General features: G+C 38.1%; 4 protein-coding genes and 1 long non-coding RNA gene across 10 annotated transcripts in view; 2 read left to right on the forward strand and 3 right to left on the reverse strand.

The window, feature by feature from the left end:
- eprs1 (glutamyl-prolyl-tRNA synthetase 1) overlaps positions 1–26080 on the reverse strand; it is a 208488-nt gene extending 182408 nt beyond the window's left edge. For both annotated transcript variants that reach the window (XM_028797360.2, XM_051925007.1), the window contains exons 1-7: positions 25952–26080; positions 20550–20634; positions 20088–20187; positions 12700–12850; positions 12188–12333; positions 10687–10781; positions 7743–7869 (exon numbers count right to left, since the gene is read on the reverse strand). In XM_028797360.2, coding sequence (XP_028653193.2) covers positions 7743–7869; positions 10687–10781; positions 12188–12333; positions 12700–12850; positions 20088–20187; positions 20550–20634; positions 25952–25994 — 747 coding nt within the window. In that variant the 5' untranslated portion in view covers positions 25995–26080. The remainder of the gene's footprint in view (positions 1–7742; positions 7870–10686; positions 10782–12187; positions 12334–12699; positions 12851–20087; positions 20188–20549; positions 20635–25951) is intronic.
- Positions 26081–51477: 25397 nt separating this feature from the next.
- LOC127527183 (uncharacterized) lies at positions 51478–54927 on the reverse strand. Its single transcript, XR_007934487.1, has 4 exons — positions 54724–54927; positions 52842–53276; positions 52337–52518; positions 51478–51862 (listed from the first exon to the last, which is right to left on the reverse strand). It is a non-coding gene; the product is annotated as an uncharacterized LOC127527183 (long non-coding RNA).
- Positions 54928–56717: 1790 nt separating this feature from the next.
- spdya (speedy/RINGO cell cycle regulator family member A) lies at positions 56718–64072 on the forward strand. 4 transcript variants are annotated; one of them, XM_051925012.1, is made up of 7 exons: positions 56718–56769; positions 59308–59565; positions 59783–59841; positions 61372–61457; positions 61744–61915; positions 62255–62549; positions 62896–64072. In XM_051925012.1, exons 2-7 carry the CDS (start codon positions 59337–59339, stop codon positions 62967–62969), a joined length of 915 nt encoding a protein of 304 aa, XP_051780972.1. In that variant the 5' UTR covers positions 56718–56769; positions 59308–59336; the 3' UTR covers positions 62970–64072. The 4 variants fall into 4 exon arrangements, with proteins under 4 accessions (XP_051780972.1, XP_028653195.1, XP_051780973.1 ...); XM_028797362.2 differs by lacking the exon at positions 56718–56769 and adding an exon at positions 57045–57184; XM_028797363.2 differs by lacking the exon at positions 56718–56769 and adding an exon at positions 57264–57432.
- Positions 64073–87227: 23155 nt separating this feature from the next.
- On the reverse strand, positions 87228–115599 carry trmt61b (tRNA methyltransferase 61B). 2 transcript variants are annotated; one of them, XM_028797366.2, is made up of 9 exons: positions 115366–115599; positions 113722–113868; positions 111682–112537; positions 100045–100147; positions 99144–99334; positions 98186–98277; positions 95670–95902; positions 92409–92492; positions 87228–87397 (listed from the first exon to the last, which is right to left on the reverse strand). In XM_028797366.2, the coding sequence occupies exons 3-9, from the start codon at positions 112435–112437 to the stop codon at positions 87324–87326; spliced, it is 1533 nt and encodes a 510-aa protein (XP_028653199.1). In that variant the 5' UTR covers positions 112438–112537; positions 113722–113868; positions 115366–115599; the 3' UTR covers positions 87228–87323. The 2 variants fall into 2 exon arrangements, with proteins under 2 accessions (XP_028653199.1, XP_028653200.1); XM_028797367.2 differs by lacking the exon at positions 113722–113868.
- Positions 115600–141362: 25763 nt separating this feature from the next.
- wdr43 (WD repeat domain 43) overlaps positions 141363–144179 on the forward strand; it is a 95314-nt gene continuing 92497 nt past the window's right edge. Inside the window, exon 1 of the mRNA XM_028797364.2 lies at positions 141363–141662. Coding sequence (XP_028653197.2) covers positions 141456–141662 — 207 coding nt within the window. The 5' untranslated portion in view covers positions 141363–141455. The remainder of the gene's footprint in view (positions 141663–144179) is intronic.

Below are 144179 nucleotides of genomic sequence, written 5' to 3' on the forward strand. Positions count from 1 at the left end.
ATTTTTTCATCTTTCTTTCAGTGATAAGTGTGTTTTTTGTGACGATAGTCTGGAAAGCCAGCTATTGTCATATCTGTTGTCTGAACGAAAGCTTTTGGAAATTTTTTTAAACACTTTTTTTCTTTCGAGTCCCAACATGCTGAATCTTTTAAATGAGGCCCGTGAGACATGTGTTTAATGACTTTGTACCATAACTCAGGATAGCTTTCTCTGTTTGGAATTTCAGCACAGACAAAACGGTCGACATCATCAGCAGTTAATAATTTTTTTTGTAAAGTAACCAATAAATGCATGTGAGGTAAACCCCGTTTTTGAAATTTGATCGTGTAAATGTATGCTCGGATTTTCCCGAATACCGTTTCAAGTTCTTTCAATAAAATTAATACTTTCTGATAAAACAATCTACTTACGAACGTTGGAATATCTTGTGCCGATGTAGCTGGTGGCATTTTCAGGAATCTCCGGATTTCTGGCCATTGTGGATTGCACATCATTGTAATAAGTAACTCTGGCCGTTTGCACTAATGCAATCTTTAGTTTCTTTGTTTTGACACTATTTTTTTTCTGTTTTCATATTCTGTATCTTGCTCTGCATGTGTTTCCCTGTTTTCATTATCTCTCATCTGATCTGTGTGTTTTTTGCCCCCTTGTTTTTTAACATGTTTATGGCGTTTTACTTTTTTTTGTACCCATTTTTTTTCTCTCCATCGCTTTTGGGTCTCTTTTCTCCGCACTTTTCTTCTTCATTTAATCGTTAATGTTTCATTTCTACCGTATTGACCTTATACACTTTATATGCACTGAGAGCCCTGGAACTGTGTGTACTGATTTGTGTTTTTTGATATTGCTTGTAAGTAGGGTGTATCTTGCAAGACTCTCGTTCTATGTTCCCGTGAGACGCACCGTGGCAGGTCTCTTTCGTCTCGCGGGTCTTTAAATTATCTTCCGAGAGGATCACGTATCGTAGACTATCAGGACAGGGGACAGGATTTCTTTTTATAATAGAGAGAAAAGTAAACCTTTTTAAACTGAGGGAAAATATACCAATAATTATTTGTTAAGGATCTCTTTGTATACCACATTGTCAGTTCGGCCCTCCGGTTGTAATATGACCAAGCTGTGCGCCGAGATTACTCTTGAGCATGCAACGTATAGTTGGCCATGTGAAAAGCAATCTTGCCTCAAATCAATATCAACCTTTTGTAGGGTCTGTCCCTGAGACTTATTGTCATTGCGAAGCAGAGCCTTACTGTAAATTGGAGGCATTTGAATTGAAAGGGGTTTCATTGATAACTTCGCAGCCAGCTTTTGAGAGTTTAAACATTCATAAACATCAAAGTGTCCACTACTCAAATCGTCACCTGTGAATCTAAGATGTTTAAGAGGCATTGGCGGTTGTCCAAAGGTGTAAAATATTACAGTTCAGCGGCAGCCATCAACTCACATTCAGAACCATAGGTGAAGGGCTTAAGCATTTCACTCTTATAGTGTTCCTGCGTAGTATAATTATCTCCTGTACCGTCATCAGTCCACACCTTGAACCTGTCCCAGTCATTCAATACATAAGACACAATGTTCCTCCGGATATCAAGAGTGAGCCTGATATGGCTATGCAATATGTAACACACAGAATGGAAAAGGCAGTCGCCATCTCTGGGCATGGAAACCACTCGGTAAGTGACAGTTCTTTGATCGATTGTGATCACCTCGATAGACATGTTAATGGGGGTACGGTTGGAACGATAAAGGAAATGGGTACCTGAACAACGTAAACGAAGTCTAAAATACCTACACAGTAACTATAATCGTAATAAACGAACAATAAAACAGCGGAGAAGCCATGGATTAAATAAAAAGGCTGCAGTTACCAGCAGGGAGACGTGAATACCGTGGCGAAGCAATGAAGGGAATGAAGAGACCGGAGCGACGGATGGCCTTATATAGGCAGGCAGCCAACTATGTGGGAGGTGTGGGGATGGGGGGACCCAACACCGCCTCACACGGCAACCGAGCTGCAGGATATGGACGTATATACAGTGGGTACGGAAAGTATTCAGACCCCCTTCAATTTTTCACTCTTTGTTATATTGCAGCCATTTGCTAAAATCATTTAAATTAATTTTTTTCCTCATTAATGTACACACAGCACCCCATATTGACAGACAAAAAAAAGAATTTTTGAAATTGTTGCAGATTTATTAAAAAAGAAAAACTGAAATATCACATGGTCCTGAGTATTCAGACCCTTTGCTCAGTATTTAGTAGAAGCACCCTTTTGAGCTAATACAGCCATGAGTCTTCTTGGGAAAGATGCAACAAGTTTTTCACACCTGGATATTGGGGATCCTCTGCCATTCCTCCTTGCAGATCCTCTCCAGTTCTGTCAGGTTGGATGGTAAACGTTGGTGGACAACCATTTTTAGGTCTCTCCAGAGATGCTCAATTGGGTTTAAGTCAGGGCTCTGGCTGGGCCATTCAAGAACAGTCACAGAGTTGTTGTGAAGCCACTCCTTCGTTATTTTAGCTGTGTGCTTAGGGTCATTGTCTTGTTGGAAGGTAAACCTTCGGCCCAGTCTGAGGTCCTTAGCACTCTGGAGAAGGTTTTTGTCCAGGATATCCCTGTACTTGGCCGCATTCATCTTTCCCTCGATTGCAACCAGTCGTCCTGTCCCTGCAGCTGAGAAACACCCCCACAGCATGATGCTGACACCGCCATGCTTCACTGTGGGGACTGTATTGGACAAGTGATGAGCAGTGCCTGGTTGTCTCCACACATACTGCTTAGAATTAAGGCCAAAAAGTTCTATCTTGGTCTCATCTAACCAGAGAATCTTATTTCTCACCATCTCAGAGTCCTTCAGGTGTCTTTCAGCAAACTCCATGTGGGCTATCATGTGTCTTGCACTGAGGAGAGGCTTCCGACAGGCCACTCTGCCATAAAGCCCTGACTGGTGGAGGGCTGCAGTGATGGTTGACTTTCTACAACTTTCTCCCATCTCCTGACTGCATCTCTGGAGCTCAGCCAAAGTGATCTTTGGGTTCTTCTTTACCTCTCTCACCAAGGCTCTTCTCCCCCAGTAGCTCAGCTTGGCCAGATGGCCAGCTCTAGGAAGGGTTCTGGTCGTCCCAAATGTCTTCCATTTAAGGATTATGGAGGCCACTGTGCTCTTGGGAACCTTAAGTGCAGCAGAAATTTTTTTGTAACCTTGGCCAGATCTGTGCCTTGCCACAATTCTGTCTCTGAGCTCTTCAGGCAGTTCCTTTGACCTCATGATTCTCATTTGCTCTGACATGCATTGTGAGCTGTAAGGTCTTATATAGACAGGTGTGTGGCTTTCCTAATCAAGTCCAATCAGTATAATCAAACACAGCTGGACTCAAATGAAGGTGATCTCAAGGATGATCAGAAGAAATGGAAAGCACCTGAGTTAAATATATGAGTGTCACAGCAAAGGGTCTGAATATTTAGGACCATGTGATATTTCAGTTTTTCTTTTTTAATAAATCTGCAACAATTTCAAAAATTCTTTTTTTTGTCTGTCAATATGGGGTGCTGTGTGTACATTAATGAGGAAAAAAATTAATTTAAATGATTTTAGCAAATGGCTGCAATATAACAAAGAGTGAAAAATTGAAGGGGGTCTGAATACTTTCCGTACCCACTGTATGTATGTAAGTAGGATTCAGTTAGCGCTGGGAACTCGCGTACCAAATTTCTTGAAGATGGGCCCATAAGTAACAAAGACCGTTGGAAAGTTCAATATGGTGGCCGACAGTGGCGTCATACCACCGAAATAAGTACATACATTGGTTTCGGTTAGTGCAGGGAAGCCGCCTACCAAATTTCGTGAAGATGGGGCCATAAATAAGAAAGTTTAACATGGCGGACGTTGTCGACCGTTACGCGTAGAATTTCGAAACGAAACCTGCTTAACTTTTGTAAGTAAGCTGTAAGGAATAAGCCTGCCAAATTTCAGCCTTCTACCTACACGGGAAGTTGTAGAATTAGTGATGAGTGGGTCAGTGAGGGCTTTGCCTTTTATTAGTATAGATGATATCGAAGCACCTGTGGTACAGACTCACTTCAATCAATATTTGCAAGACCAAAAGAGCCCCAATAATGCGTCACTTTCCTTGTTCAGCGCCCGAATCTCACTGCATACAAACACTCTTCCCACTTAAAACTTTGTGCGTAGTGCATTAAACAGGCTGTCTTCCCTCAAAAGCACCCCAGCTAAACTGAATAACAGAACTGCAAAGGTGCACTGCTATACGTCACAGCAGTTTTTACAACTGCTGGCTCTTGGCAGAAGTCACGTGGACTCTTCCCGATAAGTATGGGAATCTCAAGCCCCTCCTGCTGTGAATACAAGTGCCTGGCAGCTTTCTTGCAAGGCATTTAAGATTAAAAATAAGTAATGACCACAGTTTGGCCCTTTGAGTCTAAGTGTTGATGCAACAGTGGCAAGAGCTACCAGTAGGCCCTGTAATGAAATTCTGTGATTCTCAAGAGACTTTTCAGCCTCTTTCATTCTCCTCCTGGAATGAACTTGCTGGGGTGGCCTGGACTAGATAAGCTGGTAACTGTTTGAAATCTTCCGCACTTGTAGTTGGTTTTCTCAACAGTGGAAAGGTTAATTTCCTATCATTTGAAGATATGTTTAAATCCTTTCTCAAATTCATAGGCTTCTATACCCTTCTTTCTGAAGGCCTAAGAGAGCTGGTTCAATTATAGGCATGGTAATAATAAATCCTTGTTTTAAGGAATAGAGTATTACAATTTTTGATAAGTACAATACAATAATTGCATATATTGTACATTGACATATAAGATTCAAGAATGACTAGACAGACAAACATAACACAAAAGAAGCTGGCTGTTTACTGGGTAGAGTTGTAATTTATCCTGACACAGATAAATAGTTTTACAACACCAAGTGTTTGAAGATGATATCCGATGTTACATGGAGTCCTTGGTTTTGTTGCTGCTCCAGGTTCAAGTGGAGGAATTCTTCTCTCTCTTTGTGACGTGGTCCATCCGTCTGTGGTGTACGCTACTTACCACAGTTAGGTTTTTTGATGCATTATCTGCAACTTCACAGGGAAATGCAATTCCCTTCACGACTTTGTATAAGAGGATTACAGTTAACTTACAAATTTTGCTATGTTTTGTATTTTATGCCTAGTCTCATCTTTAAATTTTCTGCTGCCTGATTTTTGAGTACGGTACTCATTTGGTAAAGAGTAAAAGCTATAAGACAGAACTATTATGAGTACAAGTGCGTAGGGACTGTTATTAGACCAATACAAGTAACAATAAATCATGTAAGAGTGTCCCTACAGAATAACAAAATAAAAAAATAAAAAAACTTTGTATATCTAAATACAGGGTGGGGCATAAAGATCTCCCACATTTTGAAGGGGTATAAAAAATGAACAAAGCTATCTAAAACAAATCGTATATATTTCTGAAAAATACGTAAAAAACAGTTTTGTTTTAATGGGTTTTAAAAGTCATATCAGACAAATGGCGGCCATCATTGGCAACACATTGCTGATGATGTTCCCGGAAGTCCTCCTTCACTCTCCGGGTCATCTCAGGCGGAATGGCATTGATTCCCTGTCCTATCCGTTCCTTCAAATCCTCAAGAGATCGAGAATGATGTTTGAAAAACCTTTTTCTTTATGTATTCCCAAAGGAAAAAGTCACATGGGCTTAAATCTGGTGACCGTGCCGGCCACCCCACATCTCCCCTTAAAGAGATCAAATGCCCAGGGAACATTTCCCTCAACAACCTGAGCGAACACCATGGTGTGTGAGCTGTGGCCCAGTCCTGTTGAAACCACACATGTTCTGTCCTACGTCTGCCAGGTGATTTTCTTTTCAGTGTGGACCCAGTTGCCTGAAGTTTAGAAATCCATAGCAAAATCTTCTTCCTATCTGGTACAGATGCATTTCGACCGAGCGCAAAGCATGTACGGAACACTCTCTGCATCGCTATTACAGAACGGTTGTTCTCATAATACACTTGAACATCAAAGCTCCAATGTTCACTGGTCCAACTCATGATGGTTACTGAAAACGGTAGAACCCAACCTACGGAATGAGACCTAGCCCACTGCTCTACCCAAACTACAGCCCACACAGTTCTCCCTCGTAATGTGGGAGATCTTTATACCGCACCCTGTATGTATACTCATTTTAAAATATGAAACATTTTATCTTCAGTTACTGACTGACAGTTCTACCATACCCATTACGACTCATGATATATTAATTTATTCAGAATTTCTAGTTTTGTTCTAGAGACTTTAGGTGGCTCTGAGGCTAGGCATCGGCATTGGCAATCGGATGGTTGCCGGTTCGAATCTCATAAAGTTCCAAAAGGGAATCTGCTCTGTTGGGTCCTTGAGCAAGGCCCTTAACCTGCAATTGCTAAGCGCTTTGAGTAGTGAGAAAAGCGCTATATAAATGCAAAGAATTATTATTATTATTATTATTATTATTATTATTAATTACCCAAAATCCTTAAGTGGAATACACATACTCATAGGTTTTTTTTCTTATTATGTATAATAATTTGGCACATTTTTTCCTATATGCTTAATGTGTTGGTTGATGATTTGTGAATAAAACAAAATTTCAAGATAAATAAAACAAAATCTAATTACAAATTTATGTAAAATCAGATGATGTTAATGTTAATAAACAAACCAGAAGAGACTCAAGCAGCATATTTAACTAGGCTTTTTATGTGTCAGAAAGTCTTTAGCCTCTTGATACACAAGTTTATACCAGATTCAAGGGATCTTGCATAGTGGATTAATTGCAGTGTTTACAGGTAAGAAGGTAAGAGACCTTCCTGCATATGTGAATATGATACTGGCAAATGCTAGAGTGGAGATAATTGTTAAATCTGAACAAATGATAGAGTTAAGCAAAGGCTGCCAATTTTGCAAACCAAATTTTAAAAGCTACGGGTTTCAAAAAAAAATAAAAATAAATAAAAAAAACTGTGTTACAGCCAAAAATATAATATACCAAGTGATTTGGAACTGCGTTTGCAACATATTAACAAAAATAACTCCTGTCCTGAAATAGTATCACTACACCAGGGTGAAAAAACTCCTGGAAGTTTTCTTTCCAGGTATATCTGAATCACACTTCTGCCTCAATTTAAACTGACCTTCTTTGTAAGATTCAGACCTATTTGATTATTTTTTCCTTAACCAGCAGCCAAAACAATGTTTAAGGATGGAAAGTGACCCAACAGATGAGCAGCTAAAACAAGCTTAGTTCCTAGAGGACCAAAATGCTAACTCCACCCAATTTCTTAATCAGATTTTTTTTTTTTTTTTTGTAAGTGCACCATCCAAATGTTTGGTGAACAAGAGACATCTTTTTCCTTTCCAAATATTTCAATGAAACAGATATGTACAATGGACAAACAAACACAAATCTCATTAGCTGGTCACCTGTTGGCTCTACCTTATTGCTTGTCTGCTGGTTAAGGAGGGAAAAAAATCTGAATCTTAAAAGGGAAGCATACTGCAATCAAGGCAAATGATGGCTGTTCCATTAGAAGGTATTTTTATTTTTTATTAATTTAAAAAAATAGCTGGAAAACAAAAACTTGAAGCCACTTCAACCCTATGGGATCAAAGTTTGACACCCCCGCATTAGAGAATACAGGAGGAAATATTATTAACAGTAAAAAAACACATTACATTAAGCAACTGACCTTTTCAAAGTCTTCTTTTTCTTTTTCAGGGTTGGTATCATCAAAACGCATTATCAGCTTGCCTTTGAATTGCACCTGATAGTGTTGGTTCAGAAGAGCTGCTTTAGCATGACCAATGTGCAGGTAGCTGCCAAATAACACAGAAAGTGCATTTTAACACCAGACATAACAGCAGTAAAATGTTCTTAAAACAATCTTAAATTTTGGGCCTCAGAAATTTGATGAAGTTATCTACTAAAAATTTTTATATAAATAATATAATAAAAACTGATTGTTTTAAATTGTGCACTTAGCCTGGAGAAGGACATGCATTACAACATTACTTGGCAGTAGAAGATCGTTTGTTCAAAGACACAAGAAAAATGAAAAGGCGATATGTATCAAGGTTAATGATCTGGAAACCTAGTTGACACTTTTTAAAAATTAATGTTTGACTACCATCCACAATGAAATGGTGTTTTCAATAATCAAAAATGAATACTTGAATATTCTCTCCAAATTGTAAACATGATTTTCAAAAATGATGACACAACTATAATATATGGCTTGCTTGTAATGTGATCTACGTCAAAAAAGTGAAAAACCTCTTGACTGAAGCTGTTTTGTCTACTCTGATCGTTTGTAAGAAGTGGTCAGATATCAAAGTCGCCGTGAAAAGGCGAGCCCACCGTCTGAGTGTCATATGGAAGTGTATTAGGGTACAGAGAAAAGAAAAGCAAAATAGGGACACAGCTGAAAAAATGTCCAAATATCAACTTTAATCTCGAAATTTCCAGTTTAATCACGTACTTTTGTCATTAAAAGTAGAACATCATAAACTTCAGCTTAAAATTGTTTAATTAACTAGTTTCTTGAATTCCATTGTAACTAAAGTAGCACATTAAATACTTCATATTCTATATGTTCTTATATGTACTCTGTGTGTGTAAATCACTACTTGCTTCTTGAACGTGCTTTCTCGTTCATTACGTTCATGTTACAGCTCTCTGAACAATTTAAATACTAAGATGTATACTTTATCATTTTCATTTGAAAATGAACAGATCGGGTGTAAATTTATGTTACTTGTAAAAGTTAGCTTTTTTCACTTTTATTCTCTCAGTCACATTCACGCTCTCCCTCCCCTCTTGATCTGACACTAACTAACAGCACCAGCATAAATTTACACCCGATCTGACGGTGTTCGTTTTCAAATAATATTGCAGTAGTGTGATGATGTTTTCTTTTTGGCACTATTCAGGTCATACAAAGATTTCTTCAAAATGTCACATATATTTGTCTCTTTCTTTTTTTCCCCGGTGCTGCACTGACAGCATGCACCAGAAGGCGTGAACTTATTCAGTGTATGCAGGAGCACGCAGGTGGCCGGTTGCTTGTGCTATAACAAGCATGACCTGGCGGCAATCAACGCACATTTACTGTGCAAGTCATATACGGGGTCCACTGGGAAAAGATCAGGGGGAGGGGACGCGTTCACCGATTACAAGTGCAAGAAGGTACACTAATGAATATGAATAATGTTGCATCCATGCCACAAGGTTTTCCGAAATGGACTATACAGGTCATACAATAAATAATTCCAAATATCAAATATACCTATGTCTCTGTTTAATGTCGGTGCGGCTTTGACATCATGGACCATAAGGCGCATACTAATTCAGCATAAGCAGGAACACTCAATAAAATTGAATAAAAAAGTTCAAGTGACAATGAGATAGGAAGAAGGCAGATTCACCAGCGTTTGTGTGTCAGCTTTTATCCATCCAGATCAGAGAATTTCCAGTTTGTTTGTCTCAAAACACCACTCACATCTACAGTTATTCCCAGTTTCAGATAAACATTAACAGTGTCAGATACCCTTTGGGGAGGTTGCGGTAGTATGTATCGTGACAAAGAACAAAAGTGGGGGGAAAAAAAACGGTAACTTTACAGCAGGTGTTACAGATGCAAATCAAAAATGTGTGTATTGTATAAACAGTAAATATACGAGGCAGTCAGGACTGAACCGGGGGACTCTTGATTATAAGATTATATGTGTGAAAAGTGTTTATTTGATCTTTGCACTTCAGGCTTTACACATTATATGGTTTATGTCTACATTTTGTCATTTATTACTAAAATATGGAAAACGTTTGTTTTAACGATGTGTTTACAAAGATTATTATAGAAACGGAACACACATGAACTGCATGTGTTCCAAATAACAATCTATTATTTCCATTCTAGAACTCCAGAACTTCACTCCCAGATAATGAAGACTGGAACAGGGAGAAATTTGTGGCCGTTCTGCGGTAGTGGGGGGTATGGAATAGTAGGCTGCTTGCCTTGTTTAGCACATTTACAAGACAAAAGACACTGATGGAGAAGTGCAAGGAATTTAAGGTGGGCTGGATTTACGAGTTTTTTCATAGGCGTTGGTAATTCTAGTGTTAACAGTGGGACAAAAACAATTGACATTTCATCTTCCAAAGGGTAAATTAAACATGACCACTACATTCCCATTTGACAACACATGTTAATTTGCCAAAATTATTAATATTAAGCACTGCAGAAAAGCACTGGTTACTTAGTTTTGAGGAGAAAAACTAGAAATGAGCTGAGGTATCAGGCCACAAGCTGTTGCTCTTTTCAGTTGTGATGGGTCACAATGCAAAAATAGAAAAGATAAAGTGAAAAATAATTAGATGAGTATATACTGTATACAAATTTCCTATTTGGAGAAATAATTGGTTAGAAGAAAAACACAATTGTTTGTAAATGATAATAAATAACATTAAGGATGTTAAGAAGCACACAAAGTAGCAGGAAAGAAATACGAGGAGCAAGCAGAAAATCTTGGAAATCCCACACAACACTCGTAAACCTGGGTGCTACTTACAGTTGTGTTATATTAACAGATTATATAATCACCAGCCGCCAAAAAAAATCTGTAGCAGTAACTCACCCACTAGCCTCAGGGGGGAACCTTACTACTACTTTTCCCATCTCAGCTCCAGGAAGTTCAACAAATTTCCCAACATCCTGCTTCTTGTCTGTTGTCTGAAGAAAGAACAAATGCAGGTCAATAGTGGTCCATCTATATTACTAAACGACAGTTTAATTTATGCACGGCGGACGCACCGAAGAGCATGCGCACTGCGCCGCGGCACCCCAGAGTCAAACGCAGTGGCTTCCCGGAGTCAGTAGGTGGCGCCCAAACACCACAACCTGTAAACTACACCTGCTCTAATCCACTGTGCCAGCAGTCAGTGTGTGTAAGTTGGAGTATGCTTCCCAACAGTAAACAACTTCTACCTAACGACACAGCCACAGAACAACAAAGATGAGACCGCATGGATAAAAACAATACATGGAGGCTAGGAGTCACGGCTCCAAATGGAAGGAGCTCAACGATTAGTAATACAAACACGAGCCCGTATGGCTACGACCTGTAAACGAGCCCGTATGGATAAAAACAATGAACGAAGGCGCCCACACAAAGAAACCGCTTTAGTACAAATATGTTTATTTAATTAAATCAAAACTTTACCATGGTTACGACCCTGAACTAAACTAGAGATAAAGCGTGCACGCCAGGTTGTACAGCCGCCCGGACGCGAGCGCCCACACCACCTCACCGGACGACACAGCCATAGAAAAACAAAAAAAGAGAGTGCATGGATAAAAACAATAAACGAAGGCACCCAGATGAGTCACAGCTCCAAAAAGAAACTGCTTTAGTACAAATATGTTTATTTAATTAAATGAACTTTCCCAGGACGCACACACCCTCCATATTTCATCCCTCCAAGTATCGGAGGGAACAGAAAGTGATTGCCATTCTTGGATTTGCGATTCTTTTGAGAATCGCAGGCTTGCTGGTACTCCTCTATTTCAGTTCAAGATGTGTAATCGACCTTTATATTTCCTCAATGTGCAAAGACTCATTCCAGTTATCTTTAACCACTGTAATTAAAACATAAAACATTAATCTTTTACAAGTAAATAACTTTCCACAGCACAATAAACAAAGTTTATGGCAGAACAAGGCACATGCAGATCTGGGAGTTCTGGGAACATGGACAGGGTGCTAAGTCCATCACAGGACTTAAAAACACATACACTGTACACACAAACACACTCACTCACTAAAAATAGGGACACTTTAGAATTGCCAACTAACCAAACTTGTATGCCTCTGGTGATGTGGGAGCAAAAGGAAAAACCCTTATAGAAAACAACCAGGTATGGAAACTAAACTCGGGACACTGCATATGTGAGTCAGCAGTCCTATACACTTTGCCACTCCAGAGAAAACATACATTTAAAAAAATATATGTCGTGAGAATCAAGAAAAAACATGTTTCTGCAGTCTGTTCTTTCACTATCAGTCTGCATTATGATATTCTACCATTGAGCCCCTCACACTAAAAACTGTCTGTAAATGCGAGATAAGAGTTACTTACTAGTTTGCTCTGTGGTTGAACTGATGCACAGGTCCATTTGCCACCAACGGATTTGAAGACTTCATGATTACTTAGAAAGCTGAACCAGCGTTTAATGTGGCAAGGAGCCTGACCCTCTGAGAAATATTTTTGCCAGGTGCTATTTACTGTTGAGAATAACAAAAGTTGTAAATGAGGAGTGTTGGAACATCTTTAATAAGATCAAAGAGGCATTCTCAAAGTTCAGCTACTCAACATGAACAGAATATTAAGAAATTACTATTTTTTTTTGTTTTTTTAAAAAGGCAGGCACTAAAGCACTACAACACCATCAACCTTTTAAGTTATTGATTGCCATTAATAATGCAACCTTAGAATCTGATAGTAACTTCAACTGGCATCAACTGAAATTCTAGGAGTATGCTCTGACCATTACTTGAGAAATGTATTAGTTGTCAATACTTAATACATCTTAAAAGGTAAGAAAACAAAAAAGTAAAAGCCATTTTGATACGGCTTCCTTAAAAGTTCACCTTTGAGAGATGACCACACACAGAAGTCAGCCAGAGAGATGGAATTTCCAACTAGAAATGTCCGGAGAGATAGAGCACTGTTCAGTTCCTGCAGAGCTGATCCCAACTGGCCTGACAGATGTCTGCTACTAAACTCCAACCAATGGTCAATCTTCAGAAACAAAATTAACAGGTGAATGAGAGTACTTGTAACAAGCACAATGATACCCATGTTTAGAAAGTAAAAAAGCAGAAAAGCTGTTAACAACAAACCCAATATAGAAACATAAAATATTTCTGACAGGCATACAATCATTGACTGCTGTCACTGTCCTGCTCCACTGACAGACTGAGAAGATCATTCCTCCCCCAAACTATGCGACTCTTCAACTCCACCAGAGGGGGTAAACGTTGAACATTATTCAAGTTATTGTCTGTTTTTTACCTGCATTTTTTATTACTCTTTAATTTAATATTTTTTGCTGCTGGAGTATGTGAATTTCCCCCTGGGATTAATAAAGTATCTATCTATCTATTAAAAAGCCTAACACATTATGCAGTTTATATAACTTTCAAAAGTTAATTTCAATTCCTATTAAAATGTTCAGAATATGAAATTATTATTCCTCAAAACTCTTAAAAACTTATATGAGAGGCTACTGAGAAGACAATCAGTCTGAAGGTGATACAGAGTTCGAAAGCAGAGTGTGGAATAAAGGTGGACCAGTCAACCATCTTAAGAGTTCTGAAGAACATAGGCCTATATGGAAAGGTTGCACTAATTTAGTCATTAGAGACATGCAATGTCTTAAAAGCTCACATTGTCGTATCATTTTAAAATATCAAGGATGTATGATGCTATCATAGGGGGGTTGTTCCTGCATGGAAAGATGCTTGAGGATTACGAATAATTAGTTGATTTACCCACAAATATTCAGTAATGTTATTACGATGATTGAAAGATGATTCCTTCAAAGTTTTTTTTTTTTTTTTTTTTTAAATTGGTGGCAAATTGCAATGCTGTATTGGTATAAAACTGTAAAATTAGATCTCATAAAATGGATTTGAATAAATATCTATCAACCGGAAACTAGAAGTTACTATATGATACTTTTACTCACTCAAACACTGCATTCTCAGTTGTTCTTTACCATCCTCAAAAAAAAAAAAAAGCAACTTGGCATGTGTTACAAAAAAAAAAAAAAAAAAAAAAAAAAAAAATTCATACTTCATTGTTTTATCGTGGCTTGTCTATAGCACATATTTTGTCATTTGTTATCTTGCATGCAAACAACAATCTGCAAATAAGTGCATAACACAGAGTGTTGATTGGTATTGCAAACTTGCAATGTACAATATGAATTCAGAAGGATAATGGCACAGTTGGCTCCAGCTTTAAAAAAAAAAGGCACTGACTGTTTTGGTATACTTGTATAGAATAATCAGTTTATTTCAGATTTATTATCTCATCTACATAGCTCTATAAATTCCTATTTGCCCACAGCAGTGTTTCAAGTAGAACCAAATTACCATTTTATCCTTTGGAGGTCAGAGCGTGTGTATATTAGTATATGACATTGATGGGAGTGGGGATCACCATGAAGTATTGAACGTCACTGTTACCAGATCACTTCAAACCAGGGCTGTGGAGTCGGTAGATTAATTTTTCGACTTAAAACGCCTTAGTTTCCGGTACTTCTGACTCCGACTCCCTGACTCCTCTGAATTTAATGTGCTAATGTATTTTCCATGTTGATTGAAGACCGGCAACATATACATCATTTAACCACAGAACTACTGGCTAGGAAGCTGACACTCTACCGTATTGGTCAGTTAAACAAAAGATAAAAGAATGAAAACAATAAGGTTTTACTTATTGTTTTTATCAAGTGGTAAGTAGTAGCATGCACAAAAATCAGGAACTTTACGAGTTCAAAAAATATAAACCACATTCTTCGGTAGTTTTTAAACAAAAACAAAGCTTAACTACATGAACAAAAAACAAAAACAAAACCTGGAAAACCTAAAACAGTTTATATATTAAACATGGAATATAGTTGTAGAGTAGAATAGCTGTTAAATGCAATCCAAAATTAACTCAATGCAATGTTCTATGAAACAGAATTGCTTCTGTCAGATCCTCTTTCATAAAATCTCTTAAATCTGACTTGATTATTTTTAGAGCTGAAAATAGTCGTTCAACACTGACTTGGGTGGGTGGCATTGCTGTCACAGTTCTGGCCACATCACTAATAATCTCTGGACCAACAAGGATGGCTTCTTCTACAGTCAGTTTCGATGATCACATTTTTAAAATTCTTTTAATTCTTTAAAAAAAAAAACTCCTGATGGAATCTGTTTATTTGGACATTTACTGGTCATTTATCTTTCATGCATAGGCAATGTTGCTTTGCTTTTAAAACTTCCATTTTGTCCAAGTAGGAATCAAAGTCTAATTCTTCTTTTGAAGAGGATGATCCTGAGTTACCAGTGGTTATAGCTTCATCCAGTGATGTTTCAGGTAGTAGTAATCCCTTCATGCAAACTGCTACATCACAGAGTACCTTTTTTCCCCATTGGCAATCTGGTCACTGCTCAACAAAATTCGGCTCATTGGATCAACATAAACAGCAGCTAACAAGATTTGATTATCCAGTAACAGACTCTCTTTTCTTCATTGAGGATACAATGCCATCAGCTATTAACCCTCCACTTTTGTTCAGGCAATATATCAAGCTCTTCCATCTCAAGAAAAATTTACCGGGTGTTAAATCTTCATATTGCAACCTCTTGGTGACAGTAAAGGAGTAAGAAAGTAGACTTCTAGTTCTTTTACTTGTGCCCACTGGCTTTCAGTTAATAAAAATTTTCATTGTCCAATTCTTCAAGAAAGTATTTTAGTTCAAGCAAAAGCAAACTGTGCAGCACATGCATACAGCACTATTCTCATTCCCTACCACCTTCGCCGTCACTTCCCCTTAAGTGCCAGTGTAGCTGCAAAAATATAAGGTGTCATCAGGCACGGGTAAGACGCTTGTCAAAAGAATTCACAGAGTCCAAGAGTTCATTTTAAAGGTTTTTTAGTGAAAGTTAAAAGCGAATAATCCAAACAAGAATAAAAAAAAAAAAAAAATAGTTACACACGTAGAATAAAAGGCAAAAAAAAAAAAAAAAAAAAAAAAAAAAAAAAAGGGAAAAATGAATCTTCTATAAACTTAGCTTTTCTTGAAAGACTTTAGTATTTTTATACTTAAAGGTTCTTAATTTCTTCTTTCCTACTTAAAGTTTCTTAATTTGTTCTTTTCTACTTAAAGGCTCGTAAGCCGGTTGGCACATAGCCAAGTGCCCAGGCACGATAACGTGCGGTCACGGTTAAAAACCGTATGCCTCTACACCTTATACAAGGCAAGGCTGACACTAACTAACTGAAGAATAATGTTTACTCCAAGCTATTAGAAATGGCATTAACATACCAAAACGATTCTATTCACGGGGGTTATAGAAACCTTCCATAGTTTATGCATTGTCATCTAATAAACATTCATGAATCTTATAGAACAAGGAAAATGGCTCTTACAGCCAGTTTAACTGAAAATTAAAAAAATAAACGTGCCTAAGTAATTGCAACACAAACACTGACTTAAACAGTTTTAATACGAAAAGATGCTGATGAAAGAAGTGAAGAAGCAAGCCATTAGGGTGGAGTAAAGAAGAGCTGCTCAGGAAGCAGCAAGCGCACCAACCACTGAGCAAACAAATGCTAAAACGTACAAAGAAAGAGTATGAAAACTATGAATGTTCAAGTCAAGTGTATTCACTGCACGTTATTGTGCAGTGCGCCATTACTGGTACTAATATAACTCAAATTTATTAAAAAATAATCTTGGATGGCAAAAAAAAAAATCGAATGTAAAAAGTTGGTTTTACCTTGCATTTATTTCATCATTGTGTTACTTAAGGTGTGCTGTGCAATACTGTGGAATTTTTCAGATCTGATTTTGAACATAACACTTAGGATCAGCCACTACATGTTTCTAAAATGTTAACCTATAATGTTATTAGATCATTACTTAATCACTCTGCATTCCACGAGTTAAGCAATTCCCTTTATTCATCTAACAACTAAGCTAATTATAACCTACTAGTCAACCCGCGGCGTAGCATACGCCGCATAATTATGTATTGATGGGTGAACACTTCCTGAAAGACACAGTTGTCCAAATGGGGTGGGTTTGAGGATATGACTATAATTGAATGAAAAGATGGAACTCTGGAGAGAGCAACATACAATTGTCCGTGACTGAAAACTGGGTTTGGCAGATACAGGCATATCGTTTTGAAAGTGTGTCCCTGTGCCTTATTAATTGTCATTGCAAAGGCCAATCTAACAGGAAATTGTGTGTGTGTAAACGTAAAAGGCAAATTTGAATCTGATGGGGTCAGGGATTCTCTCTCTCTCTCGCGCCTGTGTGTGTGTGTGTGTGTGTGTGTGTCTCTCTCTCTCTGTCGCGCGCCTGTGTGTGTGCGTCTGTCTCTCTCGCACACGTGCCGGTGTGCCTTAAGTGAATGAAAAGATGGAACTCTGGAGAGAGCAACATACAATTCTCCGTGACTGAAATCTGGTTTTGGCAGATACAGGCATATCTTTTTGAAAGTTTGGCCCTGTGCCTTATTAATTGTCATTGCAAAGGCCAATCTAACAGGAAATTGTCTGCATGTAAAAGGCAAATTTGAATCTGATGGGGTCAGGGAAATCTGGGGAATATGGACAGTTTGTGAGGTAGGAGCTGCGATTGTTTTACACTTCAGTACATTGCGGTGAATGCTGAGAACAGTCAGTCTAGCGTCTTTACAGACTTCTTGCTGGCATGAGGTTTCTGAGAAGCATGACGACTGAACAAATTTTAAGTTTGACTTTATGCGGAGGCATGCCAGTGGGAGTAATGGCTGCCCGGCAGGTCATGGGAATAGCGCCGCCGGATCGCCAGTCGGCATCGTTTATGGTCGGAACTACGACGGTATGTGATCATCTTCGAACCTCCGACTTTCTTTCTTGATTAATGAAAACATTCCTGGCAAATGCTTTCGCTCTCACATGAATTGTTGGCTCTGTAGTGCATGTGCCACGGTCGGCTGCTTGGTGAATTGTTGGTGGGCGGGGTTCGGTCTTGCGTGTGTCTTGCTTGCCATGGACTTAGTGAATTATATATATATATATATATGCTTATATCCTTTAAAAGTTCGTTTGGTACATGTTAACTTTGCAACTGTCTAGTAAACAATGAAACTCATTTTACAGATTGCTTTGAATAATACTGTCTGGTAAATAAAATACTACAATGCAAAAGAATACATGTGCACTAGTGCGGACAGTCAGAGATTGTACAGTGCAACTTCTAATGTGGTCAACAAAAAGGCACAGAAACAGAATTTCCTGCAGCAAGGCAGAAATGTTCTTGTTCATTAAAAAAAACCTACCACTTTATCATTGTATGCTTTTATGATTTTCTAAAATTTCATTCTTTCAGTTATGGTTAGATTAATTTCATTGGAAAAAAAAATGAGATCATTATGCAGCATTTAAGACTATGGCCTGTAAAACCAAGGATCAGAAAGCCAGCTAAACTTGGTTAAGCAGAAGCCATTTACATGCATTTTAATGATCATAAATGATCTGCAGAAGTTATTGTTATGTTACTTTTTCTATCATTTTACTTTTCTCAATTTTCATTGTGTCAATTCCAGAAATTTGTTCCAGCAAAAATAAGAGAGAGAAGTGTTAAAGCAACAGCCTGGAAAATCATTTCCCAAAACACAAACAGGTACCAAGGAAATTTGGCAGATATATTTTCAATGACTAAACTTCATATGCAAAAGTAAACTATTATACAAATACATTTTACAGTTCTCTGTAATTTTTCAGTTACAGGAGAGAAAATGTCAGAGAAAAAATTGAATGAGCACATGGCAAGAAATATCAGGTAATCCATGATGATATTCTTTATAAGCCCTATATTAAAATCCCCACAATTTGTATTTACTCAGGAGTGATTCCCATGTCTATGATAAATTAAATTAAAGTCTTGCAATGTAATTTGAAATAAGCCAATATAAAAGTTTACTTCAGTGATAGCTGGGCAATTCCTTGAATCATATAGCTCTATTTTAAAGCTGCTGTTTTCTCTTTTTGCCATGGTATCAAATAGGTATAAAGTATTATGAAATTTAACTGGTATTTGAATCGAATACAAAAACTCTGGTATCATGACATTCATTCAAGGATCCCAAAATTAACACCAAATTAAATTTAGAGTAGTTTACGGACAAAAAGATACATGTCCTGCAATTGCCTGATCTCAACCCCAATGAAAATCCGTGGCACTATTGAAGACCACGCTGCACAAACATCACCTGATTAACCTAAACAACCTGACCCAAATCTACCCAAAAAAAAAAAAAAATCACAAAATACAACAGTGTACAAACATCTATATTAAACAATAAAAAAAAAATCTCACTACTTCCTGCCGACACAGTCAATAAGATGACACATACTGTAATTTACTTCACACTACAAAGCACGAATGTGTTTTTTTTTTGTTTTTTTTTTTTAAACATAATTAACAACGATGTACCATCTAACATAAGAATTCATAAATACAGCCAAGGAAACTTGATGCTGTACTTATCTATTTTTACATTTTATGCCAATTTATTACTAAAGTAAACATGGAGAGAGCTAGAAGATACAAACGCTCTTCATTACCAACATACACTAGTTAATAAAAACCTTTACCAAAAACTAAAATGACAGCCAAATAGAAGACTCCTATCAACATTTCCTTTCAAAATGTGATGTGGTGTGCAGAGAGTACAGCCAACATATTTCAAAACACAGCTACTACTTGAAAGCAAGTGGAAGGATTACTAATTAATGACACATACATACATAAAGGAGATGTTTGATCAATTGAAACACTCTAGTGAGAGGACCCTCTTACCAGACAAACACATAGGTGGCACCTTTCAAAATGCAACATAAGGCAATCACAAACATTTCAAAAGCCATAAAGTTAATTTTTCTATTTCATATTTAAAATTCTATATAGACATCATCTGTTGATTATAAAATTTATCAATAATGTAAACACATCCCTAACTAAAAAGGGCTGGATGTTTACCTTCCACTCATGAGTAAATCCATGACATCATTCAAGAGTGTTCTTCTTAGGTGCTCTGAGAAATACAAGCTTTCACCACAACAATGTGCGACTGTCTCTACAAAATGATGCTGTGCTTCTCAGTTGTGAATGATTCATTGAACAAACAGCTATTTGCTAAAAAAATTTGACTTTAAAGGCAGAAAAAGAATGAAATTGGACAAAAGAACATAACCAAATGTTGCTTACCTCAGCTTGCTCCAACAAGTTGGTGCCATACAAGACATGGCTAGGAGACAATCGAGCCAAATATCGTACAATTGAGTTCACATCATTAAAAGACACACTGCTGTAAATAAATAAAATGTATATAAGTACTTACATCAGGAAATGCAGATTGCTATAATCAAATATGCTAAGAATCTTGGAGAAGAAGCTGAGCTAGAATAGGGCAAAAATGTTAGCATCCACTTACTCACACCTGTGTATAAACAGTATGGTTTTAGTTGAGAAAATTACAAATTCCCTGTGGTTTTGCTGCTTCATAATAACAAAACAACATTATATTACAATATCAACTGCAAATACAGCTTAAAGTATTCCAGCAAAACAAAACCTGAAATAACCTGAGAAAGTTCTAAATAGGAAGGACTGTTCAAAATAAGGATTCTGCTGTGGGAGTGGTGAAACATTGGTTGGTTTCATACTTACTCTGCAACTTTCAAACTGGTTTCTTTTCCTTGGTCTATTGCCACATTCACAGTTGACTTAACATGCTCTGCAGTCAGTAGGGCACCTTAAAACAAAAAACACAGCTACATAAAAAACATGCCATGCTGCAAATCAATTGCCGAGCACTTCAGTATAAGTGCAACTGTGACAGAATTATGTGGACGATTTCACTTTGTATATGTCTGGTCAAGCTTACAATATAGACACTATATCTCCACTCACAAAACAAAACAGCAAAACAATTGCATTTAAGTTAATGGAGCATACAAGTCTTTACTTTTCAAAAAGCTTTAAAAAAAGCAAGAGAGGGACTAAAGAATTATCCTATACTGGGATACACAATTACAAAACATGAATAGAAGATAATTCTGACTATTTTAAACATACAACTACAACTGACCAGTTGTAATAACATACAAGATCACAATAAAACTAGGTGTCACAGTGGTACAGTGTTAGTGCTGCTGCCTCCTAACAAGGAGACAGAGGTTCAAGTTCTGGGTGTTGCCTTTGTGGAGTTTGCAGGTTTCTGCCAGATGGACCAGCTTCATACTCACAGATGACATACCCCACTTGAACCTGGGACATTCATAGATGTAAACCAAGATGGACTGGGCAATGAGGTCACACATAAAGGAAATGTGCAAAGTATTTAGTGCTTTTATTAAAATTCAAAGTGTTCAAAGAAAAGTGCAGTCTTTCAAATAAATAAATAAATAATAAAAACAGTTTTATGTGGAGGTTACAATCCAATAAATAAATAATCCCAAAAATAAGTTAAAACACCAAGGTTAAAACGCAAGTTTAATCTTGTCCATAAAAGCCATCATGAGCCATTCATTCAAACAGATGTCTGCAGATGTTGCTCAAAGAGGATAGTCGCTCCTGCTCCTTGGGTGCTCGGCAGGAGCGACCCTGCCCGAAGTGTGACATTCACTCGCTCCACCTAAAGCCGCATTCCGACTGCTTGTCTCTATTCTGCTGCACAAGCTCAGCCCTGATCCTGCCTCTCTGGTTTTTCCTTTTTAAATTCCAATCTCTTAACACCCTTTCTTACGTTTTTCGTTCTCACTCTGTCTATCCTGCTTTGGCTCTTTTGCACACAAGCAAGCGTAAGCATTTTAATTTAGATCCCAGGGCACTAATGAGGAAAATGACTGAGCTGCAGGCGTATGCATGTGCATTCATGTCCAACCTATCTCCTCATCTCAATATCCCATGACTGCTCGGATACACCATGCACACATACAACAGCCCCCTGAGCCCAGCATACTGTTTCTACTTTAAAAACTAGCATACTGATGCGGACCCATAAACACACTTTTCCACAGTTCCCCTACAGTTCAAAGATATGCAGATCATGGAAACTGGAGATGGTAAATTAGCCTCCGATATAAGTGTTTCTGTTTATTTTCAACCTGCGATGGGTCTTGCATCTTGAACTTATAGGGATAAACGTAACAAGTCAGTCCTTGAAACCAGTCTATTTATTCTGAAATGGACAGAGCACACCAGCTCTACTCAGTTAGTCAACCTTGGGCCAGATTTTGCCTTCCAGAAGATTTTTTTTAAACACCCTTTCATTGGTTCTTGCCAAAGGGGAAATTAATTAGTGCGAAGCTGTGTGTTTGCTGATAAACTAAAGCTTATTGGTGATCTTCTTTTGGCTGCTCCCGTTAGGGGTTGCCACAGCAGATCATCGTCTTCCATATCTTTCTGTCCTCTGCATCTTGTTCTGTTACACCCATCACCTGCATGTCCTTTCTCACCACATCCATAACCCTTCGCTTAGGCCTTCCTCTTTTCCTCTTCCCTGGCAGCTCTATCCTTAGCATCCTTCTCCCAATATACCCAGCATCTCTCCTCTGCACATGTCCAAACCAACACAATCGTGCCTCTCTGACTGTCTCCCAACCGTCCAACTTGAGCTGACCCTCTAATGTACTCATTTCTAATCCTATCCATCCTCGTCACACCCAGTGCGAATCTCAGCATCTTTAACTCTGCTACCTCCAGCTCCGTCTCCTGCTTTCTGGTCAGTGCCACCTTCTCTAACCTATATAACATAGCTGGTCTCACTGCTGTCCTGTAGACCTTCCCTTTCACTCTTGCTGATACCCGTCTGTCACAAATTACTCCTGACACTCTAGATTATTGGTGATGAAGGAACATTACATTTCGGCAGTATTTAAACATTTTTACTTCGGGATGGGTCATTCAACCCATGTCAACTCAACTGATTTTCCTGAAATCTCACACACATCAGTCTCAAAAAATTCTGAAAAAAAATACCAGGTGTACTCATGTTATCCAGGAGACACCCTATAAGTTTATTTTAATGCAAGATCAATACTTTACAAGATAGAGCCAATTTTGTAAGAGAAGAGGGGTGTCAAATTTGACACTGTTATTTTCTCAGTAATTTCACAAGACCATATCTCGAGTACTAAACCACTTAGAAGGCTCAAATTTTGCATACTGGCACTGTTATATGTATAGTACACAACAAATTTTAAATTTTTCTTCCAGATGACACCACTTGGTAATAGCAGACCTTCAAAAATGGAATAACAAATATGTTGCTTCTTTGGCTTTTCATACTTCTAAATGATACAGCCTGCTGAACTTTTCTCCATGTTTAGATACCTACACAGGGCTTTTCAAAAGGTTATAAACAAACAAAGTGAATCAGTGTTTGAACAGCAGACCTCTCAAATGTGAAAAAATCATTTTGGGTCTAATTTTCAGACCAGCTTAATGCAGTGAGGGAATCTTCAGACATTTTTCAATAATTTTTGCTGCAGGGTCCCTTCTTTATAAAAAAAAAAAAAAACAAAAAACAAAAAAAAGCCAAGTATTACTTTTCATATGCAAAACTTTCATTTGTATTTTCCATTCTATACATATTAAATTCACCATTTGTCAGTAATGATAATCATCAAGTTCTTCATCACTAACTTGGATATAGGATTAATGCAAAAAAATAAATCACCAAAGGCACATTAAGTACAACACATGAACAACAGCTGCTTGATTTATCATAAAGTACAACGCTAGTTATAATGAAATGTTAAAATTTTGGTACTGCAATCGAAGCGAAGTGTAGGACATCTTTGTCATTAAGATCATGATGGCATTGCCTTCCACTGACCGTTGTAGGTGCACTAAGCAGTGCAATGACACACCATAATAGTACCCAACAAATATCATCTCTAGGTGGCCAAAGGAAAGACTGTGCAGGACAATTTGGATGCATGAAACATAAGGATGTCTGATTCCACTGCACTCTTGTCACGAATCACACCAATCCAACATTTTTCATTATACATGCACCCAACAGAGCCTCTAAAAGGAAACTGGTCTAATGTGACAGACGCATCTGATCCATCAGGAGTGTGACTGTGATAGGGCAAGACCTCAGTTGCTGCTTCAGTGGTGAATATTCAGACAGTCAATTGACCGTCTTCACTAGACACTCCGCTAACTTTGACTTTGCCATTTTCTGTAAGGATGGAACAGTGGTATTCTCAAGTACCAGGTACTCTTCTGGCCATGGAGAGTCACAATTCAGGGCTCGCAAAATCGCTAGCCCGACGTCCCGGGGCTTTTGTGTCTTCCAGTCGGGCTACCAAAATCTATCTCAGCCCTGCCAGTCGGGCTATCATAGGAAGGAAAAATATATGTCAATGCTTTTGCATTCTTTCGCAAATGTAGCTGGGTAATTATGTCATTTTCGGGCATCGATGAGCCACTGTCAATATGTGAAATATTGAAATCGCGTTTAAATTCGCGCTTGTTTTTTACTGTCACTTTCACTTTGCGATCGCGCGAACTGTGTATAGAGAGCGGCAGTACTGATTGGTCAGTGACGGATTAATTGCGCATCAATTCCTCTGACATCGTCTTATCACTCATTAGCTTACTATTCAAACGTGACAAGTGAAATCTCCCGCAGCAAGCTTAAACATGTGATACAGGTTGATTGCGCAGAGAATTGTAAAAAATCGCTGACCGTTATGTGTGTGCGTGTGTAAAAATAGATGGATTTACACAGGTATTTTAGTTCTGCTGAGCCAAATAAGACAGGTCAGGGTGAAAAAGGGACAGCCAAAGAAAAGCCTACCACAAAGCAGAAAAGTTATGACAAATCAGACTATGAGGCAAAAAGAAAGTGCAGCTTTTTGGTTTCATGGACAAAAGAAATTCTGTGGCTGGAATATGACAAGCTAAATAACATAATGTTCTGCCGGGTGTGTCGTGAGTTTCCCTCGATTTCTGACTCGACAAGTGCCTTTGTTACTGGGACCAGCAATTTTAGGAAAGACCCCATCAGAATCCATTTATGCGTGTTTATACAGTAGTGTGAACACAGAGATGAACAGTTTACAGATGTGTGATATAATGAACAGGGTGAATTGTTTGTGTTTATTAGTGAAATATATGTAAGAAAGTGATAAATACTGACAGTGTATGTACAAAATTATTTTGAAACCCAAACCTAATTTTGCAATTTCCACTTATTTTAATTCCTTTGCAGTTACAACAGTTACTAAAAATAGAGGGAAAAAACATGACTCTTTGACTAATATCATTTACATACTCTGGCCTCTACTCAGATCTAACTGAAAAGCCCTGGAGAGAACCAAAACTCTTTCACTTTTAGATCTCTGACCAACAGGTGATGCTCCTGTAGTAAGTTCACTCCTATCTTGAGTCTGATGCTGCTGGGCTCTCTGAAAATTAATGGAAGTCGCATTTGTAGCAAGCACTTCCAAATGGGCTTTGATATTGAACAATCTGACTGAAATACAGTAAATGTATGCAATAGGCTTATAAGGTCTGACTGTAATAAAAAAGTGAAAGGGAAAAAGTGAACCATGGCTTAAAGGTAAAATCAAAATTGTATACCATTAGGTTGGCTTTACAGTTCTATCATCACAGCTAGTGGGTGACCGTTTACGATTCAAATTTGAATGTTTGTCCTAAAAACATCTTTAAATGTTAATTCGCTTTTTAATTTCTTTTAACTTAACCACCTTAAATGTATCTAAAATTGTTCTTTACGTGGTCAGCCTTTTACTAAAGAAAAGTCAAATCCAATAAATACCACATAAAATAGCAAGAAAGTAAACTCCAAAATAGCAAGAAAGTAAACTCCATAATACAGTTTCCCAATGACTGTGTCATGCTTGTCTCCTTTTACAAAACGCATCTCTCCTGCCACTCTAACATTTCTGTGCTCTTGCATCAGCCACGCACCCAAATTACCCAACCCCCATCTCTTCTTACACTTGGCCCTTTACTTTATACTGACAAGTAACGCCAAACGGGTAAAATAATGCATTAGAACAACTCGGTACCCATCTCCATCCCTCACTCACCAAGCGGAGGGCTAGCAGAATTCACCGTCAGGGTCAGCGTCATGGCTCTATGTATGCAGCAAACTGTCCAGCTCCCAGTCTCTCACTCTTCACCAGGCAACAATGTGCTCACTTCGCCACGCAGCTTCCGGTCTGTCCCATATCCCCGGAAATTATGCTCTGAAAACAAGAGTTCCGTAAATTCTACTTTGTACCACATCCACATGCTCCTTCCAAGTTTTTAAATGGTGCCTGGCTACTTTAACTTGTATATAATACAGATCAGAACATATTTTCTGTTTCTTGTTGAGGATTTGTGAATGGATACGCTGTCACCCACTTCTACTGCCGAAAGAATGTTTAATTTTTCTTTACGTAAAGTTTTTTTGTTAGATAAGACCATTCCGTGTACAGTACTGTAATTTTTCCATGCTCTAACTACTGCTCTTTCTTGGATGAACGAGACAATTGCGTTGGAGCAACTGCCCCTGCTCGATTTTCTCATTCATCACAGATATAAATTGAGTAGACACGTGCTGCAATGTGAAATATTCCACCTTCTATTTCAAATGAGGTTTCCCCGGAGTGAAGTGAATAGATTTTGATATCAAGAAATTTAACATCAGCAGCCCAGCACGGTATTAAATGTAATGTGTTTCTCCGATGAGGTCTTTTTTCAGAAACCCTCACATTTACATTTATTTTACAAATAAAAAGCATTTTTATTTTAATTTGTAAGATTTTTTTAGATTTTGGTCTGTACCGTGATGTACGATCGAACTTCGTGCTTGATGTAAGTGGTAATTCAAAATTCCATTAAATTGTCTTTGGTGAATGGGTTGGATGTTTATAGTTTTTGGACGTTTGTCAGCCTTCTTACTATAATAAAGGCGGTAGTATCCTTTACTTAAAAATACAGTAATGTCGTAAAAGTACTGCGTTATTTAATGATATTGCTTGGTGTCATTTATTATAACTTACATTTTTTTTCAATAACATTTCTTGGTTATGGTCAAGAACATATTAAGGAAAATGGAATCTGCCTTTAAAAAATTTAAAAGGATCTAAGTACTCAAGAATTTAGCATGGCAAAAATTAGAGTGTGGGGCCCAGTGTTTGCTGCTGCTTCACAGAACTGGGTTTGAACCCTTCACCTGGCTGCTGCCTGTGAATAGTTGATTCATGCCTTGTGTTATAATTCAAATATGTTTATTTAAGTGAAAATCATTTTGCAAATGTAAATAATTGTTTAAATGCAATAAAGCATATTTTACTATCCATGACAACAACCAAAACTTTTCTAGAATTACTTTTCAATATCGCAGACCCCCGTGACCCTGTGTTAGGATATAGCGGGTTGGACAATGACTGACTGACTGACTTTTCAATATCTCAGGTTTGATGAACTTTGACCACACTTCTTCAGAAAACTGTTTTGTAGATTTGTTGCAATGTTTATGACCGTGACCATGCTGAAGAAACCTTTTTAGCCCAACTTCATCTCACTGACAGAGTTAAGAATTTTCTTCCAGATTATCTTGGTTTGAGTCTGAATTCATACTTCACTTAAAGATACCAAATTGATTAGATCTATGGAAAGATAAACAAGTACAAATCATGACACTTTTACCACTAACCTTGACAGTGAATAGATGGTTATCCTGAATTTAGGCACTGCTGTGTTAAACAAAAAAGTGTTCTTTTGTGACCAACAGGTCAATTCTTAGCCTCTACTCTCAGGTTTTAGAGTAGCAATGTTCTTTTTTAAGATTGAAAGTTTCCTTTAACTTTTCATGTATAGTAAATACCATATGTATGTGGACATCTGCTTCAAAAAGATAAGCATAGAGATGCTTTGATTTAAAGCTGAACTACTCACCATGTGTAATCATTTTTGTTACCCTGATGGATCATTTTGATTGAAACCTACATTTTAGTAAAGAGAAAAAGGAGGGTGTGCAGGACTGCAGTAACTACAGGGGAATACAATTGATGAGCCACAGCATGAAGTTATGGGAAAGAGTAGTAAAAGCTAGGTTAAGAAGTGAGGTGATGATTAGTGAACAGCAGTATGGTTTCATGCCAAGAAAGAGCACCACAGATGCAATGTTTGCTCTGAGGATGTTGATGGAGAAGTTTAGAGAAGGCCAGAAGGAGTTGCATTGCGTCTTTGTGGACCTGGAGAAAGCATATGACAGGGTGCCTCGAGAGGAGTTGTGGTATTGTATGAGGAAGTCGGGAGTGGCAGAGAAGTATGTTAAAGTTGTACAGGATATGTACAAGGGAAGAGTGACAGTGGTGAGGTCTGCGGTAGGAGTGGCGGATGCATTCAAGTTGGAGGTGGGATTACATCAGGGATTGGCTCTGAGCCCATTCTTATTTGCAATGGTGATAGACAGGCTGACAGACGAGATTAGACAGGAGTCCCCGTGGACTATGATGTTTGCTGATGACATTGTGATCTGTAGCGATAGTAGGGAGCAGGTTGAGGAGACCCTGGAGAGGTGGAGATATGCTCTAGAGAGGAGATGAATGAAGGTCAGTAGGAACAAGACAGAGTACATGTGTGTAAATGAGAGGGAGGTCAGTGGAATGGTGAGGATGCAGGGAGTAGAGTTGGCAAAGGTGGATGAGTTTAAATACTTGGGATCAACAGTACAGAATAATAGGGATTGTGGAAGAGAGGTGAAAAAGACAGTGCAGGCAGGGTGGAAAGGGTGGAGAAGAGTGTCAGGAGTAATTTGTAACAGACGGGTATCAGCAAGAGTGAAACGGAAGGTCTACAGGACAGTAGTGAGACCAGCTATGTTATATGGGTTGGAGATGGTGGCACTGACCGGAAAGCAGGAGACAGAGCTGGAGGTAGCAGAGTTAAAGATGCTAAGATTTACACTGGGTGTGACGAGGATGGATAGGATTAGAAATTAGTACATTAGAGGGTCAGCTCAAGTTGGTGTCAAAGTCAGAGAGGCGAGATTGCGTTGGCTTGGACATGTGCAGAGGAGAGATGCTGGGTATATTGGGTGAAAGATGCTAAGGATAGAACTGCCAGGGAAGAGAAAAAGAGGAAGGCCTAAGCGAAGGTTTATGGATGTGGTGAGAGAGGACAAGCAGGTGATGGGTGTAACAGAGCAAGATGCAGAGGACAGAAAGATATGGAAGACGATGATCTGCTGTGGCAACCCCTAATGGAAGCAGTCGAAAGAAGAAGAAGACTTGAATTTCTCTTTTTAATTTGTACTTTATTTTTTTCATAGCAGACTGCTGTATTCTACAACATTTTGATTTAGTTTTATAGCACTTTACAAACAAACCAGCACTTGTAATGCTATTACTGAAATTGTCTGGTGTTTACTTACTTGATTTAAACTAAGCTGTACAGGTAAGACTAGTTAGGGTGCTTTATGTTGGTTTTAAAACTTTGTACTCACTTATTTTAGCACCTGTAGTTATTTGTTGAATCTTCTTCTCTTTACTTTTTCAAATGACATAATTTGTATTAACCTATTTGTACTGTGATTCCACAAATCAGAGGTTCTTAATATTGAAAATGTATCAATGTTAAATTCAGAAACGTAACACTATTTTTTAAATTTCTAATTTATTTAAAACTAAATATGAATTATTCAATGAGCAAAAAATTCAAGTAAAAACTGCAAGTTGTGCTGTAATAATTTGTCCTATTTACACTAATCTGAATTGAAATCAAAAGCATATGCTGTGATTCCAATTATTCATTTTTAAACCCAGTTATTCCAATTCAGGGTCACGGGGTACTAGTAAATTTCCATAATTTATGGCTTTGCATGTCTGCCATCCCAAAGGTTTCATCAGAAATATTCAAAATAGCAGGTTGCTGTAATAAACATAATTGACAAAGCAGGCAAAACTGTACTATTCATTGAATATGCCTATTGTTTATTTTAGGAAATGTCTTTTTCTTCTAATTGGTGAATGAGGCCTGTAGTAAACAGTGAACAATGAACAACCCTGTAATGGAAAAATTGTGTCCCAAATAATGGATTAACGATCAACTTCATTCAGTTTAATTAATCTTTCATATAACCAGTGATATTTGCAATTGATAAACATTAATTCTTCTACAGCTCAATTTCAAAAGTGTTCTAATGGTTGGAAAATTGTAAGGATCATTAATTAATTCATTAATAACCCTGCCTACATATACTGTATATATATATATATATATATATATATATATATATATATATATATATATATATATATATATATATATATATACAGGTACTGGTCATAAAATTAGAATATCATGACAAAGTTGATTTATTTCAGTAATTCCATTCAAAAAGTGAAACTTGTATATTAGATTCATTCATTACACACAGACTGATGTATTTCAAATGTTTATTTCTTTTAATGTTGATGATTATAACTGACAACTAATGAAAGTCCCAAATTCAGTATCTCGGAAAATTAGAATATTGTGAAAAGTTTCAATATTGAAGACACCTGGTGCCACACTCTAATCAGCTAATTAACTCAAAACACCTGCAAAAGCCTTTAAATGGTCTCTCAGTCTAGTTCTGTAGGCTACACAATCATGGGGAAGACTGCTGACTTGACAGTTGTCCAAAAGACGACCATTGACACCTCGCACAAGGAGGGCAAGACACAAAAGGTCATTGCTAAAGAGGTTGGCTGTTCACAGAGCTCTGTGTCCAAGCACATTAATAGAGAGGCAAAGGGAAGGACAAGATGTGGTAGAAAAAAGTGTACAAGCAATAGGGATAACCGCATCCTGGAGAGGATTGTGAAACAAAACCCATTCAAAAATGTGGGGGAGATTCACAAAGAGTGGACTGCAGCTGGAGTCAGTGCTTCAAGAACTACCACGCACAGACGTATGCAAGACATGGGTTTCAGCTGTCGCATTCCTTGTGTCAAGTCACTCTTGAACAAGAGACAGCGTCAGAAGCGTCTCGCCTTTGGACTGCTGCTGAGTGGTCCAAAGTTATGTTCTCTGATGAAAGTAAATTTAGCATTTCCTTTGGAAATCAAGGTCCCAGAGTCTGGAGGAAGAGAGGAGAGGCACAGAATCCATGTTGCTTGAGGTCCAGTGTAAAGTTTCCAGTCAGTGATGGTTTGGGGTGCCATGTCATCTGCTGGTGTTGGTCCATTGTGTTTTCTGAGGTCCAAGGTCAACGCAGCCGTCTACCAGGAAGTTTTAGAGCACTTCATGCTTCCTGCTGCTGACGAACTTTATGGAGATGCAGATTTCATTTTCCAACAGGACCTGGCACCTGCACACAGTGCCAAACCTACCAGTACCTGGTTTAAGGACCATGGTATCCCTGTTCTTGATTGGCCAGCAAACTCGCCTGACCTTAACCTCATAGAAAATCTATGGGGTATTGTGAAGAGGAAGATGCAATACACCAGACCCAACAATTCAGAAGAGCTGAAGGCCACTATCAGAGCAACATGGGCTCTCATAACACCTGAGCAGTGCCACAGACTGATCGACTCCATGCCACGCCGCATTGCTGCAGTAATCCAGGCCAAAGGAGCCCCAACTAAATATCGAGTGCTGTACATGCTCATACTTTTCATGTTCATACCTTTCAGTTGGCCAACATTTCTAAAAATCCTTTTTTTGCATTGGTCTTAATTGATATTCTAATTTTCCGAGATACTGAATTTGGGACTTTCATTAGTTGTTAGTAATAATCATCAACATTAAAAGAAATAAACATTTGAAATACATCAGTCTGTGTGTAATGAATGAATCTAATATACAAGTTTCACTTTTTGAATGGAATTACTGAAATAAATCAACTTTGTCATGATATTCTAATTTTATAACCAGCACCTGTATATATATATATATATATACAGTGGTGTGAAAAACTATTTGCCCCCTTCCTGATTTCTTATTCTTTTGCATGTTTGTCACACAAAATGTTTCTGATCATCAAACACATTTAACCATTAGTCAAATATAACACAAGTAAACACAAAATGCAGTTTTTAAATGATGGTGTTTATTATTTAGGGAGAAAAAAAATCCAAACCTACATGGTCCTGTGTGAAAAAGTAATTGCCCCCTTGTTAAAAAATAACCTAACTGTGGTGTATCACACCTGAGTTCAATTTCCGTAGCCACCCCCAGGCCTGATTACTGCCACACCTGTTTCAATCAAGAAATCACTTAAATAGGAGCTGCCTGACACAGAGAAGTAGACCAAAAGCACCTCAAAAGCTAGACATCATGCCAAGATCCAAAGAAATTCAGGAACAAATGAGAACAGAAGTAATTGAGATCTATCAGTCTGGTAAAGGTTATAAAGCCATTTCTGAAGCTTTGGGACTCCAGCGAACCACAGTGGGAGCCATTATCCACAAATGGCAAAAACATGGAACAGTGGTGAACCTTCCCAGGAGTGGCCGGCCGACCAAAATTACCCCAAGAGCGCAGAGACGACTCATCCGAGAGGTCACAAAAGACCCCAGGACAACGTCTAAAGAACTGCAGGCCTCACTTGCCTCAATTAAGGTCAGTGTTCACGACTCCACCATAAGAAAGAGACTGGGCAAAAACGGCCTGCATGGCAGATTTCCAAGACGCAAACCACTGTTAAGCAAAAAGAACATTAGGGCTTGTCTCAATTTTGCTAAGAAACATCTCAATGATTGCCAAGACTTTTGGGAAAATACCTTGTGGACTGATGAGTCAAAAGTTGAACTTTTTGGAAGGCAAATGTCCCGTTACATCTGGCGTAAAAGGAACACAGCATTTCAGAAAAAGAACATCATACCAACAGTAAAATATGGTGGTGGTAGTGTGGTGGTCTGGGGTTGTTTTGCTGCTTCAGGACCTGGAAGGCTTGCTGTGATAGATGGAACCATGAATTCTACTGTCTACCAAAAAATCCTGAAGGAGAATGTCCGGCCATCTGTTCGTCAACTCAAGCTGAAGCGATCTTGGGTGCTGCAACAGGACAATGACCCAAAACACACCAGCAAATCTACCTCTGAATGGCTGAAGAAAAACAAAATGAAGACTTTGGAGTGGCCTAGTCAAAGTCCTGACCTGAATCCAATTGAGATGCTATGGCATGACCTTAAAAAGGCAGTTCATGCTAGAAAGCCCTCAAATAAAGCTGAATTACAACAATTTTGCAAAGACGAGTGGGCCAAAATTCCTCCAGAGCACTGTAAAAGACTCATTGCAAGTTATCGCAAACGCTTGATTGCAGTTATTGCTGCTAAGGGTGGCCCAACCAGTTATTAGGTTCAGGGGGCAATTACTTTTTCACACAGGGCCATGTAGGTTTGGATTTTTTTTTCTCCCTAAATAATAAAAACCACCATTTACAAACTGCATTTTGTGTTTACTTGTGTTATATTTGACTAATGGTTAAATGTGTTTGATGATCAGAAACATTTTGTGTGACAAACATGCAAAAGAATAAGAAATCAGGAAGGGGGCAAATAGTTTTTCACACCACTGTATATATATATATATATATATATATATATATATATAATACCTGCTGAAGTGAAGTCATGTCAGCAGTCCCATAGCTGTCAATCATCCGGTCTGCAGAGGGAGAAAAGAGAGAGGCATTAAAACACAGCACCAGTCCCTGTTGTGGTGGTACAATTACAGTCACTAGAGTCCTTCAGCTGTCTCCAATATGTGTCACAACCCCCCCCCCCCCCCCCCCCCCTTAGCCCAGACTATTGGGTCGAGCAATCCAAACCATGAGGACATGCCCAATAAAGTGCATTGGCATTGGCATTGAGAAAACCATGACAATGGAGGACATTAAAACGATAAGCCTAAAGATCCAAAAATCATCTAGTGACCCGTGGATTTGACTCTTTGTGAACAGCCATCCAATGTAGAGCTGCATAGTCCAACACCAGAATGAACTCATCACCCAGAAGGTAGTATCTTGGTTGATTAATAGACCACTTTATCGCCAAGACTTCTCTTTCCACTGCCACATACCAGGTTTCCCGATCTAGTAGTTTCTGGCTCAGGAACATGACAGGGTGTTCAACACCATCTATGCTTTGGCTCAACATGGCACTGACACCTGTGTTCAAAGCATCGGTCTGTAAAACAAAAGGTAGAGAGGAGACATCAATATACAGTAAGTGTTGACGTAATGGTCTGTTTTAAGTCAAGATATGTTGCGTCCTTTTTAGCATACCATACCACTATATTATGAGCCTGCTACTTTGTAAGTTCTGTCAAGGACACTGCCCTTTCAGAAAAACAAGGAATAAACCGGCGGTAGTACCCAACTAAAACTAAAAAGGCTTGGACCTGATGCTTGGTTTTCAGACAGGGCCATTTCAAAATGGCATCAACTTTGGCACATTGTGGTCATACTGTGCCTCTACCCACCAGGTAGCCTAAACATTTGGCCTCCTTCAACCCAAAGAAACATATCTTCAGGTTGATCAATAGACTGGCCTCTCTAAGTGCCAGGAGCATCATACGTACCCGCTGTATGTGTTCCTCCCAGGTGCTGTAGTAGATGACGAAGTCATCTTGATAAGCGGCACTACAGGCATTGTGGGGATGTAGCACTCTATTCAACAAACACTGGTAGGTTGCCAGTGCCTCATGTAATCTAAATTGGGGGACACGATACTGCTAGTGGCTGCCAGGGGTACTGAACATGGTCTTAATCTCCTTTGTAGATTAAGTTAAAGGAATATGCCAGTACCCTATCGTCATGTCAAGTGTGGTCAAATAATGAGCTCTCCTGAATCGCTCAAGGAGCTCATCCACTTCTGGCATCAGGTAAGTATTGAATTGGGAGACTTGATTAAGTCAGCAGAAGTCAATTTAAAAGCGCCAACTGCTATCCAACTGAGACTAGGACAATGGGACTAGACCAGGGACTAAAACTTTCTTCAATTACACCAAGATCTACCATTCTCCTAATCTTAAGCTCCACTTCTGCAGGATTTGCCTTCAGGAGGCAGTACTGGTGTTCTCTGATGACAACTCCTGGCCCTGTGATGATGTCATGCACAATCAGAGAGGTCCTTCATGGTTTTTCAGTCATCAATTCTGGGACAAACAAGATTGCTACTTCGAGCTCTTGTTGTTGTGTGGGTGTCAAATCTAAAGAGAAATGGTCATTTTATGAAAGCAAAGGAGGAACAAGGCTGGTCGGAGTAGGGATTGGGATCCCTGTCATTCCATGGCTTCAGCAAGTTCACATGGTATATTTGTTCCACTGGTCGGTGATTCAGTTGTTTTACCAAATAATCTACCAGCCATTTTCTCTCCTTAATTTTGTAGGAATGTTGCCAATATGCCAGTAATCTGGAATGTGAATTGGGAATGAGGACCATGACTTAATCTCCAGGATGGAACTCACAAAGGGTTGAGCCATAATTGTAATCGCAGGCCAGTGCTGTTTGCACATGCTCCATGTGTTCTTTTAGAATAGGCCTGATTTTCTCAAATCTATCTCATAACTATGCCATATATTAAAAAAATTTAAGTGGATGGGAGTGCCTCTTCTGAACAGGAAGCACAAAAGCAGTGGACCTTCTCATTAACCTCCTTAAGTGTTAGACCTGAGGATCACTTGGGCTGTGAAAACAGTGCTAAAAGCATTAGTTCTGAGTGTTACTTGGGCAATGGTATAGACACATCTCACATAAGTCTTAGAACGAGCATTACTCTAGCTGTAAAAGTGCCAATAGCATTAGTGCTGAGCGTTACTCGAGCAATAGTGCAGACATGTCTTTTCCTAGCCTCATAGTGGCATCTTGTAAGAAACACCTTTCATCAGCCGTGATGACAAGGTGAATCTGTCTTTAGGTAGTGAAATGGAAATGGTTAGTGAAACGGAAAGTGATTGTGGTGAATCCGAAAGTGGCACTTGTTCATCTTCATCATCATCATCATTATCATCCTCATATTATTCATTATTTGTATCATTATTATACTTTCCACATTTTAGGCTTTGTACTTTTAATGTTTTGCAAGTTTTATTGCAGAAAAATTAGATTTAATAAAAATGTCATTTTCTAAACCAAGAAATGCAACACTTTTTATATGTTTTTTGAGACAAAAATGTAATTCTAAGGAGGTTAATATCCCAAGTGGGAGCCCAGGGGGTGAGTATGTACTAACTCACAAACCTGCCACCGGTAGGTTTGTGGGACAAAAAGCAATGGCCTCATCTCACCCTTGTGCTCGGCTACATGATACAATAAATCATTAATAAGCACAAAGTGTGGACCGGGTAGCATAGAATTTAATGTTGTTGTCTGTCTATTAGAACAACTGCATTCTTGGTAAGCTTCAAGGAATTATTGCTCCATTGTTCTCTTTTAAGAGGCCAATGTTTGCCAAAATTGAAAATATAAGTCTGAGTGGGGGTCTGGAGCAACCTCAGTGGGTGGAGTGGATGATGATTCAGCTCCATGGAGACGTCCATACAAGCCAGCCCATGTCACACTGAGTAATCATGTAACCCTGCTCATCAGCCAGCAGAAAGTGTGGTGTGCAGACAGCTTGGGATTGGTTCATACCATTTATGACAAGGCCCAGTGGTTCCATTGGGGTGGTTAGTGCTTCTCCGCAGTTACTTTGACCAGTCTTGCCCGAGGATCACAGGACATGGCGGGCTGTGTGAAACATCCACCCTAATTTTCTGTGTTGCCCCTTGATATGTGATTAGACATGAGGTGGAACTATACCACTGGGTTCCCCTTGTATACAAGTTAGACTGTTTGATCCAGATTCCCATTGTTGCAGTAGCACATAATAGTGTACAACAATGGTATGTAGTTACCTTATGCTTATTTATAATCACCACACCAGTACAAGGAAGGGCCAGGGGATTGGCTGTGAAATAATACCTTTCACCTCACACCCAACTTCAGTCAACTAGCTCACCAAAGCTAGGACAAGTAGTGGCATTGTGCTCCTCAATAGGTTCTCCCAATGACTCCATCTCATTGTGGATAGGCTGAGGAATAGCGATATGTCACCTCGGAGGCAGTCAACTGGCCATTCCGAGTACTCAACTTGCTAGACCACTTAATGTCACTTGAGGGTGGCCCTGCCGTGAGGTCATAAGATGATTTTATGTTCCAGTCACCAAACCGGCTGGGTTGGTTAACTGGGGAGGGTGTTTATTAGGAGGTCACTGGTTACTAATTAGATAATTTTTTGTTGGCTATTGGACTCTGGCCTTAGCCAGCACTGAACTCTTCCCAGAGTACAAATAATTGGGAGTGGAATGGTTGCTCTGGGTCACATGCCCACTCTTTACAAGCTCTTGCCTGCTGGTCTGGACCAATGCCAACTCAGAAGCACCTCAGCTTTTAGTTCATAATTTGTGACGACCTGCTCATTGAGGTCATAATAAGCCCATTGAGGCTGCCTCTTCGGGAATATGCGTCCACTCTGTATGCTCCCAGTGATTATGGGTAGCAGTAAACTCAGATATCAAAAAATAAGTCTCAATATCGTCATCCTTATGTAATGGCAACAATACCTGGGATGGACCCATCAGTCATTCCTGTTGACATGAGACAGACATGAATTCATTGTGGAACTGGCAAAGATGGTGGAGAGTCTGATTTTCAGCTCTCCAAACAGGAAGAAGAGAATCCAGGTGGACAGACACCAGAAGTGATGTTGGTGATATTATAACCATCAATTATCTGGTTTGCTAAATGACTATTAAATTAAAGCATTTTTCACTAAACTTTTTCCTGTGTCTTGCAGTTACAAGAAAATTCAGTTTTGGCATTTTGACAGATTACAATTAACAAGATGCTGATAGCTCTCTCTCCCTAGTGAGTAGAATTAATGATGTTAAAATTATCATCTTTCTCAAAATCTTATTTTTTCAGAGTATTACCTATACAGTATATATTAACATTTTTTAAAATGCTCAGCTCTGTTGTAAGCTCATCGATTTGTAAGGGACAAATTCCATGTATTATAATCTACAAAGACTGAAAACAAAGAGGTTGTTCCTTCCAGCTTTATCAATGGAATAAGAATGTTCATAATTTGAAACAATGGGAGTATAATGAAAATAAACCTAGTTGGCTGTCTCTAGAAAGAAATCATTGTATGAACTCCTCCCTATATGCATTACTATATGCTCCAGTCATCAATAATTATCAATTTACCAACAGTCAGGTTGTGTTTCGTTCACTCAAAAACCAATGCAGGAAACTGCTTCATTACAGAATAATTTTCTGTTCTACTCCTCTCTCAATTATATGGTATTTAATTAATAAAAGTCTTTTAAGTATGTGGACTTTCAGAGATCTCTATACTGGCAGAATTTACACCATTTCATTAACTCTGTTGTAAATATAGAATTCCCTCAATACACTTATTTTCCTATTCACAGGTCAGAAACTTTGTTAAAAAATATATCAAGCTTTGTTAATTCTCCATTTTTGTCACTTGAAAAAATTCAGTGTATAATGAAAATATCATGTATATTCAGCTTAAATCAATTGTTGTTGCAGTGCTCACAACCAGCAAACTCTCCATTAATATCTCAGGCAAGAAGCTGAATTTGATTATTCACAATTTTCATTCTTAATCAATCTGTACAAGATCCATCCATCCATCCATTTTCCAACCCGCTGAATCCGAACACAGGGTCACAGGGGTCAGCTGGAGCCAGTCCCAGCTAACACAGGGCACAAGGCAGGAACCAATCCCGGGCAGGGTGCCAACCCACCGCAGGACACACACAAACACACCCACACACCATGCATACACTAGGGCCAATTTAGAATCGCCAATCCACCTAACCTGCATGTCTTTGGACTGTGGGAGGAAACCGGAGCGCCTGGAGGAAACCCACGCAGACACGGGGAGAACATGCAAACTCCACGCAGGGAGGACCCGGGAAGCGAACCCGGGTCCCCAGGTCTCCCAACTGCGAGGCAGCAGCGCTACCCACTGCACCACCGTGCCGCCCTCTGTACAAGATGTTCATCTTAAAATAGTACATCAGACACACTTCTCCAGAATAAAATTATATAAAATATATTAGGGCTTGGACCCTATAGGTCATTGATTTTGGGACTGTCCTAAATTAAGACCTTTGGGTGAAGATATTTGTTAATCTATCAGTGTCATATTTTTAATCATTCTAAAACCTCTTACAACATAGTTTGGAGAAATATTGGATGGAATTTGACTATTTATTGATAATACTCAAACACATTGATTAATGTCTCAAATGGAAGAATTCTAATGCAAAATCAGTAACTATATATGAAAATGTCATATTACTTAAAACTAGATAAAAAATCCTATTTCTTTGCATGGATCTCTGCAGAATTCATTAATGTTGTTCTAAAGTAAATCTGCACGATTCCTGACATTTCTGTGCAACTTCCATTTTAATAAATATGAGGAAGTGTAATATAACAGGCTTTTTGTTAGTAAATAACAGAGGTGTGACCAGAACATCATATGTGGGTGAGCATTTGGCTTGTCTGGGGGGGCAAAAAATATCCATCTATCCATCCCCATTTTTGTAGGAGGGGTCAAATAATAATAACAACATAGTTCTATATACAGTAACATATAAAAGCAAAAATTGTGGCATAAATCATAACCTATTGTTCAATTAAATTAACAGAGGCAATGGAACTTGTATTATTTTTTGTGAACAAATATAGAACTGCATCTACAAGGTAAATATCAATAAAGTCAAATGTATACAACATATGAGAGCCAATCAGGTGTTCTTCAGGGATGGAGTTCTGGACAAATCTAATCACTACAGACAAATTCTTAATGTTACAGCGATCCCTGGTACCATCACTTTTAATGCAAAGTCCAGGAGAGTCAGCTTTTTCATATTTGGTCCTCATATCTTTTACCACCATTTTGGCAAGAGTCTCAATTATTTCATTTTGAATTACATTGGATGTGTATTTTGCGTTGTTTGGGATGTATTTTACAATTTCTGCAAGTTTGGCATCTTTTTTGATTGTGTAATCAAAGAACTTAAGGAAAAGTCCCTCCTCCCCACCTTCGTGATTGTGACCACGCAGAGCCAGTTCATTGACTGCAAGGAACTGAACGGCCTCCCCAGTGCTTTTCACATAGTATCTATTCTTTTCTATCTGGGTTGGACCCAGTAGTTGAACTATGCTTTCACCCGTCTCTGCCCTGTGCCGATACTGTTTCCATGTAGACATGGCTCTGACGTGCGGGATACTATACGCGTGTTTGTGGAAGCCGCCTCCGTCTTTACCTAGAGCTTTTTTCCAATTAGTGTAGCCGTGTTTGGTGAATATGTCCTCGCGGTCAGAATCGGAAAAACTAAATTTCCGGCAGGCAAAGCAAAAGCTGGCATCACGGACAACAGTATATTCAAGCCATGGTCGAGACTGATACCAGCTTGCACTAAAACATCTGAGTGTCTTTCCGAATGCGCGCTTGGGATAATTAATTAAAATGGTCTGGGATGGGCTGTCCATATTTAAGTCAGGCAGACCGGACTGTATATTTTGTTGAAGGCAGAGGTTTGGAGTACCCGACACGGGCGCGGAGCTGGAGAATTGTGTAGGCTTATCTACATCTTTTGGAGTTTCAGTTCCCGACGTGGGTGCGCTGTGCTCCGTGTTGGTAGCAGCGGTGCTGGGCTGAACCGTGGAGCCAGCAGCTTGTAGAGGGACAGAGGTTGAAGATGTCTGCTTTTTAATAAGCCACCAATGCATAGCCTTTGGTGTTACCAACCAGAAAATAAAAGAAGAACGGAACGTATACGCTGTTTTAATCAAAGAATGCGGTGAACAGATTCAAAACGTACAGCAAAATGTGCGGCGAAGTGAGTGAACTGTGAGCAGCACGGTGCCTGTCTAGTGGAGGAGGGCAGGAGGCACTGACGGATACGCCCCAAATTCAAACGGGCCAATTGGAAAGCAACTCAGTTTTGGAAAGTCAAATGTTATTCTTCTCCAGAGTTTTCATTGGACAGACAGAGTATTTCGCAGGGTGGGCACGGCTTGTCACTGGGTGGGGGCAGTGCCCCCCCCAGCGGTCACGCCTCCGGTAAATAACCCTGTCTTGGATAAAGATGGGGTGTTCTTAGTGATGGGAACTCCGGTGTTCTGACGATTTGTCCTACTTTGTCGAAGTACCCTACCGTAGTTTATTTCGACAGATATATCTATCGATTGGTGCTACCTTATCGAAACATCCTACCTTTATAATGCATATGGGTAGATCATCTCGATGGGGTAAATAACACTAACTAAACATCCTACCTTTATTATACACATGGGTAGATCATCTCGATGGGGTAAATAACACTAACTAAACATCCTACCTTCATAATGCATATGGGTAGATCATCTCGATGGAGTAAATAATACTAACTAAACATCCTACCTTCATAATGCATATGGGTAGATCATCTCGATGGGGTAAATAACACTAACTAAACATCCTACCTTCATAATGCATATGGGTAGATCATCTCGATGGGGTAAATAACAGTAACTAAACATCCTACCTTCATAATGCATATGGGTAGATCATCTCGATGGAGTAAATAACACTAACTAAACATCCTACCTTTATAATGCATATGGGTAGATCATCTCGATGGGGTAAATAACACTAACTAAACATCCTACCTTTATTATACACATGGGTAGATCATCTCGATGGGGTAAATAACACTAACTAAACATCCTACCTTTATAATGCATATGGGTAGATCATCTCGATGGGGTAAATAACACTAACTAAACATCCTACCTTCATAATGCATATGGGTACATCAGTAACACATTTCCAAGGACTGAAATATACTGCAAAGCTGACACATTATATACTGTACAGTATAGTACAGTATAACAAAATAAACAACAACTGTATTACATGCAACATTATAAAGTATGTGTAATATTTTCTATTGAACATATTAAGTGAAACTTTTAAGGTCCATAAAGCACCTTATTTGAGGGCATTTCAAATAAAACAATAGCACATCATAGGAAGAATAGAAAGGCTTTAATTTACATACATTTGTGAACAATAAAACACTCCAACAACAAAGACCAAAGAACAATACTTATTTATCTATACATTTTTTACAAACATATGCTATTTCAATTTTTTCATTGTATTTTTCACATTCAAAATGTGCCCAGCGACTGCACATATCACACTGCACCTGAAAAATAAAACATAACGATTAGTCTGAATATGGAAACAGTAATAATAGTGACTGATTCAATTAACTATTTCTTCTGATGCGGCCAAGCAGGTGTAGAAGCAGTTAATATGTTACTTGTTAAGTTATATTACTAGACCCCAAGAACAAAATTATGAAGACTGAAAATGAGCATAGTAGGATATTATATTATTGTGGATGGTACATGTTGAAATATTGTTACCATTTCAATTGTGCTTTTGTTGGGATCATCTTCCAGCTTGGAACAAACCAAGCAATAACCTTCTGCATTGCCTATAATCACAGTTGTTCTCATTAGTATACAAGCTTTAACATCAGTCATTTGATTAATTTTCAGTATTTTGAAAAAGCAATAGTAGTGTTAGGTGTAACACACTGCTGTTATTCAAAATAAGAAAATAATCTTCACTCAATATTTAATTTACTTTCAATTATTTTATTGCTAGTATGCTAATATTTGCGGCTTCTGACAAAATAATTCTTCAAGCAAACCTAACTTAAAATTTGAAAGTGTGTTGCATCATGTTAGGTTTTCCAAAATGCAATATCAAAGATGTTAATCAGATATCATTACAAACAAGTATTGGACCTTAGAACATTGGGATGCTCCTTTCACATTAACAGAACTTTTGCAGAAGAATCCTTATGAACTGTATGATAAAATATATTACTGTATGTGAATCATATCATTGTATTATCTCTGTATTCAAGGAGAGCACAGGCTATGTCCATCCTTGCAGTTCTCATGGCAGACTCACTGGTTAACACATCCATTAGCCCTCCTTTTGTGAGTTATAAATTTCTTCCCACTTTTTTTTCATAGCTTAAAAAAGCAAAATAAACAAGTTGTAATTAGCACATTAAATTAACAGTATATTTATTACACACTATGTCAACAAAAGCAACAGATTACTTGGCATGAATGGTATATACACCGTATATGTTAAACCCATCCGTTTATTTTAAGTCGTAGCATTAAACTTATAACGTTATACCATGTCATCAGTTAAAAATACCTATGCAGTAAACTGTAATAAATGCATTAATGTAGTAAGGCTAAGAAAAGCATACATATTACTGAAATACAGTAACACTTACCTCAAACTTCAACACTAGGTAGGACAGATCGACAAGCAGTTGGTAAGCTTCAAGAAAAGTTGCGTAATTTTGGTCTGCGCATGCGTAGTATCAGTAAGCAGATCATTTCGATGGGTAGAATGTTTCGTTAGAGCACCAGCTCTTTTCAAAGCTTCGGCACTTTTGGATCGGCTCCCTTTAAAGAGCCGGCTCTTACGGCTCCCGAATGGCTCTTCATTTAGTATCACTTGGATGCTTATATTTTAGCCTAATTAAGCAATTATGAATGGTTTGTGTATAAGCAATTTCTTATTCATTGTTTTCAGACATTACGTATTTTTATGCATTTTTTCATTACAATAAATACACAGTTACTATTGTTTAACATTTTAATAAAAGCTTTAAATGAACAACTTAACACAAAACCACAGCAAATAAATTAAATAAAGGCCAAACTCAACAACAACAACACAACACTATGACTCTTTGAATAAAACTTTTTAGGTCAGGTTGGCATTCTGAAATGCCAGATGCCTCAGCTTAGATGGGCTGATGCGATTTCTCCTCTCCGTGATTATTTGTCCTGTTTTTGAGAAGACTCTTTCTGAGGGGACCGATGTAGCGACAATGCAAAGTCTTCCTACCATTACCTTAACCAGACGTGGGTAGACTGCAGCCTTGGCCTCCCACCAACTCAGTGGGTCTTCGGATCTTTGGATGAGGTGCTCCTCAAGATAGAACCTCAACTCCAGCATAGCATCAGCTGTGGGATTTCTCCTTGCAGTGTCTCCTGTTGCTTTTTCGTCAAAGAGCCTCCACACAGCAGAAGCTTGTGGTTCCTGTGAACATGCCCCTGCTCCAATTTCTTCCTCTTGGCCCTCTGATGGAGGAGCAGACAGGCTGCTGGGGTTGCATCTTGTTGCTGCTGAACTTATTCTTTGAAATGCCTCATCCACAGCTCTGTTGTCATTAAATGCTACCTTTTTTCCAGAGCAGTGGTTTCTGAAAGCAGTGTTGTACTCCATCCTCAGATATATAGTCATGGAATAATTGTTTGGGACAAAGTTTTTCTGCTAGGGAAAACATACATGGGGTTTAAGGCCTGTACATAAGTTGTAAATCCTCTGTCCTCCACAATGAAAAATGGTTAAAAGTCGCTAGCTATCATTTTAGCCAGCTCCTCATTGACACTTATTTGTTTGTTTGGCGTCATTTGTTTTGGAATAAATGTGCTTATTTTGGTTTGAACTGAAGACTGTGTTATACCTGCAGTTTTTGGTAAGACAGTGGATGCTGCAGCAGAAGTACTTGGCTTTTTTCCAGCGTCAGTGGATGGCAGGAGAGAGGGCACGCTCTCCTCCAGTTACACGGATGGGTGGGTGGTTCTTATATGTCTGTGCAGGTTTGTTGTTGACCCTGCTCTAACGGATATTTTCATATTACAAATTCTGCACTTAGCTTTGCAGTCTCCAATATCACTGAAATGCAGCCAGATGCTGCCTTTTTTTCGGCTTTCGCTCATTTCTTCACTCTTCTTTTTTTCTTCACGATGCGCTTGCATTTAAATCTGGCTCCTCGACAGCGTCGCTCTGTGTACCTGGCCTGTACCAACACTCGCTGTCTTCGGAGCGTCTGCCCCCCTTCCTTCTTTCACATAATGGTACGATCCTAGTCCGATGTGTTGTTCGTGAACGAGCCGGCATTATGAGCCAATGTTCTGTGTGCCCATATAAGTAAAGTCCCGCCCCTGCCAAATGGATTTTTCAGCCAATTGTATCCGGCTGCAGGTCGCAGACTCGGCTTTCCACGCCCCCTGCTTTCCACGCCCCCGGCCTTCCGCGCCTCCTGCCTTCCACACCACGCCAGCATTCGCGTCCGTCCTCTGTAACATCGCTTTCGTTGAAAAACTATCCATCCATCCATTTTCCAACCCGCTGAATCCGAACACAGGGTCACGGGGGTCTGCTGGAGCCAATCCCAGCCAACACAGGGCACAAGGCAGGAAACAATCCTGGGCAGGGTGCCAACCCACCGCAGGACACACACAAACTGTTTATATTGAACAACTTTTTAAATGATCCAGCTTACTAATACAGTTCATACCTTCATTTCCATTGTTTGTCTTGAATTGTGTTTTCTTAATTTTGTTCTTCGCTGCTGCTATAATGTTGATAAATTTCAAGTGGAGTTATTAAACTTTCAAATGTTTAACTGGTTTTTAATTTTAATGCATAATTGTCCTCCCTGGGACCCTAATTTATAAATATGTACTTATCAAAAAAAGTGAAGCAATCTCTCAAATTGCTTAATAGATATTATATCGTTTGTTTTTCTAAAGAAATGCAAACATTTGCATTATTGAAAGTTGCACTTCCATAAACCGTCGTTTTTATTTATTTTGGAACTGAACTAACAGATTTTAAACTTAACTTTAAAAATGATTCGTTTGGGTCGATACAATAATTACAAATCAATTTTTTAGTGATTTTAAATCATTTAATCGCCATATACCATTTCTTGTATTAGGAATTTGTCATTTGTTGCATACCCCAACTTACTTTTTTGTAAATAAGATTACCGTTATTAGGTCATCGGTGTCACTGCCTGCTCAAGATTCTTCCCATAGTATGTTCAGCTGTCTTTGACCACTTTGTGCCTGCGTGTGTCATCGTCTCTGTTGTCTGATTTGGTGTAACGCCGGAATCCCACAAAGTGCCCCCTGGTCAGTGTCCCCTCTTGATTAGTTAATGTTTTTTTTGATTCTGTCAGACCAAGTATTGTTACCTTAATAAATGCTAGCTTGATTTCTGGTTGTGTTCCTGCTGCCTTGAAATACGCTGTGGTGCAGAAACGTATTATAAAAAACAAAATAAGGACCCTCTAATGTGTCAAATTTCAGGCCAATTTCTAAACTGCCTTTTTTATCTAAAGTCTTTGAAAAAGTTGTCCTACCTCAAACATTTCTAGATGAAAATAGTATTCTGGAAAAATTCCAATCCAGATACAGATGTTCTTGCAACACTGAAACATCCTTGTTAAAGGTTAACAGTGACCTCTTCCCAATTACTAATCCTGGAGATTCTGCCATTCTTGTACTGCTAGATCTTACCTCAGCTTTTGATGCTGTGGATCTTATGATTCTTATATCCTGCCTTGAACAGTATGTAGTTATCCAAAGTAATGCCCTGAAATGGTTTAAATCTTATCTAAGAAATAGGAGCGTTTCTATTCATTTGAGTGAGTTCTCATCCTCTGTAGCTCCTCTTACTTGTGGGGTTCCATTCTTGGACCAGCTATCTTTTTGATAGGCATGTTACCTTTAGGCTCCATTGTTAACAAGTATAGCTTCTCTATACTGATGACACTTAAATATATTTGCCACTAAAATCCATCCATCCATCCATCCATTTTCCAACCCGCTGAATCCGAACACAGGGTCACGGGGGTCTGCTGGAGCCAATCCCAGCCAACACAGGGCACAAGGCAGGGAACCAATCCTGGGCAGGGTGCCAACCCACCGCAGGCCACTAAAATCAAAGCAAGAAAATACAGACTCTCCATGTGTGCTTGAATGATATTAAAACCTGGATGGCAATGCATCTTCTTAAACTAAATGATAATAAATGGTGTTTATTGCTCTTGGACCCCTTTCCATATACATATCATAAAGCTTCAGTTAGTCCAGGTGTGATCTGTGACAGCTCATTCAAACTCGACAAACAGATAAATTGTGAAGTTAAATGAAGCTTTTTCCAGCTGAGACTTTAAGGTAAAGGCTTTTCTTTCTTTCTGTGATCTTGAAAAGGCCATCCAATCTTTTACAGCATCTCGTTTGGACTATTGCAGTTCTTTGTATGTAGGTATTGGTCAAGCCCTGTTACAACGCCTACAACTATTCCACAACTTTGCTGTTCGCTTATTGAAGGCTCTCGTAAGTGTGGCCATATTTCACCAATACTGACCTCACTTCACTGGCTTCTGGTCCATTTCAGAATTGATTTTAAAATTCTGTTTCTTGTTTTCAAATGTTTGAGTGGATCAGCCCCATCTTGCCTCTTGGAATCTCTTCACTTGTATATGCCAACAAGATCCCTGTGGTCTACTAGCCCGATGCTCTTAGTTGTGCCGAGGTCGAGGCTGAAGCAAAGGAGGAATCGGGTGTTTGTGGTGGCTGCTCCTTTTTTCTGGAATGGCTCACCTTATTATATTAGGTCTGCTCCATCACAGGCCATTTTTAAGTCATCATTAATGTCTTATTTGTTCTTGCTGCCATTTGACCCTCCAAAAGGTTGACATTTTTTGTATATTTTGGCTCACGTACATTCAGGATTATAAATATGTATATATGGGAATTTTAAGTTTATCTTTTATGTAATGGCTGGTTATTCTTGCAGTTTTGTGATGCGTACATACGGTATATTTGAACTGCTTCTTTTACCCTTTCTTGTACAGCACATTGGTTCAGTTCTGGCTGCTGTTGTAAATGTGGTTTATAACTAAACTCGCAAAATACCCGCGCTTCGCAGCAGAGAAGTAGTGTGTTAAAGAGGTTATGTAACCATATATATACATAAACATATATACATATATATACATATCTACATATACACATATCTACATATACATATATATATATATATATATATATATATATACATATACAAATTTACATATCTACATATATATATATATATATATATATATATAAATATAGACATACATATATACATACATTCACATATATATATATTATATATATATATATATACTATATATATACATATCTACTTATTGGCTCCTGTATTTAGGATATAGCAGGTTGGATAATGGATGGATGGACATTTGTATGCATAGCCCTATTTGCCCGTTTTCGTTTTTTTTCTTTCTTCAGTAATATTTCAGCAAACCTGGAGCTTGTCAGTTGAAATCCTGGTACTGACACCACTGTGTGACCCTGAGGAAGTCACTTCACCTGCCTGTGCTGCAAAAAACAAAAGTAATGTAACAAATTGTACCTCAGATGTTGCAAGTTGCTGGAATAAAGGCATAAGTAAAATAGATAAATATGTATTATACACATAGGAACTATTCATTTATTTTCAGTTAAGTCATCTGCAGCAAAACCTTTATAAATGAGGGGTTCTCCTTTTAGATAGTGCAAACTGTTTCTTCTTCATTGAGGTTTTCTCTTGGAGAGCTTTTTTCATTTCATTGAAAATTAAAGCAGCAGCTGCCAAAATATGTAGCTTTCTTATTAATTTTTCAACATTGTGTAAAATAAATTTATAAAGTAACATAAAAGGTTTAAATACTGGTTATCCTTTTACACTAAAATATTACTAAAGAGATACAAAAAAAGTAAAATGCATATGTTCTTTTTCTTTAAGGAGATTAAATATTACTGAAGAAAGAAAAAAAAAAACTAAAACAGCCAAATGGGGCTATGCATACAAACTTAAAAGGTTTAAATAAAACAGAAATATACACTTTTATTTTTACTTCCTTAACTTGTGGAAGGTGTATCCTGTAGCAAAGCCCTAACTTTTTTCGTGAAAGCCCGTTTCAGTCAATAAGTCTTAAAAACAGGTGTAAAGATATTGACAATAAGCTACGCAAACCCACCAAGACATGGAATCGTTTAAATCAAGTATCATTACATCTTCCTTTCTTAAAGAGAAGTAAGGCAGTACTTATAAGCTTACATATATATATATATATATATATATATATATATATATATATATATATATATAGACATACATACATATATATATCTAGATCTATATCTATCTATATATATATATCTAGATCTATATCTATATATATATATCTAGATCTATATCTATCTATATATCTATATATATATATCTAGATCTATATCTATTGTAGCAGTAGATGCTCGTGTCCACCTCTCGAACCCTCAGGTACCACTCTGATGACCCGGTGAAAGTATAAATTATATTTATTTTATAATTATACGGTGCACAAAGCACTCTCCACACCACACTCATTAACCACAATACTCTTTCTCAATAAACAATCCTCCTCCACTCCCAGACACGTCACCACCCTACCTCCCAGCTCAGCTCAGTGTCTGGGCTTACCCAGAGTCCTTTTATATCCCCTGACCCGGAAGTGGCTCCAAGCCAAACCCACAAGTCCGTTTTCCTTCCGGGTCAGGGCAAAGTCCTTTTCTTCATCCCGGGAGCACATCGCTTCTTCCAGTCACGTGACTGGGATGCACTCCCGGGTTATAGGGCACACAAGAGCCCACTAGCCCCCTACAGCTACTCCTGGCGGCCCCCAAGGTATCCAGCAGGGCTGTGTAACGACACTACAAAGTCCATGAGGCCCTGCTGGAACTCGGGGCACGAATATGCTGTCCGGAGGGCTCCTCCTAGCGGCCTGGGGGTGGCGACCGGAGTCCGTAGCCGGTCGTCTGTCACACTATCTATATCTATATATCTAGATCTAGATCTATATCTATATATATATATATATATCTATCTATCTATATCTAAATCCCCGCGAAGTACTGCTTTTAAATTTTTATTAAGAAGAAAGGCTTTTTAAATTGAGGGTTATCCCAATAACAATTTGTTAAGGATCTGTTTTTTTGTGAAGCAGCCTTAACACAGCTTTTCCGCTGTTTTATAAACGAACGCCATATAAGGTCTTCCAGTTGTACATGAGAAAAGCAATCTTGCCTCAAATCAATGGCAACCTTTTGTAGGTCTATGAACTTAATTTAAACTTTAGGTTTACACGGTGCTTTCTTTCCGAAGTACCTGCACTCATGAATATGTCTGTATGCGTCAGTCGCTCAAATCCCCGCGCTTCGCACCGGCGAAGTACTGCTTTAAAATTTTTATTAAGAAGAAAAGAAAACCTTTTAAAATTGAGGGAAAATATACCAATAACAGTTTGTTAAGGATCTGTTTTTTTGTGAAGCTGCCTTCACTCGAGTGATCACTTCGAGCTGACTTGCTGGCTAACCATAAGTGTTGCCTGGTAGGTAACCACCCATACAATCAGATTGTGAATCAGACTACAAATGCCGTGAATGTAATTACCCTGATCTACATGCTGTCAAATAAACGAACCACACGCCGTGGCGCAATTTTAGGGGCTTCGCCTCTAGCGCTGACATCCGAGGTTCGATTCCCGTAAGGGAGTGAAGTGAGTGGGTGGTTACCTACCAGGTAACGCTTATGGTTGGCCAGCAAGTCAGGTAACATCAGCCGCGGTGCCTTCAGTTGTGAGAAGCAGATCATAGAATGGATGAAAATAGTTTACTGTCAAATAATGCAAAGAGTACGCGATATGTCTTTCCCCCTTATTGTTGGCTCATCAGGCGTACACACTCACTGCACTCGCTTACGGTAATCGAACCTCGGACGTCAGCACTAGAGGGGCTTCGCAGCGGTGAAGTATTGCTTTTAAATTTTAATTAAGAAGAAAACCTTTTTAAATTAAGTCTTAAAAAGAGCTGTAAAGATATTGACAATAAGCTACGCAAACCCACCAAGACATGCAATCGTTTAAATCAAGGCGCGAGTCGAAAAACACCATCCCATAATATTAGTTAACGATTAACACATTTCTATATGTATTGTAAGCATACAATACAACTGATAATATGTTGCGCTTATTTATCTGGTGTACCGACATTTTTGCATGTTTAACGGCTGAAATGTAACGTGGTTTGTGCCCTTCAGAATGAAAACAGTTTGCATTTTCCTTTTTAATAAAAGGCGAGCTTTTAAGCCTGAGAAATCACCCCATAAATGCACACGTTTAATTGCACATGTGTTAATATGTATGCTTACACAGTATTAAAAGACACTCAACAATTAACGTCATTTACCTTCGTTCCCACGTTTGACTCGTGCTGTAAATCATTTCCTCGTTTTGTTCACGTGATTACGTAGGAGGCGTAATACGTGATGACGCGATACGTGACTCCGCCTCCTCCATTAAGAGTATATGGACAGAAAACAGGTTCCAGTTATGACCATTACGCGTAGAATTTCGAAATGAAACCTGCCTAACTTTTGTAAGTAAGCTGTAAGGAATGAGACTGCCAAATTTCAGCCTTCTACCTACACGGGAAGTTGGAGAATTAGTGATGAGTGAGTCAGTCAGTCAGTCAGTCAGTCAGTGAGGGCTTTGCCTTTTATTAGTATAGATATTGCCTTGCCCTGCTTTATAAAACATTATTTTAATACATAACACTAAGACAATGGACTGTAAAGATGAAGTTGGTTTGCAACATTTATTACAAAAAAGTTAAAGAATATATAAAATATAGAACAAGAATTGTAGGTTGTAACTGAACAATGAGGGACATGTATGTTTGTTACATTTTCTCACAAAACTCAGTCATTTTCCTTTTTCCTCTCACGTTAATCTAAAAACAGATGCATGTCTTCCATATGTGAAAAAAAATATGTCTAAAGACATATTCCCTCTCCTCTTCTTCTGGAAATTCAGATAGCAAATCAAATTTCTGAAGGGCCTCCTCAGTGTCGTCTTTGTCCATTGACAGTAATGCAGGGAGTGAGATTCGCCCTCTGAACACAGAAATGTTCTCAGCACACCACTTCTGTGCCTCGGTGAAATGCTGAAGGATTCCATGCTGCTGTAATACATTATATTAAAAAAGAAAGAAAGAAAGAAAAGTCTTTAAATGGTCATCATAAAGCTCATAGCCTTTTCCTCGACATTTACAAGGAATGTAAGGAAAGTAAAAAAAAATAATGTACAGTAAATTTAATTTATTATACATTATTAACATTACTGCTTTCGATCACAGATTCTACAAGTCTTCAATGTTTCTTACAATACACTATTATCAATACAGCACACAATGCATTTCAAATGTTTTAAGGCCTTTAAGAGTTGTACTAGTACTACAGTTTGTCAGAAGATATAAAACAGGTTTTTAGTCTTTTGGGCTTTGACTCCTACTGCTTAACGATTAACAGTCGGCATCTGAGACAAGCATTAAGTCTTTTTATACATTTTATTCACTATACCACAGGCATTGTAAGCCAGCATCCACAAAATGTAATTTAGCTTTCTTATGGAAGTTTACAAAATGATGCGTCTGTACCTGCTCATCAGTGCCCTGTGCTGGATGTTGGAGAAGGAACGCTGACGTTTCTTCTAAAAGAAAAAATCTGAAATCTGCAGAATGTAGTGCTATGGAACAGAATAGCAAGACATTTGTTTATTTCAGATGTAGTGCCAAGTCTTTACTCTGTCTTCTCATTAATGGCTCAATAAAGTCTAAACCTAAAAACATAGAAAATAATATTTACCTAAGAAAATGTTAAAAAAGAACCAAAAGAATAAGCACCAAAAATGACCCTGTCCTGGCTGTTCATTGTTTCTGTACCTTCTAATTTTTTGTATGGTTCTTGGCCTTCATTTAGAAAGGCGTTTGCTCGCTCAGTCTGATGTGAACAGTTACTTCAGTGATTTCAAAAAGAAGCACTAAGTTTATAATGGTAAACATTTGGACTATTTGTCTTTGATTTGCAATATGGCTAAGTATATTTGCCATATTGCTGCAGAACTAAATTAGAGTTATTAAAGGAAATTTAAATTTCATTTACCCCTTGGTGCTGGAGTTCTCAAGTAACATTCTACACCAGCTCTTCCACAAAGCCAGCATGTCATTCTAAAGAGGACTGAGCAGAGTCACGTTGTTAAAAGGAGTTTAATGTTACAAAAATATTTATGCAAACCATTATAAACATACATTTAAATGATCTGGATTTTGAAAGGTAGGCATTTCTGGAACTTCAAAACCACTATGGACAGTATGTTGAAATTAAAAAAAAATATATATAATAAAATAAACATAACACAAATATCCAACACAAATTGTGGAAGGTGACAAAAATGGGAACCAGCAACCAGATATAATCCTCCCTCTACAAATACTACAATGAAAGAAGAGAGGACTAAAGTTGAGACACAACTCATTAAAATTGAAGGGGGCCTCGAGGATGAAATACAGAGACACCACAAAATGGTCCGTTGGAAACCTGAACACAACATTAAATACAGACATACAAAAAATGATAGTTACAATATGAAATGGTCATACCATCAACATGGAAATTCCACAGCCATGGCTATTCATTTGGCTTGGGCCCTAATACATCCATCCATCCATTATCCAACCCGCTATATATCCTAACTACAGGGTCATGGGGGTCTGCTGGAGCCAATCCCAGCCCACCGCAGGGCGCACACACACCAAGCACACACCAAGCACACGCTAGGGAGGCCCTAATACAAGGGGTAAAAAAATTTAATCAAAGAAAAATATTAAAAACTGCCATACAATAAACTGTTGACAATGACTTTTAAACAAAAACAACAATGGAATTGGCCACTTGGGACACACCCTGTGTTACATCTGTAAATAGTAAAACCTGCCAAACAACGGAAAATGCTCAGCTTTTTAACCTGTATATAAAAAAAGTTCCAGTTCAGAAATCTAAATGTCAGTATTGTTTGCAAGCACACACTCTTAGCATACATATACTACCTGCATACTTGACAATGTGGCCTTCATGACTCTGAAGGTGACGTAGCAGGATGCTGTAGTCTCTGTGCTTTTTACAAAGAGGGCACTTGGATTCATTTGGATATTTAATCAATGTTATCAACGCTGTTTTTATATTCTCTGCCTTTATGGTGAAATGCGACTGTGGAAATCAAAACAAAAATAATATGTAATACTAATTTGGCAGAAAGCGCTAACATGCTTTTATAAATAGCTAACTTAACTAAGTTAAGATAAGATATTTAACATACATTAATGACGACGATAAACATAAATACCTTTCATATTGTACACTAATATTGCAGATTCTCTACATAGCATCTCATAAATAAGTGAAAAAGTTAATATAGATGAAATACTACGGCAAATATTAAAAAGAAACAATACAAGAGGTAAAAAATAATTAAAACGATATGCTTAAAAATAGGATATGTCCAGGGCCGGATTAAGAGCTTTGGGGGCCCGTAGCACATTTCAAATTTGGGGGCCCTTTTGGTCTGCATCATCTGAAGTTTAGATTCTGAACAGTTCAAACCGGACTAAATAATTATTTTACTCTCGATTATAATAATCTTATAATATTTATGTGAATTTTATGTGTTGGGCCCCTAAAGTTTTGTTGTGTAAGAAATTTACAGTTTAAAAACATAAAGATAATATTTTTAAAGACCAGTTTTTCAATGCTACCCTTTTTCATTAAATATTGGGTCCACCATTTGGGGGCCCCCGAAATTGCGGGGCCCGTAGCATATGCTACATGTGCCTATTGGTTAATCCGGCACTGGATATGTCAGTAATGACGATAAACAGAGAACACTTGGATTCGCTATACTGTATATAATCGTACATCTCATTAGTTTTGTTTAATGGATCTAAAGTTTCTTTAAATATACTGTGCTTTTTATTCTGGGAGTCCATACCTGGTTCTGTTGTGCCATTGTTCCGTGTCGGAAAACGTTTTCAGCTCCTTTTCTTTTTCGAATTGGAAAAACTGTACAGCAGCTCTTCTTCTCTTTCTACGGACTATAGGCGGTTGTGGGGCGGACTGTGGAAGGCAGGAGGCGTGGAAGGCCAAGTCTGCGACCTGCAGCCGGACCCTTCTCTTTTCAGCAGAACTGAGCAGGAGCAGCTGGCTGAAGCTTCGGCTCTTCTCGTTCGCTTCAAAGCATCGGCTCTTAGAGCCGGCTCGTTCGCGAACGACACATCACTAGGGTGTTCTGGTGTTTAAAATGAATGAATCTTAACTTCTTTGATTTACTTGAGTGACTGTACAGTGTTTTCAATTAGACTGAATGTTTCTTTTGTTTACAACAACGTGCATTTGTTATAACAATCACATTGTAATCCATATACTGCACATTGGAATAGAAACCATTTTCTTCCTTAAATATAAATCTTAAAATTTGAGATATTTGTAAATACGAATTTGGGTTTGTCATACATTCTGGGATTTGCTTCAACCCCCTTTGCTACCCAAATTTCTAAAACGGGTTTAAGAATATGGTGTACAGGGCCGGATTTATATGAAAAGAGGCCCTAGGCTATTCCACTTATGAGGCCCTTTCACCTTCCATTTTTAAGTTTGTAAATTACATGAGAGATAATAAAATTTTGCTAACAATTTGAATGTAGGCCCCTCTTGATCTTGAGGCCCTAGGCTGAAGCCTAGTTAGCCTATAGGAAAATCAGGCCCTGATGGTGTACATCAGTGCTCCGCAACCGGTGTGCCACGGCACACTGGTGTGCCTTGAGCAGATACAGGTGTGACGCGGTCAAATTAGACAGTTTTCTAACTAAATAATATTTCAACAGTCCTCCTTAGAAACACAATAACGAGAATACGTGCAATGAAATATTCGCGTAAATAGCCTTTTAAAGGTTTCATAATGTTATGTGTCATTTCTCTGAAATAATAAATCCCATCGCCTGGTGCCTGACACCTACGACGTAGGCCCTACGTAGTCGCCAGACAACTCCGTAGTATTCTTTGATAGGCAGATCGCTCCATGCCCTCACCTAGATTCAATTCAAGCCGACGTATTAGTCGTGCTACGTCGCATTCACTCGTCTTGCGACAGTAGTTATCGTTCATTACTATTAGTTGTGTTGCTGAATTGTGTATGATTAACGTTCTTCGTGTGATTCATATTTAGTTTTATACCCCTTTAAATATGGATAAATTTTTACATGGAAAAGATTCGTCTTCACTTACAGATGATGAAGAACCCAGCACAAGTGTTGCAAAAAAAAAAAAAACAAAGAAGATTGTAAAAAGGAAGTACAACGAAGACTACATTCGATATGGATTCTCGTGGTGTGGTGACGAAACGGCTCCAAAGCCACAATGCATCATTTGCGGTGATCAGCTATCAAACGAGGCAATGGCACCCAGTAAACTAAATCGCCATCTAAATTCAAACCATCCCAGTTACGCCAAAAAAGACAAACAACTCTTGTGTTAATTAAAAAATGATAAGCGGTCATGCTTAAAAGATCTTGACCAAGAACTTCGGGTTGCGCTGTCAAATATTGAGCCGAATATAAAACTTTTGTGTTCATTGAAACAGGCGCAGGTATCACATTAATCAGTCATTATGTTATAATAATTATTAAGATTGCATAAAAGTAAATATATGTATACTTAAAATAAATGTATACTTAATAAAAAATGAAAATTTATTGTAAAATTTGTGTATTAAATTAATATCTATATATCAGTGGCTTAGCTGGAGATCATGTTGACCCGGGGCGGTGAAAAATTTGACGCCCCAAAGCTGAAAGAAATTTTTTTTTGCGCCTCCTCAAGGAACAAAAAAAAAAAAAGGAAACTACCGTAGTTTGGACGCCCCTAAATAGCTGGCGCTCGAAGCGGACCGCCACACCTCCCCGCCCTAGCTACGCCACTGCTATATATTTTGGCTTTTGATGTGCCGCGGAATTCTAGGAAGAAATTTGGTGTGTCGTAGGTGAGAAAAGGTTGCGGAGCACTGGTGTACATTATTCTATCGTGGTTTAAAAAACAGAGAAGTCTTCCTTCGATGCGAATTAGCTTGAAAGGGACATCCTCTTGTATCTGCCGTTAGTTTATAGCGCCAGTCAAGTAAGAATTTTAACAATATCCTACCTGCAGCTGGCTGTTACAAGGAAGTTAAGTCCCTCATGATCCGGATAAAAAAAAAAAATCACACTTTCCGCTGCAATTGGGACAGCGAATGCAAACACGACTGCTAATTAAGCAAGCGTAATTTGCAGGCGCGAATTGACTATTAGAACTTGGCTATTATGTTCGCAGTGGGAACTGCGGAGTAGGGTGCAACTTCCTTCTTCAGCACCCCCGTAACGGGAATCCTTATTTCACCTTTTAAGATCTGGAATCCACATGTGAGTTGGGTAATTTCATATAACGTTTAAATATTATACGAAAGAAGAAAAAAAAAATGAAAATAATTAACTATAGCTCTGCCGCTCGCCTTCCTTTTCCCGCCCGTTTGTTCCGAGGTCTTTTCGTCTTTCTGGTAGGGAAACACGCACACATCTCGTGTAATTTTAACGGTGTTGTTACTAATATATTCCCTTTACATTACACGTCAAATGGCTAGCCGCAAACTGAATTTACTCTGAAGTAGCAGGTGAGATAAGACATTTTGTGGTAATTGTGTTTATCTCAATCCGTTGTTTGCTTTTCATCTTCAAGTTAATGGCTGTTGGCAATTTGTCAGTCTTCTTGTGATACGGTGAAAAAAGGCGAATGTTTTAATTGTATGTTTCCAATTTGGTATGTTTTTAATATGATGCCTCCTGTAGCAAAAATATCCTTTATTCCGAGTTAATTTTGCAATATAAATGTACATAGCTGCACGTACGTGAAATACGCAACTGTTTCTGTTGGAAAAATGAGGTTAAATTTCAACGCACGCAGAAAAGTTGAAAATAAAACTGCCTAAAGGTTTTACTCAATCACGAATGTTCCAGGCCAAAACCTCGCATTTTTGAAAAATCTATTTATTTCGTTGGTGCTAAATAGGCTTCAGGGTGACACATCAGTTCACTAGGACACATCCCACGTACAGAAGCTCGAATCGTTTACCCGGAGTTTTTGTATTCTTCTATTGGGTCGTCTAAACCACCGTTCTGTTTTTTTAAAGCTTTTTTTCACTTTCGCAAAAATGTAGTCTTGGTTCATTTATTGAAGATTCTTAAACTGCCAAATGTTGTGTGGTCTGATGGGTAGGCAACGGGACTTTACAAAGTTGCATCTTGAGTTCCCACTCTTAACTACCACTGTGTGACTCTCTGTTTTATCTCACCCGACTACTTTATCAGATGATAAACTTAACCATCACCGTACTTTATGTATTATTTGTTTGTGTGTATTCGTGTGGAAGTTTTCTTGTGTAAAATACAAAAGAGTAATAATAATCGGGAGAGGAGACTTTTGCTAAAAATATTCCTTTAAACCGCCGGAACCGAGAATATTCGGCAAAGTACGTTAGTTGAACGCCGCAACCGGCTAAAGTCGGTTTTCAGTGCAACTTGCCAGCACGCCGGTCCTGTGCTGAGTATATTTGGCGACTTACATTCGTTGAATGCTGCAATCGGCTATAGCCGTGTCTCAGTGCAATTTGACAGCACGTAGGGCCGAGTATTTTCGGCGACGTACATTCATTGAACGCCGCCACCGGCTATAGTCTCTCTCCCACAGCAATTTGCCAGCCCGCCGGAGCTGATCAGTCCGTGCCGTATATTCGTTGAGCAGCCAGCTCGTAACCACTGCCGGCCCTGGCAGAACTGTAGCATCACTCTCCCTGGGATTCAGCCGCTGCACTAGACAAGCCTGCAAGCATCCGCGCTTATCTCTGTGTGCTTGCGTGCGGCCAGTTCAAGCGCAGTTGGCTCGGTGATTTACTGAATTATCAATGGCGTCAGTTGCACTTTGTACATATTGTTCCAGCAGTTTTTTTAAAATAGTTTTTACAGTTCATTGTCAGTGTGTAAAATGATCGGTGTTGCAGTAATTGTGATGCTGTTTGCATGGAAAAAAAATGCTCCATTAAAATTTCACATTTTCTTTGTGAATTGTGACGTTTACTTAAAGTGCAGCAAAAAGTAGTTGGCGTCCAGGGGTGCATTAACCCCCAAGTATGTGGCAGTAAGTGTGTGTGTATCATTTTGAACAGTGATAACATTATAGATTGCCCTTCGATTAAATATCTTCACATTCTTTACTAACCTTTTCATAAGACCATGTCCCAGAAATAAAGGAAACTACAGTATTAAGAAACCACTCCAGATTTGGTCAGTAAGAGTAGTTCAGTGTGGTATGGTTTAAAATGGCTTGGGCATTAAAAACTTTGTTTACTGAAGACTATTATTAAAAAGTGTTTTTGTATTGGTATAAAAAAAAAAAAACTAAATTTCTAAAGTTTATGCATAAACCATGATCATTTTGATCTATAAATGTAAACTGAAGAGTGTTTGTTGGGTCATCCTTTTTATTTCAACAGATTTCCAGTGATTTGTGCAAGACCGAATAATGATTAAGGTAACACAAAACTGCTGCAAGACTCCCGCTTCAGTTGTTGTACATATGAAATCAGTTGCTTCCAGGTCACTGCAACACAAGAAGAGTTTACACCTAAAAAGACCAGTTCTGCCAGAAGAGCATCAAACAAAAAATAAAAGCAACAAAACAAACCACCTTGAGGGTAGTCCATCTTTACTTATAGGACGTCAGGAAATGACAGCTTTTTTTAAACTGTTTGGTATGTAGAAAGGGTAATATTCCTCGCATCGAACATTATTATGACTTTAAGTCTACAGAAGTGTTTAATATTTATTAGCTAGTTAAAATATTTAAAATATAGTAATTAGTACAGATCTTAATGAATTTGTTTTTTTGTTAGTGTGAATGCGTATACATATTAGAACAATATTGTTAAGTACTGCACTTTTTTTCTTGAATGCAAATTTTGTTTTCAGATGATGATTTGATACAAGATTTCCTGTGGATGGACTGCTGCTGCAAAATTACAGACAAGGTAAATGGTTTTGCATTAGAAAGTTTCCTTGGATCAAATATTCAGATAATGACTTTTGGTAATTTTATAAATTATTGGACACTTAAATGACATTTTGCTATGTGCATCTGACTGTCAGAACTTTCAGATAATATAACATCACTAACTGTGTTGCAGTGTCAGTAACTTATTACAATAAAGTTTGTGTATCAAGTTATAATGGAAGAGTGTACAGTTAAGATCTGAAGGGGCAGGTGTGGGGAAAGTGCTGCTTATTAACTGCTATACCTTGTTGTGGAGAATCTTTCATGTAACAACTTTTGTCTATAAAGCTTTTTAGTTGTGCAACAGTTGTAAGCCGGATGAATTCATTTTAGAATGTAAGGCTTCGAGGTCACTGCAGACTTGGGGATACTTGAACTTCATTCTATGTAACCTAATACAGGATGATCTCATGTTCCATATATGAATCTGTTTGTAATAGGTTAACATGTTATCCACTATATGCTTAATATTCTCTTGCATATTCATACTCTGTAAAGCCTTTGTCTAACAAAGGATTGTGGGTACAACCAGATTTGTATTACAAGAGTAACCTGCTTGCATTGGTAAGCTACAAAAGTATCTTTGTTAAATGGATTTCTGGCACTTAAGTATTGCTGAAGTCTGAAGAAACTTTGTGTAAGTTGAATCTGGGTCAAGAGATTTTCCCTATCAACTTCCAGTCAATCTGGACAAGCTATACTGTTCAAGCCCAGCAGATGGGCTCTACATAATAAGTGCTCTGTAAATTTGACAGCTCTTTAAGTGCATTCCACTGTTGCCTCTTTGTGTAGGTATGTAGTTGGTTTCATTTGTAGAAATATATACTGTATAAATCTCTCTCTGTGGAAGAGTAGTAGTATTTTGAGAACAGTGCAATTTATTATTGCTTGCATTTTCTACTATGCAACACTTTCACTTTTATCTGTTGGAGTTAAGTCAATATCATTAATCATTACATCACTATGCTAAGTTCAGATGTCAGCATTGTTGTTTTTCCCTTTTCCATCCCCCAAAATTTTCATACATGGTTACATTTTTTGGTAACGCTAAATTGTGTCTTTGTAAATTATTTTGGGTGTTGAGCAAGTGTCCTCCAAGATTGGCTGGTGTCCTATTCACAGTTGGCTTATATGTTGCCACCAGCACTGCTGGGATAGATTATACTTCCTTTCAATCCTAAACTTGAATATGTGAGTACTGAAATTGAGTGCATGTATATTTAAAACCTATATATTAAAAAAACCAAATGACCACACAAGTAATAGTTTAGTGTTGTACTATGAAAATGTTCAGTGTACTGTTATCCTGTGTATTGCAACACTGAGCTGGATTAAGGGATCTGATGGCCAGAATCCCTAGTAATTTTATAGCTGTTTTGATTACACTTGTTACTTAAAGCTGTTGCGTGTGTGTGGTGTTTTTCTTTTATTTTATTTTCCTCCCATGTGAAATAAATCTTGCATGAAAGCTCTCTTTACAATATTACTGCTTTCTTTCTTTCTCTAGTACTTGTTGGCTATGACATTTGTGTATTTCAAGAGGGCCAAATTCAGCATTGTGGAGCATACTAGAATGAACTTCTTTGTTGCCCTGTAAGTGCAAGTGTATTCTTTTAAGGCTGCATATGTAAAGAACACATTTTTGTTTGTGAAAATTATGAACTGTCCTTTTAAGGATATTGTCTGCAATTTTGGCATATCAGCCTTTTAATGATGAAGTATAAAAAAATGTAATTTTTCTAAGGTGTGTTATCATTTAGTCTCATATAAAAAGTATACAATCTGAGAGTTGAAATCCATATAACCCAAGATCTGATATAAAATTTATTTTTTTTTTGCTTCCACTAAAATATAAAATGTCTGAAAATGTACCCTGTAGGTACTTGGCAAATACAATGGAAGAAGATGACGAAGAAAGCAAGTATGAAATATTTCCATGGGCTTTGGGTAAAAATTGGAGGAAGCATTTTCACAAATTTCTGATGCAAAGGGATTTGCTATGGGCTCGCATAAAATACCGGGCTGTTGTAAGCCGGCTGTGCTGTGAAGAGGTATTTATATATTTGTTTTGGTTATTGGCATTACTGATTACGTTTCCTCTGGGTACTCGGGTCTCCTCCCACAGTCCAAAGACATGCAGGTTAGGTGCATTGGTGATTGTAAATTGTCCCTAGTGTGTGCTTGGGGTGTGTGTGTGTGTGTGTGTGTGTACGTACCCTGTGGTAGGCTGGCGCCCTGCCCGGGGTTTGTTTCCTGCCTTGCGCCCTGTATTGGCTGGGATTGGCTCCAGTAGACCCCTGTGACCCTGTAGTTAGGATATAGCGGGTTAGATAATGGATGGATGGATGGATGATTACTGAAGAATAATTAACTTCATTGTTCTATTTTAGGTAATGGCAATTGCACCTTCACACTCAATCTGGCAACGAGAGCGTGCAGAGCATCACAGTGGAGCTATTAGAAATTATGCAGAAAGAGAGGATTTGCAGCTATCAAAAGATTTTGCTTGTTCAACAAAGAAATGTTCCTTGTGTAGGGAGAGTGGTCAATTCTTAGAGCTGTTCTCCTCATCCTCCGACGACTCCTCTTCGCCCCCAGCCAACATCTTAAAAGCCAAAACTCGGACAACGAAAGATAAAACTAAAAGACCTAGAAGAATGCCAGACTTTAATCACAGTTCCTCTGGTATGTACCTGGCTTAAACAGTCACTAAGACATGGTACAGGGAAGTAATAGGACCTTGTACTGTTAGACAAAGCTCACACCTAAGGTATCAATTTAGACTGACTGGACAAAGTAATTGTTGCATTACACCAGGAAGTAGTTAAACAATCTCTTGCATTAACACTTAATTGGTGCTGCCTAGTACGAGTAGAAAAAAATGAAATTGTAAAATTCAGCTAGGTTGGCCTACAGCTTTCTAAATGTTTTAATATTTGCATTCTAAAATGTTTATTTAGATCATAGCCTTAATAGGCTTGAAAATTTTGCATAAGTTGCTGGTATTTTAATATTCATTACTTTTTCACAGATAAAAATGTTTCATGGGGAAGCCATAGAATATCCCACCTCATTTCATGCAGTTTCTGGAAATGTACAGCTTGAGTTTAAACACATCACTGCATTTACCATCCTGAATCTGTGCAACGCCAAAAGTATACAAAAAGAAAAATGTGATACGACAAAAAGTGATCGTACATTTGCACTGATAGAATAAATGGGTGTAACAGTAGATAAAGCACACATCTAAAAAGGCAAATGGTAACCTTGACAAAGATTGTACAACATTCTGATTAAATATAATATATAATATAAAAAAAAAAAGGCATTGATCCACATTAATTTATTCATTCTTTTTTTGTTGGTAAAACACTAGTTTAATTGAACCAACATACAAATGCACCAATGGGCAAATTAGTAGTCTGGATGCTTGTGCCTACAAGGTTTTAATTCCAGACAACCAAGCTCCAGTCTTGCATAGCTGTTGAATTGCTAGATGTTCAGAATATTTGGTTCATGCAGTATTTTCCTAATCAAAAATCGGACCACCCCATTCTTCATGTACCATCTTAACTTGATTGTTGCTTTTAACTGCATTATGACAAATGGGGCAAAAAACTTTTACAAATAAACTGGTTGAACTTTTTCAGTGGATTTAAATATGCAGGATGTTCTTTAAAGTACTGTTCACTGTAGGGAGGGGACAGCATCGCAACCAAATCAGAACGTACTGTGTATTTGTAGAGTATCCAGAACCCACTAGTAAAAGCAGTCCTTTGTCTAAATAGAGAGAAAAAAAGAAAACCTAATCTTAGGATTGAAAAAGTGAGAAAGCACAGTAACAAACTTTATACTAGTCCTAGAAATGCTGGTCCAGTCAATGGTGAATCCTTTCATTAAATGTACAACATAGAAACAAATGCAGACTGACACGGTAGGTAACTCTTCAACTGACAGGTCCTGCTACAGCCGAGAGATTGACCCAAAATATTCAGCAGCTTGTTAATCGCATGTGGTGATTTGAATGTTTCAACAATCTTCTTGCCACAAATTTTCAGGTCTTCAATCTTAGGAAATGACCGTTTAAATTTTGGAAATCAAATGGTTAGACTCCTTTACAAACATCTTGCCTTATGCAGTCACAGGGCATGAGACAAATCTCCTAAAACCAAAACTCTCCCAATTAATCCATATGTACAGTGGGCTCCTAATAACTCCATCCTCTCGGGTATACTAGAGCTTGTGAAAATGCTGTAAACCCATCTATGTTTATGTTTAGTAGCACAACAAGGATGTAAAGGATAAGTAGGAAACGTTGACTTTTTCTTCACGTAAGTAGTACAAAAGAATATTCTAATGAGATGGAAGCAACTACCGGTCATGGCTGATACTCCGTCTACCAGTGGCATTGTCCATGTCTGTCACTCTCCCTTCCAGTGTGTATACTAGTGGAAGAGCAGCCCACTTCGGCAAAGACAGACCCAGATCTTAATGAGCATGGGAATTGCCCCCCTGACACAGTGGATTGGCGCTGATAGTGATGTCTTTTCACTCTGTTCAACTCTGGTTTATGGGTTGTTTGTTTTGAAGCAACAGACTCAATGATGATCTGTCTTCACAGTATGCAAGCCCTAGCTTGTGTCTTGAGCAGGCCTTTAGTCCTGTATAGTGAACTCTCTATCTGGGTAAGTTGACTCATTCATGTGGATATTGTACATGATCTAGAGTAAAATATAGCTGATCAGAATAGCCTCCATGCTGATTGATGAGCAGCATTTTAGAATTTCAGCGTGTAAAACCCTGTCCTCCCAAGTGATGCCCAGGGTCTTCTGGAGGCAGCAGAAGTGGAACACTTCTAGGTTGCAGATTTGCTTGCAGCAGGGAGTCCAGGAGTTGCATCCATACCGTAGCTTTGATATACACACGACCAAAACATTAGTTGGCATGCAGAGCTCGCGTAGGTGACAAAATACAGCAGATGTCGATTGGAGGATCTGTGCGGTGGAAGGCAGCGTGAAGGGTCAATGTCTTTGGGGTACTAATTTCCTGGCCCATCCAGGCGCAAGGATGCGGCAGTCCTCTGAAGTCTTTCCAGGTGAAGAGCTACAGTGGGAACATTGTTTGTATACTGGAGCTCCTAGATCATTGTCAGCCCACTCAAGCTTCAAGGGCCTGTACAGCAGATTGGATTTACTAAAGAACTGGACACTCCTCTAGTTCAGGGACTTGGGGGGAGTGTGGAGATCTCCTTGAGGACTGAAGGATCTGCTGGGCTGATTTTGTTCGAGATCCCAAAAGTGCTATACCCAACAATGCAACATCTGTGTCCTGCCATCTGTGGTCTGGACTAGAGCAACATTACATCGAAGGACCGTAAATTCCTTTGATAGCGTTGTGGAACTCCATTGGTCTTGTTAATCTACATGTCGTTCTTGATGTCCCATAGCCTGCATTATGTAATTGATTTTGTTCCCCCCACCACCCACTACTTCAGGAGTGAAACTGTCAATGGATTTGCAAGGTGTGTTTGAAACTCTGCATTTTTGGCCTCCAGGAGGTGGAACATCTTGTCTATGGCCTCCTTGAACCAGTCTGGATTCTTCCCCTTGGAGAATCTAAGGGCTTTCTTGGAGGAGGACTGGGGGGCTGTGAGTATTGAGGTCCACATTTTAGCAACCGAGTGTAATTGCAGACTGCAATACCTCCTGGTATCAGCCACGAAATGTCCTCCAGATCACAGAACCCATAGCGTCAGTCACGGAACGCTCTTGACAGCACTGTTGACGTCCATGTGATGACGCGATTATCGTAATTCCCTTTCCCAGCGGCGCTTGCATCATGTCCTCTGCGAGACAGTATTGACGCACTTATTGCAAAGTGCGCTGTAGTTGTACAAATTACAGCAGTTTTCTATTTGGAACAAACATAAATGACTTCGTGTCATACTAACCAAGCATTCTTGGTTTGGACTTTGCCGATATGTATATTAAAAAAAAAAAAAACACACTGTACTTTATATCTATTTTGAATAGTTGTTCGTTTGTTTTTTTCCCTGAACTGTTTGTTGCATTATAGTAAAAGTAACACATCATATTACCATCCAGTGTTTCAAAAAGAATGCACCCCATGAAATTCGTACCTAGAGATTTCAATTTATAAATGTTTCATATTCCACTAGCAAATTATACACATGTAAAACAATATTAAGCTGAATTAATTTGTAAAAGGTTTGCAAAAAGTGCTATATATAAAATTGGTTTTAAAACTGACAGGGAAACATTTTAGGAAACCATTTATTTACGGATTTGATCCATCAACATTTTCATTACTAAAAGCTGTATGTGTGAAATATGTCATGTCCATATCAATGGAATGGCATGTGACAGCCAGGAAATTTATGTAATTTTACAAGTTTCAATAACTTGAGTTTGAGACACTTGTGATTGTTCTTAAACCTTTTTCATGCAACATTTAAGTAGATTGCAAAAGCAGTTTTGAGCCCCAACTTTGTTTTTATGTTGAACGATCGTTGAGTCGTCTTTTTTTTTTTTTTTTTTTTTTTTTATATAGCGGGTTGGATGATGGATGGATAAATAGTGGGTCAATTGCAGTGTGCATTCAACAGGCTATCCTCCCGAGGTGATCTCATCATTAAACCTACAGTATTTACTGTCTCGTGCATACAGTAGAATATTGTTACTTGCATGTCTCCCCAGAACAGTGATAATATAATAAAACGCAAAAATATACCTAGAATACAATATTTCATAGAATACAGTACATTTCAAATATTTATACATAGTATTTTTCTTATAATTGTTATGACGAGTGCCTGTTCAGCAACTCCACAACTAAAACACTTTCTCTGAATCCACAGTGAGGGCCATCGTTTCTTTTACTATTTGCCAGAAGGGAGGAGTAAGAAAAACAGCTGTGTAGGATTGCCAGGTGCTGAATAATCTTGGCAGAATGTCTTTTAGATATCCTGGAAAGAAGGCAGCTAGGTGCTAGCAATATTTTGTGAGTTTCACCACCCTCTGTAGTGACCCAAGCATGTGTGCTATATCAGGATGTGATGCAGTCAGTGAAGATGGACTCCAGCCAGCACCTATGAGACATCTCGGGAAGGCATTGGTGAACTTGGCAATAAACAAACCATGCTGTTCCCTCGTCAATTCATCAATGATTGTTACTGTACCAAATTTAAACACCTTTTCCACAACACCCACCCCCCTGGCCTCAAACAAACCATACTCTAATCCGTTCTCTGAAGTCTATGATCTGCTCCTGGAACTGCTGAGTCAGCAGGTAGACCTCTTGTGTGTAAAACATTTCATTATTGTTGGTGATCAGGCCTATGACCGTGATGTCATTAGCATTTCTACTGATGGAGCTGGTGTGGTGTCCAGACACACAATCATACCGGGGGATCAGCACACTACCCCATACTGTGCCTGGGTTGAGGGTGGTAATTTGCTAAGCCTTCGGTGTATTTGCTATGAAGTCTAACATCCAGTTCTGTTGGCAGAACAATGTTGAATGCTAAGCCATTTTCTATAAACATACCTCTGTAAGAGCAGTTTTTAAATTAACCAGATATGCCAAGATGATGTGGAGTATAAGATTTAACTTGTGTACCAATATGCATCATGGCGATGAAGGGGAGCAAAGTTCTATACCAAGTTAAAATTTAGTAAGAAGGCTGAGTGAGAGTAGTTAGTTATAAAATGAGTTATCACATGCATCATACAGACTGTTATGGACATGAAAAAGCATGAATAAACATTACAAAAGATATAAACCATGGAACACACATACAGGTGCTGGTCATAAAATTAGAATATCAGGACAAAGCTGATTCATTTCAGTAATTCCATTCAAAAAGTGAAACTTGTATGTTAGATTCATTCATTACACACAGACTGATGTATTTCAAATGTTTATTTCTTTTAATGTTGACGATTATAACTGACAACTAATGAAAGTCCCAAATTCAGTATCTCAGAAAATTAGAATATCAATTAAGACCAATGCAAAAAAAGGATTTTTAGAAATGTTGGCCAACTGAAAGGTATGAACATGAAAAGTATGAGCATGTACAGCACTCAATATTTAGTTGGGGCTCCTTTGGCCTGGACTACTGCAGCAATGCGGCGTGGCATTGAGTCGATCAGTCTGTGGCACTGCTCAGGTGTTATGAGAGCCCATGTTGCTCTGATAGTGGCCTTCAGCTCTTCTGAATTGTTGGGTCTGGCGTATTGCATCTTCCTCTTCACAATACCCCATAGATTTTCTATGGGGTTAAGGTCAGGTGAGTTTGCTGGCCAATCAAGAACAGGGATACCATGGTCCTTAAACCAGGTACTGGTAGCTTTGGCACTGTGTGCAGGTGCCAGGTCCTGTTGGAAAATGAAATCTGCATCTCCATAAAGTTCGTCGGCAGCAGGAAGCATGAAGTGCTCTAAAACTTTCTGGTAGACGGCTGTGTTGACCTTGGACCTCAGAAAACACAATGGACCAACACCAGCAGATGACATGGCACCCCAAACCATCATTGACTGTGGAAACTTTACACTGGACCTCACGCAACGTGGATTCTGTGCCTCTCCTCTCTTCCTCCAGACTCTGAGACCTTGATTTCCAAAGGAAATGCAAAATTTACTTTCATCAGAGAACAAAACTTTGGACCACTCAGCAGCAGTCCAGTCCTTTTTGTCTTTAGCCCAGGCGAGACGCTTCTGATGCTGTCTCTTGTTCAAGAGTGGCTTGACACAAGGAATGCGACAGCTGAAACCCATGTCTTGCATACATCTGTGCGTGGTGGTTCTTGAAGCACTGACTCCAGCTGCAGTCCACTCTTTTTGAATCTCCCCCACATTTTTGAATGGGTTTTGTTTCACAATCCTTTCCAGGGTGCGGTTATCCCTATTGCTTGTACACTTTTTTTCTACCACATCTTGTCCTTCCCTTCCCCTCTCTATTAATGTGCTTGGACACAGAGCTCTGTGAACAGCCAGCCTCTTTAGCAATGACCTTTTGTGTCTTGCCCTCCTTGTGCAAGGTGTCAATGGTCGTCTTTTGGACAACTGTCAAGTCAGCAGTCTTCCCCATGATTGTGTAGCCTACAGAAGTAGACTGAGAGACCATTTAAAGGCTTTTGCAGGTGTTTTGAGTAAATTAGCTGATTAGAGTGTGGCACCAGGTGTCTTCAATATTGAACCTTTTCACAATATTCTAATTTTCTGAGATACTGAATTTGGGACTTTCATTAGTTGCCAGTTATAATCATCAACATTAAAAGAAATAAACATTTGAAATACATCAGTCTGTGTGTAATGAATTAATCTAATATACAAGTTTCACTTTTTGAATGGAATTACTGAAATAAATCAACTTTGTCATGATATTCTAATTTTATGACCAGCACCTGTATATATTCCCCCCACTTATCTGTCTATTATAAAATAAAATCCTGGAAAGCAAAAGCAAGGTGACGATACGTGATCTTCTCGGAAGACATTTAAAAGACCCGCGAGATGCTCCGTGGCAAGTTTCTTTTGTCTCGCGGGGACCGTAAACATGAGACTTGGTGCCAAGAGATTCTCACGGGGATGTGGAAAATGAGATTCTTGCAAGACACGCCCTACTTACAAAAGATATCATATAAGAGCATACCTATCAAAAAACACTCAGTCGTGTAAAAGCACGTAGTACACACAGATCATGTGCTCTCAGCACATATACAGCATACAAGGACAATACGGAGAATAGAGACCCAAAGGCGTTGGAGAGAAAAAAAGACAGATAAGAGATTATGAAAGCAGTGGAATTCGAAAGGCTGAAACAAACGATGGCGCGATACACATGTAGACAAAGGTACAGAATATGAAAGCAGTAGAATTCGAAAGTATTGTAGCGTCCCAGCCCGGTTAAGGGCGTTTTGGTTTTAAGTGACTGTTCGGTCCAATTGAGGGAGGGCGGAGTACAGTATGGAAGAATGATAGCGGGGTATTGATTGATGCGGGGGGGCATTGGAGAGGGTGCTAGAAAGTTGTGTTTGGGGTTAGGAAGTCGGCGATTGTTCAAGTAAAACTTTTGTGACACTTTATCATGGCAGTCGCAACAGTATCAAAGAAAAGATCGCATTACCGCAAACAAAAGGTGATTAATCATCAGAACAAGGTGTAATTGAAGAAATAGCAGGACAAATCGAGGTCAGAAATAAAAGGCAAAGAGTAGACAACAAAGTCTTTTCGCATTCACATCATTCAATGCACAAAACGTGGATTTACACAATAATGGATCATACGCTGTGAGAATCTGGGGTCCCGGAACAATTAAAGCAACGACAAGTTAAACTTCAAAGAATACACAATGCGGTCAGATGTATATTGATGATCATGGAGAAGCGATGCAAATTTTAACAGGCAAAAAGAAAGGTAATGTGTATATACGTTGTGTTGTCACAATGTGTCTCCAAAAAATATTGTTTTTAATTAAGCTTTAAAGTAAAAGTGCAAATAATGAAATTGAAACAATTCCAAAGAAAAAAAAAAAAATTGTATATCCGATTAACCAAACACAGAGGTTGGCGAGCGAAGCCCCCTCGTCTTGTATATTTAAAATGTATAAATTATATAAAATACACATGTATATATTAATAATCCTGATTTGGAGTGAACTATAACATGGCATTGTTTGATACAGTGGTTGTCATATACAGTTCCAGGGGCTGAAGATTTTTGTCCAAACTCATTTTTGCTTTTAATTTAGATTCCCATCTTGAACATACAAGCTAACAGTCTACTGTGGATCTTTAAAGTTAAAGTAATGTATGAAAACACAAAATCATTGTTATAACTACCACACAGGGGAGTGTAACAAGTGGGGGCATTTTAGCACCCAAACCCTTGACAAAACCACACACACAAGATCCAGATTCAAATATGAATATATTTAAAGAAATACAGCACACAATCCCAGTTGGGATATCCATCTGTGTCCTCCATCCATTCTATGGGTCCTTTTGAGTAGACCAGGAACTATTGAACCAGGTTAGAAAGCCAGTCCATCCCCACCTTTCTTTACAGTGAGTCACTGAACAAATCCACTGAATAAAATTACATCACTGTAGGCATTGTGCCACATGTAGGTCCTTGAAAATTTTGTAGGTTAACAAAACATAACATTCTAATTTGTAGAACAGCAGAAACTGATGGGATTTTTTTTAACCTGTATGTCATCAAGAAATGAGTGCATATCCTTCATGCAGTCAAAAGTAAATAACAAGGAGGACATGACTACTTCAGTATGTTCATCGCCTCCCCTTTGGTTTAATTTTCCAATTGTGTGTGTTACTTCATCCTCGTCCATATCCAGAAATCTTGGCCTGAGTACTGTCCCAACAAGTTTGTTACCATCCAGCCAGTCACAAGGAGTTATATCAACATATTAACTCCACTTTTACTAGAAGAACAGTCAAATTGGCTTATGAAATAAACCATCCATTTTCCAACCCGCTGAATCCGAACACAGGGTCACGGGGGTCTGCTGGAGCCAATCCCAGCCAACACAGGGCACAAGGCAGGAACCAATCCCGGCAGGGTGCCAACCCACTGCAGGACACACACAAACACACCTACACACCAAGCACACACTAGGGCCAATTTAGAATCACCAATCCACCTAACCAGCATGTCTTTGGACTGTGGGAGGAAACTGGAGCGCCCGGAGGAAACCCACGCAGACACGGGGAGAACATGCAAACTCCACGCAGGGAGGACCTGGGAAGCGAACCCAGGTCCCCAGGTCTCCCAACTGCGAGGCAGCAGCGTTACCCACTGTGCCACTCTGAAATAAACCAGTATGGCCAAAACATGTCATAGGAATGCCTAGCTGTATTGATTTTTTTCTTGCTTTTTGTCTCTACTTCTTGTATTCATGAGGAAGAGCTAAAAAAATAAATAAATAAACTCTAGTGTACAACCAAAGCAGTTCACCTTCAAGGGAATGTCATGTCTAGTTAGAAACAATTCAGAAAGTGCACAAATAATTAAAAATGATTAAGTACTCTGAATTGAAAAGTCAGCATAAATCTTTATTTACTAATACATTGCTGTAAGACCCATTTCAATTCAATTTGTAAGTCTACAGTACAGGAATTGTACTGAAGTGAGTACCTGAAAGACAGAGTCCAATTACCACAACATAGTCACTTGTGAAAGCTGAATTCATCATTTAAAATCTGTAATTTTAATTATTCCTAATTTTAATAAGCATGATTTAAAAACTGCTAAAACATTCACCTAAACATATTGCAACAGAAATGCTAAATGTAAAAAGTTATGCATAATTTAAAGTGTTTACCTGAAGCAAATGATCACTACATTCTAAAGCACACAGACCCCCATTGTTAAGACTAATATTCTCTGCCCCCATAATGCCATTGACACAATGGCAGGGCTGAAGAAAGGCACATGTCAATGAATGCCTCACTAGAGATCTGGTTTGTGATCTGTTGGTTAAAGTCTTTTTGTGAAGTTCTAATATAAAATTAGTCTCAGAAAACGTTTAAACTGATAATTAGGAAGCACTATCTGTATGTGTGGAAATTGAAGATAGCTGTCTTGGCTGGTAGAAAAAAAAATTAGAAATACTGTAAGTTGACAAATTCTGATAACTGTTCTTCACGTTAAAAAAAGCTTAAAAAGTAACACACCTTTTAATGCTGGCTTTCTGAAGTATGAATAGACACCACCATCTTCTAATTTGTGGCCTGTCTTCCAAACAAATGACAATAAATCCTATGAATAAAAAATAGCATGCTATTTCTTTTAATCGGAACAAACTAATAAAAGATACAGCTAGTGATGCTTTTAAACATTTATGAAAATATGCTATATGTTGCCTGTCAATAGTAGGTAATGTATCTCCACACTTACATTGTTAAAAATTAAAATATTTGTGCTATATTTGTCATTCTACTAAATATTTTAAGAGAAAATTTGAATACACAGTCATGAATTAATCTAAAATTAATCAAAGCAAGCTTTTCAGTGCACAGGATACTGTTTTTTGTCAAAAAAATCTTGTTACGGTTGAGATCTAGTTGCATTCAATTGTATTAAAAGTGTCAATTGATCAAAGTTTACAAATTATGAGATGTATTCTGGAGAGCTTCACATACCTCCATGAACCACAACTGTCCTTTTGTGGCTTTGTTATGTGGCTGATGGTGCCTGCATAATCTGTTCTTTTATAGCAAAATAGACAAGCATACTCCTGAGCACCAAACACAACTGTAGTTATCTCTGTGGACTTAAATATACTCATGTGTCTCTGGTGAATATAAAATATAAAGCTCTTAAAACTGACAAATACGCACGAAAACAAACATTTCACTTTATTTTAGTTGAAAAAAAACTTCAAAAGCAGTACTTTTTAAGAATGCTGAAGAGGTAAGCACGAAACATTGAATATTGTTTAAAGAGTTTAAACAAACTGTACTATCAGTGAAAGAACTTTACAAAATAATAATAACAATAATAATAACAACACGATTCCATCCTGGCTGTTCTTTTTCCCATTATTGTCTAGTGTCTGATTTGAACTTTCTTGAACAGGAGGTAATTGAGTATTGCTTTAACACTTGACTTTTGTTTGTACCAACTTGTTAAACTTTTCCATTATGTACTGTAAATATATATACAGAACTATGAAAAATGATAACCTAAAGTGACGAAAGTGTATTCAAACCTTTGACTAGTAACATTATTATACTGGGGGGGAGAGAGATAGTCTATCCACTATTAACTATGTTTGTCTTAGAAACTTATGCAGACAAGAAGCTTTCTGTGGAATATCGCCTTATATTGGCTCAATCTCTCTTCATTGTCTTTCTGAAATATATCTTGGTATCTAAAATACCAGGTTACTCGCAGGTTTTCCTTCTGATTAACTAGCAAATACGTGATATACAGGACAAATGGTGAATGATGTTTCGGCAATTATAAGTAGTTAATTGCTTTCACTGATATTTGATTATGATCCGTTACACTTAGCTATGGTCAATTACATATGATAACAATTATTATAAAAAATAGACTGCTGAATCTATCGATTTTCTATTCAGAATTGAATATTCCGAGCAGCCCTGTAACAATACGTTACACCAACCGATCTGTCTGTTGTTTAACCGTTAATACTTTCTTAGAGCGCTTAGTATTTATTGCACGACACCTGAAAGTTGATTCAACTAACATCTTTATTACACTCTGGTTTAATTTGTACCGTAGCAGTAAAGTATGATGTTATCTAATATTAATAAAGCTTGCAATAAACTTACTGCCATTTTGATTTCCATCTCAAACTCTGTCTTGTTGTTCTTTGCTCAAAAAACTTTCATAAAGATTTATTAAAAGTCCACCATTCCTTCGAGCTCTGACAAAAACAATGATGGGTGTGTAAAAAAAACTGACATTGGAGGGGGTTTACCATGTCAGATGTCATAGGTATTATGGGCTACAGTTAGACCCTTCTCCATTTCATTAACATCAGGACTGGAAGTTGTGATATCACCATTTGTGAATGGGATCAGGAGATGTTAAGCGGAGTATGAAGATAACTTGAATTGTCTGTGTCTTTGCTGTCAGTGGTCACAAGGGATGCAATGTTGAGGTGTAGCTTGAAGATAAGTTTGTTTTCTAGAAGGTGGTCTGAGCATACATAGCATGGTGGATAGACCAGACAATGATATAGTCCAGGAGGTGCCAGTTCTGTGATAGAGAATGCATCCATAATAATAATAATAGTAATAATACATTTTTATTTATATAGCGCCTTTCCCATACTCAAGACGCTTCACAGAGTCTTAGAGGAAAAAAAAAAAAAAGAAAAAATGTCTGGTTTGTCACGGTGGTGAAACATTTTATTGGTAATGGACTGCAGATGAATGAAGATGAACATTCATGTTTCTGGGTCTGTGTTTCCTGATTACATCATTCCAGACATTGGAGCTTGTTTCAACTTATCATGCGTTGAGGTTTCCTCCAAGTAAGGTAATATTTTCTGAGGCAGGAACATTGACTGCTTTGTCAAGGGAAACAGATGTTGTCCTTTTCTTCCCCTGTAGAGTCCAGCAAAGAAGCATATGTGGTGATGATTGTTCTGTGGGAACCTTTCATTTGTAGAACATGCAGGGTCATTAAGGAGACTGTGAGATTTTCGGGAGGAGTTTGTTCTTGACAGCAAGACTAATGCTGTGGATCTGCATCGCTAACTAGATAGTCTTTCCAGAAGAATGTATACCCAGCTGTGGTGGCACCCTCAATGCAGAAGGATCCATCACTGCAAGTGTCCACCCTGTAGCATTGGAGCTCTTGGGTTACAGGGACTGTTCTCTGGGATGGTCAGGCAGTAATGCTCGAATCCATTAGTGTGCAGACATTCCATGAAGCAAGGATGAAAGATGTAATTTTTTCAACCGCATATAGAGCGGTTACTTGCCAGGTGTGATTACCTGGCTAAGTACAGATGAGATGTTTAGGATGTCTTTTATTGTTCACTACCTGCCAGGGGTAAACAGTGTTAACCTGGGGGGTGGGGGAGAGGAAGCTTACTAGTCACATGGGCCGGACATGTATGAGGCATTTTTCCCAGGTATGCCTCTAAACTGCCATCACATCAACCCTGCCTTACATATTTATTACATACTAAGAACATACACCATCTATCAATGGTAGTTCTGTCTCCCAATTTTTATGGAGCTGTGTGGAAACATGAGTTTATATATATGTATAGGGACTTGCCTCTAAGAATAAAATAATTAAATAAATGGGAGAAAACTTTTTCAGAAAGCCTCAAAACTATATGTTTACCTTTCTTTTTATTCACATTTTATTTTTTAAAATATAAAAGTATACCAGTAATGGCCTGTAACTGACTGGAATAAAACTTGACATAAATTAAAAACTGAACTTGCAAACTAAATATGGAAACACGTCTAAGCCTAAAGATTGTACTGTGGTTTGTTTTCATGGTATGAAAAGCTTTACCCTTGTTTTTAAAGAAAAAAAAAAGGGGGCAAGGATAAATCAGTAAATACACTACCCCTTTAGTGCTGCAATTAGAGCAGTGATTTAATGTGATGGGGTCAGAATTGATCATCATCAGGTCACTGTTATGGATACTTGAACAACTGCTGCAATACAGACATGTAAAAGTACCTGGTTTTAATGATTGTACAATACTAGAAAGGGGGCAGAGAGAAAACTGTCTAGAGATGGTTTACTACAAAGTCCCTAATATTCTGAGAGAGAGAGAGAGGTTAGGAACACACAGAGAGCGCTTTGAGTAGTGAGAAAAGCGCTATATAAATGTAAAGAATTAATTATTATTATTACACTGATACAGCGCATTGCTGCACCCACCACATGACAAACAAACTCAGGATCCCAGATTAGGACCCGAGTGCAGCCATGCAACGGATGACACCTCGGCACCACACTAGTTCAGATGGAATGGAACAGTATGAAGTTTTTTTTATGGTGGCTGGAATGCCAATTCTGCCACCAACCCCCAGGTTTTTCCCCTAATATTCTGTTCCTGAGAAAATGCAAATTAGTAGATTTTTTAAAAAATGGATTAAAGTTAATGTGCCAATACTTTAACATAGTGGAGGAGATTAGCTTGTGTTGAAAACATATTACAAAGAAGTCCGTTGGTTGCAGTGCAGTGAAAACTAGATCCCTGTTTATGAATAATGCATGTTTATATGCTTTGTAAATGCCTGCCTTGGGCTAACCCAGCTGTTGAAAGTATGCTTTCATTTAGCCAGATAAGTAAAATCCTATTGATCTGAACAGATATGGCATAACCTAAAGAACTGCGAGATCTAGGATGAAAGTTAGGCCCATGCAATAAAGTACTATGATCAGTTGGGTGTCTAAATAGTGAGAATTTAAATTAATTAATTTTCTAGCAGTGATATTGAAAAATTTCAGTGAAAACGACATTTGTATCACAATTGTTGATATTTATGAAAACACAAAAGAACCTCCGCTTCACCCTTGCTGATCAAAAAAAAATCCTCATAGCATACATAACCAGACAAATATATTTTCCATGGGTGGGTTGTTTTTTGAGTGTATATACAGTACTGTCCTTCAAGATGAGCAGCATTAAGGTTTTCTATATTCAGATGAAATGCAACACCCATCTCAACTCCTCTATGCTGATAATAGAATTGATTGAAGATGAAAAAAAATTCCAATTTAATGCAGTATTTATAAGTTGTGCCATAAATGCAATAAAATTTAGCTGTTAAGGTGACAAGTGTAATAAGTCATATACTATTTGTTGAGCAATGTGTTGTGGAAAATTTGTATACAATAATTATATTTCCATAGTGACTAGAACATGGTTATCATAAGCAATGCCTTCAGGTGCCCCATGAAATCTGTCGAGCCCATTATGTAAAAATGATAAAATAGAACAAAAGGAGCAACGTAAGCATCAACAAACTGAGTAATCAGTTACCAAACCTATACCAGAGACAATTGGATGGATTGAAGGATGAATCCTATCTTTATGTATTTTAAGTAAAAGGTAAAACATAGAAGTGTGAGGATAGTGATTACATGACATTACATTTCAAGTCATATTATGGATTAAAAAAAAAAAAAACTGCTAACAGTAGAGGTGATCAAGGAGAAGATGTGAGATATAGGATCATGCCATGGAGCCTCTTCCAGGTACTGATGTGCCCATTAGCACAATAGCACTGCATTTATCTGCTGGGCAAATAATGGTGTTATGGTGTTTTTTTTCAGGGCCATCAAAGCCTTACATTGTTGCTAAACATAAAAAAAAATGTTCTGTTTCTAAAAGTTCTACATCTCTAATGACTAGTTTGTAAAAAGTCTCTATTTCAGGATCAGTTGGGCCTAGAGGGAACAATTTGTTAGATTTGTTGGAGAGATAGTGATTATTGGAAACTGCCCAGTTTTTGATTGTAGGTGGTTTTCTCTGAGGGAATGGTGACTGGCGGTTTTTTTAAGAAGCGTAATGTGCTTGTGGTTCGTGATCTAAAGAGGAAGAAGATGATGATGTAAAGCGCAAACATAAAGAACCACAGGTGCATTGTTTGCAATGATGTGCTTGTTGAGAAGGAGAGTTTGAAAGCCAGTTGTAAACAAAACTAGAGGTACATTTATTTAGTATCTAACTTTTTCTGTTTATGTACATTCAGTTCTGACACAAAAGCTGCCATAAACTTCTTATTTTCCTGGTGAATATTGCCAAGATTGGTGCTATCTAGAGTGTTCTATTTGTAGATTTATCAATTTGGACTTGTATTGAAGACGTTTCTTTATTTGCCATTTCATTAATCAGTAACATCAAATTTATTATTATTTTTTTAAAATATAACCATTTGTACACAAATACGGGATTGTCTTTAAAGTTGGGCCTTTTTGCAACACAAGCAATATATTAGTTCTTACAGTGTTCTTTTAATGAAAGACTATGTAATTTGAGATGAGAGAATTGTTTAGTATAATCAAATCAATTTTGTTAGAGAAGGGTCTGGCTGTCCGATGAAAGAGGGACTGAAGGAGTTGGGTCAAAATCCAATATTTTTCGAACTTTATACTCTGAAGCCATTCAAATGACATGCATATAATGACCATAAACATCCATCCATCCATTTTCCAACCCGCTGAATCCGAACACAGGGTCACGGGGTGGCCATAAACAGCTTGTGCTGAACTCAGCACTTATTTTTTTTTAGCACATTTTCAGCTGTGTAGCTTAAAGTAGTTTACATGGTATCAAAGGAGTAATTACATGCAATGAAAAACAATTAGATAGGAAAATAATGCATAAATATACAAAAAATAATGCACCTTTTTTTAAGTTCCTGATAAGGTTATTTGGCTAAGATGGACAGACAAATTTGTACCAGTTAAGCTTGGGGGTTGGTTGGGTTGGGTATCGGAGCCCAGTAACAACTGGCCATTTATATCTAACAAATATTCTTAAATAAAAAGAATGAATTATTTATTTAGGCTGCATTTTAGAGGATTCGATGCAGTGGGTCCCATGGCAGGTTGGGATATCTGCCTTCATTCAAATATCACAGGTGGCTCCTACGAATTTGTTTATGTGGTAGTGGTGTAGAACATCTTTTCTGGTTCTTCTGTGGACAAAACTGAGAAAGTAAAGATTAATAAAGATTGCAGATTCATTGAAGAGTATTGAGAATTCTGTTCATCTCTATTTTATTAAGGGTAGAACCAAATTGTTAAAAGAAGGCTAAATTAAAAAAGTGGGTTTTTCTGAGGGGTATGTGTGTTTGTGTATTTCTATTGGTAAAGTATTCCAGATTTTTGGGGCACAACTGCAAAAGGCTGCCTTACCACTTTTATTATTGGCTGTTGGAATAATAAGCAGACGGCTAGTAGATCTGAGCATACGACTTGGAATCTAGGGGGATAGAAACACAAATATAAGAAGCTGCAAGATTAAACCTAGACATAGATCTATAGAGAGATATATAGATATATACATGAGGACAAGAGCTGTGCCAATGGAATATCAAAGAAACCATTATGCCGTTGAAAAACAAGAATAAAGCCAGTAGCGACATCAAACCTTAATGATATTCCAGACAATTGATATGGGTAATCCTAAGAAGAGTGGACTCACTGGTGAGCTCAGTAATCACAAAGTGACTGTTAGTCTAAGGAAGACCTCAACTACTGATGACAAGTTTTCTCACTATGGTAATGAGTAATCCACAAATGCCAGTCCAACAGATCAAAAGCATATGTATATGTATACATATGTATATGTGTCAGATAGTAATATACACAGACGACTTCAGAAACCGAAATACAGAGACCACATTGCAAGATGCAAACCACTAGTTAGCCACAAACACAGGAGCGCCAGATTATAGTTTGTGAAAAAGAACTTGTGGAAGGATGAGACAAAGATGAACCTGTATCACAGTGAGGACAAGAGAAATTGTTAAGATAAAAAGGAGCTGTCACATCTGTTAAACATTGGGGTCAGGGTGTCATGGCTTAGGCTGCCACAGGTACTGGCGTAATTGTCTTCATTGGTAATGTAACTGCTGATGACAGTTGCAGCAATAAATTCTGAGGTGTACAGAAACATGCACTCAAGTTCCAGTTTTTTCAAAGCGAAAAATGGAAAATTCTTGAGTGCCCAAGCCATTTAAATCCAATTAAGCTTGTCTTCCATACACTGAAACCCTCGGAACGAGCAAGAGTAGAGTGGCTGCATTAGAGGCTTGGCAGAGCACCACCAGAGAAGATACTAAGCACCTGGTGATGTCTATGAATTGCAGACTTCAAGCAGTCATTGCATGCAAGGGATAAGCAACAAAGTACTAAATATGACTGCTTTAATATACCTGACACTGCTATGTCCTAAATATTATGGTGCCCTGAAATAGGTGGACTATATTGGAAAACAAAGTTGTAATTTCTACATGGTGTGACCAAAATGTATGTAAATATCCTTCAGATAAAATCAGCAATGTGCATTTTAGTCCCGTCTGAATTGCTTGATTTGTAATTTTAAACTGTGGAGCAGTGAGGTAAATCAGGGAAAAATGTCTTTGTCCCAAACTTAAAGGAGGGCACTGTATGTTTATACATACCTCTTAGTTCATTACATATGTTGAGGTATAGTTAATTGCCTTTATGTTTAATCCTGTTTCCACACAGCTTTATAAATAATGGTTGTACTGATAGTTGCATCAATACAATTGTTTTGAGTTAGAGGTAAACCCTGTCTCATTTATTCTGTATTCTCATTGAATTAAACTGGGAAAACACTTAATTTTCCTCATCAGAATGTCATCCTTGTGTAAAGAAATATGTATGGGAAAACAAAGTCAAAAAAATGTTGTTTCACTTTCGTGTTTCCTTATTCTCTACATCCCGGTTGTGAAAAAACTTATTAACCCAAACACTGCAGTGTGTGAACATATTTTTTTTTAGGCCTAAACCTCATCTTTACTAACACAAGGACCCACATAATGGTCCAATCATGAGAAATTTTAATATACAGGCAATGATTGAAAGACACTGTAAAAGAAACCGTGTACATCAGAATCACCCTGAAGGTCAAATTGTAGTTTTTGACAGAGAAACTAATCAGTGGGGTATGAATCTGAGAATACAGTGTTAATGTAATATTCAGTTTTTTTTTTTTTATTAAGTATTTTTATGTACACTGGAAAAAGGCATCATGCTTAAACATGACATAATCCTTTAAAATTATATATTTACTTAAATATTTTCCAAGATGCTGATTGATTTATATTGTAATAGAATTGGATAGATTGAATTAGATAGAATTGGTTTATATTGTGATAGAAAATGGAGTGCTGTGCACTTGTGTACAACAAAACTTTACCAAAAAGTTGTAAAAAGATGACAGTATTTCCCCCACGCCATATACAGTATAAAGCTGGGCTATCAGAAAACATTACTGGAATACTGCAGTAAACAAGTGGAGAATAAATGAGAGGTGAAAAAATCAGTTTTCTACAAACAATATTCAATCTTACCTTATCTGGATAACACAAAAAGCTATGACTTTTTTCCACTTGCATGAGAATAGAGTGGAAAGTTTTGGCATAATTTCAGAGGTTCTTTCCAAAAGTTGGTCCCATTTATGAAGCATTGCTGAGGGAGTAGAGATAGAAACACAATTTGTCCCAAGGGAGAAATTTGACATTTTACAGAAGCTCCGTTTTTGTAACGAGTTTTCACAATAAGAATGCGTTGCTCGATACTGAACCGCTCCATGGCTTCTAAATGGAAAAATGACAAATGGTCTTCTAATCGGAGTGGTAATAGATAACGAAAATGATAGGAACAGTGCTGACAACCTTCAAACAAAGAAATCCAACGCAATTCAAAAACTGCATACTTTTGAAACACCCTTTATAAATATATAAACACACAATACAGTTGGAACACACTCCAGAATGACTAACAAGAAAGAAATTCTGACTTGACAGTCACAGTCCCAGTGAAGTGTTATGGGGGCATATTGCTGTTGGTATAAAGAACTCCCAGTAGCATTTCTGCTGAATATTTTATTTTCTAAAAGTTTTTAACTATTTTTTTTTCCTACTATATCCCAGAGGTGCACAGTGCATCCCATAACTGAGTATGCCTTTTTAATGAACATGTTTATTCTGTGGGCCTCATTTACAGTGATGTTACCAGTCTAGCACGCCACAACATTGAAAATCACATTGGCCATCATGGAGTTGTAGAAGATGTGAAGGATGTAACTACAAACATTAAAATGGTTTTAGCCCGTTTTGCAGATTCAGGGCCCAGATCATTTACAATCCCTGAGGGAACAATCAATTGTGCGGTGTTGTGTCACATTTTGTATATAACAGTGACATGGTTAGTACAACTGCATCAAAGCTCCAGTTTTCAGGGTTTGACTTCTGGCCCAAAACCTACTAATTTGCAAATTTATATTGGTTTAATGTTTGAGCATTTGTGAGGGTACCCCGTTTTTGGCTTCTGCCACATTCATGGTTGGTAAATGTTTTGTGCCCAGTGTTGCTAAAATAGGTTAATTGACTCAGAAGTGGTTTGAATATCCAGAACATTAAAAAACAGCAAAATATTAAACAAGAAAAGTTCACTTAAATATAATACAGATACATGTTTGCCACATTAAAAAAACAAAACAAAAAAAACAGCAGACCCATTTTGTAATTTTAGAATTGACACAAAAAGAAAAACTGGTAAATACCAGCATCCTTAATAAAGGCAGGAGTCCATTTAAAAGCAGATGTTGGTTGGGATGAATGCATGAAGTTATAGCAATTTGAGAACTTGAGAAACACTGATTTTTTTTTCTAGATTTCTAATAAACACACAAATGAGCATGACACTGAAGTAGCTGCTCTCGTTTAGCATTCACTGTCACTTGCACTCCCTCTGTACTGCTTGTCACTGATAGACAGTATTTGCAAGCAATTAATGGAGAAACCTCCACTGAAAAAAGTAAAGTAAAAGACTTGTTTTTTTACTATTTTAAGTATTTAATATTATGGCAAAAATTTATATTTCTGAATTCCGTTTAAATGTATGAATCATAGTAGAGCCCTTTTTTTGAAAGCAAAATAAGAAAAAGAGGCAAAGTACAGTAATTAAACAATTACAGTAGATCAATTATATTAGAGTGATTAATAGGTTCGTGAAACCTATTGGAATATAAACCTGTAGCCCAAGACTGAAAGTGAGAACCCCTGTATTAGACTTTAGGTGAAGATCAGATCACACTTCACATTAATTTAAATTCTCAAATATTCACTAGTTTTTTTGACAATATATAACTGTCTTGGCCCTTATTATATGTGTTTTTGAGAAATTAATCTTGGTATGTTTATTTGGAATACTTTCACTTTACAGGTGAATGTTTCCATGTGGTATTAATTTAAAGCCTGCATGCTAGGCCAGTAATACACAGTAAAGGGGTAAATGAGTTTGGATACTGTTATCTTTTTTTTGTTGTTGTTTTCTATAGGTGATAACCAGAGAACAATTGGACCAATGGACTGGTTTATTGGAGAATAAATATGTTTGTTAAACTTGGCACAGGAAAAAAACTATTTTGTTGATGTTGTTGTTCTTTTAATAGTAGTAAGGATGTTCACGCAACAATATTTAAACTGAACCAGACATAACCTAGCTTGAGAGTCTTTAAATTAGCAGATTCAGTGTTAAGATACCTTTCCTCTGTGAAGTTTAGAAATTTCAGATCTTGAAGTATCATATTTAAACAGAAAATCAATATTTACTCAAGTTCACATAAATTTTGTACAGAAAAGTAAAGTTGAGCTTCAGTGTTGCTTTTTACTGCTAACAGATTTTTATTATAAAATGCTTCACTCTCTTCTAGCCTTAGACCATATTTTATGTAATGAAAAAAGTACTGAAAGCTTTCTAATTGAAATACAGTAAGTATATGTGTGGAGTCGTTTTGCTAAAGCCAGCTTGCTGCCTGTTTAAAATAGGTTTGAACCAAATTAGGCAGTGGGTTTACATTGTAGGAATCAGGGCCTATTTGTAATCACCACATAACATGCATGTCTTTTTTTAGATGTGAGAGGAAAAAAACACATGTGGCAATATGAAGAACATGTTAATTCCATGTGGACACAACCAGATTACAAACTAAGACTTTGTATGCGTAAGGGAGCAGTGCCAATTACTGCGCCCCTGTGCTACCTCCTATTAATGCCCTCTAGATGGAAAATTAAATCAACTTGTATGTGCTATACAGCATATCAGTAAGGTTTAAGGTTCTAATTATCGAAGTTTGCACCAGATCCTGTAGTACACTGAATACACTATACATTTTCTAGTTTTGTTTTTAAATGCTAAAACTGTAATGCCTGATAAGAATTTGTCTAACTTAAAAGAAAAAGACACATCATTGAAAGCACATGGTTAAGAGAATTAACATTTTACGTTTCTATAAAAATTGAAAGACAAGCCCATGGCCTAACCTATCCACAGGGGATGCACAAACCAGTATTTCTTCGTGCTGGTCCCAAGCCCGGATAAATGGGAAGGGTTACGTCAGGAAGGGCATCCATTGTAAAATTTTGCCAAATCAATATGTAGACAACAATAAAAATTTCCACACCAGATCAGTCGAGCCCCGCGTTAACAACATCCGCCACCAGTACTGTTAGCCAACAGGGTGCTGCCAAAAATTGGGCTACTGTTGGCCGAAGAAGGAGAAGAAGAGGGGGGAGACATGTCCAGAGTGATATGTTGGTGTGACATCTGGACAGAGGAAGGAGGAAAAGGAAACCTGGTGGTGGAATGGGGAAGTATAGGAGCATATACAGAGGAAGAGGATGGCGAAGAAGAAGTGGGGTAGTCGGAGAGATGCAGAAAGTAGACAAGAGTCCAAGGAGATCAGGCGCAAGGTGAAGAGATAGAGGTGGCGAAGGCTAAAGAAAAGGTGTATGATGAGTTGTATGATAGGTTGGACACTAAGGAGGAAGTAAAGGACCTGTACCGATTGGCTAGACAGAGGGACCAAGCTGGGAAAGATGTGCAGCAGGTTAGGGTGATAGAGGATAAAGATGGAAACATACTCACAAGCGAGGAGAATGTGTTGAGCAGATGGAAAGAGTACTTTGAGAGGCTGATGAATGAAGAGAATGAGAGAGAGGAGGTTGAATGATGTGGAGATAGTGAACCAGGAAGTGCAACGGATTAGCAAGGAGGAAGGACAGCTATGAAGAGGATGAAAAATGGAAAGGTCTTTGGTCCAGATGACATACCTATGGAAGCATGGAGGTGTTTAGGAGAGATGGCAGTGGAGTTTTTAACCAGATTGTTTAATGGAATCTTGAAAAGTGAGAGTATGCCTGAGGAGTGGAGAAGAAGTGTCCTGGTGCCGATATTTAAGAATAAGGGGTGATCTTCAGCTCTCTCTGGATCGGTTCGCAGCCGAGTGTGAAGCGGCTGGGATGAGAATCAGCACCTCCAAATCCGAGACCATGGTCCTCAGCCGGAAAAGGGTGGAGTGCCCTCTCAGGGTTGGTAGCGAGATCCTGCCTCAAGTGGAGGAGTTCAAGTATCTCGGGATCTTGTTCACGAGTGAGGGAAGAATGGAGCGTGAGATCGACAGGCGGATCGGTGCGGCATCCGCAGTAATGCGGGCGCTGCATCGGTCTGTCGTGGTGAAAAAGGAGCTGAGCCACAAGGCGAAGCTCTCAATTTACCAGTCGATCTATGTTCCTACCCTCACCTATGGTCATGAACTATGGGTAGTGACCGAAAGAACGAGATCGCGAATACAAGCGGCTGAAATGAGTTTCCTCCGCAGGGTGTCTGGGCTTTCCCTTAAAGATAGGGTGAGAAGCTCAGTCATCCGGGAGGGGCTCAGAGTAGAGCCGCTGCTCCTCCGCATCGAGAGGAATCAGATGAGGTGGCTCGGGCATCTGATCAGGTTGCCTCCTGGACGCCTCCCTGGTGAGGTGTTCCAGGCACGTCCAACCGGGAGGAGACCCCAGGGAAGACCCAAGACACGTTGGAGGGACTATGTCTCTCGACTGGCCTGGGAACGCCTTGGGATTCTCCCGGAAGAGCTAGAAGAAGTGGCCGGGGAGAGGGAAGTCTGGGCATCTCTGCTCAAGCTGCTGCCCCCGCGACCCGACCTCGGATAAGCGGGAGACAATGGATGGATGGATGGATGGATGGGGATGTACAGGGCTGTAGTAACTACAGGGGGATAAAATTGATGAGCCACAGCCTGAAGTTATGGGAAAGAGTAGTGGAAGCTAGGTTAAGAAGTGAGGTGATGATTAGTGAGCAGCAGTATGGTTTCATGCCAAGAAAGAGCACCACAGATTCCATGTTTGCTCTGAGGGTGTTGATGGAGAAGTATAGAGAAGGCCAGAAGGAGTTGCATTGCATCTTTGTGGACCTGGAGAATGCATATGACAGGGTGCCTTGAGAGGATTTGTGGTATTGTTTGAGGAGTCAAGTGTGGCAGAGAAGTATGTAAGAGTGGTACAGGATATGTACGAGGGAAGTGTGACAATTGTGAGGTCTGCGGTAGGAGTGACGGATGCATTTAAGGTGGAGGTGGGATTACATCAGGGATCAGCTCTGAGCCCTTTATTATTTGCAATGGTGATGGACAGGTTGACAGACGAGATTAGACAGGTGTCCCCGTGGACTATGATGTTTGATGATGACATTGTGATCTGTAGCGATAGTAGGGAGCAGGTTGAGGAGACCCTGGAGAGGTGGTGACAACAGTACAGATTAAAGGGGATTGTGAAAGAGAGGTGAAAAAGCTGGTGCAGGCAGGGTGGAGAAGACTGTCAGGAGTAATTTGTGACAGACAGGTATCAGCAAGAGTGAAAGGGAAGGTTTACAGGACAGTAGTGAGACCAGCTTTGTTATATGGATTGGAGATGGTGGCACCGACTAGAAAGCAGGAGGTAGCAGAGTTAAAGATGCTAAGATTTGCACTGGGTGTGATGAGGATGGATAGGATTAGAAACGAGTACATTAGAGGGTCAGCTCAAGATTGCGTTGGTTTGGACATGTGTAGAGGAGAGATGCTGAGTATAGTGGGAGAAGGATATTAAGGATAGAGCTGCCAGGTAAGAGGATAAGAGGAGGTTTATGGACGTGGTGAGAGAGGACATGGAGGTGATGGGTGTAACAGAACAAGATGCAGAGGACAGAAAGATATGGAAAAAGATGATCCGCTGTGGCAACCCCTAACGGGAGCAGCCAAAAGAAGAAGAAAGACAAGGCCACGGCCTGTAACAAAACTTTTCACATTTTTATTGAAAGAAAGACATAACATTGTGGTACTGTGCTGTTTCCTTGCTGGCTTCATTTTTGGATTTCTTAATCACTGGAGGTTTGGGGTCTCAGTTTCCCTAAAACCAAGTGTAGGTATATATTTTCTCAGTTTAACAAGAAAAGCTGTTAAAACAAAAAATACTGCATTAGAAATCTTTATACTCACTTCACAGCCACATACTGTATGAGTATATACTCAATACAGTATTCAAATTACTTCATTAATTTAAACAGTAAAATGTTAGTTATAGCATTTTAATATAATAATTCTTTCCTCATTTGAAAGAAAAAGCTGTGGATGTTATCACTGCCTTCCCTTTTCCCCACTGGGCCCCAAATACTGCTTTGTTGGTAGATTTACAAAGGCTGATGCCAATTATTTTTCCATAATCCTAGCCCATACCAAAGATGCCAATTAATTTAAAAAGGGCATGATTTGTCTTTAAATGTTGCTGTAGATGGAAAAAGTAAGATTTTTACTTAAGTCAACCATCCTAAAGTGTCAGACTTTGCTGGAATTTCAGAATGAGTTTTTAAAAATGAGCAGGAACTAATTAACAGAAGATTTAAACACCTCTAAGAAAGAATCGAAGGATCCTATGTGCCTCAAAGGCACATCAACTGACCATATACGTACAAAAGAAAACAAAAGTGACAATCACTCCCATTTAAATAATACATGTTAACAGATTGGTGCTTTGACATATCAAACAGAACACACCAGATAATGCAGTGCAATTCTAGTTTGCATCCTTTATACTTCAAACAATCTTAAAATACCTCAATAATAACTGCTATACAAAAATACTGTATTTATAGACGATGGCTACAGGCTACACATTTAAAGAAATACCCCACCCAAAATGATATTTTTTGTATGTTAATTCATATAGTTTGTAGTGGATAAACATTTTTTACTTGTTTTTGTGGAGTAAAGACATAATAAATGTATTTTTGCATGTTCTGAGAACAGACATGTGGATTATGTGATAGTTACTTACATGAGACCCCCAGCCCCCGGATGTTTTCAAAGCTTTTGCTGTTGTCCAGTGTTAGTCACCTTTGGGTTCCATTCAATATGAATCTTCATCAAGTCTTTTCGTGACTGAAAAAACTTAATTTTTCTTGGACGCTAGTTCAAACTACATCAGGTAAGTAACATTTTAAAAATAATAAAAGTTTTGGGTGTAGTATTCCTTTAACCAGTGGCACTATAACTGAAGTCAAAGTAAAACAGTTAACACTAAATGTATTGTTTAAACATTCATAGTTATGTTTGGAAAAAGATGTGTGAATACATATGCTACTGACTTCTTTAAAGGCTAATTGAAGTCAGATCTTTCAATAAATGAGATGAGATGAAACTGAAGGTGTAAGTTAGAGGAGACAGGCTCTACAAAATGGCACACAAACTTGGGTTACTGACAGGTAGAGCTTTCCCTATAAAACATTTTCGAATCTCCAAAAAAAGTTTAAATGCATAAAGCTACAAAAAGCATTTCAGTCATTAATACAAATTTTCTGCAATTGGAGGAAATTCACTACTGTTTCTACTCTATCTAGGAGATGGGGGACATGTGAAAATTATGCCTAGAGTTCAGATTACAGTGCTGAAAGAGATGAAAAATAACTAACAGCAAAGGACCTACAGAGGCCTCTTTAATTTGCCAAAATTTCTGTTCATTTGTTCAACATGAGAAAAATGCCAAACAAGAATGGTGTTCATGGAATGACATTATGGAGTAAATCACTGCTCTCCACAAGAAACATTACTAAATGTCTCAGTTTGCAAAACACTTCCTGAATATTCCCACAAAGGTTCTGGGACAATATGTTGTGGACAGCTGAGGTGCATTCGAACACCAAAACCACATCATAACTGTGAAGCATAGAGAAGGTTTGGGATGCTTTGCTGCCTGAGGACTAGGGCAGATTGCTATTCTAGACAGAATATGAATTCAAAATAATGTCAAGAAATTTCACAGGGGAATAGGAGGGCAGGGGTTATTCATCTGAAGCTTAAGGCTATAACCACAGTAATATGTTTTTTTTATTATTAGCATTTTCATATTGTTTACAAAAAGTGTCTCTTCCCTCACTAAAATGATCAAAAACACACATGACATAGCAGTTATGCCTATGTTGGGCATAGGCGTGTTGGCAGAAACAGGAAGAGGAAGTGTCTTTATGAAGAGATGGTTATGCAACTGCCTATGGGAATTACTGCAAAACTGTAGTGATCAGTAAATTGTTTGCCTTTCTGGGCAAGTATTCAGCGTTGAAATTGTACAGAATGCAATTTAGATTCATACAGGTAAACAACTTTGAAAGCAACTCCTCTATGTCTGCTATGCTGGAATATACTATAGTTTTCTTCTATGAACAGGATCCAGTCAGGGAAGGACCATGAAATAAACATGAACCAATCAGCATGCGACTGGAGTCTGTGCTTTCAAAACTCTTTATTTTCATTCATCCAAACTGCAAGGCTGACTCGTTGTTTTCAGAAACATAAGGCTCTGGACAGCATATTCAATACTCTCTGTTTTCAGGGGTTAAAAACACCAGGGTAGGGTGGATGAAAGGTGAAAACATACTAATGCCTATGTTTTTAATTGAAAATGTAGTAGTGTGAATGCAGTCTAAGAGAAGTTATGTGATGCAACATAACAATGATCTGAAATGCAAGAGTGGCATAAATGGAAGACAGCTGTTAATGCAAGGAATCCCAGAAATATCAGTGAACTAAAACAGAATTGTAAGGTGGAATGGTCTAAAATTCCTCCTGATCAGCAGCTGTATGAAAATTTGTTGGAGGTTACTCCTGCTAAAATAGGTTCTATCAATTATTTACTAAATACAAGGGTGCATGTACATTTCCAGCTGGAAGTATTAATGTTTAAACTATGTGTTCAGCATTGACAAGAAGATGTACAATTGTTTGTGTGTCATTAATTCAGGAAGATTTCTCTAATATTGCAGATTAGTTGAAAAATCAGACCACATTTACAGTGGTGTGAAAAACTATTTGCCCCCCTCCTGATTTCTTATTCTTTTGCATGTTTGTCACACAAAATGTTTCTGATCATCAAACACATTTAACATTAGTCAAAAATAACACAAGTAAACACAAAATGCAGTTTGTAAATGGTGGTTTTTATTATTTAGGGAGAAAAAAAAATCCAAACCTACATGGCCCTGTGTGAAAAAGTAATTGCCCCCTGAACCTAATAACTGGTTGGGCCCACCCTTAGCAGCAATAACTGCAATCAAGCGTTTGCGATAACTTGCAATGAGTCTTTACAGCGCTCTGGAGGAATTTTGGCCCCACTCATCTTTGCAAAATTGTTGTAATTCAGCTTTATTTGAGGGTTTTCTAGCATGAACCGCCTTTTTAAGGTCATGCCATAGCATCTCAATTGGATTCAGGTCAGGACTTTGACTAGGCCACTCCAAAGTCTTCATTTTGTTTTTCTTCAGCCATTCAGAGGTGGATTTGCTGGTGTGTTTTGGGTCATTGTCCTGTTGCAGCACCCAAGATCGCTTCAGCTTGAGTTGACGAACAGATGGCCGGACATTCTCCTTCAGGATTTTTTGGAAGACAGTAGAATTCATGGTTCCATCTATCACAGCAAGCCTTCCAGGTCCTGAAGCAGCAAAACAACCCCAGACCATCACACTACCACCACCATATTTTACTGTTGGTATGATGTTCTTTTTCTGAAATGCTGTGTTCCTTTTACGCCAGATGTAACGGGACATTTGCCTTCCAAAAGTTGAACTTTTGTCTCATCAGTCCACAAGGTATTTTCCCAAAAGTCTTGGCAATCATTGAGATGTTTCTTAGCAAAATTGAGACGAGCCCCTAATGTTCTTTTTGCTTAACGGTGGTTTGCGTCTTGGACATCTGCCATGCAGGCCGGTTTTTGCCCAGTCTCTTTCTTATGGTGGAGTCGTGAACACTGACCTTACTTGAGGCAAGTGAGGCCTGCAGTTCTTTAGACGTTGTCCTGGGGTCTTTTGTGACCTCTCGGATGAGTCGTCTCTGCGCTCTTGGGGTAATTTTGGTCGGCCGGCCACTCCTGGGAAGGTTCACCACTGTTCCATGTTTTTGCCATTTGTGGATAATGGCTCTCACTGTGGTTCGCTGGAGTCCCAAAGCTTTAGAAATGGCTTTATAACCTTTACCAGACTGATAGATCTCAATTACTTCTGTTCTCATTTGTTCCTGAATTTCTTTGGATCTTGGCATGATGTCTATCTTTTGAGGTGCTTTTGGTCTATTCTCTGTGTCAGGCAGCTCCTATTTAAGTGATTTCTTGATTGAAACAGGTGTGGCAGTAATCAGGCCTGGGGGTGGCTACGGAATTGAACTCAGGTGTGATACACCACAGTTAGGTTATTTTTTAACAAGGGGGCAATTACTTTTTCACACAGGGCCATGTAGGTTTGGATTTTTTTTCTCCCTAAATAATAAAAACCATCATTTACAAACTGCATTTTGTGTTTACTTATGTTATATTTGACTAATGGTTAAATGTGTTTGATGATCAGAAACATTTTGTGTGACAAACATGCAAAAGAATAAGAAATCGGGAAGGGGGCAAATAGTTTTTCACACCACTGTATATGAGTAACTAATGCAGAAATCCAGCCTTTATTCTTGCAACCACGTGTAAATGAGAACTTCCCCTCTTTTGGGGAGCAGTTTTTTTTTTTTTTTTTAAATACTGATAGGACAAAATCCAAAACTGGGTTTTCTTTTCCATTTGTGTATGATGGTAGTCAGCCATATGTGAAACATATTAAGCACCTTCATGATTAGTTTATTTATATTTTGACTTCAGAGGCTAAGGAAGAAAAAAAAGCATAGAACTGTAAGATGAGCAATACACCAATCTAAATTTGACCCAAAATAGTGACAGAGACATATGTGTAGGATATATTGAAAGAATTATGGGAAATAATTTCTTAGTTTGTGTCAACCCTTTTAAAAGGTCACACACCTAGAAACAGGAAAAGAATAAATTATAATTAATGTTATTATGTTTATCTTCTGTTAAATACACATTACACTTACACTGTGAGCTGATTAATCTGCAAGGCACCAAATTGTATTAAAATACTTTAATACCTGTGTGGCTTGCTTGCTGATGATTAGGACGGGCAATATAAGGGATGGAGCCAAATGGGGGAGAATTGCTTGTTTCTGATTTTCCTGCAAGAATAAAAATGTTATTAAATATTATTGTGCTCTAGATGGGTAATCCATCCATCCATCCATTTTCCAACCCGCTGAATCTGAACACAGGGTCACGGGGGTCTGCTGGAGCCAATCCCAGCCAACACAGGGCACAAGGCAGGAACCAATCCCGGGCAGGGTGCCAACTCACCGCAGGACACACACAAACACACCCACACACCAAGCACACACTAGGGCCAATTTAGAATCGCCAATCCACCTAACCTGCATGTCTTTGGACTGTGGGAGGAAACCAAAGCGCCCGGAGGAAACCCACGCAGACACGGGGAGAACATGCAAACTCCACGCAGGGTGGACTCGGGAAGCGAACCCGGGTCTCCTAACTGTGAGGCATGGGTAATCCAAAATGGTTAAAAAAAAAAAAATAAATAAACTTTTGCAAAACATTTAAAACACACAGAGGAACAAAAGATAATTTTGCCTTATAACTCAGCTTATTAAATGATTATTGTCCACATTTTTTCCAGAATTATACATAATAATGAAATATGTTCTTATTAAACAAACTCGATTGACTGTAGAAATCTGCCATTGTTAAATATATTCATTAGAAAGAAAAGTCCCACAGGTATATGAGAGGATCAGTTTTCAAAAACCTAGGTTGTCTAAATGCAGTACTGAGACTGATAAAAGAATATCATTATCTCACAAGCCTGGTACCAGGCACTTGCTGGCAGGTTAGTTGATCACAGGGCATATGCATATATAGGTTAATATAAAAATATAAATTGACACATATCAGTTTAATTAGAAACAGAAGCAGTGTTTGGATAATATCTACTTTGTCTAAAATATTGTTGAGATCAGAGGTACTACCATCATTTACACAGCTAAATGTTTCATGTACTGTACTGCATCTATAGCTCTCTTTGTGAGTAATTAATTATCTTCTACAAAAACAATTACAGCTTACCACTTGGATTCTTAAGGATTCTAAGGTAAAAATTGGCATCCACCCCAACTATCTCTATATACAGTGGAACCTCGAGATACGAGCACCTCTGTATACGAGAAATTCAAAATACGAGGAAAGTATGAGCGAAAAATTCAGCTCTAAATACGAGCATTGGTTCGCGTAACGAGCCACGAGCCAGGCTGTGGGTATAGCTCGCGGCTTAGCGAGGGGGCGTGGTAGCAGTTGCGAGCCGCGATCTGCGGTGTCTGCGTTTCTCACTTAAGTGCACAGGTGGGAAACTGCCCACATCCATGATTGTTCCTGTGGCTGATGGGCGCAGCTGCCATGTCCTCCCCCGCATATATAGAGAAGCGCGAGCCGGTTAAGGGGGAGAAAAAGTAAAAGAAAAGAGAGAGAGAGAAGGCAGGCAGGCTCGCGTGTAGCTGAACAGGCGAGCCAAACAGCTGAAGCAGGACGGTGTAGAGAAGGTCAGCTGCATTAAGAGTGTCTCGCCTGTTGCAGAGCCCGCATGGGAGAAGCAGGTGAGACGCTAACAGAGAAGAAGCACCGGGGATTGTCATCTGTTTTTAAAGACTGCTTCTTGTTGACGTTTTAACCTCGTGTTAAAGGATTGTTATTCTTGTGTATTTTAAACCTCCACTTCACAACTGTTTTAAGGATTATTTATTTAAAGATTTATTGAATGCTCTACTGCACTTTGGACACCTGTTTTGATTCTTTTAATAATCAGTTATATTATTTACCAGTGTTATTTATTAAAGGTAGACTACAGTATATATAATTTATCAGTGTTATTTGTTAGGAAAATTGATTTTTATGTTAATATATTGGGGTGCAGAACGGATTAACTGGATTTCCATTATTTTCAATGGGGAAGTTTGTTCTAGATACGAGAAATTCGCTATACAAGCTCAGTTCTGGAACGAATTAAACTCGTATCTAGAGGTTCCACTGTATAATCTTCATTTGTATCTTGATCTTTGGTTGTCCGCGAATGAATTAGAAGAAGAAGCACTAGATGGCAGTAGAGAGACAGCTAAAACATAGGCATTGCATTAAGAATCTTCTCCAGGCTTATACTACTGAAGACTGTAGTACTCCAGTCACACCTCAAAACACAGACATTCAAACTAAACAAATTGTTGTGCTTTAAATTAACTAATCTTTATATATAATCTTAATTTGGATCTTGATCTTTGTTTGTCCGCGAATTCCACGCATGCATAGACCACCTTCCAGTTTAGTACGTTGTTGTTACTCACGGATGTCAACAATGTGCCGGAATAACGAAAGGGGTGGTGGACAGTGTTATGCTGGTTAGCTCCTGAGGCCTGGTTAGAGAATGAGATTGCCGAAGATAAAAGGTACGTGCCTACGTAACATATGAATGAAAGAAAGACAGTGGGTAAAATGAATGACAACGTAACAGCACGTTCCGGAAATTATTATTGTTACGTTGTAGCCGGCGAGTGCTGCGCGTCTCACAGTTGTACCGTGGCTTGCTCACACGTCAGTGAAGTGATCCCTATTTATGCTTTAAAGAGCCTGGATACGTATGTGTCCCCCTTTTATAACCATTGCTCCGTGTATATTGCCTTACTCTTTGGATTGCCACAAAGCAACCTGCGAGATTGGAGAAAGGTTGAGAAGAGATCGTGAGAGGAAACGACAGCGTCGTGAAAACGAGACGGACTGTGAACGGAGAGAAGCAGAAATGCTCTTACACCACCACATAATTACTATTCGGACAGTGATTCCGAGTAGGCCGTTCCTATCGAATCAATGTCCAAGGGTTTTCTTTTGTAATTTTGTTTCCCTTATAAAAAATCATAATGCTGTGCGACGAAGGGCCCAGTTCACGACTGGCAGCTGCGTTTAAACAGGGAGCCCTTCACTGACAACTTTAACACGCTCAACGTAGTTGGGCGCACATACTCTTAATAATTTTGGATTCTGTGTTATATGCTTCTCTTCTTAGTGTAATTTACTTATTTTCCCATTTCAAGGTTAGATCAATATCCTGAACATGCTCTATTTAAAAGTGACATTTTTCTGTGTTTAATGCATTTAATGAATAAGACAATCTTGAAGCACAAGAGAAATAATGATAGTTTCTCAATGATCTGAGTGATAGTACTCATGACAACTCATCACAACATACAGTATCAAGCAGCTGTTAATAGGTTACTCAAGTCATGGGACCGATTAGCTGTTACCTTGACTATGTTCATAAAGTTCCTCTGCCTCTTCGTGTTCATAATACACTTGCTCTTTTGTCTCTGCATTTCCTTCAGCAATGCTAGGTGAAACTTTAGGTGCCATGCTACCATCTTTTCTTCGGGCAGGTGACACTCTCCAGTCTCTGTGGGTGACTTCTGTTACCTTCTCACAGAGAAAATTCATTTTACAATGCCGGATTCCTTCCAGCAAGTCAACCACTTGTGTTATACTGAAAGAATAGCAAATAGAAAAACCAACTGACTAAACAGCATACATACAACAAAGGCCAGTCAGATATGTGAGTCTAGGTTACAGTGGCTAAAATTTAACAGTATTAAATAAGAGCGATATAGTAATTTCTGGTTAAATTAAATAAAAATCGGGGATTGACCTTTGTAAAAAATGTGGAAATCCTCTCCCTCTCTGGATTCCTTGTAATCAAAGTCAAATCCCTCTCTGAAATTCACTGTAACCAACAATACTGGCTCCCATATGTCTTTTCTGCTCTTCATTAAGTACATTCTCCATGTAAAGTAAACTTCTCTCATTTCTTAATCTCAACAGCATTCGATTACTGTACGATTTCTTGCCATTGGCCCAACTTAAAATACAGGCTATATGGCATTTAAAAATGTAATCAGGAAGGGGGTTGTAAGGGGGGGGGGGGGGGCAGTCAATCTTCATTAAATTTTGTGAGTATAATAAAGCTGAAATAACTTAAAATCCAGGCAACATGACACTTAAAAATTTTCATCAGGAATGGTGGTTGAAACAGAGGGTGGGCTAAAAATACATTACTCTAAAAACAGATTTCAAGTTCATGAAATTTTGCATGCATGTTACTGTTAGTACAACTTAAAATGTAAACTTCAGGGCCTTTTAAAAGTTCCATCGAGAAAAAGAGCTGTAATGAGGAGGAAGGTGGCGCAAAACCAAAACCATATTACCCACATCACAATATCTCAGCCATTGGTAATAAATGTGGAATATTATTGTTTAGGATTGGTCCTAATTACAGAAAAAACAAAAATCACACATTACTCACTAACGGCTATGTCTGCTTCCATGAAATTTTATTTTTATATTATTGATCATGCAATTTAAAATACAGGCTTTCAAGGAGTTTCATTATTCATTCACACATTACTCCAGCAGCTGAGTGGATGTTCGTGAAATCTGGCAGGTATAACACAATTAACCCAACTTAACATGCAGCGTTCATGGCATTTCAAAAGGTTCATCATGAACAGGGTTTCAATAGAGGGAACAATGCAAAATTTGATAATTTTGTACAGTTTACATGTCTTATTAATGATTCAATTATTCAACAAGCCATCCAATTTATTAACGTGGGATTAAACATCTATCCATATAACAACAATAAACCAGGAAATACAAAGAAGCAGTGTTCATGGTTCCAACCTAGAAAGGAATTTCTGTGATTATGTAATGCAGTCATATGCAAAAAGAACAAATTCGGTTTAAAATTAACCAAAATCTCCTTTTACAACGTCTGTGGTGGGAGAAACCCACCAAGAAAATAATGTTATTTGGACATGTAGAAAATTTTTAGTTGGGTATATTCGAGCAGACAGGATTTTCTTTGATGTGTTGTCATCTTTATTCTCCTGGTTTATAATTTTAGGTTCTTCACAAATATGACTATTTTTACTGTAGTAACAGTGCTTTGTCATGACGTTTGCGAGCAAAGTATTTAACAAAGTTAAGTTAGCAGCAAACTACACAACCTCAGGTCTGAGGGGATGTCAGGCTTAATGACTGCAAATACTGGATTTTGCAATCGCAGGAGATGACAAATTACAAAACTCTGTGATGGTTTTTCAGCAAACGTTCAAATTGCCAAAGTACTGCAAGTTTGTTAACTGATGACAACCAATTAAATTACTGCCCGACCGTGGCGGTACTACAGAATGGCTTTCTGGGAGTAGTGATTTCAGCCACAATCTTGGGCCTTTTATTTTCCTTTTTCCATTCTATCATGGTATGACAAACATGAGACAGATGAGTCTCACTTCTGTTTGTGTAGTCTAAAACACCAGCGTTTATTCTTTCCTTTGTGTCTGCATTACACATATGGTACTTCTGGTTCACCACTCATTGGTTGTCTGCTCACACAAACAGAAGCCCACCCCTATGACTTAAAATAAAATTAAACCTGGTTTGATTTTGACAGGGTGAGTCATAGACCAGTATTAGTTATTAGCTGGGGATACCAAACAAGCAATCAGTGGTCATGGGACTGTGCCACAACTGCCCCTGACTCGCCAAGATTCTGTAAATGAGGTCTTGTAACTGAAAAAATGCTGGAAAAGTCATGTAGAATGACTGGGGCTTTAGCAAACCTACTGATGTGCCAAGCACAAAATAAAGTTTTAAGAGGCCTGACAGAGTTCAAGATAAGCACTTCAACAAACAAAGTCTAATCTATCTATCTAATATATGCTGATTCTGAGAATTCAGAAATAAAATTATTTTTGGGGACAATACTCACTTGGCCAAGTAAACAGCACAGACACCTCCCTCTTTGAGATGTTGATAAACCAATGGCAGAGCAATTTGAGGGCTTATCATGTCTAGTGCTACCTGTGAGTGACAGAATAAAAAGCAGGTAGATTTTTAACAGATGTGTTAATAATGTAAATATTTATCTTTCCACTTCTTTTAACAGTACCTAAATTACAATACTATACAATAGCAGAGCAGAGCACAAGGGTATATTCTCAATGTCCATTTCTTAGATATTCCAGAGAACTGTCCCTTTACATTTTTAAATTTTGCAGCCTTTTCATACAGGGTATCTTAAATTATACTTACTTTATAAGTAAATCTATGTATACTTGTATATTTATGGTGCAGGAAAAATGACTCCACTTCTAGATATTGAGGTTTGCAATGAGAATTAATTTAATTTATAATAGTTAAACCAGAAGCAGTAAGTGATTAAATTGCACTATCATGCACAGCCATTCATTAGATGCCCTGGTAAACATAAAATTCTCAAACTACCTTAATCCAATTCAAATTTGATGGGGTTGTAACCAGTCCTGGCAGTGCTAGAGTATAAAATAGGAAACACTCCAAACTGGGTGACAGTCCATCAGAGTGCCCATTCATGCACATACCGAAATTCACAGTGGACTAATTCTGAGTTGAAAACTAACCTAACAATACATGTCTTTGGGAATGTGGATGGAAAATAGGAAAACCCATGGAGACACAAAGAAAATGTGAAAGACACATGTGCCATTCACACAGGTTTTTTCCACTATAAACACTAGCTAGATTGTAACTATGGTCATTGTCAAAAGAAAAAAATATATGTGAGAGCATTGCAAAATGAATGTTCCTAAAGACTGAATCTGTATTTAGTAATAATCATTTCTCATGCAGTTATACTCTGTTTCTTCAGATTATACAGCGCACCTACAACAATTTTATAAAACACTTACAGAGTCAAACATGATGCCTGCAATTTTGGGAGCAACAGAGGTAATGTCTTTGTTGATAAATGTTACATTGTCAGGCCATTCCTCCTCTCGTGCTGTCTTCCATACCGTCCTCCAGCGTTGAAAGTTTCGCACTGCAGTGAAATAGTGATCTTTTCGCACCTCAACACTGATAACCCGACCCACTAATCCAACTGGAAAAAAAAGAAAAAAAAAACTAAACTCGAACAAACCGAATAAGAATCTACATTTGCCATCAGATGTTGTAATATTTTCTTTTATGTGTGTAGGCAAAGATACAGCAAGTGAACATTTTTCACTGCCTGTATGTGGGCAGAGGGTGCCAAAATTTATTTATGAAGAGGCATGTTTCACCTTAAGGTACACATAAATAAAATCCACAGTCCAAGTTTCAGGTCACTAGGAAAAGGAGTCTCAGGCCAACGTAGGTGACCTAAATGCAGAATTACTAGAGGGTTGAAACATGATTGTGGAGCTTCAAGTATGGGTACAATGTTGACTTGAACCTACTTGATAAGTTTACTTGGGAATGAGAAATGCAATATGCCCCCCCCCCCCCCGGTGTCAAAAGGATGTGGTGTATAATACAGAAAATTTTAAGTGATTTCAGCCAAAATGAGACATCAGGCAGGTAGGTAGGTAGGTAGGTAGGTAGATAGATAGATACCTAGTTAAAGGATGATTGACCTAATGAAATAAAGAGGCACAATGGCATATTATGGAGAGAATAGGTGAATGCATAATTAATAACATAAAATCTTATATGTAGGATCACAAGTACAAGTGACATTCAGGTGCTGATTTTGATTGCTATCTCTTTATGAACACCCTCTTTGAGTTTATCTAATAAACACAAGACATAAGACTATGATATACTCATCACCTGCTCTAGATAAGAACAGAGACATAGCCCCTGATCCGGATCCTGTCTCCAAAATATAGTCTCCAAAGCAGACATCCATCATCATCAGCATGGCATTCATATCCTAAGGAAAACAAGGTAGACATTTAACAATTCTTTGCCTTTCTTACAAAACTAAAAAAAAGGTTTTCTACAATATTTAGAATGGCTTGCAAGTTCCATAAAATGTATGCTACACACTGAATTACTTCCTAATGGAGGACAACTATGAAGAGGTGCATAAATCCAATCAGACACACCCCAAATAAAAAAGATTTCTGCAGCAAAACAAAAATGAACATTAAGAAAAAGCAGAGTTTTAGCGGAGATAAAAACAAACATGGAATGGCTAAAATGAAAGGTTTGTAAGAATGCTTACCCATAAGTTATAGGAAGTACTAATTTAGCATCTTTACTTTACTTTACTCTCTTGCACTCTATGCTGTTTTATTTGCAGTATAACTTGGAGGGGACATTCTTTTAATGAATATGTACAAGTAATTTGGTTGGCTGGTTGGTTACGGAAAGCTCATTAAATATTCTCTAGCCATTCACTTTCTAAACAATTTATTCATGTCAGGGTTACAGGGAAGTGACACCAATCCTAGCAGCATAAGGTATAAACTGGGAATCAACTCTCAATAGGGTACCAGTATTCTCATTGGGCATACTTGTGCACCTGCACTTACTGTACATAAAACTGGACCAATTTAGAGCTAACAACTAACATATTTATATCTATCTATTCACCAAATCAAAGGCTCAGAAGAGTATTTGTTTCTCTTGGTTGTGACTTTGAAAGGGCTCATGTGTCTCAGTGATGCTAAGAAGTAGGCAGTCTAGGAATGTGTGCTTCATATAGGGTTACCTAGGGAAAACTAGGGTAACAGAAGGGGCCAAGAAAAAGAAAAATCATTTAAAGACCATCATAATATAAGATACAGAAACCTGCTTAACAGAATTCAGAGTGGTGGAGCGATGGAACCTATGCTAGTACCACTGAGCATAAGCCAGGAAAAGGCAAAGGACAGGATGCTAGTCCATTGTAGAGTCTACTCAAAATAGGGTCAAAAATATGGGGAACTCCCATAGAAATTTTCCAATCCTGTCTAGATGTACTAATTTTTACTTCCTTAGAAGGCTGGCGTCCTTCAACATCTGCATACTTCCTTAGAAGGCTGGTGTCCCTTCAACATCTGCAATAAGATGCTGCAGATGTTCTATCAGACGGTTGTGGCGAGTGCCCTTTTCTATGCGGTGGTGTGCTGGGGAGGCAGCATAAAGAAGAAAGACGCCTCACGACTGGACGAACTGGTGAGGAAGGTAGGCTCTATTGTAGGCATGGAGCTGGACAGTTTGACATCCGTGGCAGAGCGACGGACGCTGAGCAGGCTCCTGTCAATCATGGAGAACCCACTACATCCACTGAACAGTATCATCTCCAGACAGAGGAGCAGCTTCAGTGGCAGACTGCTGTCACTGTCCTGCTCCACTGACAGACTGAGGAGATCGTTCCTCCCCCACACTATGCGACTCTTCAATTCCACCCGGGGGGGTAAACGTTAACATTATTCAAGTTATTGTCTGTCTGTATAACTGCATTGTTATCACTCTTTAATTTAATATTGTTTTTTATCAGTATGCTGCTGCTGGAGTATGTGAATTTCCCCTTGCATTAATAAAGTATCTATCTATCTATCTATCTATCTATCTATCTATCTATCTATCTATCTATCTAGCTCTTAGCATTGGGTAAGGGCAGGGATTGTAGTGTTGTATATGATTAATGAATCTTAACCCTTCCTTTGAGCTACTGGATTGATTGTATTTGGACTGATATTTTGCCTTTTGATTAAAAAAATGTGTGTTAGATTGTTTTATTATAGCTATTCTATTGCTATGTGTATAACTGGAAAAAATGTAAACAATAGAAAGTAGTGCTGAGGATAGGGTTTCCTGGTCAGATCAGCTCAGTGTGTTTCTACTATAACCTTTATAAGGATAAACAAAGTGAAAATTGACTGTGCTGCATATTGCAATATTTTTCAGATAGATATATATATAAATGATACACTGCTTTACAGATGCACCACAAACAAAAAGTAAAATATCAATAATGAAAGTAAATAAATATCACACACATCTAGCACCCAGATAACCTAAATTCAAAAACATAGTTATTTTTAATATGACTATTTGAATCAGAATTTTCTACCAATTTACAGCCCTAATTGTAGGTTGACTTATACTGAAATTAGAATTCACACACTTGTGTAATCAAAGAGAAAGCAGAGAAGCAGGAGACCTCATAGAAAATGCTTGTCACATTCAGCAGCAGCATTTGAGGTTACTGCGATCAATTTTGTTTCTCCAGACCAAAGCTTAGTGAGCTAGAAGGCTAATATTTTCTAAAATTAAAACGAAATTTAAATGGATTTGAATCATCACAGTATTGTTGAATATTTTATTTTAAAATAACTGGCTTATGTATGAAAGTTTATTAATTAATACAGGGAATAGTGACTCTGAAAAAGTGTCATTACACTCTGTTTCTTTGGCACGGCAATTTAGACTTTGACTGCAGTTTTCACATCTAGGAGCTGAAATCTATGACTGCAAGTTTAGCATCAAATCTTACTTCACCCAAAGTAGAATTCTTTAGGCAAACAAAGGGTACACTTTTTAGTGGAACTGTTAGGGTGGGCTTTTCTCTTGTTATGCAAGATCTGGATTTTTTTTATATGATAAGGCAAAATCAAACATGGTCAAAAGCACTTTTGCCAACATATCCCAGAATCCCAGAAGGTATCTGGACTTTGCCTGTTCCATCCTCTGGTCAGTAGAAAGAATGAACATAATTCAATGATCTTTGCTAACCTATGCACTAATTGTCAACCAGAAAGTTGGCACCCAAGAATCCAAAGAAAAATTGTAAAACTGAGGTTCAGCATAGCATTGTCTGTTCTTTGCTTTACATAAAAAACAGAAGGCAACCTGTACATAGTTTGCCATGGGCACCACATTGAGTAAGTCAGGGTACACAAACAAGGGAGAACTATGTAAAAGCAAAATTTTCATTTTGCTGAACCAAAAGTTAACTGATTGCTAACTCATAGAAAACTGGTTTTATGCTAACAACAGGCTTATCATGTCAAACCTTTTCTTTATAAAAGTAAATGTCTTTGGATTATTAATGCAAAATAGTTTATCACCTGTGAGGCCCACAAAACAAAGAAAAACGGCGTGTTTTTCATAAAAGGATACAATTTCAAATTTAACTTAAATTAAAGGGAAAACATATTGTAATTTTTTGCAGTACTGAATTGCCATTTTTAATACAAAACATGAATTTTAGCATATTGTAGCATAGGAATAAATATGGTATCATGAGGTCCAGAGAGAGCCCCAACCTTAGCTATTATAGCTATAAAGTAATGACCTATTGTATTCAAAATTCAGATTACAGATGATGTTGCAAAATGTTGCCCAAAAGAAATTTGACAAGAACCTCCATATGCCATCCTTAAAGTATCTGAAATAGTGTGGTTTTATTAATCTAAAAAAATCAGGTGTGTACTCCCCTCGATTTTCTCGTATAGTGAGATAGAGGAAAAAGTCATCAGAACCACTTCCAGTTGCGCAATATTTCTCAAACATCATCTCTCTTTGTTTCTCATTATATCAAATTGATAATATCAATGCACAATCATTTATCTCTATTTATAATCAAACATTTTATTAAAATAATATTTTCGCACTTATGGAGGTTGAAAACAGTGGTGGAATTTTTTCATGATTATATATGCATTACCTAGATTATGTGCAAAGTAAAAAGAGTTATAGCCACCTAAAAACAGAAAAAGTGTTAGTATTACATAATATTTGTTCTAAAAAAACTGCTATAGGTAAAACTGAATTTAGCTACATTTAATTATGAAAATGATTGAGCAAATAAAAAAAAAAAAATCATAAAATTAAATGTATTACCAGGAACACGACCGGGACATAGCAGCTTATTGTTCCCGTTACATCTTTACATTTAAATGGTATGTCAATGTTTACAAGTTACTGTTAAATTGATGATGTATAAACTAAAATAAAATTAATAATAGTTATTGAAAGAATATGTGTTATATTGAATACAATTTTTTAATATACACATTTATATTTCCATGATACAAAAAATTTGGATGGTTGTTTAAATAAAATACTATTTTTCAGTTGAGTAATCTTTCTCAAATTTCATATGTTTGTTTTTTTATCATTATAAAAATCTATACAAAATTTGAATCATCTATCTGTAATTATAGCTATAGTTTACTTGAAAATTCGTGAAAGTATTCAGTTAAAGTACTACTTTTTGTTGTCGAAGTGGCCCAAAAGTTGATAGGATTTATTTTTGATATAAAGCAAGTGTACAAAATCTCACTGACGTATGTCAAAGCGTTTTCAAGTTATTGTGTTTACACAGAGACACAAAGACAGACATAATTTCAAAAATTGTATTTTTGGACTCAGAAAAGTGTAAAAGGTCATGATTGATCAAAATCTCAAGGTCGAATTTTTTCACGATTCCTATACTATGTAAATGAGAAAAGTAAAAACAGAAGGTGAAGATAATCAAATGAAGAGCACAAAGGAAAAAAAACCTAGCTGTCCAGCTCTTCTAGGTGTAGTCCCCAACTCTATTTCTCCTAAAGCAGGGGTTCTCAATGTCTGTCCTGGGGACCCTCTGTGGCTGCAGGTTTTTGTTTCAACCTGCTTCTGTTTTTAATTGGAATCCTAGGCTACTTAATAGAACTGTTATTGCCCAGATTCAGTGTTTTGGGAACAATATGGAATTTAGAAAACCAAGTTTGGTAAAAAAAAAAAAAAAATATATATATATATATTAAAATGTACTAAGCAGTTATATGGGAATAATGTATTTTTTTTCTTTTTAACAATATTTTCATCTTGATGTTCACTCTTTTTCCAGGTGTTCTAATTATTTAATTAATCTATTATTTTCTAATTAGTGGGTCTAACAGTAAAGTAGTTGCAGCCTTTCATGATTCATTGTCCTTTTCCTGGGTATCTGCTCTGCTAGTTTTTAATTGTCATTAATAAGAAAACTGCACAGAGAAAGGGCAAAATATAAAGAAAGCAACAAAAGTGAGTTAAGCATTTAAATCTATAGCAAAAATGGAAATATTTCTAAATGTCTTTTAATAAATGTAAAAATCATGCCTCTGTGCTTTCTTAATATAGAATAAGAGAAGAGAAAAAAACCAGCTAATTAGTTGAGATCAGTGTTAGCAGTTGCTCACTAATTATGAATCTGGTTGAAGCAAAAACCTGAAGCCACATTGGGCCCCCAGGACCGACTTTGAGAACCACTGTCCTAAAGCATAAAACGGCCCTCCCAGTTAACACTCAGTTTTCTCCCTCACCACACTATGGCCAGTTGAAACTTCAACCCAGTTCACTTCTCAGTTCCTTACTTTCAATTGTCTCCTGGCAGGAAAAACAGACATTCAATCCAATTTAGGGGTTACTTGCTGCTTAATACTTGGAAAACGTCTCACAGTTAGGGGCAGTTCCACCAGAATTCACTTTAGAAGCCCCAGTATCCCTGCATCCCTGAACCACAATTACTATTTGAAGGACCTGACACTCTTGGTTGCTGCCAGTGTTCCCTACCCTCTGTAATATGCATTAGGAACTTCTTGCTTCCAGTTAGCTTTCTGGCTGAATTTCTCTAGCATTCTGCCAGCCCTCAAACATCTTCCATCAGTGGTATATTGCATTTATTGTTGCAACATGTCATTGATACACTGAGAAAAAGTATAAGAATTTTTATTTTTGGTGCCAGGAAGAAAGATATTAATAAGAAATGTGTAATTCACAAGCACTGTCATATGAAATCAGTATTTTGGCATACTGCAGTTTTTTCGTCTAGTTTAAGGTCAGCTGTATTGGACACATTATCACATCTCAAAACAACTGTTCTGAAGTGATTAAAATGGTTAAAAATGCTACTTTCTACAGTATAAATGTGTATAGTGGATATAGATGTCTACACACCCCTGACAAAAATTGCAGATTTTGTGCAATTAAAAAATAAAACCAATATAAATCCTGCCAGAACTTATTCCACCTTTAATGCAGAATTGCCATCTATGTATAGAAGATGAAATCAAATCATAAACTGTTTAGTAAAAAGAGGGAAAAAAGTCATACAAAAGCCTGGTTGCATTAGTGTGCTCATCCTTTAATAATTAAGGATGTGGCTGCGTTCAGAATCAACCAATTATAATAAGTCTCATTTCAAATAGTAGTTCGTATATACCTCACATCAATTAAAGTGGCTCTGATTGAACTCAGATAAAGTTTGGCTGTTCCTTTGAGATTATTCTGATTTCTTCTTGGTTGCAACATACTCTAAAAGCCATTGTCCACACAGAACTTATTTTTTCATTATTGAAAGGTATCAATCAGGACAGGGATACAAAAAAGTAACCAAAGCATTAAACACCCCATGGAGAATGTTGAAGACAGTCATTAACAAGTGGAGAAAATATGGTTCAACAGTGATTCTACCAAATCAGGATGTCCCGATGTTGTTGTGACAACAATCAGTTGTATTCTTCATATCTCTGGGTTGTGGGGTAGGGTAGCATGACAAAAGCTTTTTCTCACAAAGAAAAACATCCAATCCTGGCTAAACTTTACAAAAAGGTATACCCAGTCTCCCACAACCATGTTTAAAATGTGGTGCATAGACCTTAATCCAACAGAAAATTTGTGGGGTAACCTGAAGAGAGCTATGCACAGTAAATGTTCTTGTAATTTGAAAATCTGGAAATTTTTTGCAAGGAGGAGTGGGCAAAAACTGCCAAGTCCAGATGTGCCAAAGTGACAAGACTCTTCCCCCCCCCCCAAAAAATAAACTAATAAAATCAAAAGGTGCTTCGACTAAATATTAGTTTCGGGGTGTACACACTAATGCAACCAGGTTTTTGTAGGATTTTTTTTTCTTTTTTCTCTAAACAGTTTTTGATTTGTTTTCACTTTCTTTGTATAGACTGAAATTTTAAAATAAATGGGGAACAGGTTTTGACAGGATTTATCTTGGTTTCATTTTTTTATTACACAGAATCTGTGATTTTGTGAGGGGTGTATGGTCTTTTTATATCCACTGTATAAGTAAAATTATATAAATTATCATAGACTTATCGGCCCTTATTTGCAATAATATGGACAGTGCCCATGTTAAGTTAGAGGCATTATAGTGCTAAAGAAACCAATAAATTTATTGCATGACAATAAGGATTGACTTATGAAAAACCACTTAAGTAGGAAAATCTTTTCTGTTTAAGCATACACAGGTTAAAGTTTTCAAAATAATGAATTGAGTCAAGTAATGTGGATGCTGCATTTTGAAGCTTCCTTAAAAATATGCTCTTTTATCCTGCAGACTACTTCTAGCCTGTAAATTATATATATATATATATATATATATATATATATAGAAACAGCAAAAGAAGGGCAGACCACTTATAAGTAAAATGGCATTTAGTTTGGTTTTATTGCTGATGTTACTTCTTGAATTAATGAGCAGTTAATGCACAGCAAGGCAGCAGTACATTTACGTAACAAAATAAATAAAGTCTAAAGAATGGAAACCTTAATGAATACTAAAATGTACAGTACTCATATAATAGAACACTGTGATACACAGACCACAAGGGAGTAAGTGAACAAGCAATGGTGAGTTTTTATCAAATAGTATTTATAAAAATCACTTCAATGAACAATGCAATTCTACACATAGCTATTCTTTCCTCTCTAACCAGACATCCTAACTAGTACAGGTGCTGGTCATAAAATTAGAATATCATGACAAAGTCGATTTATTTCAGTAATTCATTCAAAAAGTGAAACTTGTATATTAGATTCATTCATTACACACAGACTGATGTATTTCAAATGTTTATTTCTTTTAATGTTGATGATTATAACTGACAACTAATGAAAGTCCCAAATTCAGTATCTCGGAAAATTAGAATATCAATTAAGACCAATGCAAAAAAAGGATTTTTAGAAATGTTGGCCAACTGAAAGGTATGAACATGAAAAGTATGAGCATGTACAGCACTCAATATTTAGTTGGGGCTCCTTTGGCCTGGATTACTGCAGCAATGTGGCGTGGCATGGAGTCGATCAGTCTGTGGCACTGCTCAGGTGTTATGAGAGCCCATGTTGCTCTGACAGTGGCCTTCAGCTCTTCTGAATTGTTGGGTCTGGCGTATTGCATCTTCCTCTTCACAATACCCCATAGATTTTCTAAGGGGTTAAGGTCAGGCGAGTTTGGGGATACCATGGTCCTTAAACCAGGTACTGGTAGCTTTGGCACTGTGTGCAGGTGCCAGGTCCTGTTGGAAAATGAAATCTGCATCTCCATAAAGTTCGTCAGCAGCAGGAAGCATGAAGTGCTCTAAAACTTCCTGGTAGACGGCTGCGTTGACCTTGGACCTCAGAAAACACACTGGACCAACACCAGCAGATGACATGGCACCCCAAACCATCAGTGACTGTGGAAACTTTACACTGGACCTCACGCAACGTGGATTCTGTGCCTCTCCTCTCTTCCTCCAGACTCTGGGATCTTGATTTCCAAAGGAAATGTAAAAATTACTTTCATCAGAGAACATAACTTTGGACCAATCAGCAGCAGTCCAGTCCTTTTTGTCTTTAGCCCAGGTGAGACGCTTCTGACGCTGTCTCTTGTTCAAGAGTGGCTTGACACATGGAATGTGACAGCTGAAACCCATGTCTTGCATACGTCTGTGCGTGGTGGTTCTTGAAGCACTGACTCCAGCTGCAGTCCACTCTTTGTGAATCTCCCCCACATTTTTGAATGGGTTTTGTTTCACAATCCTCTCCAGGGTGCGGTTATCCCTATTGCTTATTGCTTGTACACTTTTTTCTACCACATCTTGTCCTTCCCTTCGCCTCTCTATTAATGTGCTTGGACACAGAACTCTGTGAACAGCCAGCCTCTTTAGCAATGACCTTTTGTGTCTTGCCCTCTTTGTGCAAGGTGTCAAAATATATGTATCAAAATAGTGTAGTTACTGTATTTACTAGTGTATTGGAAAAAATGCTATTTGGAGATCTTCAAAATTGGTTGTGAAAAGGAACTGACAAGCAATGTCTGACTAAATTGTCTTATACAAAAAAACATCTACACCTTTACAATTGCATTTTTACTCAGGCATTTTGCCTTAAGTTAATGCAAATGATAAGCAGTGTGACATAGTGGTGTTCGAACCATACAACTGACACTGTATGACCATGAGCAAGTACCTTCACCTGCCTGTGATTCAATTGGAAAAAGAAAACAAAAGAAAAGTAACCAATTTTATCTCAAATATTGTAAGATGTCTTGGGTAATAGTTATCATCCGATAAGAAATTAATCATAATATAAATATTTTATAATCCTGTAAGCTAGGGCTGATCTGGTTCCATACTTTTATCAGAGATGAATCAAATGCAAGTGATCTCCCATTTAACTCAGCTGGTTGTTCTTCAATCCTATTGCCCAGAAGTATAATGTTATAAACATGAGTTGTGTTTCTGAAATCATCAGTTAGCAAAGATGCATACCACCTCTAGCTAAAGAGAAAGTGAGGCCACAGAATAAAATGCTAGAGGTGGCAAAACCTCATGGCTCATAGAGGGTATAAGATTGTTAAGAGAAACTGAAAGACAGAAATGCAATTTAAAAGTAGTTTCCACAAGTTCTTGTTCTAATGAGTAAGTGAGGAAGATACCTGAAAGTATACTACTTGTACTCACTGTAGTTTAGTTATTTAATAAATACATTTCTGGCCTCCTTGGTGTATTTCTAGGTGTGTGGAGTGTCTATAAGGGACCTTCTACAAATTCTATCTCATTGTAATTTTAGTGTTGCTAACTAAACTAACAACCTCAGACTTTTTAACCTTTTAGAAACTGCAAGTCTTCTACTCAACATGCATTTATGCAGCAGCGTCATTACACTTTTTTTTAATTGCAAAATGTTTAAGTTGAATGTTTTGCAGTATCTATTAAATCACTGATTTCATGCTGGTTTTTAAACTACATATTTTATCTTGATCCTGATTTTATGCATCAAATAGTCTTTCTATTCCTCAAAAAATGGTCAAGGTGCAATTTGATTTTTACTTACTATTTAATAACCTGATAGCACGCATGTGTTTAGTTATTTTTCAAAGTCAAACATTATGCTGCTAGGGTGGTAGAGGAGGCACTCAGAGTGTACTCACACTGACAATTTGTTCTGTGCCCGAGCACGTTTGTCTGCATTTGACCCCGCAAAGCCTAGTTTGTTTGACTAGTGTGATCACTCTGTGCCAGGCCAACTCTGTGCTCTGCCCTGCTTGGAAGAAGTGGGCCTGAGCATGGTTCAGTAGCATTTGGGAACAGTGTGATTGCTAAACGTTCCCGAACACAGAAAACAGACATGACGTCAATGATGCGACAAGTCAGATAGTGCAATTCTCATTTCATTCAATACCATTTGAGTTAGAAACAGGTTTTTATTCTCACCTTACACATGAACATGAATTGTAGTTGGCAAGAAAAGCTGCAAATTCCTCCCTTAACATCATTTGTCTCCGTAAAAATCTCGTACATACATCATGATTAACAGCAAAACGCTGCACTGCACACTAAATAAATCTGTAAGAGGGTAGAGCGTTATCCTGCTCTACACGACTCCAAAGCAACCACAAAATAAGTAAAATCATTTTGACATGCATGTTGTTACTCTGTGTTCGGATCCTGTTTTGGCTTTACATGAAGTTGCATGGTCATGACAAAATCATACCTGGGCCCAGAACATTAAGCACAGTGTGACAGGCACACAGGGGATAATCACTCTTAGGCATGGTACAGAACAAACATGCCTAGTGCGAGTACACCCTCGGAAGTGGTCTTTGTAGACTCTGCACATTGCTCTCATGTCTGTGTGGGTTTTTCTCTTGGTACTCCACATTTCTTACAAATTGCCAAAGCCATAAATGGCAGGAAGACAGGCAACCCAAACCTGGTCCTAGCATGAGTAAGAGCACGTGTGTTCTGCATTGGCACCCTGTAATGCCAGGATAGGATGCGACCCCTTGTGACCATGAACTGCTAAAATAAATTCAATTAGTTATTTACTGCCAAAAATTACATATTTATAAGCCAGTGTCTCTGAAAATTCCAAAAATTATTCTTAAAACCATTCATTAAATTATACACTTGCTGACAAAATTAGGCTTGTATACAAATCTCCATTTACTTGTATGGAGTATTAATCAAATTTTAACCAAACTCTACATTTTTGTAGCAAACACAAAAAATTAATATATATAGGTTATTTGCTGTGAGACAATCTTTATTTTGGCAGCACATAAACCATGAGAGAAGCCAATGATGACCAAAGGAAGGATTGGTCAAACAGCAAATTTAACACCTCCCTTTGGAAGGGTGAGATCTGCCACAGTTAAGTGGCCCAAGTCATGAAATTGTACTGGACATGCATTGTGAATATAGAAAAACCATCTCACCAACAAACCATACAAACCTTTGGATAGGATATAGTCGGGCCTCTTTTCATCAGAAGTACATACTCTTCTAATGAGGGGCGTCTCATGAGGAATTTAAATCCAGTTGAGGAGGGGATAAATTGACCAGGTAGAACTCCTATAATATCCCTGTGGTGGATCAGTCCCCAGTTACACTGCAGCTTTCCAACAGCACTCAGAGTAAACATTTTCCTAAACTCCACACGGTTCTTCTTGCGGAACTCTGCCAACACAAGGTCCTCTGCTTTGAAAGGGGAATGGTGGCTGTTCATTGACTTCTCTGAGCCGAAGCATGCCATTTTTGGAATTTCTTCTACAACTTCATTTGCTGGAGAGGTAATTTCTACTTTAGTCTTGGTAAGAACAGAGTAAGATGCCATATTATTTATGCCCATGTGAGCTCCATTACTGCTATTAACTTCAACCTTATCCTTCAAGCTTTGAACTTCTTCTGGCAAAGAGACCTCTGGCATTAGGCGACTGAGTCTTTCCAATGGTGACAGGGACTTTCTCCACATTCTCCGATGTAAGGTATAGCCAGACATAAAATTTTGAGATGAAGAGCTGGGATCAGAGCTCAAGAATGGCTTCTCTGGGGATGTGGATAACACATCATGCTTGTCACCATCCTCATTTTCACTGTTTGATGATTGGCTTCTCCAACATACTGCTGACAAAGAAATCCACCGATGTGAAACAGGGACAGTCCTCCCTATTCTGCTTAATTTTTGCATTTTACAGGGTATCCCAAACATTGTTAGCTTAAACCTTAAGTATTAGCATACTGCTTGGACATCCAAAATTATGGTTAACTACTTTCTGGCAGATGCCAAATATCACATCGAGGCATGTTTTCTATAGGTACAAAAGTAAAAAAAAAAAAAAAAAAAAAAGCAAACAAAAACATTAATTATATTCATGGTGGAACCTGCACATTCTATATTAGCACTTAAAACACTAAAGGTTTGCCACAACAAATAAAAGTTCTGCTATAAATCATAATCTGTAAAATATACAATAAATACAATGAAAAAAGTTGATTTATGAGCCACAATTTAACCTGACAGCTACAATTACTTTTAAATCATCAAGCAATCTCCATACAAAAGATGAAAAGTAGAAGCCTAATAATATTACCATAGTTGCATGGGTAACAAAAAACACATTCAGATTTCTATTTGGCCACATCAAGTCATGAAACAAAATGCACATTGTTAAAAATAATTACAAAAAACACCTTTGCAAGATTAAATATGCAATGCTTTTGTTTCAAAATGGAGTAACTAGTGCTTTCCCTTATCATGAAACAAACAAAGAGTCCAAACAGTAAAATATGGGGGAATATAGAATGTGTGCCATGCAGGTTTTCAGTTTCACAGTTCACTGGTAATCAAAACATACTCATTTTTTACTTAATTTATCTGTGTGCAATGGTTTTTTCTTAAAGGAATACTCCACTCAAATTATATTTCTATCTGTTATTTACCCAAAGTTGTTTCTGGTGATTACCAAGGAAAATTTCTAATCGTGTGTTTTCATGAAAAACAGAGATCACAAAGTTATGGTACAATAATCTTCAATGGGAGCCAGCAAACAACATTAAAACTGTCATAGTTGCATATATACAGCACTCAACAAATGTGTTCACTTACCATTGCCTAGTCAGAGTTTTCTAATAGTCAGCACAGGTGATGTGAAAAACCTTGGTGTTATTTTTGATTCTATTCTATTCTTTCTTTTGATTGACATATTAAAAATTTCACTAGGACATGATTTTATCATTGAAAAACATAACAAAATTACGTAATTTTCTTAATCATGCAGCTGCCAAGACTCTCACACATGCTTTTGTGACCTCTCACCTGGACTACTGTCTTGTCAGATGTTAAATAGATTGCAGTATATGCAGAATTCAGCAGCAAGGATTCTTACCCATACTATATCATGGAACCATCTGTGCCAGTTATTGTATACAGTATAAAGTAATTTTACTGGTATTCAAATCTCTTCATTATTTGGTCCCTCTGTATTTCCATTACCTTCTCTGCTCCCTAAATTCCATCTTGAGCACGGCAATCCTCTGGAGTGCAACTGCTTTGTGTACCTTGATCCAGGTTACACTCTATAGGTGACTGGGCATCTGGTGTAGCTGGCAGACTTCAAATTCACTTCTAACCTTTAAAAAACTGTTAAAAACTCATTATTTTAGAAGAGTATTCTTGTAGTTTTATAAGTGTGTTCTTGTTTAAATGTGTATTTTATTAATTTTATTTACAAATGGTTTGATTTTTTCGAATTGTTGTTTTTTGATTGCACAGAGACCTAGGGTGTCTTGAAAGGTGCTTATACAGTAAATTAAATGTAAAAATAAAGTATCCATAAAAAATAAAAAACTATTTGTTTTGCATTAGCCACATATCAGCTATCCAGTAGTATGCTCATAGCATTCAAAACACAGGTATTTTTTTGAAAATATATTGTTTAGTACATCTGAAAAATCACAGTATTGCACAAACATGAAGCACATTCATACAGGATACTGCTTTTGAATTGAAGACAGGACTTTTGACCATTGAATGATGGGGAGAGGCAGATCTTCAATTTACCTCTACTGTACAAAGGCAGTATCACTAAATATTTATCACAGGAAGGTATGTAAATCGTAATAATAATGTATTGTAATAACTATTCATCATGTAAACCTGTATGCATCACTATTAGTACAAGTGCAAAAAGAACCAACTGAGACATACTTGAGTGAAAACATCCTACCATTTTAAAGTTAAAATGTTCAAAGTCAAAGTGAACTTTATTGTCATCTCAGCCACATACAAGTATACAGATAGGCGAAATTGCGAAGCTCAGGGTCCACAGTGTAACAACATGACGTGCAAATAATAAATTAAAAATACAATTAAAATTTAAATTTAAACTTAAAATACAAACAAGATGTTTTGGACCTATTTAAAGATGCTACAATTTACCATGAAAAAGTATTAGTATAAAAATGTGTTTGGGCTTAATAACAGGGGTGTATGTACTGAAATTAGACAGTTGGTACCGAATGACTCATTGGTTACTGCTGGAACCAGCGCATTGACTGGAAGTTTTGTGCCTAATGAGTGATCCGTTGTGGCCGTGTGTTTCATAGGAAACTATGAAAACATCAGGCAGATTCTGATGTTCACAAACCTCACTGATCTTCTGTGTAGACTCGGTTTTGGGCTTGTGCATATTCACTTTGCGAAAAATGCACGAGGATTTGAAAATTAAGCATGGAGAACATGCAGTGTGAATTTCGAGTTTAAACAGATTAATTATATAAACCATATACAAATATAAAATCCTCCTTTTAAATTCATTCTTGGCGAAAGTTTCACGATGTGAAGTTGCCCGTGTTTGTAAACTGTTAACTACCGGTATATTTCCAAAACTTTATCTTCTTTCTCAAAATACAATTTCGGGTTTAATCTCGACATTATTCATTATATCAAAGTATAAATGGTGTTATTATATGTGAAAATTCTTGTTTACTCTTAAAATGCATTTTTTTTTCATCGTCCAGCTGACCCTAATAAGCTTCCGTAATTAAGACCGTGCTACGCTAACGAAGAAAACATGCTGTCGCACTTTAGTTACTGGATGGACACTGTGCAAACTCCAAACAACGCTAGTCAACTTACTATGAATAATAATGGCATCATCTGTTTTCACACTTATATTTCGATGTTGATACGCCCTTCATGTGAAACAAATTCCAAAGCCACATTGAAAGGCCTCGGCAGCAGATAAGCAACCCACAACTGTCGCGTTTAATTTGTGTCATCAACCAGTGTCACAGGAACATGCTGTTCAACTGAAATCAAAAAGATGGAATTAAAGCGTTTGTGCAAATCAGATGCTGACAATTGTGAAGTTCATTTTATATATATATAGTTTTAATTTATGGTAAAATTAGAATTATAACATTTTCACATCAAATAATCCACTTCCGGGTCTAGTACGGTGGCCGAGAAATGCTCCTAACTCTGAACATTTACACACTACGGTATATGGAAGTGGGAGGCAACCGTTCAAAGATAGAGGTGTGTCAAACCTAAAAGATGGGGAGGGTTTTGTTTAATAATCAAATACGGCAATGGGGGCGAGAACTTTTAGAAAGGGGGACGGAGACGTATGGGAGGTATTTTCTGCAAAAATTAAAATTATAAAATGAAAATGCAATCTCTCTTTTGCAATTTCATTTTCAAAGTCTGCATGCAAAAATTAAAATGAAAATTAAATAACCAAATTTGTAATTTCATTTTCAAAGTTCTCGCGCAAGAATGGTTCAAAAATTAAAATGAAAACACCCATTTGCAATTTAATTTTCAGCCTGAATCGCTTTGAAGCTGCAAAAATGAAAAGTAGAACGCATTTCCGCTTTGCATTTTCAAGTTTTCAACAAGAAAATAGGGCGTGTCAATGGGCGGAGATTTGCACCTCGATTTCCTACTATTCTTCGCCCTTCGTAGTTGTAGAGCCACTTTGATCGATAAAATGACTCTCACTTCGACTGTGTTTAATTCACGTGATTTCGATCTTTTCACCCCCCCCCCCCGTACTGCGAACTTCACAGCGAAACCGTCTCACAAAATCCGAAGACTATGCATCATTGTAGTTCTCAATTAATATGAAATTTAATTAAATATTTAACATGACAGAACTTACCCTTTATTTTGTCATAATTTACATTTATTTACACTGTTGTAGAAACGGAACGCTCTTTACAAGCATCAATCGCTATCACCTTATCTTTTCTTTTGTACGCTGCGCATATTTTAATTTTAATAAACACAGTTGGGCAAGATTTAGATGAGAACACAGCAGTTTCCAGAAATCGTCCTAGAAATAAAGTAATGCATACAGTCCAAAACAGCCTCGGCACGTTTATGAACGACTTCTGGGTATTAGTGTATATTAATCAAACCCTATTTTATTTGTACTAATTTGAACAAATATATACAGCATTTTTTCTGGTGCAATGCCTCCTGCAAGGTTTCTTGTTTACTCCTATCGCCATACTGTAAAGCAATTAAACACTATAGTAAACACGTTTCCATTGCAAGTAACTTGTTTGGGCTTACTTAACATTGGAACGAATGCGCCCCATTTTGACTTCAAACAGCCATCTCCCTGTCTTCAACATTGATTTCACTGAAATTTCTTTTTTGTTAATTTATTGATTTTATTGTTATCATTCCATACAAATAGTCAATTTTTACAAAAAATAGGATTGAAAACAAATCAACCCCCACCCCTGCAATTCACTGAAATTTCATGTAAAAAAAATAAATGCACCTTATCATATGTGTATATACAGATGTAACCTTCAGTATTGCTGCGCATGTTTATAAACAGTTGATGAAAGGTATTTCAAGGATATAGGACAGATCAATATGTTTGCAAAAATGTTCGTTTTTCAAGCAAATATTAGAATGGCTTGTCCAGGGTTAGTCACACGCAACCCATCATTTCCAAGTTTATGCGTCTCCGGTGAGCTGCGGATATTAACCGAGGACGACGGAGGACAGCATTTGCAGCAGTCGAAGGGTTGAATTCGGGCCGAACGGAAACCCCGTAAAGCAAACGATTTGTCATATGAGTGACAGTTCTTCAGCAATGGCCAGTGACAGCATTCTATATTTCTAGTGAGACTCGCTAAGGTGATAATTTTGTATGAACAGTAAACTCTAGTTACTTCTGAATGTGCGCGGTGTAAGAAAAGTGCTGGACACCTTTGAAAGCTGTAGCATTACTGAACTACAGGTCGCAAGGCAGAAATATCATGTACAGATGCTCCCTTACAGAAATTCAGTTTGATTAATAAGATATTAATACGGCATTATTAGCTGTAATTAGGACGGAGCTTATGTGCTGTATTAAAACGGGCTGCAGGCTTTCAAAAGTCTTGACGTTGACATATTCTTCCCAACAAAACCATTATTTGAAACACCTTATGGAATGCCCTGAATATGGACAATGAGTAATTCGGATTACTTCTTTAGGCGTTATGTTGACAACTTACCCGTCACTTAACACAATTTTGAGAAACCCTTTTGTACTTGGGTATTGCACCGTGTTACCCATTGTGAATGTAGTGAAAAGTCAAGAAAAATGACACCTTTTATTGGCTAACTAAAAAGATTACAATATGCAAGCTTTCAAGGCAATTCAGGCCCCTTCTTCAGGCAAAATCAAGTGAGTAACCCTTTTGAAATTAAAATCGTTCCCTACACTTCATATAAACACGCAGAATGGTGTTTTTGACAAATCACTTTGGAAAAGTAATTTGACAATGAAGCGACACAAACCCAACCGAACCATTTTCTCATTTGGCGGTATCTTTATTGAACATGAAAAGTTTGTTGTACTGTACTTTAACAAAAGTGCCCAATATCTGCAAACTGGTGAAAAGCTAGTCCTACTGATGTGTTTTTAATTTATATTTTATTTTTTAAATACACTTTTATTAGTTTTTTTTTGGTTTCAATACATGACATTGTGAAAATTATAGGGACCAGCATAATGGTTTTAAATGTTTCCGCAGTCCCTCTTTCTCTGTCTTTATTACTCTTTTTCTAAATAAATGATAGTTGAAGGATCAGACTCTCTTTGTTTTTAATATATGATGTAGCACACTGTACTCCAATGACTAATTCTATGCTTTGATATTTTGTACACTGTTCCTCTCTATATATACTGCAAATATCACTCATAATCTCAGATGCAGTTTCTTTGTTTTTTGGCTGCTATTCAAACATGTAATGCACACTGTTACACTGCTTGCAGTTCTTGTGTAGTGTCCTTATAAATCTAGGCAACTCCTAAGCACTGACATTAGATAATACAATACAATACAATGGGCTTTAACATGCCCTGCCTCTTGACAGCCCCCCAGCCTTGACTCTCTAAGAAGACAAGAAAAAAACTCTCAAAAAAACCCTTGTAGGGAAAAAACGGAAGAAACCTTTGGGAAAGGCAGTTCAAAGAGAGACCCGTTTCCAGGTAGGTTGGGCGTGCATTGGGTGTCAAAAAGAAGGGGGTCAATACAATACAGTACAGTACAATACACAGAACAGAACAAATCCCCAGTACAGTATAAAAATAAAAATTTTAGAAGTACGGAGTAGAATTTAACAGTAGATGATATCACATAATATGATTTGGATTTGTTCAGAGTCCTGGGGCCTCATGTATAAACGGTGCGTACGCACAGAAATGTTGCGTACTAACGTTTCCATGCTCAAATCGAGATGTATAAAACCTAAACTTGGCGTAAAGCCATGCACATTTCCACGGTAACTCATACCTTGGTGTACACAATTTCTCCGCTCGGTTTTGCAGACTGGCGGCACCCAGCGTCAAAGCAGTGCTACTGTTCCTGTGTGGTCACCCTTTCTTTCTTAGCTCCACATTCCTGACGCGGCTTTATAAATACACTGAAACTAACTGCATATTGTTTATAAGTGTAATGCATCTGATTGTAATTAATGCAGCAATATAATGGTCCAGGAAATAGCCATAGTATTCCAAATACCATAACTGCTTTAGCGTTGTAACTCTCACTGCATCTTCTTCTTCTTTCAGCTGCTCCCGTTAGGTGTTGCCACAGCAGATCATCTTTTTCCATATTACTCTCACAGCACGACTCGGAGTATTTATATCTTTGTATCTGAGTGGGGAATCACAGCAGCAGCTGATCGGAAAGAGAATTATCGGTACACAGCATGAAGCAGACGCTGCCTGAGCCAAGGCAAAACGCTTCAGAGACTTCCCTGTACGGACTTCGCTGTTTAGTAAAAGTTTCATCCCAAGATCTATAAACGCACTCAATCAGTCCATCAAGTGCTCCTTGTAGAACTGTTTGTACTTATAAGTACAATTACCTCACTGTAAACTTGCACTACAGTTATAATATTGCACAACCTGCGCCACTTTATGAAGCGCGTATTTACATATGATGACGATATCATTTTTAAGATAAAATGCAGCAAAATATGTTGATTATATTATACAGATAAAACTTTAACTTCATTTAAATAATCTTTATTGTTAATAATTAAATATGTGAGGACACGGTGCCGCAGCGCTAGCTAGTTCAGGGATTGTTCCTGCATTGCGTTGTATTCTTGCTGGTGCTGACGCGACACTGGAAGGATAGACAGATATAATAATTAAACATGTACTACGAAGATATTTCAATGTTCCTTAAAAGTTTTGAAGAATCGGTGTTTTAAGCTTACAGATGGCTTCACGTCTATATAGCCGATTGTGTGGCGATTGGGTTTTTGGAGAAAGAAAAGTAAGGACAGGAATTGGAGGTTAGTACGTTTGAAAGAGACAGTACTTCTGTAATAAATTATTTCATCGAAGGTCGCGCATGGCGCCGCAAGCCTCTTGCGTGAGACATGAACAAGCACTGCGCCACCGTGTTCCCATGTTTAATAACATGCTTTCATTCCTATCATCATGAAAAAGATATCACGTATACATCTCAGTATTTTAATTATTCAGATAGCTGTAATATCATGAATGTAATGGATTATGTGTCCTGTCGGAGAAAGAGAAAAAGAAAGCCTGTGCACATGTAGAGCACATAGAAGATCAAATACAGAACAAAGCATTTAATGTGCCACTTTAGTTACAATGGGATTTGAGAAACTAGTAAATTAAACGATTTTAAGATGAAGTTTATGATGTTCTACTTTAATGGCAAAATAAACTACGTGATTAAAGTGGAAATTTCGAGATTAAAGTTGACATTTCGTGCTTTTTTCCCCACTGTGTGCCTATTTTTTTTGTCTGTACCCTAATAAGCTTTCATATGACACTCAGACGGTGGGCTACGACTCGCCTTTTCACGGCGACTTTGATATGTGATTTCTTTTTTATTTCGGGCACTGTGCAACTTTGTGAACTTGAGCCTTCGAGTTTCTCCAACACTCTGTCACTCGATCAACTTCTTTTTGTTGATTATACCACTGTTTAAACCAACAAATAGTACATTTTTCCTTTGCCTCCACTTGGTATTCGCTGAAATTCTTATATTTCCCCCCGTGCTTTTCCCATTGTCTTTTCACAGAAGGCTATTTATATTGATTTGCATATTCAAAGAGCGTAATTCTGGGAGGAGTTGGGGCGGGACAGAAGGTGCGTGCACGTACGTTACTTTTCACGCTGATCGGGATTTATGTAGTGGAAGAACGTGAAAGTTTGCGTACGTACAGATTCCTGCATCTGGATTTTTCTGTGCGTACGCACATTCCCGCTTTTGTGCTTACGCCATGTTATAGTGTGAGTTCTACGCACGGCGTTATACATGAGGCCCCTGGAGACCTCATTCATCAAGCTGCCTCCCCCATTTGGCCATTCCACAGCTGAAACAGTGCGAATCCGATAAAAGGACCCCTCTTTCCCACGATTCCTGCAATCATCCATCAGGGATGACTTTACCTTAGGCAGGCAAAAGAACTTGGTAGGTGGGCCATGGCACCAAGTGCCACATTTGAGTACCAAGAAGAGAAACAGTGAGGGTTAGTATCAAATTATAACTATCATGTTACTTATTTTTAGTGCTAATGACTAACGATAGAGATGCAGTCTGTACAGTTAATCAGTAGCTCTAGTCAGGATATGCTAAACTGAAGTAGTGAGTCTTCAGCCAGCATTTAAAAGCTGAGACTGAAAGGGCACCTCTTATAGTAGCAGGCAGACCATTTCACAGTTTAGGGGCCCTGTAACTAAACGTCGACCTACCACCGTTATTTTATTAATTCTTGGAATCATAAGCAGACCGGCATCTTGAGATCTTAATGTGCGCTCAGGTTTGTAAGTCATGATAAGTTCAGACAAGTAAGCCGGACCTTGGCCATTTAATGCTTTATATGTTAAAAGGAGGATTTTGAAATCTGCCCTAAACTTAACCGGAAGCCAGTGTAAGAATTTAAGAACTGGAGTTATGTGTTCGTATTTTCTTGTTCTTGTAATAATTCTTGTAGCAGCATTTTGGATAAACTGGAGGCCGTATAAAAAAAACAGTCTGAACATCCGGTGAACAGCGCATTGTAGTAGTCAATCCTACTAGAAATAAATGCATGAATTAATTTCTCAGAATCCTGTTTATTTAGAAAGCACCTTAATTTCCCAACATTTTTAAGATGGAAGAAACATGATTTGGACAACTTTGTAATATGCGCATTAAATGACATGCTAGAGTCAAAGATAACTCCTTGATTGTGGGCTGATTCAGTAAAATTAATGGTGATTCCAACCGAGTTAAATGATGACAAAATATTGTCATTCCCTCCAACAATTAATATCTGTTTATCTTTGTTTAAAGACAAGTAGTTCTCATCCATCCACTCCTTTAATTCACTAACACAACTAATTAAAGACAACATTGGAAAAACTTCATTTGATCTAAATGAAAGGTATAACTGGGTGTCATCTGCATAATAGTTTTGCTGTGGTTCACTCAGATCACTTAGGTGGGGCTCAAACCTGAGGAACCCCTCCCTTTTAAGTCCACCAGTGGCAATACTACAAAGACAAAGATGGGTGACGAGTACTATTTACATTTATATGCAACACTGTACATCTGGTCTCACTCAATATTATGCATAATACAGTATTTCAGTTTTGTGCACAGTCATGCAACATACTGGGCATTCATTCACACTACCTAAAAAGTAACTAGTTCAATGATTAAACTAAAGATGGTGTGACTCCTTGTGATTTTTATTATTAAATTGTCCATCTTGCCTAGTAATGAATTTTATATTTTGTAAATAATTTTACTTAGCTTGCTATATTAAAATATTTAAAGTATACAGATTTCTAAACAAAATACATTGTACATTGAGTACAGTATGTTTTTCTAGATATTGTGAAAAACAGCACATTTAAGAAGTGCTGTCTAGAGTATAATATTTTTACAGAAAAGTTTCTAACTCATATTGCTCATTGCTTTAATCAAGTGTAGTCTTAAAAGGTGATTCTGGACTTTGTTTGCAAATATCATAAAATAACAGTAAGAACTTGACCTCTTAAATCTAAAGTAAAAGATATTGGTGTAAATTTTTACAATATTCTTCTTAAAATGAAGTAATGTGGACATTTACCCATAATCTGAATGGTCCAGGACATGTATTTTATTACATGTCAGTGTGTTATGCTTTAAAGCAAAAATACCATCTAAGTGTGAAAAAAACATTGCTATGAACCTTCTGATCCCAACACAAAGCACACCGGAAGTGCCACATTTAGAAATTAAAAGAGTATTTGTTATTGTACAACAGCAAAGTGAGTGCTGGATGCACATTATTTTTTAAAAGGTTTTCAGACTGGTGTTCATTCTTGTGTATTAGCTGGTATTCCAATTTGTTATATTTCTTTAAGGCCTCTATGATGTTAAGAGTGGTGTTCCACAGGGGTCAGTGCTAGGGCCACTGCTATTTTTAATATATATAAATGATTTAGATAGGAATATAAGTAACAAGCTGGTTAAGTTTGCAGCTGATACCAAGATAGGTGGATTGGTAGATAATTTGGAATCCGTTAAATCATTATAGAAGGACTTGGACAGCATACAGGCTTGGGGAGATTTGTCACAGATTAAATTTAATGCCAGTAAATGTAAAGTATTACTCATAGGAAGTAAAAATGTTAGGTTTGAATACGCAATGGGAGGTCTGAAAATTGAGAGTACACCTTATGAGAAGGATTTAGGAGTGATACTGGACTCTATGCTATCAACTTCCTGAAAGTGTTCAGAAGCCATTAAAAAGGCAATGGCTTCTGAACACTTGTTAAGTTATATAGCACGATGTGTGGAGTAAAAGTCCAGGGAGGTTATACTAAAGATTTATAATGCACTGGTGAGACCTCATCTGGAGTATAGTGGAACCTCGGTTCACGAACGTCTCGGAACACGTACAAATCAGTTTACGACCAAAAGAGAGCCCCACACACACGAGAAAGACACACGAGAGAAACACACACACAGGCGCGCGAGAGAGGCACACACACACACACAGACAGGCGCGCGAGAGAGAGGCACACACACACAGACAGGCGCGCGAGAGAGAGGCACACACACACACACACACACACAGACAGGCGCGCGAGAGAGAGGCGCACACACACACACACACACACGCAAGAGAGAGAGAGGCGCGCGCACACACACACACACACAGGCGCACGCGAGAGAGAGAGAGACACACACACACACAGACGCGCACGAGAGAGAGGGCTGGACGCATAAGGTAGGAAGGCAGTTAAAGAATGCACTTGTTTTTGTTTTCACTTCTGTTTACAGCGATCGGTACGTAGCGTGCTCTGTTGCAATGTTACTTTTCTTGGTGGTTTATTAAATTACGGATTTTTTCAAATGTTAATTTTTTTCCCTGTGCTTAAAACTCATTAAAAAAAAAAGTGTTTTTAGCCAGCAGTGGGTAGCGCTATAGCGCGAACTATTGCAGTGTTAGTTTTCTCTGTTGTTCAAGGTTTTCTCAGTGTTATTCAATGTTTTTACATTTAGTTCACTATTACGCTGTGCATTCTATGGTTTAATTTACTATATTTGTGCTTAAAAACGTAAAAAAAAATATATATTTACATACAGTTCGTATGGTCTGGAATGGATTAATTGTATTTACATACAATCCTATGGGGGAAATTGGTTCGGTTCACGACCAAATCGGGTTACGACCAGAGTTTTGGAACGAATTATGGTTGTGAACCAAGGTTCCACTGTACTTTGTGCAGTTTTGGTCACCAGGCTACAAAAATGACATAGCAGCACTAGAAAAGGTTCACAGAAGAGCAACTAGGCTACTTTATCTTTGTTATTTCTTTATTCTTTGTTACTTAGTATTGCCTAATCTTATTTTTATATTTTTTTATAAACTTTTCTTTCTTCATATTGTAAAGCACTTTAAGCTACATCATTCGTATGAAAATGTGCTACATAAATAAATGTTGTTGCTGAATTATGAAGAAAGATTAAAATAGCTGAGTCTTTTCAGTTTAGGCAAAAGAAGATTAAGAGGTGACATGTTGAAATGTTTAAAATTATGAAGTGTTTTAGTACAGTGGTACAAGACTGTTATTTTAAAATGACTTCAAAAACAAGGGGACACGGTTGGAAACATGTTAAGGGTAAATTTCACACAAACATTAGGAAGTTTTTCTTTACACAGAGAACCATAGAAACTTGGAATAAGCTACCAAGTAGCAAAGAAGCATGGCAGACAGTAAGACCTTGGGGACTTTCAAAACTAGACAATGTATTTTTAGAAGAATTACGTGGATAGGACTGGCGAGCTTTGTTGGGCTGAATGGCCTAGTAGAAACATAGTAGAACTTTATCATCCTTATAACTTTATCATCCTTATAACTAATAACATTAATTATCTCAGATCTGGATGTTCATAAAAAAAGCTGTGTATAAGTAACTCATTTGGCATAACTGTAGCAGGCATGGTGTTATACCCAGAGTCAAACTTCCAGTTTTTTTATAACGAAAACAAGCTTCATGCAACCAACCAAATAAAAATTAGCTTTATATAGTTACTCTAATTTTTTCATTACATTCACAGACAACAAAAATTGCTACTGGCAAGGAGTATAAAATTAGGATCCACCTAAGGTTCCACCATCACCAACACTGGTGAATAAAACTTCAAATAAAGAATTGAAATTTTCTCAACCCCTCTTCAGATGAAGCTGAACAGAGGCACTATGTACAGCAAAAACATACTGTATAGTCTGAAAAGTGCTTGAAACTACCTGGCTGTTTAACTAGGTCACCTGAATCATTTGTACCCAACATACCACTATAGAGATGAGATCATATGACATTTTAGCTTTTTATTTTGTTCTCTAATAATAATTTACATATAAATGTTACTCTCTGAATGAGATTTTATGAAATACTTTTAATCCATCCATCCATTATCCAACCCACTATATCCTAACTACAGGGTCACGGGGGTCTGCTGGAGCCAATCCCAGCCAACACAGGGCGCAAGGCAGGAAGCAAACCCCGGGCAGAGCACCAGCCCACCGCAGGGCGCACACACACACACACACACTAAGCACACACTAGGGACAATTTAGAATCGCCAAAGCACCTAACCTGCATGTCTTTGGACTGTGGGAGGAAACCCATGCAGACACAGAGAGAACATGCAAACTCCATGCAGGGAGGACCCAGGAAGCAAACCCAGGTCTCCTTACTGCGAGGCAGCAGCATTACCCACAGCGCCACTGTGCCGCCCCTACTTTTAATCCATTTAACTATTTTGGGACTTTTAGATAATTCTTAACAGATTGGTGTTTTTGATTTCCCCTTGGGGACAAATAAAATATAATGTATCTACTGTATCAATCAATCTATTGTCAGGCACACATGATTAGGAGGCACCTTCAAGGCTCTGCTCAGGTAAGCAATACCTGAGTTGAGAAGGCACATTTGTTAATGCACCATTTCTTTCAGTCCATAGTTCAAGTGAACGTTCACCAGAGGATGAGTAATGGAAGGAGGCATTCAGCCTGTTGCACCCTATCCTCTGAGACAATTCTCTCAAGATTGCATCTTTATTTTGCTATTTTAGCACCCTCGCGAGCTGTTTCTTTTGGTCACGTTTTCATCTCCCAACCTGCTGGTCCCCCAACACTTTCAGTGGCCCTATGTCTGTTAATTTCACATTGTGATTAATGATTATTGTGCTTATCAGTTCTCTGACTGTTGTAATTAAAATTCTGGCTATGTTATGTAAATGAACCTAACTTGTAAAACATGTTGCTCTGCTGAGAGAAGTCAGTCTGCCATATTGGAATGAACAAGAGGAGCTCCATCAGCCTGAAGTAATATAGGATGTCCATCTTGGATTCACTTATACTGGTAACTCATGACTATTTGTTTTTTATTTTTCCCCTTATACACTACTACGCATGAAAATTATTGGAAAATGATTTTCTAGGAGAGCTTGTGTGTTCACCTGAGAACAGGAACTAAAAATAAAAAATAATTTCTTATGTGGTTTGGAGGATGTTTCACTAGCAGTTTTACTAGGTTCCATGAAAGAGAAACAAATGATAGGATACTTGTATAGATGATTATGGTCTAGTGGAAAATGTACTAAAGAAAATTGTAATTCGATTCAAATGATTGCTTCCTCTCTTGAATACCAAGGAAAACAGGTTGATGTTAGAGAAAATCTTTTAATAACCCTTTATCATCATTGACTCTTAGGTTCACAAGGTGTTCTGTGTTAAATAAGCAAGTATTGTTTTAAGAAATGCAGCTGCGTTCAACCTATCCTTGAAAGGATGCCATAAGATTACAAGTATAATAAAGTAACTTTACATTGACTTTTGTCCTTCTGTTCTAATGCTTCTCTAGAAAGAAGCCTCTAACCTTGAGCCTCAGCAACAAGAATATATTCCCTTAATCATGTTTAGTTCAGAGAGCATTGTGGTGGTGCAGGGGTAGCGCTGCTTCCTCTCAGTAAGGAGATCAGGATTCACATCCCGAGTCTGCGTCCTACCTGTGTATAGGTTTCCTCCTGGTTCTCCAGTTTCCTTCCACAGTCCAAAGGCATGCATATTAGGAGGACTGGCAATGCTAAATTGGTTTTAGTAGGTGTGTGGAGTGAGAGCCCCTGTGATGGACTGGTTGCTCCCTGTCCAGGAGATTGTTCCTGCCTTGTGGACTATGCTTGTTAAGATAGGTTCCAGGCCCCTGTGACCCTGCTCAGGATTAAATGGGCTTAGGAGATTGAATAGTATATTCAATTCATCCTCTTTTACCTTAAAAAAACAAGCAAACAGATTTTTCACTTCATTTATATAATTTAAGTCCCTATAATTAAATTTAATAACCATGTGTATTCATATTACATAGCTTTTTCTAGCTAATTTGACAAAATTCTCATAAATGTCACATTAACACAAATCATGCTAAACCTAAACCATTATTTTCTTTTAGCAGACGCATAATCATCTTTGTTGCATTTAATCATTTTTTTTAATTAATGTTATTTAAAATTAACTTTTTAAATAATCTTAATAATGGTATGCCTATATTCACCATACACAGCTGAATTAAGCTGTTTTGACTTTAAAAAAAAAGCTTTATGCACATGCTATATAGTACTGTATTTTCATGAAGATCAGCTGCTTTAATTACACTCTGATCCAAAGCATCCCAATACCTTTGTACAGTTGGAAAATAAGTTATTTTAGTAAACTGAATGCTGTAGGTTTTTTTGTGGTAGTGGAAGCTCATTTATAATACACTTATTTTTTGATACACTGTTGTTGCGCACCTTATATCAGAAAAGCATCTTTTTCTTTGTATCCTTTACAATTAAATTGTAAATGTTAAGATTACACGAAAAATTAAATTACTCAAAATAAATGAAAAAAATTACTTGAATGTACATAAATTAGTTTAACAATAGTTTCTTCAAATAAGTAACCTTAATTTTTTGTAAAATTGTACAAGAACATCTAGTTTATTAGAATTATAATTATATTGTTTAGGCTCACAAAAATAAATTGATTTTTTTGATAAATACCAGCCAAAAGCACTGAGTATATATTTTTGAATTTAGTTTCATCAACAACAGTACTTTTTGCTAACATAAAGTGTGCATATGTTAAAGCAAAACTGTTGGATTGAATGGAAATGTGTGGCATAATTGATAAGTTCATTCAAGAGGGGATGATTGTCATATCTAAGTGTTGTACTAGTGAACAGTGAAACAACTCCAATACAAAGTTTAACTAATCTGCAGTTTGTCTTGCTTTGGCTTTGTGTTTCTCCTCAATTTATTCATCTGGCCATTTCATTGCCTGTTAACAGTGTTGTGCCAGCGATTAAGGTCATGTCCTCTGTCAACTAACAACCTCTTCTCAATTTAAAAGGACAGAGCACATATATTAAGTACACCTTCATGTAAATTTAAATTAAAAATTAAATTAAAAATTGCAGTCATTAAGCTGCATTGGTTAGAAATGAGTGTTGTTGTGATAACCAGGGCTGTGGAGTCGGTATATAAATCCTTCAACTCCGACTCCTTAGTTTCCGGTACTTCTGATTCTGACTCCCCGAGTCCTCTGTATTTAATATGCTAATGTATTTTCCATGTTGATTGAAGGAAGGCAACATACACGTCATTTAACCACAGAACTACTGGCTAGGAAGGTGACTCTCTATCATATTGGCCAGTTTTAACAAAAGACAAAAAATGAAAACAATAAGGTTTTATTTATTGTTTTTATCAAGTGGCTATAAAGTTGTAGCATGCATAAAAATCAAGAACAGGAATGTTACCAGTTCAAAAATATAAACCACATTCTTTGGTAGTTTTAAAACATAAACAAAGCTTAACTACATGAACCAAAAACAAAAACTGGAAAACCTAAAACAGTTTATATATTAAACTTGGAATATAGTTGTAGAGTAGAATAGCTGTTAAATGCAATCCAAAATTACAGTAACTCAATGTAGTGTTCTAAGAATCCATCTCGTATTGCAAGTTGCAGAGTATGAATAGCACAACGCATATGTTGTACAGTAGTAAGCTTAGATGCTTCTTCAGCAATGTTATCCAAAATTTCACTATACTCTTCGGTTTGACTTTCTCCAATACTTGCAGAAATGTCTTCCTCTAATATCTGTTTGTCACTTTCTTCATCTACTTTATTCATTTTCTCAATTGTGCTTAACATATTAGAAGCAATATCTGTCACAATACATAGAATCTGTTCCTTTTTAATTTCAAAATCTCCTAGAATACCATCCACTAACTTCTGAAGACAGTCAGTGGTGTGATGTGCCTGGGTGTCCTTTACTAACAAGATCCGCGTTATTGTTTTATTATTTTCATCAACAAATCTAATATCAATAGCAAAATAATTGACTCTGTGACATATGCAAGCATCCATTTTAATGAAGACAAAATGTCCCTTCAGACCTTTTCGGAGTTCTTCCTTTTTACATTTGGCCTCTTCAATTATAAGTTTCCTTATACTTTCTCTTTCCAGAGAAACACCAAATTTTTTAGCCATTTCTCTATTTAGGCCTAAAAAGGCTGGCTGTGAAATTCTTTACTACCATTTAAACAATTTTTTTGAAAAAAATAAAAAATCTTTTGAATTTTTCTGGTGTCATTGTTATGGTAACTTTGTCAGATATAAAGAATTTTCTTAGTTGTGTTTGGTCTACAGTAGATTTCTGAACATTTTTATGCCAGAATGTTTATGCTATCTTTCTCATTCACAACTTCTATCACTTTAGGATGAAAACGCTGCAACTGTCTTTTCAAATTTGATGCTCTTGTAGGTGCATTTTTTTCAGACCCACTGAAACTGCTAATTTTAGCATCACATTTTTTTCACCATCATCATCTCTTAGAATACATTGGCACACGTAATGTTTCCCATCACTTGATAATGTAAAGCGCTCATAAACAGCAGACTTTCTCTTGCTTATTGACAGTCTTTTTGCCATTATGAATGGGGTGCCGCTTTCACTAAAATATAAATATCCATCCATTATCCATTGCTTATCCAAGGTCAGGTCACGGGGGCAGCAGCCTAAGCAGGGAAGGCCAGACCTCCCTCTTCCTGGCCGCCTTCTCCAGCTCCTCTGGGAGGACCCCAAGACGTTCCCAGGCCAGCCGGGAGATATAATCGCTCCAGCGTGTCCTGGGTCTGCCCCGTGGCCTTCTCCCAGTGGGACATGCCCGGAACACCCCCCCCGGGAGGTGTCCAGAGAGCATCCTGACCAGATGCCCAAATCACCTCAACTGACTCCTCTCCATGTGAAGGAGCAGCGACTCTACTCCGAGTCTCTCCTGGATAACTGAACTCCTCATCCTATCTCTAAGGGAAAGTCCAGCCACCCTGCGGAGAAAACTCATTTTGGCCACTTGTATCCATGATCTTGCTCTTTCGGTCATTACCCACAGCTCATGGCCATTGGTGTGGGTAGGAACGTAGATCGACTGGTAAATCGACAGCCTTGCCTTTTCGCTCAGCTCTCTCTTCACCACGACGGACCGTTGCAGAGCCCGCATTACTGCGGATGCTGCACCGATCCGTCTGTCGACCTCCCGCTCCATTTTTCCCTCACTCGTGAACAAGACCCAGAGATACTTAAATTCCTCCACTTGAGGCAGTAATGTGTTCCCAATCTGGACAGAGCATTCCACCCTTTTCCAGCTGAGAACCATGGCCTCAGATTTAGGGGTGCTGACTCTTTTCCCCCTGTTTCACACTCGGCTGCGAACCGCTCCAGTGAGAGCTGGAGGTCACTGTCCAAAGAAGCCAACAGAACCACATTATCCGTAAATAGCAGAGACGAGATTCTGAGGTCACAAAACCATACCGCCTTGGCTGCGCCTAGACATTCTGTCCATAAAACTTATCTCTCTATATATAAAAGAAAATCCTGGAATGGAAAGCAAATGCAAGGCTACAATACGTGATCATCTCGAAAAACATTTTGAAGACCTGCGAGACCAAGGAGACTTGCCACGGTGCGTCTCGCGGGGACCGTAAACATGAGACTTGGTGCCAAGAGATTGTCAAAGGGCCATAGCAAAAAGGACAGCGGCTGTACAGGCTTTAAAAAGATCGAAGGGCAGTCCGGCCCGGCCCCCCTTCCCCCCTGAATGCGAGCAGCGTTATACGTCCTGCAAGAAAAAATTCAACCACGCCTGGGCCAAAAATAAAAGACAGGTATTGCTTTTACAATGTCACGCGAGACCAGGCAGTCAGCCTTCATTTAAAACAAGTCAACAGACCTCTAAGCTAGCAGCTGATTGGATTGCTTTTGGCAGGCAAGCATCATGTGCTCCGAGCACTTAAAACAACGACATGCGACAGGCAGAAGAGGCAGCTAGCAAGCAGCAAAAAGACAGCAAATGATCCAAAGGCATATCCTTAGCGTACGTTCAGCCGCAACACCCTTCACAACACGAGCTATTATACGTCTGGGAAGAAAGAGATGTAACCTCACGCGGGGCAGGAAATAAAAAAACAAAAAAACAAAAACAAAAAAAAAAAAAAAAAAAAAAAAAAAAAACAGTATTGTTTTACAAAAGTTTTTAAAGTAAAAGTGAAAATAATGCATATGTAACAATTCACAAGAAAATAACAATCTCTTTAAATTGTAGATTGCCTGCCTAAGGTAAAGTCATCCCTGATGAATGGGGACGTGGGAATGAGGGGTCCTTTCATCGGATTAGCGCTATTTCAGATGTGGAATGGCAAAATGGGGGAGGCAGATTGATGAATGAGGTCTCCAGGACTTAAAACAAATCCAAATCATACTATGTGATATCATCTAATGTGAAATTCTACTCCGTACTTCTAGAATTTTTATTTTTATACTGTATTGAGGATTTATTCTGTTCTATGTATTCTACTGTATTGTATTGACCTCCTTCTTTTTGACACCCACTGCACGCCCAACCTACCTGGAAAGGGGTCTCTCTTTGAACTGCCTTTCCCTAGGTTTCTTCCATGTTTTCCCTACAAGGGTTTTTTTTTTGGGAGTTTTTTCTGGTCTTCTTAGAGGGTCAAGGCTGGGGGGCTGTCAAGAGGCAGGGCCTGTTAAAGCCCATTGCGGCACTTCTTGTGTGATTTTGGGCTATACAAGAAACAAATTGTATTGTATATCCGGTAAACCAAACATGGGGGTTGGCGAGCGAAGCGAGCAGGGGGCGGAGCCCCCTAAATATAAAATATAAATATAAAATGTTATACCAACTAGCATATCTTTGATTTAAATACAAACATACACATAGTCCTGCTCTATACAAACATACATACAACACGGCACTATACACAAATAAGCTATAGCCCAGCACTAAACCTAGACACAATTTGCCCTATACAGAAAAACATGCATAGACATGTACCATACACATAATACAGAGCCCCTACATTTTACTCAGAAACATATACAATATCTGCACTATACACAAACATTCATGCACCATACACACAAACATACACACAGCCCTGCAGTTTTATCCAGAAACATGCACACAGCCTTCCATCAATACACACAAGCAGCTATGTAGTTTTAAAATAAACATGAACATTGACTTACAGTTGAATCCAAGAAGTTGTTCCTCCAAGTTCTTCTTCTAAGCTCTTCTAGCAGAGAGAGGAATTTGGGCAGAAGCTGATGCCTTTTCCCATGTGTGCTGATCTTCTGCTGAAGACAGAGCAGTGGGAGGCTCCAGGGGGGCTACTTAACTAACTTCCTAGTACTTAGGTTGTGTGCAAAGTTATGCTACAGTTCAGCCCTGGGTGGGAGCATATGTGGAGAGTGCAGACAGAACCCCTGAATACACATCCGGCCATAGCACACACCTACACCTACATCATTACACTTGTTTACACTCAAATTAACTTATTAAACACATTACAGTATATCTGAAATAAAATGAAAACACTTTTTGTAATGTATCATAATCCATATTACAATATGTGAATGTCAGGTTATATAATAGCTCAGATGAACTTCACACTAGTAGTAACACAACTATGCACTGGGCTTTATTCTTACATCAGAGAAGTACTTAATTATGACTATTGTTTGTGAAATGGGACATTTGAACTTGCTGTATTTTTTTTCATTACAATTTAAATTTATTAGGAGTCGGAGTCGGTACATTTTTGCCGACTCTGACCCTGACTCCAGGTACCCAAAATTGTCTCTGACTGTCGACTCCAACTCTGACTCCACAGCCCGGGTCATAACTATAAACATAATTCATTTTAAAACATATGAAAAGGCCCTTAAGTCTAAGAAAATATATAGAAAGGAATGATGAATAGAGAAATGTGTCAGTGGAATCATATCTGAAGAATAACTGTTACAATGTAACAAATTTCCCAATTACATAGATAATAAGAGTTGATACTTGTCATTCATTATGCACTCAGCTTTTTCTAATAACCAAATTAATAAAAGATTCACCAAAGCATATAAAATACCTAGTAAGGACAGTATTTTTAAAGTATGTCTCTTTGCAGTACAAACCTCACAGAAGAGCACAAACTCTAAAATTAATTTTTAATTAAAAAAAATGCTGTGAGAGACCTCATTTCAGATCTGGAGGACAGCTGCAAGACATACAACCTCTAGTGTGTGTCTGGGGTGTTGTCCGTTTTATGATATTTACTAGGGCTTCGCCCCCTGCCTCACTTCGACTTGCCAACCCCAGGTTTGTTTTGCCGTTAATACAATTTAAAGAGATTTTTTTTCATGGGAATTGTTACATATGCATTATGTTCACTTTAAAACTTCAGTAAAAACAATATTTGGAATTAACTTATCTGATATAATTTTTTACGGTCTTCCACTGTTAAATGTGTCCCGATATCTTTATCTTTTTCTTTACCTCTGATTCATCTATTTCTTCTGGAAGTCCAAATTGTTGCATCGTTAAATCATCTGCTTCTAACATTTCTTTGATGATCAAAAGAGCCGTTTATTCATTCGACTTTTCGGATAATGGTCCTTTGAACGCTTCCCATAATTGTAAAGCATCAACTTCACCCATCATAATTAAGTACACGAAGAAGTGTCTTAATTTGTCAGGCATCATACAGAAGCGGCATAAGACATCATCTCAAACATATAGTCGTCTGATTTACATAACCCAGCTACTCATGCCACTCCTTGAAAGGTTCCGTACGTAGTTCCATCTATAGTTAGAACATCTTTTATATGTTTATACGTTGCTCCTTTCGAATCACATAACAATTTTAAATGAAACCATTCGATATCTTTTGGTGATACAATATTTAATCGAGCAACACTTTTACAATTCATTTTCTTGGATGCCACACTCTTTTTTGTTTCTGCCATGTGTAATGTTGAGGAATTTGTGCATATGCTTTTGCATTTACATCTGTTTTATTAAGTTCAAAATAAGTCAATAAGAGGAGGAGAGAGTCCGTCGGATAGTCGAACCCTCGGATTCAGGAGGAACAGTGTGGTTTTCGTCCTGGTCGTGGAACAGTGGACCAGCTCTACACCCTTAGCAGGGTCCTGGAGGGTGCAATGGGAGTTCGCCCAACCAGTCTACATGTGTTTTGTGGACTTGGAAAGGCATTCGACCGTGTCCCCTCGGGGAATCCTGTGGGGTTATGGGGTACCGGACCCCCTGATAAGAGCTGTTCGGTCCCTGTGACGATCGGTGTCAGAGCTTGGTCCGCATTGCCGGCAGTAAGTCGAACCGTTTCCAGTGAGAGTTGGACTCCGCCAGGGCTGCCCTTTGTCACCGATTCTGTTCATAACTTTTATGGACAGAATTTCTAGGCGCAGCCAGGGTGTTGAGGGGGTCCGGCTTGGTGGACTCAGGATTGGGTCACTGCTTTTTGCAGATGATTTTGTCCTGTTTGCTTCATCAGGCCGTGATCTTCAGCTCTCTCTGGATCGGTTTCGCAGCTGAGTGTGAAGCGGCTGGGATGGGAATCAGCACCTCCAAATCCGAGACCATGGTCCTCAGCCGGAAAAACGGTGGAGTGCCCTCTCAGGGTTGGGGAGCGAGATCCTGCCCCAAGTGGAGGAGTTCAAGTATCTCGGGGTCTTGTTCACAAGTGAAGGAAGAATGGAGCGTGAGATCGACAGGCAGATCGGTGCGGCGTCCGTAGTGATGCGGGCTCTGCATCGGTCTTTCGTGGTGAAAAAGGAGCTGAGCCGTAAGGCAAAGCTCTCAATTTACCAGTCGATCTATGTTCCTACCCTCACCTATGGTCATGAGCTATGGGTAGTGACCAAAAGAACGAGATCGTGAATACAAACGGCTGAAATGAGTTTTCTCCGCAGGGTGTCTGGGCTCTCCCTTAAAGATAGGGTGAGAAGCTCAGTCATCCGGGAGGGGCTCAGAGTAGAGCCGCTGCTCCTCCGCATCGAGAGGAGTCAGATGAGGTGGCTCGGGCATCTGATCAGGATGCCTCCTGGATGCCTCCCCTGGTGAGGTGTTCCGGGCACGTCCAACCGGGAGGAGGCCCCGGGGAAGACCCAGGACACGCTGGAGGGACTATGTCTCCCGGCTGGCCTGGGAACACCTTGGGATTCTCCCGGAAGAGCTAGAAGTGGCCGGGAAGAGGGAAGTCTGGGCATCTCTGCTGAAGCTGCTGCCCCCGCAACCCGACCTCGGATAAGCGGAAGAGGATGGATGGATGGATAAGTCAATAAGCTTCTGCTTCTTCGCCCTCTTTAAATTGAATCATATTCAACTGGAAAATGAAGCAGTAATAATTCAACAGAATGACTTTGACCATGCATTGGCAATTGCATTAAATGCCACCGGCTTTCCATTGCACTGACATAACGAGTATCTAAATATGCTTGAACTTCGCCCTGAGACTGTTCTTTGGATAAAGTTACGGGTACTTTATCGTGCCCTTTATGAATGTACAGTACTAGGAGATGTGCTTAATATCATAATCGATGCACAATACTCAACATTAATATTGCAATCGAATCATTTGAGCAAATACGGGTTATATGGTATAATCATTGAATTATCGAGCATCACAATTTTACCATCTTTCTTTCTGTGATAAGTGTGTTGTTCGTGACGATTATCTCTTCGACGATAATCAGGAAAGCCAGCCTTAGTCATAACTGTTGATTGAACGACCATTTTTGCAAATATCTTTAAACATTTTTTTTGAGTCCCAACATACTGAATATTTTAAATGAAGTCCATGAGACATGTGTTTAATGACTTTATACCATAATTCAGGATAGGTTTCTCTGTTTTGAATTTCACACAGACAAAGCGATCTACATCATCAGCAGAATTTATTTTGCAAAGTAACCAATAAATGCATTTGAGGCAAACCCCGTTTTTGAAATTCGATCGTGTAAATGTATGCTCTGATTTGACCGAACACTGTTTCGAGTTCATTCAATAAAAATAAGACTTTCTGATTAAAAAGAAAAGTGGGAATATCCAGAGGCGATGTAGCCGTTGGCCACTGTTCTCAAGAATCTGCGGATTTCTGGCCATTGTGGATTGCACGTCATTGTGATAAATAAATCTGGCCGACCGATAGTTTGGGATATTGCCATTGCACCATGATAACTGTTGCAATGCTCTTGGACTACCTTGATATGATGATGGTAATATTACTGCTTTACCTATTTTGAATATGTCTGAACTACTGATATTTGAATTTTGAACCTGATCACTGAGACCTTGCATATGTTCCGTTGTAAGTTTTGCTTGATTACATTTAATAAAGAAGAGATGATTAGCTTTGACTTTTAGACACGCATTAATAATTTAACTGAGCGGTTAGATGACCGTGTTCTTGTTTGAAAATGTTTGTAAGTACGGCGTGAATTGCTTCCAAAGGATGTCAGTATGACGTGACTTGATGGTGTCGCAGGACGTGAAAGTGTCTCTCTGACTCTCTTCTAATCTGTCTCTCTTCAAAAGATCACGTCTTGTCGCAAGTGTTTTTTTATAATAGATATTTGTCTTGTGCTTATGTAACTAAGCATTCCAATACAATTTGCACAATGTGCATAATTGTATGTGGAAAATAAAATCTGATATGATTTGATACCTCCATGACACTCCAATGGAACACAGCATGGAAGAAACTGACAGCATCTTTCAATGTGCATTTTTCAAACCAATGGTATCTTTTCATGCAGACTGGTGGTTTAATGCATGTTGATCATATTCTAATCAGGGGAACTGCCACCTTCCCAGGTGGGCTAGGCATTTTTTTTCCAAAAAACTGGACTTTTTAAAATTAGCTTAACAATTTGTTCATTTTCAATATATGTTATATATTTCCCTGGCCTAAGGGTTTCTTGTAAAAAGTTTAAAATGAACAGAAATGCAAGATAAACCTACTGAAGCAATGGCATTTATTATTCAGAGCACCGTCTCTCATTCTGATTCTGAAAACAGTATCAAAGAGAATGGCCACGGAGCGTCTCATGGGGATATAGAACATGAGATTCTTGCCCCATACCCCCCACCCACCCCACGGGAGTAGCGTTATAAGTCCTGCAAGAAAGAGATTTAACCACGCCCGGGGCTGGAAATAAAGGACAATTATTGTTTTTACAACGTCACGCGAGATTGTGAGGCAGTGAGCCATCATTTAAAACAAGTCCACAGACATCTAACCAAGCAGTTGTTGGATTGCTTTTGGCAGACACGCATTATGTGCTCCCAGCTCTTAAAACAACGACATGCGACAAGCAGAACAGGCAGCTCGCCAGCAGCAGAAAGACTGCTGATGATCCAACGCTTAGCGTGCATTCAGCCAACTGCCCCCCACCCCCCCCAATGCGAGGAGCGTTATACGTCTTGCGAGAAAGAGATGTAACCATGCACGGGGCCGGAAATAAAGGACAAGTTTTTAGAAAAGTTTTTAACGTAAAAGTGAAAATAATGCATATGTAACAATTCCCATGAAAATAACAATCTCTTTAAATTGTAAATCCGTAGCACGGACAGATCATGTGCTTCCAGCACATATAAAACGTATAAGGACAATATGTTCTAGATGAAACACACGCAAAGAAGAAAGAGCAGTGCGGAGAAAAATTTTAACAGGCAACAAGAAAGCATCAGGAGTGGGCAGGAGGAGGAATATAGGAACCTCATCAAGGACTTTGTTAAGTTGTGCGACTCAAACCACCTACACCTGAACACCAGCAAAACCAAGGAGCTGGTAGTGGATTTTAGGAGGCCCAGGCCCCTCCTGGATCCATGATCATCAGAGGTGACTGTGTGCAGAGGGTGCAGACCTATAAATACCTGGGAGTGCAGCTGGATGATAAAATGGACTGGACTGCCAATACCGATCCTCTGTGCAAGAGAGGACAGAACCGGCTATACTTCCTTAGAAGACTGGTGTCCTTCAACATCTGCAATAAGATGCTGCAGATGTTCTATCAGACGGTTGTGGCGAGTGCCCTCTTCTACGCAGTGGTGTGCTGGGGAGGCAGCATAAAGAAGAAGGACGCCTCACGCTTGGACAAACTGGTGAGGAAGGCAGGCTCTAGTGTAGGCTTGGAGCTGGACAGTTTGACATCCGTGGCAGAACGACAGGTGCTCTGCAGGCTCCTATCAATTATGGAGAATCCACTGCATCCACTAAATAGTGCCATCTCCAGACAGAGGAGCAACTTCAGCGACAGACTGCTGTCACTGTCCTGCTCCACTGACAGACTGAGGAGATCGTTCCTCCCCCAAACTATGCGACTCTTCAATTCCACCCGGGGGGGTAAACGTTAACATTATTCAAAGTTATTGTCTGCTTTTACCTACATTTTTATTACTCTTTAATTTAATATTTTTTTTTAGTATCAGTATGCTGCTACTGGAGTATGTGAATTTCCCCTTGGGATTAATAAAGTATCTATCTATCTAGAAACATGATGTATATATTCCACGAATAACATTAGACACCAAAGGAGATCGTGATATGCCATTCGTATTAAAATGTTTACAGTTTACCGTGAGAATAGCTTTTGCTATGACAATTAAAAAATCACAGGACAAACATTAGAAAAAGTCGGATTATTTATTAGAGAAACAGAAACAATATTCACCTCACGGGCAATTATACGTTGCGTTGTCACAATGTGTCTCCAAAAATGGATTCAAAATTCTATGTGATCTTAAAGGTAATTCCAAATATTGTTTTTAATAAACCTTTAAAGTAAAAGTGCAACTAATGAAATTGAAACAATTCCAAAGAAAAAAAAAGCTTTTAAAATTGTATATCCCATTAACCAAACAGTGGCGCAGTGGGCAGCGCTGCTGCCTCGCAGTTAGGAGACCTGGGTTCGCTTCCCGGGTCCTCCCGTGGAGTTTGCATGTTCTCCACGTGTCTGCGTGGCTTTCCTCAGGGTGCTTCTTCCCACAGTCCAAAGACATGCAGGTTGGGTGGATTGGCGATTCTAAATTGTCCCTAGTGTGTGCTGTGTGTGTGTGTGTGCACGCCCTGCGGTGGGCTGATCCCCTGCCGGGAGTTTGTTTCCTGCCTTGTGCCCTGTTTTGGCTGGGATATAGCGGGTTGGATAATGGATGGATGGATTAACCAAACACAGGGGTTGGTGAGAGAAGTGAGCAGGGGGCGGAGCCCCCTAGCACTACTGTAGTTATTATGAAATGTGACATCTGCATTTTTTTTAGTTTTCAAAATGTATTTTTTCATTTGACTTTTGTGGGTTTTATTTAAAACTTGCCTTATTTTTATGTCAGTTTATAGTCCATAATTGAACTTTTCCAACTGCACATTTCACAATAGCTTATTATTTATTTGAAAAGGTCTATTTTATGCTGGTTTTGTGGCCTATGTATCAATCAAAATGTAAGAACTCATTTATATACAGTATATATTTGTTTTTTTTCATGTGATTATTTCATAATTCCACTTTTATTGATTACTGTATATCATTGTGACACAAATTGCGTTCCATATGCTCCTGCCAATAGAAATTTCCTGCCTAATTAAATACTGTACAACAGACTCTAGTGTTCCAAGGTTTTTTCTGTGTCGCAAAGGGTACGTAACTAAATCTGAAAAACTGACAAAGTCACAGCAGTAGCGAGCTCATGTAAACTACAAAAATATTAGCAGATGTTAGAGAATGCTTTCCTCGACTTTTTTGCAACCCAATGGAGTTGGCTAATTACATAACATTTTAAATACAGCAATATTATAGAGAAAAAAGGAAAATCAAGCTGAAAGCCCTACCTTGTATCCTTGATTTTCGAAACAGCTGTTCTTTTCTGGGACAATCTTTCCCTCGCCCAATTTTGAAAAGCTGCTGGTTGCTCGAAGGGCACCATCATGAATAAAGCATTTGATTTACACTATGCATTTTAGCATGTAAGCATAGCGGTGTTAAATCACGTATTTAGTTGTAATTTTCATGTATTTGAAAACTACGTCAGGTTTTATTATTATTGTTTTTATTCCATAGCAGTTTTAGACCCATTACTCCTCAGCGCAGTAACTTCCTGGAGTACCAAATTATTTAAAAAAAAACAAAAAAAAACCCCAGAATTTCCAAGGATCAATTCAAAAACAGTTTATAGCACATTTTTATTGAAAACACCAGTCCAAGGTACTGTACAAAAATTTACGTAGAACAGCAAGTTTATATCCTGTATATGTATATGCACTAATGTGCACTATAGCTATTCTACACTTAACTCTAAGAAATCTTGGCAATTTCTAATTTAATGAATTTGTATTATTTTTGCATCTTGGCAATTTCTAATTTGATGAATTTGTATTATTTTTGCAACTTAGCAACTAACACACGTATCACATGTATAAGACACAAAAGTAGTCATGCAATTTAGTCCAGTCCATTAAAATAACTTTAAAGTACATTTAATATTGGAACAACTACTAAAAATTAACCGAAATATGGGTCAAATCCCTATTTCTAAATGTATTCTTAAAGACCATATTACCTTAATTGTTGCGCATTCCAATGTGTACAAATGTTTAAACTGTATCAAGAAAAAACAGTTCCTTGTAAAATAAGCCCCCGACTGACTGATTCCATCATTCATACATTACTTTCCGCTTCCTGCAGCATAGCCAATCAGCCACGGAGGCGTCAAGGCGCAGGCGCCTCGACTCTTAACACGTGTCTCTCTCATTTCACAGTATCCCCTAAACTCGCAACGTAGAAATGGCGGCTGATGGAGGTAGCATTTCGTTAATAAATCCATGCGCTTTCTCTCCGGGGCAACACCAGTACCTTGCTTTATCAGCACAAGACGGGCGGCTTCGAATATGGGACACCAGTAACAACACTCTGCACCAGGAATATGCGCCTTCTGCTCATTTAAGCGCCACTTGTACATGCCTCGCCTGGGGTCCATGCAGAACAAGCAAGGTAAGGCCTAACTGACTTCCCTTGAGGTTCATCAGAAAGATTCAAGTACGGGGATCAAGGAAACATGTTATTCAAATCAGAGTTGCAGAGGTAAGCACCGTGACAAGTAGTAACTCCGAAATGGACAACCCGGATTGCCAGCGGCCGAAGAAGTGACGCAGAAACCACATGGCAGTCCGTCCTCATGCATGTGTTGCAAGGAGCTAGACACGAGGTTGAACGGGAGGCGGTGCTGGCGTAGTCTTTAGTTGGATTTGACCTGTTCGCTTATTCGTAACATTGTGCAAAAATTACAATGCAGCTGTCCTTTTTGCACTTTTGGCGAGATGTTTGTTCCTGGTACATTTAATTTTTGATGGTTTCCCTGACATTTAATATGTATGTTGACGAATGCATGGCACTAAGGCTGGATAAATGTTAAGACTGGCCAGTTTCTGTCTGTGCGACAAGTCTACAGGATCGACCACCCTATACGAATAGAGTGTGGCTGGTTTGGACCGTAATTTACTCTCCCAATACCGAAACACAGTTGCATTGAGTAAAGTTTTCGTCGTCGCTTAATTGTTTAGAATCCTTCAGAATGTCAGGAGGCTTTAGGCATTTAAGAATATTGTGTGTATTTATTTGTTAGTGTAATAATTTTGTCTCGCTTACCGAATTTAAAATCTTCTCTGAACACTTTTTTCTGTCCTTATTTTGGTAAAATTAGACATAAAACCTCCGTGTGTTTCCTAGTTTTGACATACCTGGATATAAACTCCTGAATAATTGTTGGCTCGTTCGTATCTTATGTAATATTTGAAATATTCCTAAAAGTAAAACAATTTTGCTGACAGTTCCAGATGTATAATACAAATAAAAGTTGAATTCACATGCATCAGAGACTCCTCAGTAAACAGAAAACACCATGCGTTGTAATCTGTATATACTGTAGTACAGTAGTGCAAAAAAAAAGTCTACATATCAGTTCATAGGGGTCATAAAGTTGTAACTCTGAGTCCTTCGTTGACAACAGGTTGCAGTCTCTTAAAGTTGTAAGTCAAACTAATAAGTTAATCAAATTAGTCAATTCTGAGCAAATTAATTAATTTTTGCTCTTGTTAATGTAGCTGTGAAATCATTTCAGTTTGTACCGTTACACTAAATGAAATAAAATTGGTTAAAGGTAACAAAAGATTAGCTAATCCGAGCATATCAGAAATCCATCAAGTGTGTTGCCTGCATTGTCAAGCCCATAGACTTCAATATGATCTAGTAGACTATAAATGGAAGCATGTTCTTAGACTCTCCATTTTGTTTTTTAAAAACATGTGGAAAGTTTACAAATCTTTTTGTTTTAACATTCTCATTATTGTTTATAGGGTTAGGAATTTTTAAAATTTGTCTTCTTTGCCTTTCAGACCTTTCCATGCAAAAAAGCTGTGAGTAAAGAAAAACTTTATATTAGTATTCTAGGTGTTAAGATATTTCTAAGATCAGTCCAAGCCAGTCTTGAAAATGGTAATAATATCATAACCTTATAATAAAGTGACCCATCCATGTTTAGAAATGGACAATTAAGTTCACACCTCCTTTTGGAGTCTCTTCTGTATCACAAATTGAATATCTGATTATCAATATTTGAAACATAAAGGGAGTAAAGGAACAAATGCCAGCCCAGATGAGCTGAGTTATCTGCTTGTTACTATTGAACTTTAGGGATGGTCAAGTGGAATAAGGTGCATGAGAGTGTGGACTGCAGTGGCATAGAGTGCCATCCAGAGTTAATTCCAGCCTTACTCCCAATAATACTGTTCTCGAGTCTGACCCAGTTACCCTTAGCTGAAGTATGTTAGCTACATATGTATGGGTAGAATGGTGTGAATTACTTTTTAACAAAGCTGTTTATTTCATCATGCTCATCAAATATGGAATTTACATTTTAGGAAAAAAAAAATGCTGCCCATGGATATAACAGTTTAGTCTCTCTCCGTTATTCACCATTATGAGGATTCTCTGATATTTTAGAAGCTTGTTCCCATATCTGCCACAATACATATTTGTGCAATAGTCTGTAAGCAAGATGCATGTATGTATGTATGTATGTATGTATGTGTTTTGTGTTTTTTCTCCCCCCGACATTCTTTTTAAAGCTACCTGAGATGGAACCTTGGTGGTGCTGTGACAGATGGTTATGCCTGTTAGTACTCAACTTGAATAAAGCAAATGATGTAGATGTTGAGGAGGTCATCAGTGCTTTTGTCATTAGCCAGTATACAGCTTTTATAGGTTTAAAGCTACTTTCTTGAATGCACAGTATATCTTAAAATGTTGTATGTGCTGTGAATGCTTTCAGCATAAGCAGGCTGATCAGCAGTTTTATTTATTTATTTTTCTATCAAGTATGTATTGTTTACTAGTGTCCCAAGTAGTAAGTGAGAAGTTAAGTAAACTGTGTAGTTGAATATACAGCTGCATCTCAATAAATTAGAATATCATGGAAAAGTTAATTTATTTCAGTTATTCAATTCAAAAATT

The sequence above is a fragment of the Erpetoichthys calabaricus genome, chromosome 3, assembly GCF_900747795.2.
Source record: "Erpetoichthys calabaricus chromosome 3, fErpCal1.3, whole genome shotgun sequence".
Lineage (NCBI taxonomy): Eukaryota > Metazoa > Chordata > Cladistia > Polypteriformes > Polypteridae > Erpetoichthys > Erpetoichthys calabaricus.

What these genes read in the sequence shown, in the direction of transcription:
- spdya (XM_051925012.1), top strand. Translation starts at nt 59,337, where the DNA reads ATGATTAAGGTAACACAAAACTGCTGCAAGACTCCCGCTTCAGTTGTT. An exon ending in AGCTTTTTTTAAACTGTTTG is followed by an intron (nt 59,566 to 59,782) that starts GTATGTAGAAAG and finishes TTTTGTTTTCAG; the next exon opens with ATGATGATTTGATACAAGAT. An exon ending in ATGAACTTCTTTGTTGCCCT is followed by an intron (nt 61,458 to 61,743) that starts GTAAGTGCAAGT and finishes TGTACCCTGTAG; the next exon opens with GTACTTGGCAAATACAATGG.
- trmt61b (XM_028797367.2), bottom strand. Translation starts at nt 112,437, where the DNA reads ATGTTTGGGATACCCTGTAAAATGCAAAAATTAAGCAGAATAGGGAGG. An exon ending in CGACTATATCCTATCCAAAG is followed by an intron (nt 100,148 to 111,681) that starts GTTTGTATGGTT and finishes TGTTTTCCTTAG; the next exon opens with GATATGAATGCCATGCTGAT. An exon ending in TCAGCAAGCAAGCCACACAG is followed by an intron (nt 87,398 to 92,408) that starts GTATTAAAGTAT and finishes TTGTTTTAACAG; the next exon opens with CTTTTCTTGTTAAACTGAGA.